The following is a 144,179-nucleotide window of genomic DNA, read 5'->3' on the forward strand; positions in this document are numbered from 1 at the left end:
AAAGGTTCTAATTGATGAACTGGCATCATTTGTCAATTGGACATGTGTCTGTTCTTGTATTTGAACAGTGTTTGGCAAGCTAATTTCAAAGAGTAATGAGCTAAGCCACCAGTAAATTAAGATTCACTCATACCAAAGCTACAAGCTAAGTTATAGCAACATGGCAAAAGTAGTTTAGCAGATTGAAGCAATTTTTTCTATTGAACTAACTTCATTCCAAGTCAGTGATAACTCAGTGATCAAGAAAACTGTTCATTAAACAGACAGGCAAAAAAAAGTTCAATTGCTAAGGAAACAATATTTCTGTTCTCACTGCAAAACCAATATGGCAATTAAAACAAACAAAAAACATGGGCTACACATATTATCAAAAAGCACCTGTGCTTGCATGTACAATGACATTTCAGAAAATAGAACTTTTCACAAAACACTGACATTTCATCAAGCCTAAAAGGAAAAAAATAAATAAATAAAAACACAATATTTCATCAAACACATCACAAAAGACAACATTGTCACAAGGGGTGGGTTTTGGGCCCAAGTGCAGAATCACCACAACAGCGATAGAATTTCTATCAATTTTTAATCTTAAATTTTATTTTATTTATGAACCTAACCCCTGACAACTCAGAGTTGAGACCAGGAGGCAGAGCTGCAGTCCTACACGCTTCTCTGCGCCTCCATTAGAGCAGTTACCCACCCAACACTCCGTAGAGACTGTGTCTGCCCCCCGACCACGTAAACTAAGTAAACCAAAAGTACAGAGAAGAGGAGTTAAACATAAGAATCTAATTAAAATTAAAACAACCTCTGCAATAGTACAACAAGATAGGAGAATTAAATGTGGACTCCTTAACATCAGATCTCTGTCCTCTAAAGCTGTTCTAGTAAATGAGTTAATATCAGACCATAATGTTGATTTATTTTGTCTGACTGAAACCTGGCTGTGTCCTGAAGAGTATGTGAGCCTGAATGAAGCTACTCCTCCGAGCCATATTAATACTCACATTCCTCGAGGCAGTGGCAGAGGAGGTGGAGTTGCAGCCATTTTTGACTCAAGCCTTTTGATCAACCCTAAACCTAAACTCGACTATAACTCATTTGAAAGCCTTGTTCTCACTCTTTCTCATGAAAAATGGAAAACAGTGCAGCCAGTTTTATTTGTTATAGTATACCGCTCTCCTGGTCCTTACTCCGAATTTATAGCTGAGTTCTCTGAGTTTCTATCAGGCTTAGTCCTTAAAGCAGATAAAGTAATTATTGTAGGTGACTTTAATGTACATGTCGACGCTGATAATGACAGCCTTAGCACTGCGTTTATCTCAGTATTAGACTCAGTTGGCTTCCGCCAGAATGTACATGAACCGACTCACTGTTTTAACCACACCCTCGACCTTGTTCTGACATATGGCATTGAAATTGAAGACTTAATAGTCTCCTCACAGAATCCTCTTTTATGGGACCATCATTTAATAACTTTTGAATTCATATTACCAGACTACCAGCCAGTAGGCAAAAATTCTTATACCAGACTCCTGTCTGATAGTGCTGTAGCTAAATTTAAGGATACGATCCCATCAGCATTTAATTCAATGCCATGTCTCAATACAACAGAGGAGTCTTATGCTAACCTTAGTCCCTCACAGATTGACTACCTGGTTGATAATGCTACAGGTTCATTGCGTATGACACTTGACTCTGTTGCTCCCCTAAAAAAGAAGAAAATTAAACAGAGGAGGTTAGCTCCATGGTATACTCCTCAAACCCGCAAATTAAAGCAAACTTCACGGAAAATAGAAAGGAAATGGCGTTCTACCAATTTGGAAGAATTTCGGTCCGCCTGGCAAGACAGTCTTAAAATATACAGGAAAGCCCTCCGCAGTGCCAGGGCAGCCTATTACTCTGCACTAATAGAGGAAAATAAGAACAATCCCGGGTTTCTCTTCAGCACTGTAGCCAGGCTGACAGAGAGCCATAATTCTGTTGAACCATGTGTTCCTTTAGCTCTGAACAGTAATGACTTCATGAGCTTCTTTAATGATAAAATTCTAACTATTAGAGACAGAATTCATCAGCTCCTGCCGTCAACAGGTACTGTTTTGTCTTCAAACACAGAAACCGTAGAAACTGTTACTCAGTCTGTCGCAGTTTTAGACTGTTTTACTCCTGTCGACCTTCACCAACTAATTTCAATAATTTCATCATCAAAATCATCAACCTGTATTTTAGATCCAATACCGACTAAGCTGTTTAAAGAAGTATTACCTCTAATTGACTCTTCAGTATTAGACATGATCAATCTGTCTTTATCAACAGGCTACGTACCACAGTCATTTAAAGTAGCTGTGATAAAACCACTACTGAAAAAGCCTACTCTTGATCCAGGGGTTTTAGCCAACTATAGACCGATATCCAACCTTCCCTTTCTCTCAAAAATTCTTGAGAAAGCAGTTGCCAATCAGCTGTGCGACTTTCTAAACAATAATAGTTTATTTGAGGATTTCCAGTCAGGATTTAGAGTGCATCATAATACAGAGACAGCACTGGTTAAAGTTACAAATGACCTTCTAATTGCATCTGATAAAGGATTTGTCTCTGTACTAGTCTTATTGGATCTTAGTGCTGAATTTGACACCATTGACCATGGCATCCTATTGCAGATACTGGAACACTTCATTGGCATTAAGGGAACTGCGCTAAGCTGGTTTAAATCCTACTTGTCAGATCGCTCTCAGTTTGTACGCGTTAATGACGTCTCCTCTGTGCTCACTAAAGTCAGCTATGGAATTCCGCAGGGTTCTGTGCTTGGACCAATTCTATTCACCTTGCTTCCTTTAGGTAAGATTATCAGGAAGCACTCAATAAATTTTCATTGCTATGCAGATGATACCCAGCTATATTTATCAATGAAGCCGGAAGAAACCAGTCAATTAACTAGACTACAAGCATGTCTTCATGACATAAAGACCTGGATGACCTGCAATTTTTTGATGCTAAACTCAGACAAAACTGAAGTTATAGTAGTAGGCCCTAAACATCTTAGAAAGTCACTTTCTGATGACATAGCAGTTATGGATGGCATTGCACTGGCCTCCAGCACCACTGTAAAGAATCTGGGCGTTATCTTTGACCAAGACATGTCCTTTCACTCCCATGTAAAACAAATTTCAAGGACAGCCTTTTTTCACCTACGTAATATTGCAAAAATCAGGCATATTCTGTCTCAAAATGATGCAGAAAAACTAGTCCATGCATTCGTAACTTCCAGGCTGGATTATTGCAATTCTTTACTATCAGGCTGCCCAAATTCGTTGCTGAATATTCTTCAGTTGCTCCAGAACGCTGCAGCACATGTCCTGACAAAAACCAGGAAGAGAGATTATATTTCTCCAATACTCACCGCTCTGCACTGGCTCCCTGTAAAGTTTAGAATAGAGTTTAAAATTCTCCTCCTTACTTACAAAGCCATAAATGGCCAGGCACCTTCTTATCTCAAAGAGCTCATAGTACCTTATTGCCCCACTCGAACACTGCGTTCCCAGAATGCAGGTCTACTTATGGTTCCTAAAGTCTCAAAAAGCAGAACAGGAGTCAGAGCATTTAGCTGTCAAGCTCCTCTCCTGTGGAACCATCTTCCAGTCTTTGTCCAGGAGGCAGACACTGTCTCTACATTTGAGAGTAGACTAAAAACTTTCCTTTTTGATAAAGCTTATAGTTAGGGCTGGCTCAGGTTGGTCCTGGACCAGCCCCTAGTTATGCTGCTATAGGATTAGACTGTCGGGGGACCTCCAAGATACACCGAGCTCCTCTGTCCTTCTGTCCCTCTCCATCTGCACGCTTTCATGTCCTACTACGGCGTGTTACTAACTTAGCTCCTTCCCCGGAGTCTCTGTGCTTCGTCGTCTTGCAGGTTACACAGTGGCTGAATCTGGATTGTGGATTGCAGCTGCGTCTCCTGCCTTGGCCCTGCCTGACATCCACTGCAACTGCTACTACTGTTATTACATCCACTGTCACTATTACTGTGACTGCATGTCTGTCTCTCTGTCTCTGTCTCTGTCTCTCTCTCTCTCTCTCTCTCTGACTGCATTTCTGTCTGTCTGTCTGTCTGTCTGTCTGTCTGTCTGTCTGTCTGTCTGTCTGTCTGTCTCACTCTCCCTCTCTTGCTCTCCCTCTCTCACCCAACCGGTTGAGGCAGATGGCCGCCCATCCAGAGTCTGGTTCTGCCCGAGGTTTCTGCCTGTTAAAAGGAAGTTTTTCCTCGCTACTGTCACCAAGTGCTTGCTCATGGGGGAATTGTTGGTTCTCTGTAGATAAAAGAGCTTGGTCTGTACCAGCTCTATATGGAAAGTGTCCTGAGACAACTTCTGTTGTGATTTGGCGCTATACAAATAAAATTGAATTGAATTGAATTGAAAATTGGCAGGACTAGATTAGCAACAACAAGTACAGAGTCTGGTATCATGCCGGGAATCAAACATCCAGCAGGCACGGGCAGGCAAAGACGTGCTGAATACAAACTCTTAGAGTCTCTTTAAGTGTTTGGTGAAGCAAACACCAAACAGGCAAACAAAATCCAGGAAAAGCAAGACTCATGGTCAAGGACAAAAGGTTAAGGTATTTACCGGGGAACAGGAGAACAGGTATGGTCGGTAACAGGCAGGTTCGGCAAGGGGAGATCAGTCCATGGGAAATAGCTGGAGAGTCTTGCATTAGAACAATGACAGTCTGGCCAAGAGTGAGTGTGGTAGAGCAGCTTATATACTGCACTATTTGCTCTGAGTCTCAGGTGTGTGATCAGGTGAGCAAGCAGATGGGCGTAACTGAGAGTGGAATAAGACTGAGCCTACGTTTACACGTAGCAGGGTATTTTGGAAAACGGATATTTTGGCCCCTCCGTTTTCAAAAATAACATTGTGCACACAACATCGTTTTCAAAAATGTTGTTGTTTACATGAACCCGGATAAATATGCCGTCGAGTGCATCATAACTATGCCAAACCTATGGGCGCGAGTGTAAACATAGGTCGCTCACATGACGTTAAGTATTTTCAGTCACATGTTGTGACGTTTCGGAACCTAAAACGCCATTTAACCCTGTTTACATGCCAACACATAACTGCTGTTTTCAGAAATCTCCATGTTAAGGCTATACAGCCGCCGAGTATTTGGACCCAGAGATGCAGAACCAGAGGCAGGGATTGTGTAAAACCAAGTAATCAATTTATTAACAAAACGAAGAACAGAAAACACACTCAACGAGCGGAATGATAAACAAACAAAAGGCGCACTCAAACGGAGTGGAGGACGAAGAAAACAAAAGACGCACTCAAATGGAGTGGATGAACTAAGGGAGCACCGACGAAGCGGGTATGGCACGAGGCATGCGTGGAAGCGGCAGACAGGCACTGAAAAAGAAAAACACAGCACTTAAGAGGCTGGAAAAAACGAAGGACTAAATAATGACTTTTGATAACCAGAGAGAAAGACAAAGAGACTCGTACTTACGGACCAACAACCAGAACTCGACATGGGGATGAGGAATGATCCGGCAAAGGAGAGGAGCAGGTCCATGCCTTAAATACTCTCCCTGATCAGGGAGAGTGACTGCAGGTGAGTAGCAGTGGTAGGAGCTGGCAGCAGGTGAGGGGCTGCCCAGCCCTGGATCCAGGGGTAGACAGACAGACACACACACAGGGAAAAAGGGAGAGGAGACACACAGGGAGAGACAGGAAGCCGGGATCGTAACACTCCAATTTAGCCGGAGTTTTTAAAAATGATCGTTTTCTGTGAAAAAAAACTCTGTTTGCGTGTAAACAAGAGGCCAAACTGCATGAAAACATATGCGTTTTCCCTGAGTGTAAATGTAGCCTGAGGGTACCAGTGAGCAGATGAGGAAACAATGGCAGCAGGTAAAAATCAAATATACTGTGACAAACATTTCATAAAACATGTTTCACAACACACAGTAATTCACAGAACACTTCACAAAATTTACAAAACACATTAGCAAATACAAACAAACATTAAAAAAATGACAAGGACATTTCAGAAAACACCATCCCATTTCAGATTATGGAAAAAGAAGTACCACACGTGTTTGTGTTAAGGCTTAGTCTTAAAATACATTCATTTCAGGGGCCCGTTGAACAAAACTGGGATAAGGGATTAAGCCAGGAAATGTTGGTTATCCTGGCTCAACTTATCCGTGATCTGGTTGCACAATAGCAGGATAGTGGCAAGTTGGATATGTTATGGGATAAGTTATCATGGAGAGTCGGCAGCTCTCTCCAGTGCTAAACCTCCCCCTTCAAACCTTACCTATGAGGAAAGAAAAGCCGTGGCATCACTGAGCAAGGACGAAAACATCACAATCTTGCCAGCAGACAAAGGGAGATGCACGGTAATTCTAAATACAAACGACTACCAGGACAAGATTCTTTCACTACTCAATGACAGTAACACATATGAATGCCTGAAACGAGACCCAACCAGTGGGTACAAGAGAACAATCATAGAATATCTGCAAAGTTTACAGAAAGACGGAGCCATTGACCGTTTACAATATCACAGGTTATACCCACAAGAGTCCATCCCAGGCGTCTATGGACTCCCAAAAATACACAAAGAAGGAGCGCCTCTCAGACCTATTGTCAGCAGCATCAACTCTGTGACATACATCATTGCTAAGTTTGTGGCCAACATCTTAGCACCACTGGTTGGCAATACGCCACACCACATCCAGAACTCTATGGACTTTGTAAATAAGGTCCGGGACTTAAAACTAGACCCATCTGAAACAATGGTTTCCTTCGATGTCACATCGTTGTTCACATGCATTCCAACTCAGGATGCAGTGGAAACAGTGAGGCGGCAGTTGTTACAAGACAACACTTTGCAGAACAGAACTACCCTTAACCCAGAGCAAATATGCAATTTACTGGAACTCTGCTTAAAAACCACCTATTTTCAATTTAGGGGGAGGTTTTACAGGCAAAAACATGGGTGTGCGATGGGTTCACCAGTATCCCCCACTGTGGCTAATCTGTACATGGAGAACATGGAAAGAACGGCCCTGAACTCTTTCAAAGGAACAACACCAAGTCAGAGAGTATTCTGTGGAGCTAGCCTGCTCCAGACCAGGCTAAGTTCCAGTTATTCCACTGCCCACTACACATTGTTATCACATTCAACTAGATCCACTGTCATTATTTAAACATTAACACAAAACCATCATTAATTTTAATTTTAATTAATCTCAATCATTGTAGATAAATTCTGATTTTAGATGATATTGCAATCATTACATAGACAGTTTCCCATAGACCATATATATATATATATATATATATATATATATATATATATATATATATATATATATATATATATATATATATATATATATATATATATATATATATATATACACATCCAATATAAATATAATTACACATCAAAGAGTAACATGATGTTCCTTTATTGAATAAGGATAAATCAAAGCATCAGTTCCTTTCAAAACATCACACATGACTCTACAAGATAGAAAGCACAGAATCAAGCATATTATACAACACAAGAATAAATACACATTCAAAGGTCTGTATATAATACACCCCACATGTCTGCGCACATTAAAATAAATGCAGGACAAATCCGTACACAACAAATGAACAGACAAATGAATGGATGCAGTAGCCTCCCTGCAAGCTTATATACACACACACACACAGTATACAGCACAAACATAAGAGGCTAAATCAATCTAAATTGAAAAAACAAAACAAAACACAAATTCATCTGACAATGCAAGACATATTTAACTGAAATTTAAAGCATGCATGTTAACTAAAATAATTTAACACATATTGGTCCCTGACCAGCCGACCACTGTCATCATCAGTGAAGATGGCAGGATTGTCCCAGTCCATGTGTGATGGCACTCTGGGGGCCCTCTCCTTCCTGAGTCAGGCCACATTGTGGAGGACAGCACAGGCCACAGTTATGTCACATGCCCTCAAAGGGCTGACCTGTAAGTCATGAAGACAATGAAAGCGTGCCTTCAGGAGGCCAAAGGTCATTTCAATCCTGGTCCTTGTCCTGGCATGGGCATGACTGTAGGCCTGCTATGCTTCCTGGGGGTCTGTGTATGGTGTCAGGAGAAAAGGCTGGCAGGCATAACCCTGTCCCCCAGCATGACACCAGAGAATTCACCTGTCAATACAAAATCTCATCATCACAACCTCATAATTAGAGTGACATTGTTAACACAGCTATATCTATCTATCTATCTATCTATCTATCTATCTATCTATCTATCTATCTATCTATCTATCTATCTATCTATCTATCTATCTATCTATCTATCTATCTATCTATTTGCTTATAAAGCAACATACATGAGATAAGATCAACTTTATCTCAAATGGAAATTATCAAGGAGTTATACAGTCTGATGGAGTTACACAATTACGCAATTTCACTTACATCTGCAGTCAATTTCACTTACAGTTTCAAGTGATTCATAATCAGAGTACAACTACATTTTCAGAGATGTTAATCAACTATTTGGATTGTAATTGTGATGGTTTCAGCAGAGCACTGAGTGTGTATTTGTGAGTTACTTACGCACTGAGGCGGTTTGCAATACTTTGCCACGCTTTCTCTCGTTGTTTTATAACTGTGGCGGTGTTGCCTTTCTTTTTAATTTGGTCCTTCACCTCCTCATAAGCTTCCATGAAGATTTCTGCCTCCGACGGGGAGAAATACGCCGTTCTAGTTGCCATGGTGAATCGGTGAATCTGTGATTGATGGCAGGGTCTATTTGAGGAAGCCGCGTGCACATACTTATCCAGGATAGGTTTCACCTGGCTTGTTGAATCCGTGTCTGCTCATCCTGGCTTGGTCTTTGTGCAACTGATTAAGCCTGGACGCTCATGTTTTGGATTGGTTGAACTCAGCTCAGTCACTTATCCTGGATGTCTTAATCCTACTTTTGTGCAACGGGCCCCCGGACTCAAATGAGCAGACCAATACCAGGACAATTGCAAGAAAACAAAATGATTTTATTTACAAAAAAGGAAAAACCTAAAGCGCACTCAAACTGAGTGGAATAGCAAAAGAAACTACGCTTGAGAACTGAGGCTGAGAGGCACACTGAACAGGGCTGAAGAACACTGAAACAGAGAACAAAGTTAAGCATAGAGTCCAAAATATAACAAAAATAATCCACAGGAAATTCCTAGATAAGAGCTGAAAAAAGGACCATTCAAAAACAGGTTCTCACACAGCAGACAGGATAACCACACAGTAGAGATCAGGACAAACTGGCAGTCACAAGTCCAGAAAGCCTCTCCTAAGTACTGCCAGCACTCAGGCTCTAACACACCTCAGGTGTGCACGTAATTAGGCAGGGCCAGCAGTGCACGAGGAAGACACGCGTTGTTTGCATATGCTGTCATGTCACTCTTTTGTTGTGGCACGTCTGCAGATGGAGGGCAGGAAGGGATTTTCTGCATTGGAAGTACAATTAAATTGGCATGAAAAGTTTCACAAAAAAACAGGTGAACATAAATGATGTACGTGTATTGTTTTGCAATGATCCACGTCTTCAGTGGTGTTTCACCAGACTTTGGTTAATCTGGCAAATAACTAACATAAACGTCAACATTCAGCACTGCATCACTGAAAGTTTGTTGCTAGCGATAAAAGCTAGGCACCAAAGCAAAAATGAGATGACAGTGGTCCCAGAGTGCCTCGGTACCAAGGTGGTGGACCAAACCACTAACAAAAAAGTTGTATGCCTCCATAATTTTGTATGCTTTCATTTGGTTTCTAGTTGGACAACGTCTGAATGACCATATGGTTGATTATGTCTAAATATTTCAGTTCAGTTGAAAAATCGCTGCTCTTCAAAACGTAAGGGTCACATCTAACATATGTTCTGATTTTCTTCTAGCATAGTAAGAACTTTCCTCCATCTCATCCATTTCAGTTTTCACTTCCTGCCCTCCATCTGGATCTAACGTCAGGTGACTGTAAACAACCTGTTATGAGGAGTATTTCCATTTGGGATGAAACAGAAGCTTTATGTGTTAAAATCATCAGTAAATGTGGTCTTTCTTTCAAGTTGCATGTAAACAATATTTCACAAAACACAATATTACATAAAACACAACATTTCACAGAACACAACAATTCACAAAACACAGGCATTTCAGAAATAAACATTTCCCAAAACACAACGTTTCATAAAACACAACACTTCACGAAACACAGCATTACACAAAATACACCATTTCAGAAAACATGGAATTTCACAGAACATGACCTTTCACAAAACGCATTTCAAACAACACAATGTTTCAGAAAAGGCAACAGCATTTTATGAAATACCATGACATTTCCGAAAACACAACATTTAAAAAAGCAAAACATTTCACAAAACACAACATTTCATTCAAGATCTTTTCTGGACTATTTAAATCAGGAGATCCATTCAGTCACGCCTCCATTGTTTAAACATGGGAACAGCTATTAGCACAGGACAACAGTAAGGTACTCCCAAAAGACTGGAGATCCCCGCAGAAAAAACAACCACCAACCATAAGGTATGTGAGGAGATGGTCTGAGGAATTCAGTGTCATACAGAGGGACTACATTGAAACCACTGAATGGGAGGTGTTTTGCAGTCCAAGCAGGGAGGACATTGACAGTTTAACATCTTGCATCAGGGACTACATAAACTTCTGTGTGGAAAACACTGCCCAGAAAGGTGCGGTGTTTCCCAAAAAAACAAACCCTGGTTGAACTAAAAGCCCTACTGAAGGACAAGAAGAGGGTTTTTAGATTTGGGGACTAAAATGAGCTGAGGGCGCAGAAGGAGTTGAAAAGGGAGATAAGGAGAGGCAAGAACAGCTACAGGAGGAAGTTGTAGGAGCACCTTCATGGGAACAATGCCGGAGACATCTGGAGAGGTCTGAAAAACCAGAAAAATTCAACAGCCTGCATCCGTGATGGTATGGGGGTGCATTAGTGCACACAACATGTGTAGCTTGCACATTTGTTAAGCCACCATTAATACTGAATGACATGTACAGGTTTTGGAGTAACATATGCTGCCGAGTATATGATGTCTTTTTCAGGAAAGGCCTTGCAAACGTACTACAACAGCCTGGCTCCTTCGTAAAAGAGTCCAAGTGCTAAACTGGCCTGCCTGCAGTCCTGACTTGTTACCCATTGAAAATGCTTGGAAACATAAAATACAACAAAGATGACCAGCTGAAATCGTACATCAAAAAAGAAAGGGATAACATTCCACTTTCAAAATTACATTAACTGGTCTCCTCAGTTCCTGAATGCTTACAGAGTGTCGTTAAAACAAGAGGTGATGCAGAGTGGCAAACATGACTGTGTGCAAACTCTTTTGAAATGTATTGCTGGCAGGATTTAAATGAAGATTTAGAAACAACTGATATGTTGTACACAGTGTGTGTGTGTGTGTGTGTGTGTGTGTGTGTGTGTGTGTGTGTGTGTGTGTGTGTGTGTGTGTGTGTGTGTGTGTGTGTCAGTTTTGAGCACAGCAGGTCAGGAAGAGGAGATTGGAGCAATGAGGGGGTAGTGCGTGCGTGTGTGTGTGCACCTCTGTGAACTAAAGCCTGATGTTCAGACTTTATCGTGTGAGCACAGAAAGCCTGTTTAACATTACAACTATATTTTTTCTTGAAGGAGTTGCTTTGAGGCCTCTTATTATTATGCGTTAAATTTGTTAACCAAGATGTAAATTCTGTTCTGCCCATTTTCATAGATTTCTGTATTGGCAGTTACATTTACATGCATGTTTCTGCATTATACTGAACTTCAAACCTCTTATTAGGAACCATGAGAAAGTTGCAGTATGACAGTGACGCAAATCGTCCCCAAAACCATAGTAATTCACTGTCACTCCTGCTGGCCTGAGTGTGAGAGAAAAGGGAAAGATATGATGGCAAACTGCTGAGCAGCATGCATACAGTATATTTCATTACAAACTAATAGATTTTTGTGTATTTTTCACTTTGATATTTTGGTGAAAAAGCTTGACACTGAAAAGTCAAAAGTCAATAAATAAGCATGTTGAATGCTGGTAGATATGGCTGGCTGTCTCAAAGTCAAGAGTGTGGTGGTACAATGTACATTTTGAACTCAATTTTTTTTGCATATGGTGGTGAAGAAAAATTTATTTTGAAACCCATTATTAACCCATTATTGGGTAGTTGAATTCTCAGTTCTTCACTTATTTTGATTCACTGGAGCTATGATCTGTATGGCAATGTGAGGGTAAAAAATAGTGCCAGTGTGGTGCCATTGTTTGTATAGAGTATGTCAATGAGATATTGATAACATGGAATGAAACTTATTGTACCAACTGGAACCTGACAATGACACACTGGCTCCATCTTCCACTTCAAAACAACAATCCCACAATCTAGTGACAGCCCAAACAAGTAGGTATATGAATCTAACAATGCTCATATGACTAAACTAACAACTTCAGCTCCTCTGCCTTAAGACTGGTAGTAAAGTTTGTAATCCCACTCATGGACCAATATCTGACACAACAAAATCCAAGTTATGAGACTTGAAGATCACCTGAAGCCCTAGAAAATCAGTCAAAACTGTGTCACTTTGAAGAGTCATAGAGGACACAACAGACAGAAATGGCTAAATGTTTTAATGTATAAAAGTCATTTGTTTTTTTATTTTTGTACAAAACTGATAATGTGAATTGCAACTTGTAAGGCAGATATTAATATGAATTCTTTTTAAAAGGAAAAAAAAAGTGAAACCACACTGCCTGAAGAATTACAAATGGAAAATTTGGGGGGGGGAGTACTGTTAGATATATATTTTTTAATTTTTTCTAGTGAACCTTTTCTTGGTGTGCATCTTCTTTACATTATCTATCATTAACTTCATCATTATACATTTTCCCTCATTTTCAGACACTGATGATGTAGACGTAAAAAAAAAAAACATTAGTACCAGAATGCAGTCCACCTATAAACAAAACAATATGCATCCAGAGAGCGTTTGTCAGCCCAACATGTTGCCTACTGGTCAGATGTTGAAATAAGCAAACACAGAAACAAGTTCTGCTGTTATGTCAGGTGGAAGTACATTAATCAAATGTTTCATTAGACTTTCACAATGAGCTAGGCTATGCATGGCCAAGGACCAGTAGTTCCAATACTGAATTTGTCTGCATCTGGATAATGAACAAACTGATCAGGCCCTTGGAATTTATAAACATGTCAATAATCTATCTGATTATGGCAACACTGATTGAAAGATGGGTAGGTGATGGATGCACATTTTTCACACATACATTTTTGTACACCAAAGACATACTATTTTGAAATAAATTGTTCATGTGAGAACACAGTCAGCCAGTCAGTCAGCCAGTCAGGATACACAATCCTTTCTAACAGTCATTTGAACATTTCTATGAGATGTGATGATGTAATGATATTTTTATTTGCAGACACTAACATTGTACAGTAATGTCGGAATTACCCATCACTGGTACACAGGCCAGAGTAGTGACTTCCTGTTTTTCCACCAAACTAACACTACTAGTACTGACACCTCTCCATTTAGATCCTTTCATTAAAATAAAACATTACACTGATTTAAAAGTTGTTTTTCGGCAAAAGTGCAAATGAAACCATTTGGAAAGAAAATGACACACTTATCTCTCTCTCACACACACAAACACACACAAATACAGTACACACACACACACACACACACACACACACACACACACACACACACACACACACACATACAAACACATATACACACACACATTTTTAGACAAGCTGTAGAGGGACGAGGCTTTGGTGTCCATGGAAAAGTCCTTAGAGGAGGACACAGGGACAGCCACCTCTCTTTTGCTTCCCTGTGTGATGAGCTGGAGGAGGAGGACACTCCATCTCTTGGAACCTTCTGTGTATGAAGAAGAGTAGAAACAGGAGGAGAGGAATTAACCTAATATTATGCAGTGTTATTCCATTCACTGTTGATATCCCAAATGTTGATTAATGCAGGTTTAAAAAAGGTTTGAAAGATCTGAAAAGAAACCTGTTCAGAAAGATTCTTGATAGATAAAACTACACTGAACAAAAATATTAACGCAACTCTTTTGTTTTTGCTCCCATTTTTCAAGAGCTCAAGTCAATGATCTTAAACATTTTCTATATACACCAAAGATCCATTTTTCTCAAATATTGTTCACAACTCTGTCTAAATCTGTGTTAGTGAGCACCTCTTCTTTGCTAACCCATCCCACCTCACAGGTGTTGCATATCAAGATATGGTAAATGGACTGTATTTGTATAGCCCTTTTCTAGTCTGAAGACCACTCAAAGCGCATTTACAACTCAAGTCTGCATTCACCCATTCGCACACACATTCACCTGCTCATTATGAGCATTCTCCACTCACACACTGATGGCACAGCATCGGGGGTGGTTTTTGGGTTCAGTATCTTGCCTAAGGATACTTCGGCATGTGGACTGCCAAGGCAAGGAATCAAACCACTGACCTTCTGATAGGTGGATGACCGCTCTACCTCCTGAGCCACAGCCTCCCCACAATGCTAATTAGACAGCATGAATATTGCAGAGGTGTGCCTTAGGCTGGCCACAATAAAAGGCCACTCTGAAATGTGCAGTTTTTCTTTATTGGGGGGTCTGGGGGGGTCACAAAACCAGTCAGTATCTGGTGTGACCACCATTTGCCTCACGCAGTGCAACACATCTCCTTCACATAGAGTTGATCAGGTTATTGATTGTGGCCTGTGGAATGTTGGTCCACTCCTCTTCAATGGCTGTGTGAAGTTGCTGGATATTGGCAGGAACTGGAACACGCTGTCGTATACGCTGATCCAGAGCATCCCAAACATGCTCAATGGGTGACATGTCCAGTGAGTATGTTGGCCATGCAAGAACTGGGATGTTTTCAGCTTCCAGGAATTGTATACAGATCCTTACAACATGGGGCCATACATTATCATACTGCAACATGAGGTGATGGTCGTGGGTGAATGGCACAACAATGGGCCTCAGGATCTCGTCACAGTATCTGTGTGTATTCAAAATGCCATCAATAAAATGCACCTGTGTTCGTTGTCCATACCATACACCTGCCCATGCCATAACCCCACCGCCACCATGAGCCACTCGATCCACAACATTGACATCAGCAAACCGCTCACCCACACGACACCATAAACGCTGTCTGCCATCTGCCCTGAACAGTGAAAACCAGGATTCATCTGTGAAGAGAACACCTCTCCAACGTGCCAGATGCCATTGAATGTGAGCATTTGCTCACTCAAGTCAGTTACGACAACGAAGTGCGGTCAGGTTGAGACCCTGATGAGCATGCAGATGAGCTTCCCTGAGACGGTTTCTGACAGTTTGTGCAGAAATTCTTTGTTTACGCAAACCAATTGTTGCAGCAGCTGTCCGGGTGGCTGGTCTCAGACGATCTTGGAGGTGAACGTGCTGGATGTGGAGGTCCTGGGGTGGTGTGGTTACACATGGTCTGCGATTGTGAGGCCGGTTGGATGTACTGCCAAATTGTCTGAAACACCTTTGGAGATGGCTTATGGTAGAGAAATGAACATTCAATTCACAGGCAACAGCTTAGGTGGACATTCCTCCAGTCAGCATGCCAATTGCACGCTCTCTCAAAACTTGCGACATCTGTGGCATTGTGCTTTGTAATAAAACTGAACATTTTAGAGTGGCCTTTTATTGTGGCCAGCCTGAGGCACACCTGTGCAATAATCATGCTGTCTAATCAGCATCTTGATATGCCTCACCTGTGAGGTGGGATGGATTATCTCGGCAAAGGAGTGCTCACTAACACAGATTTAGACAGATTTGTGAACAATATTTGAGAGAAATGGATCTTTTGTGTATATAGAAAATGAGTTGAGTTGAGCTCTTGAAAAATGGAAGCAAAAACAAAAGTCTTGCATTTATATTTTTGTTTAGTGTACTTACAACCCTTTCCATTGCTTGAACATAACAACATGTAATGTGTATCCACTGACACAGCTTCTGGTATTGATTTGCACCCCGTTCTGGGGACAAGTTCCTGGAACTATATTTACGCACTGCTCAGAAAGTGATACTAGATTAAAGCTCTAGGTATCTTCAGGGGTTGGTAGCAGTGCTGCAGTAACAGTAACCATTGTTTTACTACTCCATAAGACTCTAAAAAAGGAGGACAGGAGAATGATTGTTAGACAAACCAACATGTCCACACTCTCATTAGTATTTGACCATGTTCAGATTGACAGTGGCTCTGTGCGAAAAAATTGTAGCCTTCTCACTTGGGGGTGTCGGCGCAGGGTTCTTGGTAAGGTGTTGCAATGGCACACATTCCTGCTGGGTTAATTAGGGCCACGAGGTGAAGCCTCGAGCCCTATTCTTATACTGCGTGTTTTTTCTTTTTCCTCTTCCGTGTCAAATTTCGATTCGCTACTTGTCCTACAGCTTCGAGAGCACCCAGGCGAATTATATATCAAAACGTGCGTCTTGATTGGGATCAGTGTGCTATTACTTTCCCATAAGGAATGAATGGGAGGAGGTCAAAAAACTGACAAATCATTGGACTTTTCCTACCGCCTAGAAACACCGAAATCACACCAATCGTTCAGGAAGTCCTGACAGCGATGACGGTCTGTGTTTTTTTCTGATAGGAGCTACGGTTGTGTCAGCATAAGCATAACACAGCATAACACAAACACACATATATAGCTTCAGCTGCAGCTATGTGGCTGATTCAAATGATCAGCTCGTCATCAAGCTCTGCGGTGGCTTGATAACGAGCCACTTATCTTACTGACTATTACTGGTGAGTTTGAGATGTTAGTGATGTAATGACAGATGTTGACCTGTTAGCATTAGCTACAATGCTAACAGCGGCTAATGGTAACATGAGGTCCTATGAACTTGTTGGTGCGCACAGGTTTGACTTGTGATATCAGGTTGCTGTGCTAATATGCTAATGATTAGCATGCTAATGCTAACATGCTAACCTACAGTAAAATGATTCTTAAATGCATTCTAACGGTGTTTGAGATCTTTTTCATGTGTTATTTGACATGCTAATGTTAGCTGAGCATTAATTGTTTGAAATCTCTGAAGAATCTCATCATAATGTACACTCTCCGGCAGTAGCCCTCGTGGCCTTTTCAAAAATTTGTATTTCTGCTGTTTGGTTGCAGCTGTGACAATTTTCTAGAGTAAAATACTGTCTGTGAGTATTACAAGCCCCTGTGTAGCAACACATAATCTGTAACTCCAACTGGATCATATTTCATTTTGTCACTAGTATCTTTAATAACATGCCCCCAGTTTGAACACATGGATGTTTTGATCTAATTCCCCACTTAGGAAAGAGAAGGACATTCAGAGGAAGATGGAGTTATATGTTAGAAACCAAAAGGGTGGACCAGAGGTTTTCTCAGGGTCTGGTAGAAAAACACACAGTCAAAACAGTGCAGGAAAGATTTCATAAGACAGTAAAAAATAAATAATGACAATGTATGCAGTGGAAAAAAATGGGGAACTATAAAGCAGGAACCGGGATTTAGACTAAACCTGTGGTGAACTAAAACAAAGTAAAATAATTAACTATACCTGATAATTTGCACCAGCTCCAAGAAGGCCTCATCCACGTTGTAGCGATTCTTGGCTGAAGCTTCCATGTAGTGGATCCTGTTCTCTCTGGCAAATGCCTGAGCATCCTCCCTGGAAATCTGAAGAGAAAGAAAACAATATCCAGGTTCAGCTTCCATTCATTGTGATCTCATCATTTTCATTCTGTACAGCTGTGGTCTCGTTAGACTCTCTATTCCCTCCTATAATAATAGGAAAAGAGATCCACCTGTATATTACTGTACTATGAGGAGATTAGCCCAGATAAGAGATAAAAGCTTTCATTACCGATGTAGGAGGATAAGGCGGCTGTAGCTCAGGAGGTAGAGCAGTTGTCCACTGATCGGGAGGTTGGTGGTTTGATCCCTGGCCTTGGCAGTCCAGTGATTAATGACTAATTGTAATTGTAATATTTGTCTGAGACTGGGTTTGCTTGGTAAGAGATTACTGTCTGCTTCCATGGTTGTTGCAGTTTAATTTAAAGGCAGAAATACTGGTGTAGGAAATACATTTTCATTGTGCAATTAAATAAGAAGATGAACTTGACATTTATGGTATCAAAAAGATGTTGCTGATAGAAGCCTCTGTGTTGTGCTCTCCCCTGCCTTTTCTATTTTTGTTTATTTGTTCAGAATAGGGAGTAAGTTTCACAAATCCTCTGTTATGGCCCAACCTTGGATAAAAATTGGTCAAAGTCCTTGACTTTCTCTCTGGAGCACATCTCTCTGCACTCCAATATATTCCAGGAACCAGGAACATTGGGAAAGCTAACTGACACCATGCATGTTAGATGCATGATGGTGTTACTCACCACTCTTTGCAGTTCCAAGTCAGCCTTGTTTCCAACCAGCACCATGGGGAAGTCATCTCGGTCCTTCACTCTCAGGATCTGGGTGTGAAATTTCTGGACCTCGTTGTAGCTGTTGAGAGGACAAATGGAAAGATTTAACATTCACAGTATCAACAGGCATAGATTCGTATGTATACTGATTTACAGGAAAGAAGATACTAGGTACAGTATAGTTGGGCGGTATCCAAATTGTGATACCGTCAATCCTTTCCCACATTTTCCCAGGGTATACGGTATTACCGTGACCAATTAAAAATCACGCTGCAGGGCAGTTTGACATGCGCGCAGTTCAGACGGTCAGTGCTCACACTAAGAAGCACCAGTCCTAACTTGTAGCATACCAGACTGACGGGGAGAAACTCAGTTAAAATCCTCTGCCAAGCATTGCCACCCAAACGACACATAATTCATACCCCAAGAAATTATATGCGCATGTAATGAAAACACAAAAATAGCGCACGTCAGCGGTACCGCATCTGCTGATTTCACCACTTCACGCAAACTACAATAGCTCAGTATCATATGAAAGCAGAGAGTCTGATGATCACTTTGCCTCCTCACTGTGCAACGAAAACTCTGCGAGCTAGCACCCAAAGAGTAGCAGAAAAAAACTTTGCTAAATCATACAGTATGTCTTACCTTTGCTGTTTTGTGGTCAAAAGTTATATTCCAGCTCGAAAAAACGCTGCTAATGTCTCCTCAAATGACTCTGTGTTAGTTTGAGCTCAATCACGAAGGTCCTAGTTGTTTACATAAAGAGGAGGGGGTTTCGAGAGTTTATGCGATAACCTATCTCTGGGGTTACTTCCTTCTTATATATATATATATATATATATATATATATATATATATATATATATATATATATATATATACACACACATACACACACAGCGGTATGAAAAAGTTTGGGCACCCCTGATCATTTTCAAGATTTTCCTTTATAAATCATTGGTTGTTCGAATCAGCAATTTCAGTTAAATAGATCATATAGCAGAAAAACACAGTGATATTTGAGAAGTGAAATGAAGTTTATAGGATTTACAGAAAGTGTGCAATTATTACTTAAACAAAAGTAGGCAGGTGCATAAATTTGGGCACCCTTGTTGTTTTATTGATTTGAATACCTTTAACACTAATTATTGGAACTCAAAATTTGTTTGGTAAGCTCATTGACCCTTGACCTACATACACAGATGAAGCCAATCATGAGAAAGGGTATGTAAGGTGGCCAGTTGCAAGTTGTTCTCCTCTTTGCATCTTCTCTGAAGAGTGGCAACATGGGAGCCTCAAAACAACTGTCAAATGACCTGAAAACAAAGATTGTGCAACATCATGGTTTAGGGGAAAGATACAAAAAGCTGGCTCAGAGATTTCAGCTGTCAGTTTCCACTGTGAGGAACATAGTGAGAAAGTGGAAGACCACAGGCACAGTTCAAGTCAAGGCCCGGAGTGGCAGGCCAAGAAAAGTCTCAGATAAGCAGAGGCGAAGGATGGTGAGAACAGTCAAACTCAACCAGCAGATCAGCTCCAAAGACCTACAACATGATCTTGCTGCAGATGGTGTCACTGTGCATCGTTCAACTATTCAGCACACTTTGCACAAGGAGATGCTGTATGGGAGAGTAATGCGGCAGAAGCCTTTTCTGCACACACGCCACAAACAGAGTCGTTTGAGGTATGCTAAAGCACATTTGGACAAGCCAGCCTCATTTTGGAATAAGGTGCTGTGGACTGATGAAACTAAAATTGAGTTATTTGGACATAACAAGGGGCGGTAAGCATGGCGGAAGAAGAACACAGCATTCCAAGACAAACACTTGCTACCCACAGTAAAATTTGGTGGTGGTTCCATCATGCTGTGGGGCTGTGTGGCCAGTGCAGGAACTGGCAACCTTGTTAAAGTTGAAGGTCGCATGGATTCCAGTCAGTATCAGCAGATTTCTGCGAACAATGTTCAAGAATCAGTGACAAAGTTGAAGTTGCGCCGGGGCTGGATACTTCAACAAGACAACGACCCTAAACATTGCTCAAAGTCCACTAAGGCATTCATGCAGAGGAACAAGTACAACGTTCTGGAATGGCCATCTCAGTCCCCAGACCTGAATATTATTGAAAATCTGTGGTGTGATTTAAAGCGGGCTGTCCATGCTCAGAAACCATCAAACCTGACTGAACTGGAGATGTTTTGTAAAGAAGAATGGTCAAAAATACCTTCAACAAGAATCCAGACCCTCATTGGAAGCTATAGGAAGCGTTTAGAGGCTGTTATGTCTGCAAAAGGAGGATCTACTAAATATTGATGTAATTTTTCTGTTGGGGTGCCCAAATTTATGCACTCGTCTACTTTTGTTTAAAGTAATTATTGCACACTTTCTGTAAATCCTATAAACTTCATTTCACTTCTCAAATATCACTGTGTTTGTCTGCTATATGATATATTTAACTGAAATTGCTGATTTGAACAACCAATGATTTATAAAGGAAAATCTTGAAAATGATCAGGAGTGCCCAAACTGTGTGTAGACTGTGTGTGTGTGTGTGTGTGTGTGTGTGTGTGTGTGTGTGTGTGTGTGTGTGTATGTATGTATATGTATGTATATATATATGTATGTGTGTGTGTGTGTGTGTGTGTGTGTGTGTGTGTGTGTGTGTGTATGTATATATGTATATATATAGTGCATGTGCCTCACAACAAGAAGGCTGCCGGTTTAATTGGGTCGGGCCTTTCTGTGTGAAGTTTGCATGTTCTTCCCGTGCATGTGTGGGTTCTCTCCAGGCACTCTGGCTTCCCCCCACAGACCAAAAACATGCTCATTAGATTAATTGGTGACTCTGAAATTGTCCTTAGGTGTGAGCGTGAATGGTTGTCTGTCTGTATATGTTGCCCTGTGATTGACTGCTGACCGGTTCAGGGTGTACCCCGACATTGACATTTGTCAATCAAGCTATACAGCACATATCCATAAGTGATTATAAACAATCAATTCACTTTTCATGTAAGGCACATTGATCACATTTCTTTTTAATTTGTCAGGTTTATGTAATTTAGCTTAAATCAAGCCATACAAATGAATATTTGGGCTTTTTTCTGCAAAACCACCACAGAGCTTTGAAGAGCCTTTATCTAATATCTGATAGACCCTGTTAATATACCCTGTATCTACTAATGTACATGTATTGTAGCTCTGCTACAAACCAAATGAAAACAGAGGCAAGAACAGTAAAACTTCAAACGCAGTATATAAAAGGGGTTTACAGAATCCCTGTGCCTAACTAAATAACAGCTGGACAGTGAGTCACGTCGGTCTCACCATGGCAACAGCTCACTGCACTTCCTCTTAAACAGGAAGACAGACAGCCACCTTGAGCGACAGCATCACACTATTACACCGACAAACCTCTGTCCACTCCTGAAGCACTTATCAAACTACAAACACTTATCTGGAGCTGAAAGATGCATACACGCACACACACTTTCAATTACCTGCCCCGGTCATTGAGTGCAAACACCAGTAAGAAGCCTTCTCCTGAGCGCATGTACTGCTCCCTCATCGCTCCAAACTCCTCCTGACCTGCTGTGTCCAAAACTGACAAACAAACAAACACACACACACACACACACACACACACACACACACACACACACACACACACACACACACACACACACACACTCTGCTGACAATGTAGTCCTGATATGGACTATTTCTTAATCTACATTTTAGTCCTAAAATGGTTGCCAGAAATTACTTGCTCATTTTGTATAACACAAAAAGTATATAAAAACTTGGGTGTATATGAAAATAAGAAATAATGGAAGAAACCTAAGTATACAGATATAAAATACTGATAACAAAACAGCCAATGATGTGTAAATTCAAGTCACAACTTGAGAAACAAGTAAAAATCTTTTATTTTTGTCTAGCCCTCTGATGCATGAATTATGAAAGCCTTGGTCAAGATTTTTTTCTTAAGTGTTTTTATTCTTCTCAGGACATGAAAAAAAATGTTCAACTTTTTTTTTTTTCCAAAAATATGATTTTTTCATAAAGTTACAGACATGTCCACTGCAGTGGACTACATGCGCCTAAGCACTCAATATAAAACATTGTGAACTTACTGTAAAAATCAATTAACTTGTGTTCTATTGTAAATATACAAACACTTGTTTCTTTTATGCTTTGAAAAACATTTCAACAATTTTTTGGAAATTTCAACACTGTATAGGCACAATGTTTAGGCCTGAATAAGAAAACCAATGACACTCATAGCTGTGAATCTTGCATCTGATTGTGTCAAACCATCTCCAACAGGAGAAACATTTTTGTGAGTCTCCACAGTTCTATAAGGATGCAGGACAGTATTACCAAACCCTTATATTAGCATGTTGGAAGAAAACACGCACTGACATTTTACTTTCTGCATCTTCGAACACTTCTATGTTCATCACACCTAGGTTTTATGAAAGTTCGCAAAGCATCCAGGGCACAGTGGCACACAGCATTGCATGCAGATGTATTTGGTCTTCCGTGTGCATGCAGCATCATGGCATCTGTTGCATTTTTCACCTCAGTGAGTTGGGGCCAGTGATATCCTGTGCCAAACCTGACCTCACGGGTTACTTTGGTGACTGCTCTCTGCTTCACGGGTTGTGGGGTCCCACTGGGTCTTCCTCTTTTGCTTTGCTGGAGGGTGCCACTATTTATCAGTGCACGGGCCACAGAAGCTTTGAAGAGGAGGAGTCTCATTTTTTCCAAACCAGACATCAGGTAGAGGCGCCAGGCATTTACAATGGTCACATCCAAAAAATGAAAAAACACTCGGATGTACCACCTCTTGTTTCAACGTCTGTGGGGGTACATTGCCAGACATTGGTCAACAAGATCAACCCCACCCATGTGTTGATTGTAAAGGGCCACAGAGAAGGGTTTTTGGACCATCATCATCTTTTTTTCCTTCTTGACCCATCTGTTGGCAACATCTTCAGGGGACTGGCCAGCACAGGACGAGACCATGTGAATGACTGAACTGTCGAGCCAACGTGTGACAGTGATGTTTGCATCATTGCTGACAACAGAGCAAGCTCCTCTGCCCATTTCTTTCAGTTGTTTTTCAGTCTTGAGTTTCTGATCTGCTCCCTTCAGCCTGTTTGCTCTGCATGTACCTGTGCCGTAGATGCCTTGGTCTTTCAAGGCCTTGATGAGTGGAATGCTGCAGAAGAAGTTATCAAAAAACACCTTGTGATTTTTGTGTTTTATGTCATCGCAAAGACGCATCACCACATCCCCAGCCATTCCCAATGCACTGATGTGACCACTACTTGCAGAGCCTTGGTACACTTCAAATCTATTCATATAGCCTGAGGTTCCTGCCCTCACCCACACTTTCACTCCCCAGGGTTTGGGCTTTTTTGGTATGTATTGTTTGATGGACAGTAGGCCTTTGAAAGGAATGATCTGCTCATCAACTGACTGAAATTCCTCAGGATCTGCTGCTGCCTTGAATGTCTCCTGAAGTGCACTTAGCAATGGTCTTATTTTGAAGAGCCTATCCGTGTTCGCTGGCTGGTAAGTCAAGTTATCTACAAAGTGCAGGTATCTCAGGATTTGCTCATATCTGTTTACAGACATGGCATTTGCAATTATTCCAAGACGAAGGCCATCCTCACTAGACCAGTACATTCGTGCCCTAGGATACCGAATGTACCCCATGATCAGGTTGATCCCTAAAAGAGTGTGGTCAGGTGCCATGTGCCCATCTTCCACAGCTCCCTGATCATGCTGACCTTCCTCTGCATCCTCCCCCTCATCATCCTCACTTTCTGCATCATGACTGTCTGTACCTCCATCATCCTCAGCTCCTATGTCTTTGTTCTTCTCTGGCAGCCACTCATCATCACTGTTTTCACTACACTCATCATCACTGTCCTCATCATCACTGGAGCTGGACGGAATGTCCTGAACTATTCTGTAGGCTGCCTTATTCTTTGCTGCGCTTGAAGTCTACAAAATATGATAAAATAATTATTATAGTAACACAAACTACAGCTAATCTGCACAAAATGTATATTTTAAATGAGTAGCTTATGAATATAACAATTATACACTTACTTATAACCAAAACAGTCACAAGAAACAGCGAAGCAATTATACGACTTGTGTTAAAAAGTATACCCGGTGATGCATGATGTCCACTTCATTGGACACATGGTTAATCGTAATTTTCTACATATTGGACATAAAAATTTGATATTCCAAACAGATGATATCCTTCCTTAGATGTTACTGTATATCATCATATTTTTTTTACCAGTGGGGCTCTTCCAGCATAGAAGGATTTACAGGATATGCCAGCAGTGGTCGGCAGGCGTGGCTGTTTGTCGGCCATCTTGGATTCAGAGGAAATTTACTTGCAGTTACACCGACTGACCACTGAATTGACCTCAATGGAGTATGACAGCAGAGAGCACTCTAGAGGCTGATATGCTGTTCCACCAAAGAAGCCAATGCATTAAAGAGAAAATAACTTTTTAGTAGCTGTCCACTGCAGTGACCGCTATGCACCAGAGGGCTAGATTAATGACTCTTTGAGAATTTTGGAAATACCTTTAAAACAGCAAGTGTTATTTGAGAACCTTCTAGGTTTTAACTTTCAGAAAAATGAATGCTTAGCTGTGTGACTCATATATAATGCTACACGACAGGCACAAACATGAGTGAGTGTCATGATATGCTGGTCCCACCCTTTACACCACCAACTACACACACTGCAACATCTGCATACCCATCACTTGAAGACATACAGTATAACAAGTGCTCCCAATATGAGAGTAAAATCAAATCTATGTGGTTTAGAGATAAGGAAGATAAGGAAAAGGAAGTTTTTCCTCGCCACTGTCGCCAAGTGCTTGCTCATGGGGGAATTGTTGGTTTCCTTGTAGATAAAAGAGCTTGGTCTGTACCAGCTCTATATGGAAAGTGTCCTGAGACAACTTCTGTTGTGATTTGGCGCTATACAAATAAAATTGAATTGAATTGAATTGAAATAATGACCTCGTATTACTTCTTTACATCCCAGAAATAGAGTTGGGCGGTATCCAAATTTTGCTACCGTCAAACTTTCCCCACATTTTCCCGGGGTATACGGTATTACCATGACTAATTAAAAATCAAGCTGCAGGGTATGGCAAGCCGTTCCTGTCAGAAATACGCCACATCCAGTCGCGTTTCAACTGCATTACGGCGTAAAAAACGCCGTTTTTTTTTCAGACTTTACGCCGTTTTTTACGCCGTAATGCGCAAAAAGAACGCCGCTTTTTACGCCGTAATGAAGTCCTCCGAGAACGACCGTAAAAGACGCCGTTTTGTGCATCACAACGCGCGTAAAATACGCGCGTTTGTGCACATCACAACGCGCGTAAAAAACGGCGTTTTCCCAGTATGATAATAATCTCCACCCTTCTTTTCTCTCGGCCACTCAACTTGAAGTGTCTGCGCCCAATCGCCGATCAAGACAAGCAGACCAAATCAGTTGAGCACAGATCTCCGTTGTGGCAAAGTTTGTCTGAACTTACCTTGTAGTTTCTCATAGGTAAATATTTTGGATGATAGGCAGGAATATATCCCATATATTAACTTCATCATTATTTTAAATTCCTCTTCCATGCATCGTTTATTTATTTCTTTTTGTGGTTAATGCTTCTATGTCATTGTTGATTCTGACTGCTGTAGCCACTGAGGAATGAAGCGAGGAAGTGGTGCAGTGGTTAGAGCTCCTTGTAGCAAACCCCAGCCAGACAATGGTGAAGCGTACTGATGTTTCACAAAGCATTTATTTATGTTCAGCCGTCAGCCTTGTTTTGAACACAAATGTACTTTTCTGTCCTTCACTCCTTTCTTCACGAAACACCGTAAGAGCTTGTTCCCATTCCAGCTAGGCGCTTATCATTTTCATACATCTCCTTTGCATTGGACAGCAACACCGTGTGATCCGTTTTTCCTCTTCCCGTATGATTTTTCGTACTTTATGGATACGTGTCCCTCATGTCAAGTGACGCTTCTTAGCTGTACACTTCCTGTGCCGCCGGAAAGGCACCAAAATAAGAGCTCGTAACATTAAAATACACCTTCAAAAACAAAACAAAACATGGAGGGAACGGTTATTTTAACACTAACAAAACAAAGGCTTACAAAAACTGATGAACTGATCAACAGACCTTTTATAGGAGTCATTTACACTCCTGCTCTGTAATCAGTGTTCTATTAGCTTGCAGGTTCGAATCCAGCGAGTGGCATTGTTTACTTGGACCTTTTGTTGTTTATTTATTTATTTTACAACTCTGTCATGCGCCACCTTGCGATATTGTGATGTATTTATTTGGATATAAACCCACTGACTTTGCAGCCCTGTGTTAGTAAACAAGATGGCAGAAACCTGTGTGGACTTCCAATTTTTCCTCTCATTTCTGTCGATGTTTTGACGTTATTTAAACTCCCCTTCCATGCATTGCTAGGATATATAGACATATATTTTGGGTATGCACACACACACACACACACACACACACACACACACATATATATATATATATATATATATATACTTTTTGGTTTGTTTGTTTGTTTTTTGGTTTTGCTCTGGTAAGAATTCTGGTAGAATCAGGAAGGGAGGAAACACAGCTAAGATCATCATAATATATATCTCAGACATATATCCCAGTCAGTGCACTCAAAACAGTCCTATCTGATGACACAACAGTGGTGGGCCTCATCAGGGACGACAGCGACCTGGCCAACAGAGAAGAGGTGGCGCAGCTGGTGGGCTGGTGCAAAGTCAACAACCTGATCCTGAATGTGGATAAAACCAATCATCATTGTTGTCTGCAGGAAGAACCAGCCCAGTCACGCTCCACTTCTCCTCAACAACATGGCTGTGGAGGTGGTCAGCAGCACCAAGTTCCTGGGGGTGCACATCACAGACAACCTCACCTGGTCTGTGAACACTACTGGTGAAAAGAGCACCGCAACGCCTGCACTTTCTGTCCAGGATGAGGAGAGCCCACCTGCCCCAGCCCAACCTCACGTCTACAGAAGCACCATAGAGAGCATCTTGACCAGCGGCATCTCTGTGTGGTGTGGAGGCTGCAGTGCTGCTGACTGGAAGAATGTGAGGAGAGTGGTGAGGACAGCAGAGAAAATCATTGGGACTTCTCTTCCCTCCATTCACACATCCCTGCTGCTATTCTTTAACTTAACCTATATTCTACTGTTTATTGTATCTGTTTATTTCACATTCTGTTTATTTATATATACTTTATGTTTTGTGCAGATGTGTAATGGAAGTATTATGTTCAACCCAAGTCCAATAATTCCATATCTTAATTCCAGATAGGTGAAGCATTGTAATGATCTTAGCTGTGTTTCCTCCCCTCCTGATTCTACCAGAAGGCTTACCAAAGCAAAAAAAAAAAAAAAAGTATATGTACCCAAAATATATGTCTATATATCCTAGAAATGCATGGAAGGGGAGTTTAAATAACGTCAAAACATCGACAGATATGAGAGGAAAAATTGGAAGTCCACACAGGTTTCTGCCATCTTGTTTACTAACACAGGGCTGCAAAGTCAGTGGGTTTATATCCAAACAAATACATCACAATATAGCAAGGTGGTGCATGACAGAGTTGTAAAATAAATAAATAAACAGCAAAAGGTCCAAGTAAACAATGCCACTCGCTGGATTCAAACCTGCAAGCTAATAGAGCACTGATTACAGAGCAGGAGTGTAAATGACTCCTATAAAAGGTCTGTTGATCAGTTCATCAGTTTTTGTAAGCCTTTGTTTTGTTAGTGTTAAAATAACCGTTCCGTCCATGTTTTTTTTTTTTTTCTTTTTTTTTTTTCTTGAAGGTGTATTTTAATGTTACGAGCTCTTATTTTGGTGCCTTTCCGGCGGCACAGGAAGTGTACAGCTAAGAAGCGTCACTTGACATGAGGGACACGTATCCATAAAGTACGAAAAATCATACGGGAAGAGGAGAAACGGATTACACGGTGTTGCTGTCCAATGCAAAGGAGATGTATGAAAATGATAAGCGCCTAGCTGGAATGGGAACAAGCTCTTACGGTGTTTCGTGAAGAAAGGAGTGAAGGACAGAAAAGTACATTTGTGTTCAAAACAAGGCTGACGGCTGAACATAAATAAATGCTTTGTGAAACATCAGTACGCTTCACCATTGTCTGGCTGGGGTTTGCTACAAGGAGCTCTAACCACTGCACCACTTCCTCGCTTCATTCCTCAGTGGCTACAGCAGTCAGAATCAACAATGACATAGAAGCATTAACCACAAAAAGAAATAAATAAACGATGCATGGAAGAGGAATTTAAAATAATGATGAAGTTAATTTATGGGATATATTCCTGCCTATCATCCAAAATATTTACCTATGAGAAACTACAAGGTAAGTTCAGACAAACTTTGCCACAATGGAGATCTGTGCTCAACTGATTTGGTCTGCTTGTCTTGATCAGCAATTGGGCGCAGACACTTCAAGTTGAGTGGCCGAGAGAAAAGAAGGGTGGAGATTATTGTCATACTGGGAAAACGCCGGTTTTTACGCGCATTGTGATATGCACAAACGCGCGTATTTTACGCGTGTTGTGATGCACAAAACGGCGTCTTTTACGGTCGTTCTCGGAGGACTTCATTACGGCGTAAAAAGCGGCGTTCTTTTTGCGCATTACGGCGTAAAAAAAGGCGTTAAGTCTGAAAAAACGGCGTTTTTTACGCCGTAATGCAGTTGAAACGCGACTGAATGTGGTGTATTTCTTGCCATACATATTTCTGACAGGAACAGCTTGCCATACACCACTTCAAGCAAACCTCAAAAGCCCGGTATCACATGAAAACAGAGCGTCTGATGATCACGAAGATGTCTGTATCCTCACTGTGCGACGAAAACTCGGCGAGCCAGCAGCCAAAAAGAGTAACAAAAAAAAACTTCGCTAAATCATAAAGTATGTTTTACCTTTGCTATTTTGTGGTCAAAAGTTATATTCCAGCCTGAAAAAAACGCTGCTAATGTCTCCTCCTATGACTCTGTGTTAGTTTGAGATCAATAGCAAAGGTCCTGCTTGTTTACATAAAGAGGAAACGGTTTCTAGAGTGGAGGGAGCGCTCTTCATGCAATAACTTATCTCTGGGCTTACTTCCTTCTGGATCGTCATTGGTGTTTCTATGGTGAATGTGGGCGGGTCGCTGAGCTGTTGACCAGCGTAACCACGCAGTTAGTTTCGCCGCTCCGTCTCACGAAGAAGCAGAGCGCTCACAGAGGACTCTGCTGAACAGCCCAAAGTGTTATTTTACTGTTTTATTTGCTTTTCGTCCTTTTATGAGAGCTAAGAACAATAGCAAGCAGAAAAAGGCTGAGAAACTGTTTTCAACAGAGGAGTTTCTCCGTGTACGAAATAACGGTACTCTGCTCAGATGCGCCTAAATGAACATCTGTACGACTGCTCGGGTTCATTCTTAACACGTACTTTTGCACAGTCACCTTATCCTCGAGTAAAAATTCAACCAGATACATTGAACAGAGTGGACTTCATTTTTCTTATGACAATGCTACAATTATGTTAGACCCCTATAGACCTATATGCGCAGCATTTTTTTAAATGACGGTAATGAAACTGATACGTTGCTATTTTTAGATACCTCGGGATACCTTATTACCGGATTACCGCCCAAACCTACCCAGAACCTTATCTTTCACCAAAATTGTCTACTTTGTTTTCCAGTATTGTTTCAGAAGGGCAAGGTACAGAGAAGAATAACCCAGAATACAGCATTCTAACATTGGAGTCAAATCTACAGTGTTGTAAACAAATAGAAATCACACATTCAGTATGAAGGGCAGCCAGCCAAAGTCAGAGAGTCTGCAGATTCAGTATTTATACATCTGATAATTCATATATTATTGTGTGGTGGAGCAGCAGTGTGACCCAACACACTACAGCCTGGTTTGATGCAGCAACACTGGCCAAGTACAAGTCCTAACAAGGGAATGAAACATCCAGAGAGCAAAAACACTGCTTGTGTCATATCACATCACAGAACAACACGCCTTCTACTTTCAAACAAAGCCTTTCACACACCCTACGATCACTCTGTCAAACAGCGTGAGATATGAATTTATGTCCAGTGTGAAACAGCCTTACTGTCCAGCCGAGTCTCCTTTCCATCCACAGTACAGATCTTGGTGTAGGAGTCTTCAATGGTGGGGTCGTAGTCTGACACAAAGTAGGACTGTGAGACACACCAAATGTTAGTAGCAAACTGCACTGGCAGCACTCAGGGCACACTTTCTGCTGTCTACAGTGACTTGTCTCACAACTCTCCCAAGAAATATCTGGCCCCATACTATTGGAGAGTGGCCATTTGTTACTAATGGTTAAGTACGACCCAGGTAGGGAAAGATGGATGTGGTATATATCCTTGCATCTGCCAGAAACAGTGACTAACAGTTTCTAAAGCAATAACTGCCAGGAGAGCAGAAAAACCACCTCCAAAAATGTGGCCAGCAGCTACATAAAGTATATGAGATTTGTAATTAATTACCAAAACATAAAAAAAAAATAAAAAAAAGATTACACCATTAGTACTTGGTGGTAATATGTAATGTTAAACATCATCACTTCCATTTTTTAAAATTATTTTTTGTTGCTCCCACCCCTGAGGCCAGCTTCCTTAAATGATAAATTGATAAATGGTAAATTTGTGTTGTGAATGGTGAAAGATGAAGTGACTGTGAAAATGATAAAGCACGGCTCTGTTTTCATCATATCACAGCTGTTCTAATCAAGCTGACTTTCAATTAGTGATACCACTTGATCATTTATCACCCCATCTTTCATTTCACATCCAATTTTACCATTCCATTTTTCAACCCACATGCATTTTTATCACCTCCATTTTTATCAATAATTTTTGTTACTTCCAGCGCTAACAGACATGGTACCAATGCTGCAGACAAGGTGGGAAAAATCTAACACAGTAATGTGTGCAAAATTGTGCAGAGAATTAAGGTGGGCCTACGCATGATTGCTGCAACCTTTGTAAAGGACTTCTAAGGGTTTTTTTGTTTTTTGTTTTTTACTTATCATTCAGCTATAAGACTTAATAACTATGGCTCATGAGAGAGGGAGAAACCTGTGATTCTTATTGATGAATAATTACTTGACAATTTATGACTTACAAGGCAGAGAGATTTTTCATAATTTGGTTATTATTATGATCATAATACATTAAACATACAACAGAGTAGCCTACGTACAACAGCCTAAACTTTAAGTGTCAATAGTACATAGGGGGACAGTGAAAGATAGAGAGACAGTACCTGGATGAACTGGATGGTCAAAGCGCTCTTCCCCACCCCTCCTCCTCCCACCACTACCAGTTTGAATCTTTCCTCTTCTCCACTCATACTGGTTTTGAACTGGTTGTGTCTGGATCAAAAACTTTCAGGTCCTGAATCACAGACCCACAGTTCAGCAGCAGTTAAAGCCAAGTCGATTCAACAGAAAATCCAAAGCAAAGTCCTGGAGTCGATCCGCCTGTTAATGTGAATGTCAGCAAAAGACACCAGCATGGAGGATTTTCAGCGCAGCCTCAAACTCAAACTTCTTACATGAAGCTCATTTTCCTCACCGACTTTTTCATCACGCAACTACGGCGTTCAGCATCACACCTGAAATCTAATGTCCCACCGGAGTTGCACTGTCCATCCGTCACAATAACTAAATAGATAAATAACAAAACAAAAGCACAGAATAACCTGAGGCGGCCTGACTCACTTCTCTTTTCTTTCTGCTCTTTTCTACGCGGCCTCCAGGCAGCTTCTGAGGGCGGAACTGCTTCCTCTTTCCTCTCTCCTCAAGAAATTAAAGCTGCTTAAACCACCAATATTCACACAGCAGGCGGTGTGTCGGTGGCACGCACGAACACGATATGATAAAGAATAGATAGAGAAGAACACACGCTTCAGCTTTCTTCTCAATATAACGGAAAACCGAGCACAACAAATTCCACTTACATGTGTCAATTTCCTTATTTGGTCATTTAGAAGATCCGTGACATCATTCCAACCTACTGGCTCGCGCAGGGTGTAAAAGAAACATGAAGCTCCGAAGTATTACTTAGTAATCAGGCAACGGTTGTCCATTATAATATTTATTTACGTTTAAACAGGGGTCTCGTTGGTTGGCAAACCTTTCATTATCTCCAGAATTTCAGCCGGAACAAGAATAATTATGTAACTTCACAGCGCTTGTTAATATACGTTAACTTATTTTATACTAAACCGTCGAAATGTTCAACGTTTCATGTCATCTCAAACCATCACGCCATTGTATTTAAATCCAAACATGGAATGCTTTGAAATTCTGCCACCTACAGCGACACATACTTCACTTTTCTACATGGACACTAGCCAGAAAGTTCAGCAGTCATGAACCTGAGGCTCTGAGCTGTGTTGAAGGCAGTCTGTTCAGTATACCAGTGGCGTTGCTAGGGTCTCCTTAGACTCCAAGCAAGAAATCCCTGGGGCCCCCACCCCACCCGAGCACACCACAAAAATTTGTTTTTTGCACACATAAATGCACAATTTCTGGGACAGTTGAGATGAATACTGGAAAAAATAGATTAGTGGTTTGCGGTGTGGTCACTGGATTACATTAAGTGTAAAATTAATTTTGGATCATGCACAGCGTACTTACAACATCTGCTAAAATAATATTTTTAAAGCTACATTTTTAAACAAGAACCCCTTGTCACAGGGCCATGAGGTGAGGTAGAAAAGGAGGATTCACAATATTATTAGTGCTGTCAAAAATATTGCGTTATTAAGGCGTTAACGCAAATCAATTTTAACAGCGTCATTTTTTTTTATCGTGTGATTAACGTAGTGAACTTGTAGTTTTTTTATAAGCTGTGGCCACTGCTAGTAATGTTACAAAAACTGCAGGATCCAATTGTAAACCGGAAACAAAACAATAGGCATGTTTTGATCTTGCCTGCTTGCTAGCTGTGAAAGTGTAGGCGGATGTCAAGCGCGAATGGCTGAAATGGATGCGAACGAGATTCTGAATAGAAAGTTTAGTTTCAAAAAGTTGCCAGATGGGTCAACTGACAAGACCAAAGTTTGGACAGAGGCATATGGATACCGCAACTAAGAACAAGCTTACAGCAGTCATAGCCAAGTAATGTTCATTCTTTCTGGAGAGAAATAAGAGGCTGCGTTGATAAGCCTCTGGTGAATAAACAGAGGAGCATTATAGTCCTACTGCTTGTATGTTCAAAGGAAACTTAAGAAAGGAAAGTTTACGCCATGGTTTAACTGCACTATAGCCTGAGTCCCAGTTTACAATGATGAGAACTTTGTAACTTTATCTTGTATCACCCTGTTTTGATCCCTTAGAAAGGGTTGTTGAAGGGGCTTTTTTGTAACCAAGCATTTATTTTTTGTCATCTGTTTATTGACAGTGTTAAAATGTGTGATTGATTGATTGATTTGATTCATTCAAATGTGAATGACTGCTCAAAGTGAGAATGTTAGTGTGAAATATAACACTAAATAAATATAACACTTCAATAAAAAACATTTGCACAAAGCAAGCCTATCCACTTTTCCATGTTAATAATTATTAGTATTAAAATGATAATTAATGGGACATTTAGATTAGATAAAAATGTGCGATTAATTTGTGATTAATCGTGAGTTAACTATGACATTTATGCGATTAATCACAATTAAATATTCTAATCGATTGACAACACAAAATATTATATATATCTTGTGATTCGTGGTACAGATCCCAAAATACATTGTCAGTTAAATTAGTACAAACCACTCACAGTGAGCCTAGAGCTATCAGGGCCCCTAGGGTGACATTCACTTTGCTTGCATGGTAATTCAGCCTTGATTGTTCTCTGGAATACTGAGCTAAACTAATTCTACTGATGACAGATTATCTTGCTTTCAGATGGCATTAGGCCCATTATACAGCATAATCATTTTCATGATTAATAGATTGTAAGCATATATAGAGTCTCTACAAATGTCTTTTTCGAAGAAAAAAAGGTGTTGTTACCCATTCTAATACTTGCATTACTATGCTTGAATCCTGTCATTACTTTAACACTCCTGCACAATATATTTGCCTTCCCTCACATCATGTGTGTCCTGGCAAAACTCAATTTTGTGAGAAATGCAACCATCAGAAAATAATGGCCGAATGCCAACTCTTGAGCACCATGTATTTGTATGATCATATAAATGATCATATATTTTTTATGATTAAACAGAGATAACAAATAATATTTAATGTTTTCACTGAGGACAACAGCTTTCCAATTTCTGGGGTCATGAACGTGATGAGACCTTAAAAACCACATAACAATGCTGAGAATCCCTGCTCTAAAACAAAGCCCCAAACTGAGAAAAAGACAGTAAGACACGGTTGGAATGTCATCTTTAATCATAATGCAAATACCTTTGAAGCCACTGTGCCAAGAGGTTTTAAGTCTTTCAAAATAACTGCATCTTATAGATAGATAGATAGATAGATAGATAGATAGATAGATAGATAGATAGATAGATAGATAGATAGATAGATAGATAGATAGATAGATAGATAGATAGATAGATAGATAGATAAGGTGACCAGTGTCAATATGTAATAAACAAGACCCACTTTTGTAGAGGTTTATTGTCAAGTATAGCTATATTCAGCTCTGCAATAAATAAATAGAAGACCAAGGTTCTTTCAGACCTCCTGTATGTACATACATCACGTGTCAGTTTAATTCCTTTTGACAAACATGCACAGATGAACAGACACATCAAGCATCCTGAACATCAGCTGCCCCTGCCCCCAGCACCCTCAGCACCTGTATGGCAGTGCAGGCTGTCCCATCCTTACAGGGTGGGCAAACACCCCTCCCAGCATCACCCTCTCCCCCCAGCCCAGCAGCTTGTTGAGGGTGAAGCTGAATGGCGACAACACGCCCTGTTCCTTCACCTCAGCTCTGCTGCATTTGCTGTGGGGGGGACTCTGCTCCCAATGGGTGTCCTCTGCCTGCCTGTAGAAGCAAGTGTTACTCTGTGTCTTTGGCTCTGGCCTTTCTCTCATCTCCCTGTTGTATAAAGTTTTGGACATGGTGGTGTCCCTTGCTTGCTGGCTGCTGCTTTCTAGAGAGGGAGGGCAGATTCCCAAAGGGGCCAAAGAGAGGGTGAGGTTTTTGCGTTTCTCTAGTAGAGATGAAGAGTCTGCTGGGAGTTGTAGTTGTGCAGGCTTTGTTGCTGATTTGACTTGCTCACAGGGACTTATACCTTGATCCTCACATGGCATCTTGAGTTTCTGCTGGTTATGACTGAGAGTCAACTGAAGAGTCCGGAGTTTCCCTGACAGGGAAAGTTGCTGCTTTCCACTTATATCTGAAAGTGACTGTCTCTGCAGTGTTTTGTTTGTGTGGCAGAAATTCACCCTGTGTGCCTGTTTGATCTCTGCTGAATCACTGGTGATACTGTCAGCCTGATAATTCATGTTCTGACTGGTGTGAGTGTGGGTAACACTGTCATTGATAGATGGCAGGTGATTATCCAGCTGCTGGATGGGGAGGTTGCCACCAGAGGACTTTTGGCTCAGAGTTCCCTGGAAGTGCTGCAGCTGACCCAGGAAGTTGAAGTTTGGGGAAATGGAGGGCCGGCGCTCTTTCACAAACCTTACATAAGGGGACAGACAGGATGTGGGTTAGGGTCTTTAAAAGTTGACATACAGACTCTGGTCTGCTTGGTTTTCTTTTTCCCTTTAATTAATTGGTATATAAAATATTCGAGCGGTAACGAAAGGAAGCCTGATCTATTTTATCAAATGAAGAGGAAGCAGTTGTTGTCTCCATGCTTTCCAATTTTTCACAGTGGCTTTCTTGGCAATGGCTACATCAATAATTGACAATTGGATATTTATTCATTTATCATTCCATGTTTGCCTGCAGCTTGAGCCTACCTACTCACCCTTGGACTCTGCTCATCCACCACACAGACCTCTGCCTGTTTCAGTTCTGCATGTCCAAACCAGAGACCAATTTTGAAGAAGACGAATGAATTGTACAGGGTCACAAGTTGATGTATCAAAATGATAATGCATTTTGTGTATCACTCTCTTCAGTGTTAGAAACGTAATAAGCCTTTGGCTTGACTACATTGTCAAAGAATTGATTTTCATTGTGGCAGGCCTTCAAGAGTACATTGTGAACATACTGGTGAGTCAGTATGTCTCATTTTATACATGATTTGTCATGTGAGATTTGATCCTTGAATTATTAGCAATACACATAAAAAAAATCACAAGAGCAATTCCTGAAAGGGACACCAAAGGTGAGCTATGTAATGAATAATTTCTAGTTTTCCTCAGTGACTCAAACAGCTGTACGCTGGTAAATATTACAGTAATCAACAACTTTAGCTAACTACCTAGCTAGCTAATATAAACAAGATTCAACTGTGAGGTAATTAGCCCACAAAATGCAATCTGCAATGGTTTCAATCGTAAATGTCTTCAATTCTGTTGAGTGATGGAAGTAAAGAAAAATGTCTGACACAACCTTTCTTCTGGGTTAACCTTTCCAACGAAGCTACTTTCTGGAGGCAACTGGCACATTTCAGCTTCTTATCTTCACAAAACCTTGTACAGAGGGATAGCAGGATAGCTATGATGCAACAAAAGACTGAATGGTTGTATAAGCTCATAATTGAAAATCATATTAAATATTTTAAAAAAGACCTGTCACTATAGCCAGGTCTTAAAGCTGCTCCAACCATTGTGGGACATTTCCACCCATGTGTGAAACCAAACTGGCCATAGCTGTCATCCTCTAAAAGGTCCTCCACAAACATTTTCAGAGCCACCTTTCAAACCTATAAGGCTTGAAAGGCTGTTTTTGGAGTATCTTTTAATGAATGACTGAAATATGGCACTCCTAACCCTAACCAAATCGAAAGCCAACTACCACCAAAAGAGAGACCTGGCACATTTTAACTAACAACAAATGCTACAAATATGCACCAAAGGATACATTGAACTACAACTATGGAACACGACTGAAAACTTCAATGTACAAAAAAAAAAAAAAAGTATGTATGTTTTGAGTATGTTTTCTGTGATATTCAAGGACCAGGACAACTCTGCAGGCAGACAACTGCATGAGTGAATGAGCAGAGTGGCTCACACTGTGCTCATTCACACAAAGCAGCAGTCCACCACAAAGTGAAATTAGCTTGTACGTGTAAAATAGGTGAGACCAGAAGCTCAGTGAGTTCTCTCAGGGCTAGTTGGTGAAATGCTGTAGTTTGTCACAACAGCTGTCAGAAATTCCCTCTGTTTCTCTCGACTATTCTGCTTGGTCCCGCTAATAGGATAATAAGTTTGATTTTGATTAAACTCACTGGAGACATCCATAATCTCATACATACCTAATTTCATTCAAACTCAATGAAGGTGCGGACAAATGACAGAACTTTTGAGTGAACAAATCTTGAAATGTTTCAGGATTTGTGATGATGAAACCAATGTGTGATTGGTCTCACTACTTCACTCACCTGTGTAAAACCTGAAACACTCTTGTTGATGCTCATGGCTTTAATTTTGGCCCACTGTTCTACTTCTTTCTGTAAACAGGCTTAAACTTTTTAGGTTCAGAGGTGTTATCAAGGTTTACCATTATGTCCATACGCCTAATTGTACACTAGGTGTATATTATGTGTTCAAGTCTAGCCTGTTTAACATTTTATGAAAATGAAAAAAAAAAATTACAGGGTGAAAATATCGATCTTTCACAACAACACTGGCTGTGAATTAATGCACAGCTCAGAACCAGCTGCAGGATGACCATGTGCCAACAGCCGTACCTGTAGGCATGGTCCAGGTCCATTCCCAGGCTGTACATGATGTAGGCTACAGCCAGAGCTGGGGAGCGAGAGATTCCTGCTGCACAGTGAACCAACACAGAGGCCCCAGAGGACATGGCTGCATCTGAACACACACCACACTGAGACAGTGAGTCAAGCTGAACAGTGAGAGACAAGCAGCAAGACAATACTTACATAAAAAGGATCAATATTCACACATTTTTCAACAAGTTCTATTGAGAAGTTGTGTTATTTGTATTGGAAATATGTGCAGAAGATATTTGTTTCTGCACTAAAGCTGTGCAAGGGGAGTGAGAGTCCTGACCGATGAAGTGCAGAGCCTGTGGGATCCAGGGCAGTAGGTTGTCCCACAAGGAGTCGTCAATGGGAATGCGGAGATATCTGGAGCGGGGGAGAAAGGAGGGCTGGGGGCTGCAGCGGCTCACACTCAGCACATAGGAAATACCCAGAGAGGCCAACAGGTCCTACAGATACACACATTGAGATACATTGTCTCACATTATTTGGGATTATTTGGGATATTTTGTCTCCAAATAAAGTGAGATCACTGTATTCAGTTTACTGCCATGGTCATGTTTCAATAAGCTCTATTACTGACACTGACTGACACTACTGGTAGTATTCCATAGTGGTGGAAAGTGAGTTATTTTCTGCTACTTCTACACTTGATTTCAGAGGCAAATACTGCAGGCTACTTGTTTCTCCACTACATTCCACTGCGGTATCCAGTTTGCAGATTCAGATTTTACAAACAAAACATGTCAGTGTCTCTGTCTAAACAAAGTATAAACAACAAACTATACAACAAATGCTATATGCTATATAAATGTATTTGTAAAATGCCGTATCAGTAATAATAACCCAATAACACTACAGGCTATATAATAGACTATTATAACACTGATAAGGTCCCCCACTGCTGTATATTATTTCCATGACTGGCACATGAATTGAAACAAGTATTTTTACCTAGTTGAACTGGTGCTTTTACATGTGTGAAGAATGTCAACAGCCTTACTTCTTCTATCACTACTAGTCATGTGCTTACCTGCGTCACGTCGCTCTCCGCTCCAAGGTAGAGCTGCGGCAGGATGACGGACAGCGCAGGCCGCTCCACCTCTCTCTCTCGGTACCAAACCATACCTGCAGCACAACGCGCACCAAATGTAACAGCTTGAGGCTTTTTTTTCCTCACAACTTGCATGACATGAGACGAGCCCGAAATGTCGGTCTGTTTTACCAGAACGTTTAACGTTATAGGAACCAATCTCCTGTAACTTTTTCTAATCTTAACACACAGTTTCCAGATGAAAAAGGACGAGCAAATTGTGAAAATAAGTTTTTTTCGTATACAGGTAGAGTCTTTTCTCTCCCGTAAAATGATGATGCTGCTTATTTCATAGTACCCACTCAAAGTGTCCCTGTCTGAAATAGCCGGGCACGTCCTCCTCTTGCGCAGAAGCCCAGAGCCGGTCGAGACAAATGTTTTCGAACGCTTTCTGTCCACTGCTTACTTCTGATTAAAGGCTGTCTGTCCTCTGTTGTTACTGTGTCGCCTGCCCTCACTCTGCTCTCCGAAACTGGCTTCTAAACGATGAGCTCATCGTCTTTCCAACAATACATCTTTTCTGGATGATGTCACCTTGAGCCAATCAGCGCCTTGCCTGACTTCCACACGCGCAGACGCATCTCAGCTGTATCAGCGCGCGCTTCAGCAGCAGAGGCAGGCTGTCAGCCACCCGCCATGTGTGAGGCAAGCAGAATACAGTCTCAACACCACTCGACCATCATTCAAATTCTAAAAGACAGCTGAACGTATCACCACATGCACAGTTCTATTCAATTTCAATTCAATTTTATTTGTATAGCGCCAAATCACAACAGAAGTTGTCTCAGGACACTTTCCATATAGAGCTGGTACAGACGAAGCTCTTTTAACAGTTCTCTCGGAATTATTCATTAGAAGCATTTCGTAGGCTTTTAACTGCTTGTTTTACTGCAGTATCTGTACCAGTGCAGTGTCCCCACCATTGATCACCTGCACACAGTACAGATTTAACAGATTTCATCTGTATTGTATTTGCTGTTGCCTTCTGACTGCTCTTAGTTAACCCATCATTTAACCTTCACAAATCTTCCTCTCAAATGCAATTGAACTGGGCTGAGTAGGGCACATGAAATCAGATTGGAACTGAAAAAAGATCCATCAGAAGGGAGGCTGAAGATGACTGTGTGATGGGAGAGAGACAGAGACATTTTGATGAATGAGACAGAGTTATTAATACCAGCAGAGTTCAGGAGACTGTGGCAGAGAACTGCAACCAAGTTTAGTAACCAAGTTTGGGTTACTTACTGCCCAGACACCAAGACCTGCCAAAGGTAATTGGTTTGTGGTCATTTGATTAAATGTAACTTTGTTGGGGTATATGGGAATATGCAGCTCTAAAGCACAGAGTCACTTACTCATTTTTGCTCTGGTCCTCCTTCAGAGTTTATTTACATGTGTTGTAGACTGCTCATTTTACTAGCTGAAGGCTGTGTAGCATGTCAATTCAATTCAATTCAACTCAATTCAATTCAATTCAATTCAATTCAATTCAATTCAATTCAATTCAATTCAATTCAATTCAATTCAATTCAATTCAATATTCCTTTATTCGTCCCTTGAGGGGAAATTCCAAATTTCACAGCAGCATTAATAAGTGAATAGAATATTCAAAAAGACAACAAGTGCATGCAATTAACACAGTATATACAAAGGGGTGTAATAGAAAGAGAAAGAGAAACAACATCATCCTAAGAAAATGTACCGAAAATATCGCACAGGTTATTGCCCAGATGCACAGATTGTCTCACATGTTCATGTTCATGTCACAGCATGTCATACATTTTAATGGCATTACGAAGACCAGGGACCAGGATGAACCACCATTTCCCTGTCAAGTTGCATAATATCCTCTCAGCACTTTGTTAACATCCTCATCCCATAACTATCTGTAACCACTGATGCTGTTCATGTGATTTTTTTTATGTCTATTTGAACCTTCACAATACCAAACACCACACAACGTGCAGTGACTCAGAAGTACAACACCTCAGAGCTGCTAGTAGCCCTTACAGACTAGAGACCAAAAGAATATCCAAACTAAACCATCAAGAAGCCCATCGAGGCCAATGGTGAGTGTGGATCATTAGTCCATGATTTATTCCTAGTTAACTGCAGCAAACAGTAGCTGAGCATGAAGTTGAAAATAAGATCAGTATTTTAAGTCTTGATTAAATGGTTTGACAACAGTGTTTAAATCAGAATGTCAAACCAGTTAGATTTGCAGACATGATTTCATGTAAGGCTGCACGGTGGCGCAGCAGGTAGTGCGCGTGCCTCATGGGCTGTCGACGGTCTGCACAATGCGATTAATAATCAGCGTCCTCTGATTAATAATCAGAGGACGCAGGTAGTGCGCGTGCCTCACAGCAAGAAGGTCGCAGGTTCGATTCCCGGGTCGGGCCTTTCTGTGTGAAGTTTGCATGTTCTTCCCGTGCATGCATGGGTTCTCTCCAGGCACTCCGGCTTCCTCCCACAGACCAAAAACATGTTCATTAGGTTGATTGGTGACTCTAAATTGCCCCTAGGTGTGAGTGTGAGTGTGAATGGTTGTGTGTTTGTGCCCTGCGATCGGCTGGCGACCGGTCCAGGGTGTACCCCGCCTCCCGCCCATTGACAGCCGAGATAGGCTCTGGCCCCCCCGCGACCCCGAAAGGGATAAGCATAGAAAATGGATGGATGGATGGACTTGTCGACACAGCAAGACTTTATGGCACTGTAATTGTTTTATCTTTGTCAACCTTTGTCAAATATGGCATAAGTACATTTCACTGTTTAATCTTAAAGATTTCATCAACTAGGGATTCTCCTATGTTTCCGCTAATGATGTATTTGATTAAGATAGATTTGTATGTTCAGTATTTATTAGCTTTGTATGTAGTTAGTAGTAATAAACCGTTCATTTATAAAGGACCTAGATATGAGGGTTTGTGTGTATGAATTATTACAATGACTGTACATGAGTCAAGAACTCTGTAGCAACCTTCAGATCAAGACTGCATTCATTAATTTGCTATCAATTTTTCTCTTTTTTGAAGGGTGGTGCTCTGAAGTTAATGCAAGACAAGACAAATTCTGTTATTTAATATAAATACAACAGTACAAAGACAATTAATTTAATGTTTTACCACATCAACTTCAATGAGTTTTTAAAATCTGCTTATTCTGAACTTGCTGCCAGCAACAAGTTTCCAACAAGTTGGAAAGCTCGAAAAAAAAAAAAAAAAAAAAAAACAGTTCAGAACACTGATTACTATTATGATAGAGTTTTAAAGGGGCATTCTTGAAAGGATCAGTTATTCACAAGCAAGGAATGGACAAGGTTAACCACTTGTTGGTAAACAAAGTTATTTTGCAAATGATTGGATTCTGTTTTTAATTTACATTCTACAGTGTCCAATCCTTATTTGGAATCAAGATTGTATTCCTGATATGGAGTCCACTATGGGCTTATGTTACAATTACAAAGAGCATCATATCTGGAAAAAATTTCACAAGTCTCATTTTAAGTTTATTGACTCTATAATGCATGATGTCCATTGAGCAGTAGAAAAGATCAGACAGGACCAGAGAAACAGCTCCTAAACAAACCACAAATGCGGTTCAGTTTCACACACCTAACATGGATGTAGTCTGCATTTTCCTGACGTGCTGTCATGTTGATGTTGATGTTGATGTTGATGTTCATGTTCATGTGAGATGTCAGCTCATTGTGATCACAAAGCTTTCAGTACCTATTGCCTCACCCTAGGCAGCAGTAGCAGTGTTAGTAGTGCCTATCAGTGCATATATTTATGCTAGATTTATAAGTGACTGGGGCTTCTATTTGAGGCCAGTAACAGACTAAACTTAAGATAAACTGTGCCAACAGCTAACATTATATAATGTTATCTACAGTTTTTTACACGGCGGCAAGACATTAGGTAAATTAATCACAGCCCAGATGTTGATTTTATCACAGTTATTACTTCATTCACAATCATAAATTATTTTCTGATGAACAACTTCGCTGACAGGGTGAAATGTCTGTTGTTGATTTACAGCTACGGGTTAGTTTATAGCTGACATATGCACAATTAATAATCAGAGGACGTTTGTAACATTTCATTTGAAAATGTGATATTGCAATGTGAATCATTGTAAAGCAGCATTAAAATAAAAGGAAGAGAGAAGGAATGAATAATACGGATTATGTTAACAATACTTATCCTAAACTCAATAGGCAATTTGAGGGGGATGCCACCCCCCTTGTTGGCAAAATAAACAAAATCCATACCCCATGTTAACCTGCAATCCCCCCTCACCAAACTCTATGTAGATCTGAATACTGGAAGTTTGACTTATCATGGTTGTTTCTACCAAATTCTAATCATCTTTCAGGAACTGTTTCATGTTTCCTTTGATGCTCTCCCAGACTCTCCAATTCTGTTGCCCATGTACTGTACGTGTTGCAATGTAAGACACTGCTGTACTCACCAATCACTGTAACACAAGACAGGACGTGTCATTTTAGATATATGGCATAGTTTTACTTTCACATTTTTTCATTACAGAGTAAATCTTAATTCTAACACAGGTATTGGACAGGTTCTTAACACCGATATATGAGTCTGCATTAGCTAGTGGATACTGCATAAACACACAGAAACTCACATACATACTCACAGAATGACTACATTTTCCACAAGAAGTTTCAATGTCCTGTGATTGCCGTGCAGCCACAGACTGTAATGTGACCATGTATTAGAAATGTCTTCAGGCTTTTTTTCTTACCTGCTTACAGGCACACCCACATTCACACACATATACTGAGTCCCCTGTAGTTATAATGGACATCTGGGTGTCATACATCCTGTCCTCTCCTGTGACAACAGTGTGTGTGTGTGTGAGAGGATGCCTGGAAAGAGTTAGAAAGCTGTGGATCTTAACATTTTAAGGTTGTTGAATATCTGTGGTTCCTTAACATTCACTGTTGAGGTTGTCTGAATCTGAATGACAGACTGATGACTCTGTCCAGCCTGGGATGGAATGAGATCATACATATGTTGGTGCTGGATTTAGCTGCTGCAGCAGCACCAGCATCTGTCAGAGCTTCACTGCCTGCCTACAAAACTGTTATCTCCTTAAATGATGATGGTGCATCTATTTGTTCCCTACACTGATCATAGTTAAGTCTGTACATGTCTCAGAAAAGAAAAGCAACAGGTCTCAATATAGAAACAGCTGCAGCAACCTAAGTATCAGTGTCCTCTGTAGCTGTGATGGCTTGAAGATGTAGGTGCTTCCTACAGAAAAGCTAGGGGATGCAGCTGTGGACTGCTTTTCATCAGAGGTTTGGAAGTTAATACGATTTTTGTTTGTGTTCATCACTGAATTTTAAGCATGTCACTTAGAAATACTTTTAATACAGCATAAATCTCACCTTCTCTTGTCCTAGAAGAGAAGATGAACATAAAAAACATCCTTGGACAAGCTGCACAATGGTGAAATTTATGTTTTGTCATAAGTGTTTCCAAAAAGAATGTCCCAAGCTCTAACTAACAGCAGCTCACAGACCCTTCACATAAACTTTTCAATGGCAAGCACATGGAAATATTTCCCAGACTGTGGATGAGACAGACGTTTTAACATGACAAACCTCATCCCCACACCTGTCATGTACATAGTGTCCTTTCTGTGCCACCCTCCTACATGGGCAGCTTGAGTGAGAAAATTACGGGCGTTCCAAACAAGCAAGATGGGAATGTTTCAGAAAGCAATAAAGTAATGCATCGGCACATATTTACATACACATCAATAACATGAACAAGGGTACTATTTCATTGACATGAAGGACTACTTATTACAGGGTTTCATGGCTCATTCAGAGATTAAGAATGGGGGCTAATGCTGGAGGGCCTACAAGTGGATCCCAATGCCTTCGGTGCATTTTCACCAGGAATGCTTGACAGAAATTTGTGGGCAAAAGCTGCAGAGACCAGAGTGCTGTACCCTCTGGTCTCACTTCATCAGTGGGTCACACTACAACCAAAAGGAATTGTACATATGTGTATGTATGTGTCTGTGTGAGAATGTGTGTGTGAATGGTTAGGCAGGGGACGGGTGCATGTGTGTGAAACAGCTTCACCAATCTGACTTCAAGGAATGTTCTACCAATTTAAATCTCACACACACATACACACACCATAAGAAAAAGTGAGGAGTCAGGATGGAGCAGAATGGGACCCCAGCACAACTATGGGACAAACACTCAGACAGACAGACAGACAGACAGACAGACAGACAGACAGACAGACAGACAGACAGACAGACAGACAGACAGACAGACAGACAGACAGACAGACAGACAGACAGACAGACAGACAGACAGACACACACACACACACACACACACACACACACACACACACACACACACACACACACACACACACACACACACACACACACACACACACACACACACACACAGGTCAACGACAACAAAATCAAGAATGTAGCATCATGTTAATAAACAAGTAGAAGATGATGAACTGGATTCAGAATCTGGGACAAGAATAATGACAATAATATTTCCACTGCTGCAGGCAGTGGCTGTTTTTTCCCTTAAGTAGGTTACGACTTTTTTTATTCAAAGATTCTTTGCTGGAGGGAGGAGGAGAGGTGTGGCAGGAGGGAGAGGTCCGCTGGTGGGGGTGGGGGAGTACTGGTCACGGTAGAGGTCTGAACTCTAGAACTGTTCAGCCAGAAGTTCGCAGAGACGCCTGGACACAGAGTCCTTGCTGCAGCGCAGAGTCAGGCGGTACATCTATGCACATGGATGGACGGATGGACAGACGGACGGACACACACGCACGCACGCACGCACGCACGCACGCACGCACGCACGCACGCACGCACGCACACACACACACACACACACACACACACACACACAGTACAGAGTTAGGAGAGCTATTATTCATTCGGGGGCGTTTCTGTCTGACTTTGTAATTATTAATTTGTCCTGCTAATTAAACAATGAACAGAACTGTGTAAATGCAACATTACGTCAACTTTAAAAAAATCTGTCAAAGTATATATATTGTACCTGTGCCTGGGTGTTTGGCTCCAGTCTTAGCAGACAGCCAACTTGCTGGCTCTTGGTTTGGATCACTCCAGCACACACATAGTTCTCTGGGTTTGGATCGACGTTGTCCAGCAGGGCCGTTCCTAGTCCCAGTAGCTACGTATAACAAATACATCACCACACACATATCACAGAATGAAGGAGACCATAGCAGGATTTCAGACATGGTCAACAGATGGCTCCTAGAAGGATTTTTTTCCATTGATCATTTTTATTTCTCATTCAGATACATTTTATGTCTCGCGCTGACAAAAATGGAAATATTGCAATATTGCGGTTGTTTGGACTCAAGGTTTTAAATATGGATTTTCATACACTTCCAAAACAAATTAAACTTAAGTACAGCAGTACATAATCAGTTCAGTAGATACAGAACAGTTTTTGTTTTTTTACCCTTAACTGTATAAGGAAAAGTTACCATCCTTTCTCCATTGCTGATTGGTAAACGAAGACAAGGAAAGATAAACATGTAACATTGTCAATAAATAACAAATTCCTGTTTGTATGCCAGAGTACTGGAGTGTTAGATACTGTACATTTAAAAGTACACAGTTAATTCTAGCCTCTGTTACGTAAACGTGGAGTTGATGAGGAGATTAGTGATGATAAAACGTTGCAGGCGAAATGTAGAGATATCATACATGTATATACTATGCTATATATATACTACATGTAGTTAAGAGTCTATTATCAGAACTGTCACTGATACTGTGATTGATTGATTGATTGATTGATTGAGTCTGTCTGTCTGTCCGTCCATCCATCTCTCTCTCTCTCTCTCTCTCTCTGGAAGTTTTTCCTCACCACTGACGTCAAGTGCTTGTTCATGAGGGAATTGTTGGGTGTCTGTAGATAAAGAGTTTGATCTGTACCAGCTCTATGTGGAAGTGTTCTGAGACAACTTCTGTTGTGATTTGGTGCTGTATAAATTGAATTGAATTGAATTGAACTGAACTGAACTGAACTGAACTGAATTGCAATGAATTGAATAGGTACCTTAGCCTTAAGTACTTCAGTGTCCATGCTGTGGTTGGCTTTGAATATCTTTTGTGCTTCTTGCTGAGGCCTAGGAAGAGTTCACATAGGAGACTTAAACTTTACAAAGGAATCCAAATGTATTGACCAAAAACACAACACACATGCTTACTGGCTTAGCTGTTTCCAGCGCTGGAAGAAGTCATGTGAGGTCATCTCAGTTGGCTGAAAGAACTTGTTGATGGTGACAGGCAGCTTGAGGGTAAGGTTCTGCAGAGCTCCACCATATCTGAAGAAAACACATGCACGCACGCACAAGCACACGCACACGCACACTTGTCTACATGTTTTTTCTTCCCATAGTCCAGTGATAACTATGATCCCAATTACCTACTGCTTTTTTGTCCACTAATTGGCCTTAATCAGTTGTGGTGAAAAAGAAGAAGTTCAAAAGAAGTTGGCACCAAATGTGTGGTGAGATTCTAATTAAGTTAACTTACACCAGGATCAGACTACATGAATCCAGCCCGATTTTGAGACGATTTTGTTGCGGCCAACCAATTACCAGCATTGTGGCCGATCGTGAAGAAGAATCAGGCGTCTAGACCCTTGTACTGTGACAGGCTAAATGCCCTGTTGTGCAGCATCTTGGCTGGCCCCCAACACCCTGACGAAAAGTCTAACATGTCAGAATTTTTTGGTCTCAACAAGCCCAGTGTGACATCTTCCACCAAATGTTCTGAGCATTTACCAATCAGGTGCTCTCTCCAGAGCGCAGGAGGCGGGAAATAGCGTAAGCACTTCATCAACCAGGCGAGTAGTTGGCTATGCTGTCATAACATTATCCTCAGTCCTACCTGTAGGAATATGCTTATTCATTATTTCAGTAGCATCTGGTTAGCTTGCTACTAATTCCAGGTCTAATGTTAAAGTAGCCTGTTTGAAACAGCCAACACAGCCAAGCCTGCTCCTTGTAGAATAAATAACTAGGGAAATAAAATAACTATATGTGAAACTTGTTGAACCTGTCCTAATTGTTTGCAGATGCTACCCAGTAGATGTATAAATAATGACCGAATGTGCCGAAGTTTACACCGCCTGTTGCATTTGCTTTTAGTTTTGTTTTTTTAGCTGTTTCTTCTTTTTTTTTTTCAGTACACAAGACCACAAGCGTCACACAGAGCACTTCTGTCAGTTTGATTGAGTGCTTCACCCGCCTCCCTGATGACATTTGAACTCGTGTCAGATTGTGAAATAAGACATGCTGTGATTGGTCGGGGTCATATGTGTAGTCTTGACAGTCACCTGAGCAAGACACAGCAAGGGTTTATGGTGCTATGATTGACTGATCTGACGCAGTGACCATCAAAGACAAAACAAGCGGTCCCCAATCACTGGGCCACGGGCCAGTACACGGCCGCACAGAGAGACTGAACAAAAAATATTTTATTGATCATAAGAGTCTGAAAGAAGTTTTATTTTGAAAATCAGGTGCATCCACCTGTGACTCTGTACACATGTCTAACTGCTCGTCTCGGTCATGTGATACGGTAGTAAAAAAGTAAGCCCACAAGCTAGCAAAACTGAGTGAAAAACAAACGTCTTTGCAGAGCTTCTTTGGAAAGGGGAAAAGGCCAAGTGATGAGACAGAAGAAGAAGAAGAGCCTACAATGGCCAAGAAAAAGAAAGCTGCATTTAAGTGACAATATCAGCAGTCCTACTTAAAATACGGATTTATCACTTTATCGCTTCTCACGCACCAAGCCTGCTCTGTGTAATATGTAGCCACAGGCTCGCAAATGAGGCAATGAAGCCTTCTCTTTAAATAGAAAAAAGCACAGGGCTCCTACTGATAACAACAACTACATTCAGCGTAATGGTGAGTTGTGTTTTTAATCATTTGTTTTTATTTTTTTCTATGCTGGTCTGTCAAAATATTGCTTTACATGAAACCGGTCCCTGGTGCAAAAATGGTTGGAGACCACTGGTGTAGACTGATCCCGGCATAACTCTTTGATCAGATATGTCCTGATTTAAATCAAAATTCGACTAGTTATAGACTGTATTTTGTATTTTTGGAGAAAAATTTGTAGAAAACTTAAACTTGAATATCAAAGGTGAAAGTTTAAATAATATCAAGCCCTCCATTGCAATCCTATTTGAGAGATTTTTCAGCTTTTCAATTCATCAAATTCAATCTTCCAGAGTCTGATTTTCAACATGCAGAATTTCACTGCTCATCATTAGAGCTAGGGTTGTTTCTATGTGGTTACCTGAACTTGATATTGAGCAGTGGGGCATCAGAGAAGTCAGTCAGACACTCGATGTTGAGGACCTGTTGGATCTGGGCCCCTCCCTCTACCAGCGGCTCCACTGGTTTGGTCTGAACATTAAGCTGTGGCCGGTTGTCAAGGAACATCAAGACATCACACAGACTGACTTCCAAATTCCCCTCCAACTGTGAGCAGTGCTCACACTGCCTTGCAGAGTCAGTGTAGCCCAGGGCCCATATTCACAAAGTTCCTTAGAGTCCTCTAAGAGAGCTCCTAACTCAGCCTTCAAATTCCTAGCAAGGAATCTTAGCTTAAGAGTGATTCAGGAAGTGTCTGAGAGCAACTCTGAGCAAGGAGGATACAGAAACTTTTATCTTATAATTTGAGGAATTCTAAGATTTTTCTAAGAACTCACTGAGAGCTACTTTTTGAATACAGGCCCTGGTTTTCTATGTAAGGTAACATTCTGATGATTTATAAGGTCTTAATCAAAATTGTAACATACATCTTACAACTACAAGCAGTTGCTTACATACCATAATCAGCCATTCATTTTGTATTCCCTGTTATGATAATACCATCGTCCAAGTTACACAGCATATCCTATTCTCATGTTTTCTGCCACTGATGATTCAAAATGTACAGATGTAATTTTTCTCAATGACTTCTAAGTTAAACAAGGACAAGTTGTTCAATTTGAGCTCTCTACATTTTGCATACATATGATGACAGAGAGATTTTATATTTTTAACAATAGCCTCAGCGATAAAGGATTTCAGAGGCCACCCAATATTAATATTTGAGTTTAAAAAATAAAAATGACCCAATATATTTTTTTTTTTAATACAAGCCATAATACAAAGAAACAGTTTTTGGTAAGTTTCCTTTGAATTTGTTTATTCACAATCATGACCAGGATGGGCAGGAAATTTTAGAGTTGAAGAATAACCTTATCACTACTTTCTGGTGGACAAACTATAGCATGGTGACACTGTTTCAAAACAGGTCTTTGGTATTTTACTTCAATTTCTTGTCATTCATCAGCTGACATACACCGATCAAGCAAAACATTCTGACCACCTGCCTAACATTGTGTTGGTCCCCCTTTTGCTGCCAAAACAGCTCTGACCCATCAAGGCATGGACTCCACTAGACCTCTGAGGGTGCGCTTTGGTATCTGGCACCAAGATGTTAGCAGCAGATCCTTTAAGTCCTGTAAGTTGCGAGGTGGGGCCTGAATGGATTGGACTCTAGCACATCCCATAGATGCTCGATTGGATTGAGATCCGGGGATTTGGAGGCCAAGTCACACCTCAAACCTGTTGTTGTGCTCCTCAAACCATTGTGGCACAGCACATTATCCTGCTGAAAGAGGTCACAGCCATCAGGGAATACTGTTTCCACGAAAGGGTGTAGAAGGGTCTGCAACAATGCTTAGGTAGGTGGTACGTGTCAAAGTAACATCCACACGGATGGCAGGACCCAAGTTTTCCCAGCAGAACACTGCCCAAAGCATCACACTGCCTCCAAAGGGTCGGCTTCTTCCCATAGTGCATCCTGGTGACGTGTGATGTGTTCCCCAGGATAAGCGACGCACATGCACCTAGCCATTAACGTGATGTAAAATGGAACGTGATTCATCAGACCAGTCCACCTTCTTCCATTGCTCCGTGGTCCAGTTCTGATGCTCACATGTCCATTGTTGCCACTTTCAGCGGTGGACATGGGCACCCTGACTGGTCTGTGGCTATGCAGCCCCATACACAACAAACTGCGATGCACTATGTATTCTGACACCTTTGTATCAGAATCAGCATTAACTTTTTCTGATTTGAGCAACAGTAGCTCATCTGTTGAAGTGGACCACATGGGCCAGCCATCGCTCCCCACATACATCAATGACCCACGATCTTGTTGCCAGTTCACCACGGTTCCTTCCTTGGACCACTTTTGATGGATACAGACCACTGCAGACCGGGAACACCCAACAAGAGCTGCAGTTTTGGAGATGCTCTGACCCAGTCATCTAGCCATCACAATTTGGCCCTTGTCAAAGTCGCTCAAATCCTTACGCTTGCCCATTTTCCTGCTTCTAACACATCAGCTGTGGGAACAAAATGTTCACTTGCTGCCTAATATATCCCACCGACTAACAGGTGCCATGATGAAGAGATAATGAGTGTTATTCACTTCACCTGTCAGTGGTCAAAATGTTATGCTCGTTCGGTGTATATGCCCATACTGATATATCTGCAATGAGCTGATACAGGCTCTATCTTGAACCCAGAGAGATTACTCTGAAATGGCTGAATATCATGCTGTGTCCCACTTATCCCATTGGAAGCTTTGGTGGTTTTGAAACATACTGAAACATAACTCCACAGGAAGGATATGAGACTGCAGCTCTCCAGGACAGCTGACTGTGGTGGTGAAGCTGGCAAACTGCACTGACGTCTTGTTACCATAGAATAAGTACATTCTCCCTGAGAGAGACACACATAGTTGTTAAAAGGTTGGAGTGCAGGAAACATATGAGGTAGACCAAGTGGGTAGCCCTGCTGTAATGGAGAAACAAATCCTCTGTGCTGCGTTGGGATGTTGTGCAGAATCAAACCAAGCCAGCATGTATGTTCTGTTCCTGAGTTATTGCGTTGAATAATGACAACAATAATGACAAAAGTGTTTTTGATAATGTCACAGTGAAGTAGACTTTTGACCCTCTGTATAAAAGTCATCACTTCATCATTTTACCCTTTTAGACATTTGTGTTCATTTTTGTCATAAATAGCGTATGAATTCTTGCGATTAGGGTTCATGACTTTGACCTTTCACTACTGAATCAGTTCATCCTTATGTCCAAGTGGATGTTTGTGCTAAATTTGATATTGAATTCATGAAAATGGGACAGATGGACAAAGTGAAAACATAATGCCTCCAGCCATGGCTAATGCCCACTTGCCAACAATGCTCTGAAGGACCGCTCAGACTCAAACATCTCATACCACGTGTCGATAAAACCTGCCAAGCCATGCCCACTTTTCTGTCTAGAGAACTTACCCAGATTCTGACGATACTCTGACTTGATGCCAATCTGTAGCAGCTGATTCTCAAACAGAACACCATTGTTCTTGCACACAAACCTGTAGCATGAAGGCATTTAAAGGGTTAGTCGATGCTGAAATGTCACTTCAATAATTGCTGCTCTATCATACCTAGAAAAGCAAGTGAATGGAGCAATATAACATCTGACACCAGTAATTTACCAATGCAGGCTAAATGAGTGTTCCTGTCTGAACAGATCTTTGGTACGCCTGGTGCAAGGGCAACCCTTTGGCAACATTTACAAAGTGACTATTCAGAACTGTTTTATTTTGATGTAAATTAAGTACAGTTGTGTTTTGGACAATTGTTCAGGCTAAACAAGAAAAACTTTGAAAATTAAAGATAAATCAAAGTATATTTTGGAAATAATCAAAAATGAAAATCATTTAAAGCAGCCCTATTGCAAATGGAGTGAAAACAGATCGCTGTAGGACTAGGGAAACAAGTCTGCTACTTCTTTACTGTCTTAAGGCTTGATGGATTAGTGACAATAGCAAGTGCGATGTCATGCTCTGGTTTTCAGTTTTACTCGGGGTCTAAAAGAGGTATGAAGTTAAGTAGTACATAGAGAAGAGAGATGAACCTATCAATTGACTCGAAGGTAAGAACACAACACTCATCAAATGCAACAGAATTTATTAGATGTGGCTAACCGAAGAGGAAAAGTGGTAGACTTTTTAGTGTCTAAAACTGGAAGCCATCAGCAATCAGGACTGGATCATGGCCCAAAATATTACAGCTCTATGTTGGCCAGATGGCTGCACTTAAATAAAACTGGTGTATGGAGCTTAATCCCAGTTTACTGTAAGTGCTTATCTTTATTGACACGACAAAACTTATACATAGAGAAAGACCTTACTTGTTGAGAAGTTCGTCTGCCTCAGACAGAGGAGGAGCAGGATCCTCAGAGGGAGGAGCAGAGCTGAGAGACCGCAGGACAGAGCAGGGATGAAGACAGCCCACAGGACAGAGCAGGGATGAAGACAGCCCACAGGACAGAGCAGGGATGAAGACAGCCCACAGGACAGAGCAGGGATGAAGACAGCCCACAGGACAGAGCAGGGATGAAGACAGCCCACAGGACAGAGCAGGGATGGATATAGATAGGCAACAGGACAAATGAGGAAGGAATGGATAGAGCAGAAATGGGAAATGAAAAAGCCACCCATTCAACACAGGGTAGAGCAACAATGTGATTGAGATTGGTTAAGAGAAGCATGAGAAAATAAGAAAGAAAGATAAAAAAGATAAAATGCAGAGGTTAGTAAAAGCAGCTTGTACAAAAATGATGTCATTACAAAGGTATCTGTTGGGTAGTTATATTGTGTAACAAATATGCAGTGCAGTACAATATCCAGTGCAGTCAGTATGTATTTGGACGAATTCTAACGGTTCTATACCTAAACACACTGCATAAGAAATGAAACTAGCTCTTGGTAAAGCACAGACTTTCAGCTTCAGTTAGACAGTGTTTATATCCAGTCTGGGTGAACACATTGTGTGTCCAACAGCAGTGTAAATAGCTCTTTCACCTCAGTAAGTGATTCATTCGAAATCCTGTGTGAGAGTACAGAACCAAAACACAAAACGATTCACTGTCCGAATGCATAAAGACTGCACTCTACTTCAGACAGTTAAGAAGCACATACATAGTCTATACATACAGCTTGATACTATGAACATTTTTGTGTGAAAAATGTGTGTGCACAACATTTGCCCTACTTTACAACAGCTGCAGCATTGAGATTTAGTTTAGGGTTTTGAGTTTGCACCTTGGTATTATATTTGCTGAATGATTACAATGTCCTGTGTATAATTTCCTAAGTAAACAGAAATGTCATATTTCCATCCTGTTTTCTTCATTGTTTTTCACTGTTTGAGCAATGACTGGCCCTCTTTTCATTTTGTCATCTTGTTGTATCCTCTTCTCCTACAATCATTTAATGGCACCGACTAGAAAATTATTGCCACCAGATGTTCACGCTGGTGTACTCAACTCATGATATGCACACATCAATACTGGACAGCAATGCACATTATTTAGCATTTCCCTTGGCTGATTTTCTGAAAATTCAGTTAAAATGTGTGCTACACTTGGACGTAAAGCTAGCTAGTAAGGAAAATAGTAGAAATTGTGCTTGAATGGTAGTTTTTCTTTTTATAACATGGCTAAGCCAAAGCATTCTCCTACTCTCCTACACATCCTTCTTGTGAGGGTTTTCTTATGACTTGGTCATACTGCTGCAGTACTGCCTCTTTCCATTTCATGAAAACGTGCATTGTTTGGGAGAAAAAAAATAAAGGGTGGGCTCATTGGTCAACATGCAGTAAATTGCATCAATACGCAGTTCCCTTAATGTGACGTAACAAATAAAATTCTTTCCTTAAAGAAGGAAACTATAAAGCTTACTCGATAATAGGCTTTTATATTCAGTTTGCACGTTAAGTGCTCACACCAATTTGGTAACAAATCTTATATGGTCATAGTTAGCAACTTTGAGCTGCTTTAGAGCACAGGAATCATGAACTTTAAAACTTTAGTAGGTCAGGCTACTTCACAGCATTAGCTTGACAGAAAGCTAGTCACAGTCAAGTAGTTTGGATATAGTAGTTGTCATGCTGTACACTCTGAGTCCAACTCTTTTATCTTTCTTTATATTTTCTACTTACTATGTTCATTGTTTTGCACCAAAACAACAAGACTTGGCAATACACCTGATTCTGAGATTTGTGAGCCATACAACCATGACAATGAGCTCGAAGGCAAAAAGCTCTTGAGAGCTGCTGAGTTTGGTGGTACTTTTGCTCTATTCTACTGTATTCAATTCATCTGGTGGAAATGCAAGTCACAACAGCTGATTGTTTTTCAGTTCTAAAAAATGTTAAAAGCCATCAAAGTATATGTAGGGCTAGGCAGGTGCTTTTATGTAAACCTAAATGGCTCGTGCACCAAGCTACCCACTCAGTGTGGTGTATATTACCAATGACATGTTCAATTAAAGATAAAGAGCATGTCCTAGCAAAACTATGTGGAGGTGCCATATTTGTATTTTTGTAGCTAATTCTGTAGTTTACTGCTGGGCCCTTACTCTGAGTCACCAGAGCCCTCCACCAATAGGGAATCAGAGGTCTCAGTGGGCTGTTCCAGATCTCTGTCAATGTCCAATCACGGTAGAGGACAGGAGACAGACACATTCAAATCAAAACACACACATACGCACACCCAGCCACACAGAGGGAAATGGAGAGAAGAGAAGAAGAGAAAAAGACGAAAGACAGTCACATACACAGCAAGATAAAAAGAACAGACAAGTGTAGCAAACCTGCCAACCATGAATACAAAATGCTCAACTGGGTTTTCCTCCTCTGCTATGATTGAGCCTTACAACAGCAAAGATATCAGATGAGAGAAGGCTTTCTAGAACCATTTCACCTGCTGTAAGCACTGTTATGCTGGATTCAGATTAGACAATATCAGCAATAGCCCAACTTGTAAAGGCACAGGGCACTGGGAAGAAAAATGGATGTGAGGCACAACATTTGATTGTAGTAGTGTATAAGAGTGGACGACAACCATCACAATATGCGTGATTTCTCATAACATCTTGACAAAAGACCAGTGTAGCAGAATTGTTTTGCCTTCTCTCACCTAATGTGACAAATTCCACATCATGTTGTATTACCCTGACCAATTGAAGCACAGATTGCTCTTCCTCACTAAACCATTCACATCGCAAAGCGTAAGAGGGATGACAATGTTGGTGCTGCCAGGAAATGAGAAACAGACTCTTGTTTTTTCTTTCCTTTTTGGTCGTCACGTCCGATGCCATTGTTTAAATTCTTGTTCATGGAAGTTGGCCCCTAGCACCTCCTTTCTGATGACAACATGTATTCTGTGACAGATGGCAAGCTCTAATTGGTTGGGGATCATGTGATCAAAATGTAGTCTGTCATGTCTCTAGGCACCCATGCCCAGTCTCTGGGTCAAGATGACATTGCTGTACCATCCATCTTTGGGAAAAATAGCGAACAATCCAGCTCAACAACAGCTAAAATGTTGGAGCAACAGACTTGTGACTATTGTAACTGTGTTATCCGTTTCCCAGGACAATCTGTGATTGTATAAATAAGCATGCTCATGAGTAGAGATTATCAAGTTGATATATCCAACAATAACCTAAATACTAACCAAAACAAAAACTTCATACATAGTTTGCCTTGAGCCAGCAACACCTCCGAAACAAAAATTAGCCAACATAAAAGAGTGAATGGAGGGTGACAGTAGGAGTAGGAGTGAAAGTAGGGGCTCTGATAGACTGATTAGGTTAGGTTTTCAAACAGTTCTGATATTTTTTAGAAATCGTGCAGTATCTGACTACAAATGCCTCGTGGTTGACAGGTCCATATTAGACAAAGATAGAGCAATGAAAGACAGAACCAAGTGAGCAACAACCAGCACGGACACATTACAACTAGTTGCACAGTAGCCTAGAGCAAACACACAACAAACACCACAACTATGTACAATAAACATTTTAAAACAGGAAACACGAGTACTTTCGAATTTAGGGTGCTTCCCCATTAAAGTCCAAGACCTGTTTTGCCCAGTCCAGTATCAGAGTGTCTGTCAGTTCCTTTTATGTGCATGCATACTTTGCCAATTCTGATTTTGAATTTAGAAGAAAGCATGCATGCATGCAGCAATGAGTCATCACACCAAATCCAAATTAAACCAAAGCTGACACAAAATAGCCCTTCAAAGTCTAAATAACAACTAAACATTTGACTATTTGTTCAGACTATTACTTCAGCTCATGCAGTGAGTGAAGGCAGCAGTACAGTAGAAATGAGACATGTCCTGAGCCGATCCTGAGGATAGTGTCTCAGTTTCAGGGGTTGCATTCTCTTAGTTAATCTTTCATTCTTATCATATAAATGAAGACCTTTAGTATTTGGAACAAGTAGCATGTTAAAAATAAGATATATCACATAAAGTGGGCTACAACTGTTATTTCAATGTGTCTGAGTCGGATGCAGTATTTAATCATCAGCGACTGTAGGACAATACTGGTTCGGATTTGGTATCGGCAGACACCAGGGCTGTAACGGTTTGTGTATTCATGCCCTCCATATGGGATACTGGGGTTACTTTCCAGTGCACACAGCTGCACGCAGACTGCACGCTTATGGATTTTTGCCCGTAATATGTAACCAAAGTTCACAACCTAGAGTTTTGCCTGGAAACTTAAGCTGTATGCCATTAGCAACATGTGCTGAGATGAGCACAGCAAGCTTAATGGTGTGTGAGTCAGTTACACTTTGGTGAATGCAAATGAAACACAGGAGCTGGAAGACCCACGTGCACTTGCATCCTTCAATTTGGGTTCCCAGTCAGCTACAAGAGCAAAGGAGAGCAGAGTCCTGCACAGGTCCAGTTTTACAAACCCACACCCACAAAGATCACTACTGGAAGCGAATTGTTAGTCGCAATTATCTATAAGTCAAATCCCAACCCACCCCATCCCATTAATGAAAGTCCCACGACCTGACCCATGATTAAAAACACAGGCTACATAGTCACTCACTTTACAGTGCTTATTTTCACTTGCAAAATTGAACATGTAGAAACATGAATTCAAATTGTAATTATCCATAGCCTATTTGGCAGGCTCAACCACCAACTATGTTGCTACTCACTATGCTGGTATCTCATTGCCCTTGAGGTTACTGTGCAGAAAATGAATATTATCCATAGTTATCCATAGTATATTTTAGTCAAAATTGTTTCACATTACATATCATCACTATCTGATGAAAAACACCAGCTGAATGATTAAGACTGCAGCCTTGCAGAAAGTGTCTGGTCTGATGGTATCAATTTAAGGAATACATCCAGATTTGTTCTGATGCCAAATCAACTCAAATTAATTTTGATGGTAAACGACAAGGACAAATAAACACAGCATTTCTATGACGCAAATACATGGCAAAATACATTAGTAAGTTTGCTGTTCAGGTATTAGTTGCATACTAGGCTGCTGTTGATGACCGCAAGGCATATGACTTTTAGCTAGTTAGCGTGTTACTTTTATACTGAAGCTCCTACTGTCGCTTTAAATAAACCTGCAATATAGCTGAAACATTAGCATTTCCCATGCAGTTTGCCTCACTACACTTTCACCTCACTATCCACCCACATATAACCGACACTTACGTTTACTGACACACACACACACACACACAGACACAGACACACACCCACCCACACCCCCACCCACCCACACACCCACACACCCACACACCCACACACCCACACACACACACACACACACACACACACACACACACACACACACACACACACACACACACATACACACACACACACACACACACACACTGCTGACAGTCCTGATATGGACTATTTCTTAATCTACATTTTAGTCTCATCTTTTGTCATAAACAACACTGCATGCTGATTCTGTCTCTGCATCTCATTTCATGGATGCATGTTAGAGGTAGGACTGCAAGTTTGATTTTGTCTCATTTCATTTCTACAGTACTGCTGTCTCAAGCAGACAGAGTCTCTTTCCTCTGCCAGCTTGATAGCATTATCAGCAAGCTTTGTTCAGACACTCATACTGGACTTTGGCTTATGGTAGACTCTACATCTGCTCATAAAGAGATGACCTTTCACCTTAGGAAGCCGTCATCATTCACAGCAGCAGAAGGTGCAGCAGGCCCTGCCTCAGAGAACACATCTACCAACAGGCTGCCAGCACTGGCCGGAGCAGTACCAATGGGAGCAGCAGAACGAATCCCGAGGAGGTCTGCTGATGGTGATGGGGTGGACTGGAAAACAAAGGAAAGGTAGTAAGGCCTCCAAAATGTAGTACTTTTGTTACCGCTGCTGGTATGCATAAAGGCAGCTGAAAGAACCCAACCAATTCTGTTTATTTGTGAACACAGACAGTCTGCTTACAGCGTTGGAAGCAGCAATGGCGGTCGTGTCTGGCCCCCGGTCGCTCCCCCCATTCAACTCCCCGCCCTCCCTTTTGCTGTCTTCCAGCTCTGTCACAGACACAGCACCGGGCCCTTTCTTCTTCTTCAGCTTAGCCAGGATTGATGACTCCCTTTCTGGGAAGGGTGGCATCTCCTCCAGAACAGTGGCCTGAGGGAACAGAGGACAATCATGCTGTGACAAAAATACAGACATAATAGTTTACGTATAGCACATTCAGTAACAAGAGGACTTCAAGACTCCATGCTGAGATCATATTCCAATCCTCCTTGCAAATTCATTCTTTGTAAGCCAGAGATCCTTGCAACTGTTATTTTTGTATTAATTTCTGAACCTGACCTGAGTTTGGTTGAACAAGGTCATCAAAACTAACCAGGACATCGGTGCTAGCAATAGAAGAAAGCTTCAGATACTCGACAGCACGCTGCTGTAGCTCCACATCTGAGTTGCGGATCTGGCTGTCGCAGCGCAGAACCTCTTGAATGGTGGCCTTGGTCTCTGGGAATAGGTTGATAAACTTGATGTAGGCTGACAGCAGAAGGGCACGAGTGGGCACAGAACACAGATGGAACTTGGAGTGAAGAAGGTTGAACTGGACCAGGGGGCTGGATGACAGGACAGCAATGTCACTATATATCACTGTCACCTTAGTGCCATGGCAGCAAAAAAAAAACAAAATAAACAAACAAAAAAACCCATACCTGGAGCGTGGATCACCAGCAATGAGATTACCAAACTCTCCCAGAATGTAGCCCCCAACCTTCACCATGTTCTCATGGCAGGCAGGGGCCTGCAAGGCCTAGAGAAGACAATAAGTTAACTTGATGTTTTCTAATTAAGACACATTTAATGTCCTCTTATTCTGAAGAAACACACTGCCAGAGTTTACAGTGTTTCCACTACCATTACCTTTGAAAGACACAGAATATATTTTATTGTAAATTCTTCCCATTCAGAGGCCAATATTTTGAAATTACAAGTTTGTTTCCACTTCCTCCTCCTCTCTGCTATGCTGTTTCTGCCACCATAATGGGTGCAGAGGACACTGACAATGTAAATCGCAATAAAATTGCCATAAGGCTCATATAGCACAATTACTTGATGACGTTACACTGTCAAGACAGGGTTAAGCTTTTCCTGCATTGCTATACAGATGTGCATGCATTTGTTTCTTTAGTTAAGCAACAGGTTAGTGACATGATTGGGTATAAAAATCCCATCCGTCCATCAATCTTCTTTCTGACGTGTCAGACTGCTGGCAAAATACATTAATGCAATAATTTAAGGATAATCTCTCTCTACATAAAATTGGAAATATGGGAGAATTTGGAAATTGGAGAAATGGGGATTTCATGGTCCACAATCCATAATATCATTAAAAGATTCATGTAACGTAATCTGTCTGTAGAAATTTGTGCCCAAGAGACAAAGCTGAAAACCAATATATGCGTCTATCTATCTATCTATCTATCTATCTATCTATCTATCTATCTATCTATCTATCTATCTATCTATCTATCTATCTGTGTGTGTATATATATATATGTGTGTATGTGTATATATATGTATAAGTGTGTATACACACACACACACATACATACATACATACACATATACATAAACTAGATATATATAAACTTGTTTCAGAACATGTAATTACTTTGATTTTATGAAAATTCAAACTGCTTAAAAACCTGTTCATTCACAGGTGACCAAATTGCTACCAAATGACCTTTTCAGAAATACAGACTATCCAGCAAACTTGGGTCATGGGAAAAACAAGAAATCAGATCAAAGCTCGTCCCACATCAACTTTCAGTCCTCAACAGCTTTTGATATTCTACAGATACACGCAACAGACATTTCAGTCAGTATTAGAAAACCATTGTGGTGTGATAATGACCACATCACAAGAACAATGTGTGTTTTTCTCAAGAACAGTATCTACTACATCTACTGCTGCCATCAAAAAGCTCCATTTTAAGAGTTCCTGTGGAGGCACCTCAAAGACCGTCTTGGCGGCGTAGCCCTGCACATCGTCTCGGTTGATGACGATCTGAATGACGCGATACCACACCTCTTCGCTGACGTAGTCACCAGCAATACGAATGAGGTTGAGAATGGTGTCCACATACCAGGAGTAATCCACAGCATACTTCTCTGCAAGTATGGCCACTTTCAGCACCTGAAAGAGAGACGCATCAGTTGTTATTTAACTTTGGAAAATTGCTTCAAACAAATCAGAATTGTTTTATTTAGGACACAGAATTATTTATTCATTTATGGAATACAGAGATGGTGGAAACAAACCATCTTCACCGATGCCCACTTGACATTCAGAGACGAATATTGTAACATACACTTAAGAAAGAAAAAAAAGATTCATGCATGGCACAAAATTTTTTCTTGGAACACTAATACCCACCATCTCCTCTCGAATGGAGTAGTCCGCTGTCTCAAGGTAACTGAGCATCTCGGCCACAATCTGCTTGGCATTGCTGCGATCGCACATGGCATAAAGCAGATCAGCTGCCCGCTGTCGAACACTTACATCCCTCTCAGTCTGCAGAGACAGACAAACAGTGATACAATGGAAGAAAGTAGACATGACAGAGGTAGAAAGTACCTACAGAAAAGTATGGAACTGTGTGGACTGTCAAGTGCAACTAACCAGTATTTCACAGTACCCTTTGTCCTGCTACAGTGTGTGGTGGTGAAGTTGGTATTATGGAAGTTGGTTTGATTGTGTCAGCTGGCACAAGTCTGTCACACTTAATTGTTTAACAGAATCATCAAAATATTGCTCAGACCTGATGTCTACTGAGTGATTGTCTTTAGTTAAAGTGTGAGGCACCACCTTGAGGGCGTTGATGACTGTTTCGATGTGTGTCTTGACAGCTTCATGGGAAAACTCTGAGCTGGCCAGTGTACACATACTCTCCAGAGCCAGGTAGCGCAGATTCGTCTCTCTGTGTTGCAGGAACTGACCCAGCTGGTTACAGGCTCGCACCAGCAGGTTTGGCTCACTGCAACACAGAAATCAAAATGTACTTTTATGGTAGTCTGGGAAAACTCCCTCTGATTAGTTTAATCTGATTAGGACTAAGCAAAACTATTTGAATTTGATTTCATACAAATGAACCAAAATGACAAAAATCATTTTAACACAGAAAAGATGTGAAAAATGAACTCATAAAACAACATGATGATCTGTGAAAATAGTGTGAACACGCATTTGAGTTTCATCAATATCTATGCAAAATTAAAAATTCTAACTGTCCAAGATTAGAGTCATATGTGGTCATTGTAATATTTAAGGTCTGGTCAGATACACTGATGACAGTGCACTGCTGTTTTACTGGAGTAAGTAATGTTGTTGCTAAGAATGCTCACCTGTCATAGTGGATGATAAGTGAGATGGCCTCAAACAAAATAGCATTCTTGGCATTAGAATGCTGCACCTTCTTGGATTTGGGTGGCTCCTGGGCCTTATTTAGGATGGTCTCCAGACATTCTACCAGACGGCCCTTGACAGCACCATCTTCTGGTGGAGGGTAGCACTGCAGTAGGCGCAGCAGCTTGCAGGAGAGCCACGGTGCTGGGACAAAGTAGTAGGTGTAATCCTGGAGGTCAGTGGAGGCTGACGACACAATCTGGAGAAGGACTTACAACTTATTATGGTGAATCAAAACTGAACTTGTGCAAGACACCACTTAACAGTCTGGATTAAGCGCAGCTTACTACATACAGGAAGCCCAGAAAGTATAGTATAGAAAGTAGTATCTACAGTATCCACAATCAGAATCCTGTGAGTCAAACTTGTTTTCAAATGTTTTGCAGACTTTGGCTTTGGTTTTACAGTTAAACTAAAGGGCACAGATATGACTGTGTTGGTAATGAGCTAAAGCATGGTAACAAACACGCACACACACACGTTGTGTTTTTATCACTTGTGGGGACATTACATAGACTTATATTAATTTCCTGGAGCCTTACCCTAACCCTAAACCACTATTTGCCTATTCCTAACCCTGTACCTAACCTGTAACCCTATCCTCAGTCTTCAACCTAAAATTTAATGATTTACATTAAGGGGACCTGCATTTTGTCCCCATAACGCAGGTGAGACCCCACAATGTGACTGTACAAACAGATTTTTGTCCCCACAACATGATAAATATCAGGTGTCACGCACACACACACACACGCACACACGCACACACGCACACACACACACACACACACACACACACACACACACACACACACACACACACACCCTGCTGAGTCGGGAAACAGCCAAGGAAACACAGGTCTTGAACTCATCTGGATTCTTCTGGCTCAGACAGGTGATGAGAGAGATGGCTGCTGTCACGACTCCCTAAACAAGCACAAGAAGGCAATCATTAATCTCCCTCACATACAATAGTTAAGTTGATACCACAGGTACATCTGGTTTCATCAATTCAAAATCATGCTGGAGGGGATACTTCTGCTTTTGATTGTGACTTTAAAAGCAAACAATGTCAACAATTGAAAATATGTTTGCTAATCTTAGTCAGTCTTCACTTTCTATACCATTCATTCTCTTATAAATGCTGTATTTAATGGCATACACACAAACAGATACAAGGCAGCATCATGTAACTATGCTCCTGATATATGGAGGACTGAATTGTGCTCTCACCATGTGTTGGTCGTTGAGCAGGTGCACCACACGCGACGTCCACTCACCCATCAGAACCAAGTCAGGAGAGGTCTTATAGAGCCGCAGCAGACATAGGGCAGCTGACTGTTTCACACTGTCCATCGTATCACTGTGGTGCATTACATTCACATTACCAGCAGCTAAGTGTCATAGTGATGTAAACTGATGTGATAGAATACTCTTTTAGAATATTCACAGTAAAACATTAGAAACAAAAATAGGACATATGAGGATGATTTTTAGATATTTGACTTCCTCAACTCTCTAAAGCAGACTGTCAGGGCTGTCAATGAATATTCTAAATCCAAATTTCTGTTTAGATTGTAAAACAACCCATTCCATTCCAAAAATAATACTAAAATGTGGGGCAAAAAGGCAGCACCACCATGACGGCTGCATTGAAAACACTGCATGACAGATAGGAGCCACAAAACCAATTTCTGTTGTCCATACGTTTTTTACACCAGGAAAACATATTTAAGTCTATGTATGTGTTTCCCCCACTGCTTCTCTGATGTCCTCCCTCTCTCTTGCTCCTCTCCTGAGTCAGTGAATTAAGGGTTTACCTCAACCAAACCTGAATTAGTGATGACTGCTGAAACAGCGGAAAGACAAACCATGATGATTTTGTTGAGTTTTATTTCATTTTCGTCTCATTTGAATGAAATTTATTACGATGATAAAATCAATGTTTTTGTGAATGGAGTCTGGTGGCTTTGGCGAGAGCGAGATAACAGCTGTTTCTGACTAAAGACAATAGATCTTACCCTTTAACAAAACTGTATCTCTGTGGGGATCCTTTCTTTAATGTTGTAAGACACTTACTATAACAATCTGGGCCTGTCCATGGCAAAAACAAACTCTTTTAGTAGATGTGCATTGATGGTGCGCCAACACTTAGACTTAACACTTATGGCTGCTGACTGCCGCGCTCTCATTCAGTACTGAAAAAAGTTTAAAAACTGTTGTCTCCGTGGACACAAAAAACATAAAACAATAGCATCCATAATCAGATAATATTTTAACGTAATTCATCCTGTCTGTCTGAGACATTGAAATCTTCCAGAATGCACTGATACAATCAAATCTGACATCACTTTCATTGAAATGTTGGTCAAGCTGATGCAAGCTCATAATTCAACATTACTCAGTAATAATAATTGATGTCCTAATCATTATTAGGACATTATTTTATGTATTTATTTTCTGATGTGTAGGTGTGTAGATCTTTTAAAAGACGTTTATGTTGAAATAATATTGAAGTTGTATGTCTCATTATATTGGATTACCCTTTTACGGACGTAATTCGCAAAATAGAGATATCTGAATGGTCTGAACTGATGTGCTTTGTTTAGAGGGAATTTTTAAAACATAATTTCAATTTTGACAGCCTCAATTCATCCTCACCCAGCAACGAGGATCCGAGGGATCTCACTGGCAAAGGCCTCAGCCATCTCACGGCTTCCCACGTTTGCGATACAGTGAAGCGCCAGGCACATGAAGGTGGGGTTGCGGCTGGACAGGTCATTCTTGATGGCATTGTTAATCAGGCGGATCAACTCGCTGTTGCTGTTTACCAGCACTGAGATAAACAGATAGCCCTGGAAAAACAGATATGAAAACACAAAAAGAAATGCAGTGTTCAGTGGGTGTGTCAGATCATACTTTTCATGATAGTATCTGTATGCAATCAGTGTACAATTTATTATGTCCACTGAGCTAAAATAATGCAGTCATGCAATAAATCCGACCTTGAAGGAGGTTCTAATGTTCAGTTCTTGTTGAACTGCTTTAGAGAGGTGTTAAATCAAAATGCCCATTTTGGTAAGTGTAGTTTATGCTGCTGAACTGCACCGACCCACTGTATATTGAGAGATGTTTCCAAGATACAGTTCACGGTCACTGATATTAATGGGGTGGACTACACCCACCGGGGCCCCAACATATTAACACATCAACCCCCAATTCACGACAGTTCCCTCATCATGAACCTATGCTGACTAAATCTGGGTGAAGTGTAAGGCTAACTTCACATTAACAAGTAGGTGGCATCAAAAATATTGCCAGTTTCACACTGTAGGGTCATGAAGAATTCATGTCTGTTGCTGAGATTGTTTGTTCATGTCCTACCAAGGCATGTTTTTAACTTAGCTTCTTCCCCAGAGTCTTTGTGCTTTGTCATCTTGCAGGTTCCCATGGATAGTGGCTGAACCTGGATTGTGGACCATCGCTCCTGACACTGACTGCAACTGCTACTACTATTGGTCATACTTAAATTAATATTAAATCCATAGTGCTGTATTATGTAATTATACTCTGTCAGTTCCCAATGCGACATATATCACATACATTAATATATCACATATGTATAGCCTATTAATCAACCATAAACCTAAAATCAACAATTCAGTCAAAAGTCTGGTTCTTTGGCTTTCACACAAAACCTGGAAAACACTTTTCACTGATCTTATTATAGTGCACCATGCTCCTGGTCCGTATTCTGAATATTTATCTAAATACTCTGAGTTTTTAAATCAAGTTTAGTCCTAAAAACAGATAACATAATTGTTGAAGGCAATCTTAAAATCCATGTGGACTTTGACAATGATAGCCTCAGTACTTGCTTTACCTCATTATTAGATTTGGTTGGTTTATGTTATAATGTACCCAAGTCCTATATTTTATGTAGCCCCTTCACAGAATCCTCTTTTGAATTCCTAATACCGGACTACGAGCCATTGCGCAAAAAATCCTACACTAGATGTCTGTGACATCTGTGTCACATCTGTGCTGTAGCAAAATTTAAGGAAGTGATTCAATGGGCATTTGATTCAATGCCATATTCTTTGAACATATAGGAAGGCCTTTAGCAATGCCAAGGCAGCCTATGACTCTATGATCCTTAATAGAAGAAAACAAAAACAACCAGGTTTTTTTTTTTTTTTTCAGCAGTGTAGTCAGGCTGATGGAGAGTCAAGACTCCATAGAGCCATGTATCCCTTTAGCCCTCAGTAGTAACCACTTCATGAGCTTCTTCAATGATAAAATTTTAATTAGAGACAAAATTCATCACCTCTTGGCCTTTATTGATTTATTATCAAAAACAAGGACCTTAGAAACAGATGTTAATCCTGAAATATATTGACATTGCTTTTCTCCCATTAACTTGAATGATTTCTTCATCTAAACCATCAGACTCTGTCTCTCTGACCCTTTCCCAACTAAGCTGCTTAAAATTGTTTAACCTGTAATTGCCACATCTTTACCAACAAGTTTACTAACAAGTACCACAATCTTTTAAAGCGGTTGTAATGCAACTAATTGTAACTTCTTCTTAAAAAGCTTGATCCAGGGGTTTTAGCCAACTATAAACCTCCCCCTTTTCTCTAAAATCTGTCAGAAAGCAGACGGCAATCATTTGTGTGACTTTCTACAGTCAAGACTTAGAGTGCATTATAACCCAGAGACAGCACTGGTTCAAGCTACTATGGATCTTCCAATTGTATCAGACAAAGGACTTTTCTCTGTACTTGTCTTGTTCCATTTTAATGCAGACTGGAACACTTAACCTGCATTAGGAACCGCATTAAGTTGATTTAAGTCCTACTTGTTGGTTTCAGTTGGTACACAGAAACGATGATTCCCCTGTGCATGACAAAGTTAGTTGTGGAGTTCCACAAGGCAGCTGACAACTGGTTCTATTAACCATATGTATGCTTCCTTTAGGTAATATCAGGAAACATTCCATAAATTTTCATTGCTATGTAGATGATACCCAGTTCTACTCCTCAATGAAGCCAGACAAAACTAACCAGTTTAATAAACTTCAAGCATGTCTGGAGGACATAAAACCTGGGGCCATATTAACAATTATTCTGAGAGTACGCTCAGAGAGCTCCTAACTTAGCCTAAAACATCTAGCAAGGAGTCCTAGCTTAGGAGTGATTTAAGAAAATTCTCAGAGCAACTCTGAGAAAGGAAGGGACTGAAACCTTTATCTTAGTGAGGAGTCATGGTATCTATGGATGTTTAAGTATGGAATGAGCTAGTTTACCTTCAGTTCTAATCACTACTGTCCAATGTGTTGGGGGCTCGATGAGCAGTCCTTGAGGGGAGCAAAAATTAAAGTTCCGGTTTAAATTGAGGAAGGGTCTGAAGATTTCCAAAATAAAATACTCAAGCCCATCTTAGATCCATTTTTTTTAAAGGATCATCTAATTGACAATTTTATTTTTTCCACTTCCACAAACCATAAGATCACTGATCCAAGCTGAAGCTTTGGGTGTATGTTGCCATTTCCACTCTATGATGTTGTAATTTAAACTAGATGGAGAGGGCATCGAAAGTAGTAAAATTGCCATGTATAAAGAGATCACTAAATTTATACAGGCCTGCTCTTTGCCACACGGTAACAACAAAGTCTGGTTTGGCTGGTGGAAGCTGCGGTTGCCACATATAGATACAAAAATAGATAACTACATACATACAAAAATCTGTTTGTTCATTTAACCTACAAGAAACACTCAACTTCTGAAGGTTGACTTAGATTATTAAAGATTACACCTTCTTAACATCCAGGGAGATCACCACTTCAGGAGTCCCTGAGGATGCAGATCAGTGGATGGCACCAAGGAGCCTACGTAGCCTTTGAGGCGGTTGTGGTTCAGCAGGTGGAGCGGATGTCCACTTCTCGGAAGGTCAATGATTCAATCCCATGTCAAAGTAAGATAGTGACAAGATACTGACACTGAAACCCAAATTGCTCCTGATGAGTTGCATCACAGTATGAGGTTGTGAAAGCGCTGTAATTGTTTGTGTGATCACTCTGCTGATGGAGTGTTGTGAAAGACCCAGACCACCACTGCTGTATATTCCAGTTGCCAATTATCTTAATTTTATGATCACTTTTTTCTGGTGTTATACCATTATTGCACTGTGTAGTAGATGTGACCGCATCTCAAATGAGATCGACCACAAACATTATCTCATTATCTGTGGTATTTCATCAACTTACTGTCACTTAGCATTTTGAGAGTATTTCCCCTACCTCTTTCTCTCTACACCATTTTCTCCTCTGCTGAAGAGACTCTTAAGCCTCTTAAATGTCCTCCTCCCTACTCCTAACAGCGTTTCACTTTAGGAGCTCTCTTAAGGTGGTGCTTTGTAAATAACTTTAATCTTTACTAGGATCTGGTTGTAGAGGAAAACATCATCATTGTAAGAACATTCTTAGAGTTTAGATACTAAGAGCAACTCTTTGCACTAGGAATCATTATTAATGGGGCCCCTGGATGACCTGTAACTTTCTGCTACTAAACTCAGACCAAACCTAAGTTTTAGCATTTGGCCCTAAACACCTCAGGAACTCACTATCTAATGATATAGCTATTCTGGATGGCCTCGTCCTGGTCTGCAGCACCAATGTAAGTAATCTAGAAGTTATCCATGATCAGGAGATGTTCTTTAACTCCCAAGTAAAACAAACTGCAAGGCTATTTTTTTTCACCTATGTAACATTGCGAAAATCAGGCACATCCTGTCTGTAAACAATGCAGAAAAACAAGTCCATACATTTGTTGTTTTCAGGCTGGACTATTGCAATTCCTAGCTATCATGATGTCCTCAAAAGTTGCTACAGACTCTTCAAATAATCCAGAATACTGTGCAATGTTTTCTGACAAAAACTTGGAAAGGAGATCATATTTCTCTTGTATTAGCCTCTCTGTGTTGGCTCCTTCGAAAATCTAGAATAGCATTTAAAATCCCTCTCCTAACATATAAAGCCCTAGATGGTAAGGCACCATCATATGTTAAAGAGCTCATGATACCCTATTACCCCATCAGACCATCATTTTCCCAAAATGCAGGTTTACTTCCTAAAAGGTTACTAAAGTTCCAAAAAGCAGAATGGGAACCACAGCCTTCAGCTGTCAGGCTACTCTCCTGTGGAACCAACTTCCAGTCTTGTTCCAGGGAGCAGACGCCCTATGTACTTAAGAGTAGGCTTAAAACTTTCTTTTTGATAGAGCTTAGAGTTACAGTTCGGGCTGGCTCAGGCTTGCCTTGGACCAGCCCCAAGTTATGCTGCTATAGGGTCAGACTACCTTGGGACTTCCCATAATGTACTGAGGTCCTCACTCTCTTTCTTTCCGCCTCTATCTGTATGCATTCATGTCCAATTGATGGCGGCTGCTAACTTGGCTTTTTCGCCTGAGTCCTCGTGCTTTCTTGTCTCACAGGTTTCCATGGATCATAGCTGTGGCTGGATTGTGGATAATGGGCCAAATACCATGGCCTTGCTTGACTGCTGTTATTTTATTAGTCACATTTACACTATTATTATATTCATATATTTTTATTACATAAATACACTATCATTCAATTAAATTAAGTGCGTTAAATTAATAGTGCCAAATCACAATAGAAATTGTCTCAGGACACTTTCCATATAGAGCTGGTACAGACCACACTCTATATACAAGCACATGAAAGCGAGAGAGAGAGCGAGAGAGAGAGAGAGTGAGAGAGAAGTAAAATTACATTAACAGTGACAGCTCTAATGATAGACTGTATGTGTATGTGATGTATAAACTTCCCCCGACAGTCTAATCCTATAGCAGCATAACAAAGGGCTGGTCCAAGGCAAGCCTGAGTCAGCCTTTACTATAAGCTTTATCAAAAAGGAACACACCATGTACTTCTACTTTCATAGACTATTATTAGTCATATTTCTACTAATATTCTTATAGCTGTTATTATTGCCACTTCTGTGTATATATCATACACATAATATACACACATTTTATTTACTACTACTACTTTGATGCTCAGCCACCTACAAAGAAAAGACAAACCAGTCCAAGCAGAAGAAAAGACTTGTTTGAAAAGTGACACCAAGATGTCACTTGAAGCTAATGATCTCCACAGCGAGATGTGGTGCAAGATTCACATCCACACCTAACAGATAAAACAGATGTGTTTTCTACATTTCAATCATCCATTATTGGACAAACATGAAAAGATTAAGGAGCACACAAATGTGGCAAAAGCTATTGCTAACAGGCAAGCTAGTCAAGTGGAAAAGTCCAGTTACCAACTTGCTAATTGTTGAAACAAGCTGAATGAAGAACAACAACGAGCTCCGTGTAATATTTTTCTCCGAGCATTTCATGAGGCTACACATATATGTCCTATGTCTTTCTTTGCTGGGGGATTTTCCCTTATTGAAGCGGCTAGGAGTGAATGACAAAGGTGCATATTTATGTTAAAGAGGAACACAGATAATGCAAGGCATTATACAAATGATCAGCGGTGACAAAGGAGCAAAGTTGTTGCTCTGAATTTGGGGGCTGCTCTTTGATGGATTGGAGGACATCACAAAAACCACCTTGCAAATTAACAGAAGCTCCACTGAGAGAGAATGGATATGCTTAAAGCACGCAGGAAACCACTTGGTTATATGACTTGGTTCAAATAGTAAGTACAAGCAATCCAAATGGTTACTCCAACAATTCCAATCTGGTGGGAATATCTCAAATGATCCCAATTATCTCAACAGAAAAGGAAAAACAATCCATAAAAAAATGCTTTTTGGCATTTCACCATCAGTATATTTTTTGACAGAATGTCACAGACACATGGTTCATGCTTGTGGACATTAAGGCATATAAACCAAATAATTTCAAATTGCATAACACTATGGTATTTTGCATAAATCTAATAGTTCTTTCACACTGGACAAAAAATCCACTGACACCAACTAACATCTCGTGGTTGTTGTCTTTCGCAAAATGTCAATGTCAGTGCAAACCCTATGCCAACTGAAGTTCTGGACATTGACACACAAATACCCATCAACATTACTTATTATTTTTTACAGCCTATAGCAACACTGTTAAGACAGTGAGATGAGAGAGCTTCTCTTGATTCAAGGGGAATCATACAGTGGGTGTTGAGTATGAAAGAGAGACTGAAGTAAAAGATATGAAAAAGTAACCATCATAACATTGTCACTGTCTTCTATGCTGCTTTCTACTGCTCCCTAATCATCACGTGTGTTACTTTGACCACAAAACCAAAAAGGAAAACTCATCCACTGGTATTGGGAAAGGAGTCAATCATCTATTTTTTTGTGGGATTTTGACCATTTGACCTGCATTTAACAACCATAACAACCAGAGTGTTCATGATTAAATTGTTTATTTGAGCACAAAATTGTTTACAAGAGCACAAAGATCTTCACAAATCTAGCCTCTTAAATTTGTTCTCAAAAAGAACTAAATTGATGAATTTAACTTTTGATGTTTCACAAAAACCTGTTGGAAACACTGCTGCTGTTTAAGGTATTCAAGGAGTCACTCCTCAAACCACTTGAAATCGAGATTCTGACTGAACATTATTCTGCTTAGTCAACATTTCCTGTTCCTGAGAAAACGGACCACCATACAGAATCAGGAAATAGTCGCAGTAGCTGAGGCATTTGTTCTGCTTTAACATTTAGAGCATTACACAATGTATAAATATTTCCAATGGGGGGCAGATTCATTTTGGCATCATACCTAAACTAAATTCGGAGGCATTAAGGCATTATCATTTTTAAGTCAAACAAGTGTTTTCCCCCTGGTGGGGAAGACAGATTATCTGTACATGACTCATACAACATGCCTGGATCACAAGTAATTTTTGTTAATATCTCTGAGAAAATCCTGTCACCAGAAAGGACAAGATATGCCACAAATTCTCCTAACTCACTCTGCTACTTAAGAACGAATCTGTAAAAACAAAGCGATGGTTGGATGAAATGGCCTCAAATATTGTTAAAGCTTATTGTCATTGTTTTATATCTCTTTATTTAAAATGTAACGTGTTGGAGAAAAAAAAAAGATAAAAAATGTGTCACATGTATCTTCATTTCACAGCGTTTTCAGCTTGCAGGTCACAAGCTAAAAATCAAAGCCATGATTTTTTGTGCTTACACACATTTGAAACTCAAGGCCACTTAGTTGGATATGACCATGAACCTGACCTGAAACACAGTGGATTAGATAGGTTCCTAAAGTACTGTAAGTATTAAAACAACATTGTGTACTGGCTAATACCTAGCATGATACTTATGGGTATATGGGTGATGACACACAGGTCACTGATCTCCAGTTCTGTCAACACTGGCAGTAATCAACCTTTTGAACCTATGGTGCAATAGAGCAGCAGTGTTTGATACGCTGTTCTAATGACTCCCATATGATTGCATACCTGTAATTTAGGACTAGGGCGTTATGAGTAACAGCTGAACCATAGTCTATCAAGTCCCAAATTTGGCAATGAATCTATGGTCAGATTCTTCAGCCCCTCTTGGATGATGAAATCTGTACCACTGTTGGCATCAACTACTTGCTTAAGTAATGCCATTTCAAGCATAGGTTCGTTTGAATTAGTGATATGGCAAATTTGGCATTGATAAAAAGGGTTTCAAACACACACACGCACAATTTTTTTGTTTTTGTTTTTTAAATATCGAGCCCAACTAGGATGACAACAAACGAGAATACAGTTTTTAGTATAGTATATATCAGACAAAATTGTCGGGCTGCACCCTAACTAGGGCTGGGCGATAAAACGATAGCGATATGTCTCATGATAGACACGTCATCAATATCAATAAAAAATACATTTGATAAAACATTCGATATTTTTTTTTTCTTCATCAGAAGAAACCTGAAGTTGCAAAGCGAGGTTGGTTGCATGAACAAAGGCACTCGCTCTCAGGTAACCGGCAAGACTGTCGTCCCCACCAAGACCGGTAACACCACAAACTTGTTTAACCACCTTAGCCGCGCTCACTCTTTGGAGCGCAGCCGTATTTGCCAATGTCCAACATCTGCAACCGCAGCACCACCGCACAAGCAGCTGACCACCATGCAGAGGTATCTGCTTCAGTGCCTGATGACAAATCATCTAAAAGGCACGAAGACATAACAGAGGCAGCGGCATATCATATAGCTAAAGACATGCTTCCGCTGAGCACTGTGGAGAAGCCAAGTTACAAACACCTCTTACACGTGCTTTTTTTTTTTTAAACACACTTGCAATAAAAATATAATTGAATAGTTCATGTATGTTTAGAGTAAGAAGAGTGACTGAAGTTGTTCATATGTCTAGGCTGGTTTTATAGTTCAGTCAGTCTTACTGTACTGTCTATCATGTTTGTTTGTTTGTATGTTACAGATGTCACGTCTACCTCAGTTTCTGCTGTGTTTCCAAAACACTGCACATATTTGAATACATTTTATTCACCAGAAGGTGAATCAGCTTGTGAACTTCCTGCACTAAACCTGCAGAAAAGAAGTTCTCAGGTTTCTCTCCGTTTACATTTTTACATTTTTTTTTTTTTACATTTATTATTTGAGTGTTTTCCATGGTTGTGTTGACATTTCCTTTCCTTTCTGCCTTGATAGCTGAGGGGATTATAATCAGAGGAAGGTTAAATTTTAAATAAAAATGTTTAAATTGAATGTATTTTTCTCCTGGTCCTTATTTTAAATAGGTAATAAAAAATATCAATAATTATCAATATCGACCGATATAAAACACTTATATCGTGATAGTTTTCAGCCATATCGCCCAGCCCTAACCCTAACCCTTGATCATTTAAATGATCTGCCACCTGAGTGAAAGTTCTCAAAGTTTGGTATTGTCATCAAAACCAGAACAATGTTTTATTGTACTAAAAAGGATATATTCTTGGATTTTATATTTAAGAATGATCAGAACGCACTTAATTTTTTTTCTTCCACTGTGAGGAAATCTAATGTTGTCACATCACAGAATATAAAAAACAGTGTTACAAGATTCTACTCTAGGCACTGCAGGTTCACTGACTGTACTGCACAGAGGAGTGAATAATAAATTTGTCATAAATGTAAGTAAGGTGTATCATAGAAAAGAAATCATTAATAATGTTGAGCATTTATAAAAACTCCATCACTCACTCACACACACACACACACACACACACACACACACACACACACACACACACACACACACACACACACACACACACACACACACACACAAGTAAAAGACTTACAATCTGTTTCTCAGTGTACTTGTTGGAGCTCAGCAGGTTGACTGCCTCCATGTGTCCAAAGTCAATGTCATGGCCAAGCAGGAAGATGAAAAGCAGCTTGCAGACATACTTCTTCTTGCTGTAGCCATCCAGAGCCTTATCCCCTTTAAACTTGGAGCGAATGTTGGCCAGCTCTTTATTGATCCGTTTGATCTCTGCTTCCTTGCTTTTGCCTGATGGAAAGGAAGTAGTACAATGTCAAATTTAAAAATATGGACACGATTGGCCTGGTTATAAAAAGACATATTTTTGAGTTCAAGAATCAAAAAGAACACCATCTCAACACCATCAACCAAGTGCTCAGGATGAGACCCTTTCTGATAAATATCTAGTGTATTCATCTAATTGTTGTATTTTAGCTCCAATATAGTAAACAAGACTGCCACAAAATCCCAAAATGTCTTCCTAGCCTTGAATTCAATTTGTGTGTGCTGACATGAAAAACTAGCTGAGCATACAAGTGAAAGTGACTTCTAGTTCTGACACACAGCTTGGCAAAATACCTGGATTCACCAAGCTCCGAGGCCAGCGCATCTGCTATCAAGACATTTCTCTCTCCTCACTATGTCTTATTAGCGAGGCAATGTGCAAAACAAAACAATGTTAAAGGCTTTTCATTTTTAGCCCATTGTAATGACAAAAAGGATGGCTGCAGACCATATGAAATGGAGTTGATTAATATTCCATGAGAAACAAAATCTGTGAGACAAAACACTGTGGTGTTTGGTTGATTAACACTGGAGTAGATAAAGTACATTAAACACATTTTTTGTTCCATGTCTTGAAATTCTCTTTACACCGGGACAACAATTAAGTGATCTAATGTTTGGACAAAAATATATATATAAAAATCTGGTAACATTATCTGTGGCTGTTGAAGTCCTGTATCAAACCCATCTTCCAACCACCTGAATGAAATGATGGCCCACCAGCCTGTCTACCAACATACCTGTCTAACTGCAGGCACTCTGCCTGTGCACTCATTGTGCATGCCTGGGGTCCTCCACAAGGTTTGGCAGATATACTGATAAAGCTATACCAAGCTAGTGGCACAAGAATGGCAAAGTGCAGCCAAAATTTCCCAATATTAATATGTTAGCTTGACAGCTGTGAGTATTAAGTCATGTTTGCTGTTTCATTGTGATAATGTTGGGCGTTTTCTTATATGTGAATGAGACATGAAAGAGTTAACAATGCAGAGCAGTTGTATACTTTTAAAATCTAGTTTACTCTTACTGGTTTCTCAAACTTTACCAACTCCTCTTTTAAAGCAACTCAGCTATTCCACAACACCAACTTGTATTTAAACCGGATACACTCACCTGTGTTTACATACCCAGCAATGCATCAACTGCTACTTATGAGCATTAGCACACATATTGCTAGCACACCAACATCATGCTCAATATGCCTGTAATTTGAATTTCAATTACAATAACAAAAACATTAAGGCACAATATGCAGTCTCACCGCAGTATTTATTTATTTAATTATTTTTTTGCTCTCTACGCTAATTTGTTAAGTGGAACTTAACTGTTACTAAATGATTGTGGAAAGAGGAGCCACAATCAGGCAGACCTCCAGAACCATGACATTTACTCTTATAGCCAGACTCACAACAGACAGTAAGTTCTGCTTCCAACATGCCAGTGAAGCAGTAAGTCAGACCAAGACAGCCAGCAGATGAAGACTCTCATTCTGCTTTATAACAGATGGCAAAAACTACTTCCCACAAGTTTCCATCTGAAGGGACTAGCTGGCAACAGTATGTTGTTGTGGAAGATGCACAAATAATGACAATAATGTTACACCTGTCAAGGAGTCTATTTGGCTTTATTAAAGACAAGAAGCAAGGCTAAAGGGGGGAAATGGAAATCTCTTCAAGCTAAAATGAATTTAATGAGAGGGCTATGCAAAGCTCCATAAGGTTCCTCAGCAGATTTGGATTATAAACAGTGATCCAAAGATGTAGTGTCACACAAACTGCTTAAAAACTACACAGTTGCACATCTGAAAAACCTTCACAGCAGTCACAAAATCAACAGAAATAGCCAGTTTCACTCCAACTAGAAGGAAAAGAAAGAACATACCTTGTTTATGACTGCTCAGACCAAACTAAATTTTTACAAACACTGTAATAGCCAACAATTAATAAGGGCTGAAAGGACAGGGTATCAGTTCATATTTCCATAAGCAACACATTATTAGAGCCATTATGACAGGTAGCTTACTGTTTACAGATACCTAAGCGTACTTTGTCAGGTACTTAAACTTGTATAAACATACATTCCTGTCAGGTTATTTTATCAATCAACATTTTCTTTTCAGATTTTCCAGAAATCTTTTCTATTCCATAACTACATCATGAAAATTATTAAATTATGAAATACTGAATGGGGCCTTTCAATCTTCCATGTTTTTTTAATCCAGCCTCTATTATTATCAGCCAGCTTTGTTTGTGCTGGCCACACTACCGGCCATAATTAAGTAAGAATTCATGGTATATCTGTATCAAAATATACAATAACAGACACCTTGATCACTTAGTTTATCATCTTAGTAGTTCTAAACCTCCATCAACAGCAATTAAGTCTGGCACATGTAGTGGAAACTAATTTTAAAATATTAACAGGGAATATTCATTCAATATTGCAAATGTATACAAAAATATTAAATCATCAACATTTACATAATCATGAAAAATTATTTATTTCACGATTCCCTATTTAATAGTGGCCAGTGGTTTGTGCTTGCTAATGCAGTATGGCAGGGGTTTCAATCTGAGGAGAGATGAGGCTGAGGTCCTCCTGTCCGTTTTCTCCTGTTAAGCTCACAGAGCGGTTTCCTCCTTACAGTAAAGTTATGAAACTGTGTTGACTGTCGTGTTGCTATCTTAAGAAGGTCACATAAACACAGCTTTTCAACTGTAAAATGATCTTAAATTTATTTAGACATCTTCATTTCTAATAATGGACAGCTGTTTACGGTCTCAGCTTGACCAAAGCGTCAACATACAAAAACAAAAGGCCTCGTTTCCTACATCCAAGCATCAGACCATTGGATCTGCAGCAAGTACAGGTAAAACGGTCATGTTACAGGCAACGCCTGAGTTTTAATTGTTACATTACTGAGTAGCTGGCGGCTAGTGAAAAAAAGACACCTAGCGAACAGTTAAGAGGCGATTACCGCTTTGGTGGCCCCACGTCATTTCACTAACGTTACAGCACGAAACAGGGTACTGCCAGCAACTCGAGTAACTTAATGTCAACTGATGCCAGTGGCGTCGAATTAACGCGAACGTTACACAAGTACAATGAAATAAAATGTCACTTACAATTTCTAATGTCCGAAATGAAAACAGCTAATCCGCGCATTCCATCTCCTTTCGACACAGCCGGCATTTTTGAAGGTTTCTGTCCTCACTCAGGCCTTATCCGTAAAAATGAACTGACGTGGGTCAGCGTTTCACACTGGAATGGAATATGGCCAACTTGGCGTTTGGTAGTAGCTAGCTATTTCGAAGGTCCGGTCGCACTTCAACTCTATGACTGACTGTTACCTACCAAGCTCACTGTACGCTTGTACGTGGCTAGCTGCAATAGCATTTGCTAGATTAGCTGGATGGCGGTGGATCAGCCAGCAGGACAAATTAATGTTATCTGTGTTGACTGGCTCGTTTCCGCTGGCTATGATAAGCTAACGTTATTTCATTCAATCCTTGTCTAGCTAAGATTAGAATTTACGTGCAGCACATCTACAGTAAAAAATCACTTCAGTTAAAACCACCCACTATTTGGATCCCTCAACGATGAATGCAGTCGGATGTGCTAATGAAAATAACGATCGAAAATATACCGTTAAGTTACTTCGAGTCACGCACCGTAAAGCTAGCTTAACAGCTAGCTAGCTAGCTGGCTGGCTAGCAATATCAAATACTGGAAAACATCACCGGTTGACCGGATTAACTCAGCAGAGTCTTAACTGCCAGCCAGGGATATGAAAGTATAGCCCTGTTCGTTTCAACGCGCGGTAAATTTGGTAAATAAGACAGCCTATATAATTGATCTGTTTAGATTATCCAGCCTCCACTCCGTGCCTAGGATAAAGCTCGTGACAGAACCAACAACGTGACCGCGCGACGTACCCGTGAACGCGTACGTTCCTTCGTCCGTGTGCAGCTGCTGATTGGTCCAATTTTTGGTGATTGCATCGTCCAAAATTCGCTGCGCCCAAGTGTACTCACTTAGTCATTAAATTCTCTGTTCCCATAAATGGTTAGATAAACTACACTGGATAAGCAGGGCTATGTGCAGGGGACAGTGGCTGTAGAAAGGCAGTGAGGCTTTAAAACCAGCTTTGGCGTTGAGCTACGTTTATTTGCCATTGCCTGTTGACAAACATCATCACTACCAACGATTTGCTGTTGGGGCGACTGCTGCATGTTTCTTTGACATTATCAAACACGTTTCCACGAGAGGAGAGCGCGCAACAATTTTTCCTTATCAGCGCATCATTTGCATGAGAACTGCCTATCTGTATGACTCAGTTTCTAATTAATCATTGACAGTGAAAATACTACTACTACTAATAATAATAATAATAATAATAAAATGATAAATTAACTATTTGTAAAACACCTTTCAGACAAGAAAGGCAGCTCGAAGTGCAATACAACAAATAAATAACACGCACCATGAAATTATAACATGCACATATGAAAGAAGACATCTTATAAACATTAAAAACAAATAGAAAATTAATGTGAACAAGACGGAGAATAAAACATACTTGATAACAACAGTAACAATAAAAGAAAAAATGGGGATGAAAATAGAAGCAAGAGAATGCACAAGACGGAAAGTAAACCCAATGAATGGTGTGAGTGATAAAAAACAACAACAACAACAACTTGAAAATAGCATTCACTGAATGCATAAAATCAAATACAATTTCTTGCATTTTTCACCCTTATGAACAACAATATTTGACACTCAATAGAAGCTCCTCCTGTTTTTTTGGTGTAATTGATCTGAGCAACCATAAATGATGCAAAACATAGGCATTTTGAGTGTATGTTATAGTGCTTCCTAGGTAGAAAATCACTTTTGGCATCTGCAGTTGGCACCACAACAAAAGAGTGTAGTGATGTCATCTGCAAACAACCTATTCAGAACGTTACAGGAGGCCACAGCAGAGCAGCTAAAATTGGAATAATGTGCTCTTTCCTCTTGGTTCTATTTAATAGGGAAGCTACAGAGTTTTGAATTAGCTAAAATCTGTGGGGTTTTTTTCTTTTTCTAAAAGGTGCATTACAGTTATGAGATGGGCTTGAAATAAAGGCACAAATCATTTTTCCAGCTATCTTTTTTATCAATAAATGATCTTACCCAAGCTATGTTTCTAAGGTGGAAAATTATGTTTTCATCACCTTGTTCATGTTGGACTTGGAGTTTACATCTGAATCTAGTGTAACACCAAGACTTGTAACCTCAGATTTAATTGAGGGAGTCAATTTTCCTATATTATTGAACAGCATTTCACTTTTTGTTTTAGGGCCAACCAGTAGGATTTCAGTTTTGTCCTTGTTTAACCCTTGTTTATATTTACTGCTGAAAGACAGTTAGTAATGGAGTCTATAGCTGCAGCACCATTCGGTTCAGCAGAGATGTACAGTTGTGTGTCATCCATGTACCTATGGAAACATACACCATGCCCTCCAATGATGTCAGTAATTGGCAGCATGAGAGAACAATAATAGATTGGTCTCAGGACTGACTTACAGCTTTCTCCCTTTGATGTATGTTTTGAACTAGTTAAATACACAGTCAGAAAGATCAGCTCTTCAAGAGGATTGATTAAGATGCCAGTCATATTATACTTAAGTCCAAGAGGACAATTATTGAGACCTTATTTTCATCAGAATATAATCTGAGGTCAGTGATTATTTTAGTAAGAGCAGTTTCAGTGTTGTGGTGTGCTCTAAAGCGTGAATGGAAGTCTTCCAGGATATCATTTTCTCTTAGAGATTACATAATTTGCACCAAAACTATCTTTTCCAGCATATTACTGATGAATGGAACAGCAGGAATCTGTAACATTATCTTCCTTTTGTTATCCTTTTGCAGTTTTTACAGCTCAAGTTTACAGTCGCCCATTCGTGCACACATTCATATGGCAGCTCAGCCACCTACTCATTACAAAGAATGTTTGCAAACCATTTATCCTCTGTCTCTTAAGGATTGGGAGGCAAATGGGGTTGAATATTGAATATTAAATTTCACAATCTGTATTTGTTGACAATTTGGTCATATATTCAAATATTCATTTTGAATATTTCTTGACAGCACTATCACAAAGCAACAATTTTTCTCATAACCTGTACAGACAGGGCACAGTTACCTTTAAAGAGATTCTGTGGGGACCCCACAGAAAGAAGGCAATGGCTTTGCTGTGCAAAGGCTGGAGGATCAATATATTGAGACAGATTATCATGCAGAACTTGACTGACAGTGGGCTTCTCAAACCAGAACACAAGGGGTGCATCTGAGGTCAGATGCAGGCTCTCAGGTGGCCTTGCAGGATAAGTGCCAGGATCAGACTCTGGAAGAGGCATGAGCATTGGTAGGGGCTCTTAGGACTCCTGGATGATGACAACTTATCCATCTGGGGCTGGCAGACTACCTGTCTTCAGGCGTTCAGAGCAGGGCTGTTTCTCTCATTCAAGCAGGTCAAAGTTCTGAGCGCGGCCAACAAAACTCATCCAAGTTGAATGGGTTCTTTTTGGGCAGGATTTTGGTAACTGTGCCGGAGGGGTGTCAAATAGGTTGTTTGCAGTCACGTGATGTTAAATCCAGATGGAGGGCAGGAAGCGAAAACTGCAATGGACAAGATGGAGGAAAGTTCTTAATGTGCTAGTTTAGATGAAATTACCAGAGACAGATATAAACATAAATACAGGTATAAAATCAGAGCATGTGTTGGATGTGACCCTTAAATTCTGAAGAGGAATGATTTTTCCACAAATCTAAAACATTTGCCTGCCATTGAGGCAATAGATATACAGACTCAAATTACAGTGCTCAAATTTGTTGGTACCCCTCCACAAAAATGAAGAATGCATGATTTTCTCTGAAATAACTTGAAACTGACTAAAGTAATGGGCATCCACCATTGTTTATTCCATATTTAATAGAAATCAGATTCTGCTTTTTTTTTTCAGCATAATATTCCAAAAAAATAAAATAAAATAAAATAAAATAAAATAAAATAAAATAAAATAAAATAAAACAAATGAAAATGTTAAGGACAAAAATGAAGGTACCCTTAAACCTAATATATTGTTGCACAACCTTTAGAAGCAATCACTGCAATCAGACATTTTTTGTAGCTCTCAATGAGATTTCTGCACCTGTTGACAGGTAGTTTGGCCCACTCTTCCTGAGAAAACTGCTCCAACTGTCTCAGGTTTGATGGGTGCCTTCATCAGACTGCAAGTTTCAGCTCTTTCCATAGATGTTCGATAGGATCCAGATCAGGACTCATAGAAGGCCACTTCAGAAGAGTCCAATGTTTTGTTCTGGTCCATTCTTGGGTCTTTTTAGCCTTGAGATTTCATTGTGCCCTGCACAGATTCAAGGCACCCTGTGCCAGGTGCAGCAAAGCAGCCCCAAAACAAAACCGAACCTCCCCCATGTTTCACTGTAGGTATGGCGTTCTTTTCTTTGAAAGCTTCATTTTTTCATCTGTGAACATAGAGCTGATGTGACTTGCCAAAAAGTTCCAGTTTTGACTCAGTTGTCCAAAGGACATTCACCCAGAAGAATTGTGGCTTGTCCATATGCATTTTAGCAAATTCCAGTCTGGCTTTTTTAGGATTTTCTTTCAAAAGTGGAGTCTTCCTGGGTCTTCTTCCATAAGGCCCTGTCAGCCCTTTGACTTTCAGTCACTTAAGGTGTGTTTCTTTGTTTCAGTTGCCTGCCTGCCACTTCCACGTGTGCCTTGCCTCTGACCCGTAATTACAGAGCTCCCTTTGTTCTTTCCACTCTGTTAGAGTTAGTTAGTTGTTTTTCCACTCCTTTTGAGTGCGCTTTTTGTTATCAATAAATTTTTGTTCTTTTACTTACCTTCTCTCTGGTCTGCATCCTTGGGTTCAGTCAAAAACTTAGGTGTTAACCATAACAAGCGATGGTTCCATGGTCCTTAAACTTCTTAATAATATTTGCAACTGCTGTCACAGGAACATCAAGCTGCTTGGAGATGGTCTTGTAGCCTTTACCTTCACCATGCTCGTCTATTATTTTATTTCTGATCTCCTCAGACAACTCTCTCCTTTGCTTTCTCTGGTCCATGTTCAGTGTGGTGCGCACAATGATACCAAACAGCACAGTGACTACTTTTCTCAATTTAAACAGGCTGGATGACTGATTACAAGATTGGAGACGTGTGACACTAATTAAAGAACTTAGTTTGAAATCTCACTATAATACAATTACTTATTATCTTTTCTGGGGCTGCACGGTGGCGCAGCAGGTAGTGCGCGTGCCTCGCAGCAAGAAGGTCACAGGTTCAATTCCCGGGTTGGGCCTTTCTGTGTGAAGTTTGCATGTTCTTCTCTTCGGGCACTCCAGCTTCCTCCCACAGACCAAAAACATGCTCATTAGGTTGATTGATGACTCTAAATTGCCCCTAGGTGTGAGTGTGAGTGTGAATGGTTGTGTGAATGTGGCCTGCAATCGGCTGGGGAACGGTCCAGGGTGTACCCCGCCTCCTGCCCGTTGACAGGCGAGATAGGCTCCAATGAGCTATAAGGGAACCAACAAATTTGAGCATGTCTGTATATCTGGTGTCCCTGTACATAAAACTAAAAAGAAAGTTTTTAAAATGAGCTCCATCTCTTGCAGTTACAACAGTAACATGCTCCTTGAGCATTGATATTTCAGTATTAATAATAAAGTGCAAGTGGCTGATGCCATCTCATGTGAGAAGGTTGAGAAGCCATTTCTTTTGAATGGAGGTACAAACCACCCATACCGTTTCTTATTATGGGGAACGTGAGATCTCTCCCAAATAGTATGGAAGAGCTAATGGTGCTAACTAGACTGCAGAGGGAGTACTGGAGGTGTAGCCTCATGTGTTTCACCAAAAGTTGGCTAACAGAGATCAAGCCAGACTCGCATGTTGTGTTGGACAATTTTCAACTGCTAAGAGCAGACAGGAGAGCAAAGGAGAGGGGTAAGAGGAAAGGTGGCGGCATGGCGATATGTGTAAACAACAGATGGAGTAACACAGGGCACATCAGGGTCAAAGAGCAGCACTGCACCACCACATTGAGCTGTTAGCTGTCAGCATTTGACCCTATTATCTCCTGAGGAAGTTCTTGCACATTGTAAGAGCCATATTCATAAAGACTTAGGGTCAAAAATTATTATGGTTACCTGGTGTATTCTGTTATGTACCATTGGGTATTGTTGTCCTGTCAATGAGGAGAGCTGCCAGGACTTCCCCTGCATCTGTAGTCATCCTTGGAACCAACACAGGAGTTACGCTGCTAAGGCTAAAGGAAACGGCTGTGGAGCATTGCACCCAGACCACTGCACACCACCCAACGCATTGTTTAGAGAGGTATGTGTAGTGGTACACTGTTTATGACCATTTAAATGTGTGCACACATGAACAGGGTTAAATCCAATGCATTGGCTGGACAAGTGGAATGGCTGTAGACTTTGCGTTGACTTGACTATTGCACAACAAACACTGAACTGATTTTGTGACTCTTTATTTACCATGTCGGAGAATGCAGCGTCATTGACATTGCCAAGGGGACTGGTACCATTAATGTTACATTAACTGCTAAAAATAGCCAGCGGTATGACTTGCGGTGGTGAAACACAAACTGAAAGGCCGGTGGTTAAACTCCCTGCAAAAGTGCTTGCTGGTAAATTAGAGAGTTTACAAAATGAAAGAAAATCCAAGCTAAATGAAGCAAATGTCATAAGAAAAACAATGCATGGTTTAATGTTGAATAATGATAAAAAAGTAATGATGAGTCTATTGCTGATGCAAAAAAGTGGGTTTGTAACATAATGGTTTCACTGTACATGGAAATTGTAATAGTCATGTGGAGGATGATCCTGATGACAGTATTTCTAACGTGGGTAGCAAACACTCAAGTCAAAGGAGCCACCGCAGTGGAAAGTCAAGCACAACATCCTCTGCACGCATAAAAGCTGAGGCCGAGCAGCAATTCTTCAAGCAGTGTTAAAGGCAACACATGCTTTGGAGGAACAGCAAGAGCAGTTGAAAAGCAGCCGAGGAGGAAAAAGGAGGAGCTTGACTTGGAAACTGAGCTTGCTGCATTTAATGCTAAGTTGGCAGTATTACATACTTGTGATACTAACAGTTCTTCTTCTAACTAAGCCTGCTACTATCACAAACACACGGAGCAGCGAGAATGCAGGCGCTAGCAGCATTAGGGGGGAGCGAGGACTTACGGATCACTTTATTATTATTTATTTATAGTAACAGCATTTTATAGTGAGCAGCATACATATGTCTTCTACAAATCCCGACCACGTTTGCAAAGTTTGGATGAAAACAAATGCTGGTCTGCAGTGCGCACTGCCGGTATGTGTTAAATTTTAATTTTAAATTTAAATTAACAGGTAACAAGCTAATCAAAAAACAAAATTTTTTGACCTACATGTCCTGAGTTCAAATGCATCAAATTCCCACATCCAGTTCACGCTCTGGCAGCTGTTCAGGGTGCTGAACCGGGTGACAGTTACAGTACTACTAGGAGCGGAGCCGCAGCCTCTGCGTTCTTGTGGCTTGTTTCAAGCCAAAGGAGTATGGACAGTCCACACTGGCCCAGCTGCATCATTTTTCAGATGCAAGTGGTGGAGGATATGACACCGTTAGCTATGTAAGGTTGGAGAATAACAGGCATGATGTTCACATAGCTTTCCTGCTCAGCAAAACAAGAGTTACACCGCTAAAGCCAGTCACCATTGCACGTCTGGAGCTTACTGCAGCTGTTCCTGCTGTTCATGTGGACAAAATGTTGAGAGCAAAGCTGCAGTCTGCAGTTGAAAGACTCATTCTTCTGGACAGATAGCACTTCAGTGCTTAAGTACACAAGGAATAAGGACTGCTGCTTTCATACTTTCGTGGCAAACAGGGTGACAACCATCAGAAATGCTACAAAAGTGTCACAATGGAGGTATGTAAACATGATAGATAATCCAGCGGACGATGCATCCAGAGCCAGGAAAGTTGATGATCTACTGACTGGCAGCAGGTAGATTGAAGGGCCTAGTTTTCTTTGGAAACAGGAAAGGTATTGGCCAGAAAGTACCATGGAGATTAGCATTCCAGTGGATGATCTGGTAGTTAAGAGAGACTTCACTGTTAATGCTGTAATTGCTAAGGACTCACCAAATGCGACTGACCAACTAATTACATGTTTCTCAGACAGGAGGAGGCTCGAGGTTGCAGTTGCCTGGTTCCTCAAGATAAAAGGGGCTCTCTTGAAATTAAGCCAAAAGAGAAAGCAGCTGCAGACCTCTGATGCAAACAAACAACCTATGCATATTCAGGCGAAATTAGGAAGATAAGAAGTGCATTTGTGGGTCAGAGCATTTCATCTGATTATTTTGTGGAGGCAGAAATTGCAGTTGTTTGTTTCGTACAACAGCAGTGGTTTAAAGCTGAAATTGATGCACTCTCATCCGGAAAGTCTGTAGTCAGGAAGGATAGTCCAATTTATAAACTAGATCCATGTCTGGAGGATGGCCTGCATTGACACTGTAAGGCAGCCCTGCCATAAGAAGCCAAGCATCCATTCATCCTCACAAAGGACCAGCATATTTCGACTCTTATCCTTAGGCATATCCACCAGCAACTGGGTCATAGTGGTAGAAACCGCACACTATCCAAACTTAGTACTGGATCACAAAGGCTCCTTTAGCAGTAAGGAAAGTCGTAAATGACTCTTGGATGTGCAGACTCCATGCCGCGAGAGCAGGTGTACAAAAGATGGCAGACCTGCCATTGGAAAGGATTTTACCTGATCTCCCTCCTTTTACAAGTGTTGGTGTTGATTATTTTGGACCAATTGAGGTGAAGAGAGGAAGAAGCCTGTATAAATGCTATAGAGTGATTTTAACCTGTTTGGCAAGTCAAGCTGTTCACCTGGTGGTTGCGAACTCACTGGACACTGATGCATGTATTAATGCTTTGCAGTGATTCATAAGTAGAAGAGGCTAAGTATCCCATCTGCTGTCTGACAATGGCACCAATTTCAATTGAAGCAATTAGGGAATTGGGAGCGCATGATTTGAACAATAAGGCATGTTCTCAAATCTGTGCTGCACCAGCAACAGTTGGATGATGACAGCCGTCAAGTTGAGGCCATATTAAATGACCTTCAATCACCCAGCTGTCCAAGGATCCCAAAGATTTTGAACCCCTTATGCCAAATCATATTCTCCTCCTGAAAGGCAAACCTGCATTACCACCTGGGCGGTTTGAGAAGCAAAACTTCTATACAAAAAGAAGATGGATCTCAGATCTGTTTTGGAAATTGTGGGTTCGAGAGTACCTCCCTCTGCTGCAAGATCGGCAAAAATGGAACAGAGAAAAAGAAGTCTTGCCTCTGAGGACATTGTCAGAGTCATGGATTCGACTGCCCTTCGAGGCTCTTGGTTGCTCGGGTGAGTGGTTGAAACCTCTCTTGACAATGTCTAATGTTGTGGAAAGACCAGTCACCAAACTCTGTTTATTAAATGCAGCTGAAGATGTCTAATGATACTGCAGTAAAGACATTGTTTTTAATGGCTCTTTGTTTGTTTTGTTTGAATTGTTAACTCCTGCCGGATCAGGGTCGGATTGAAAGAGCCATATTCATAAAGATTCCGGGTCAAAAATTTCTATGGTCACCTGGTGTATTTCCTGTTATGTGCCATTGGGTGTTGCTGTTGCAGTGAGTGCAGGTATTTAGGTAGGTCACCTCACCTTGTTGGGTGTGTTTGACCCTGGAAGGGCATATAGTATTTGACCGCTGTGGCGGCAAGCAGACAGAGGAGCCATATGATTTGCTATTTGTTCATTTGAAGATGTTCGGACAATATATTCATTGTGCACACTGAAAATAAATGGATTGTATTATGCACACACAGATGCACAGATTAGACAAGCCGCAGACTCTTTATTGAAACAATACAGCAGACGGTAAAAGTGTCGGTAGCGCGTCGCCCACGTCACTCCTGGGAGTTAAACACCTCGCTAGCTTGGTATCAGACAAAGCTCCTACACACATTATCGCGATAACTGTGTACATCCACCCGTTGGCTGATGTCGCAGCAGCATGCAAGCTTCTGCACACAGTAGTCTCACAGCTCCTGACATTGCACCCTCAGGCCCTTCTCCTCATCCCTGGAGATGTCAATCACGCTTCCCTGTCCTCCACTCTCCCCACCTTCACCCAGAATGTTAAATGCCCCACCAGAGACAATAGAACACTGGAATAACTGTATGCAAACACTAGGGATGCTTACAGCTCATCACCTCTCCCCCACTGGGCCGTTCCGACGACAATCTGGTTTATTTGCTCCCTGCATACATACCTTTGGTGACTAAACACCCACCAACCATCAGGCATGTGAAAAGATGGTCAGAGGAGTCCAGCATGACACTGAGGGAATGTTTTGACACCACTGACTGGGATGTATAGTGCAGTCCACATGGGGAGGACACTGACAGTTTAACAACTTGCATTGCGGTCAGACTACAGACTACATTTACCTCTCCCCATGTCACTCTACAGGAGTCACCCCCAGCCTCTCCATAACACCTGACCAGGTGAGGAAGGCGCTCAGGAGGATGAAGGAGAGGAAGGCTACAGGCCTGGATGGCATCAGCTCCCCACAGGGGACAGCGTTCTCCCCTTTTCTCTTCACCCTCTACATGTTGGACTTCAGACATAAGACCGACAGCTGCCACATCCAGAAGTTCTCCAATGACGCATATCACAGGGGAACAAACTGAAATATACAGGGGTTGTAACCAACTTGGTTGACTGGTGTGGACTGAACTACCTGCACCTAAATGTCATGAAGACAAAGGAGATGGTGATTGATTTCTGAGGGAAAGATAAGATAAGATAAGATAAGATAAGATAAGATAAGATAAGATAAGATAAGATAAGATAAGATAAGATAAGATTTATACTTTATTAATCACAGCACACACATGCTACAGGGAGGAGGAGACTGTACACACGTCATGCTTTATGTGAAATTATTTTTCCGTGTTTGACCCATCCTCGGTCCGTTGTTCCTCCGCGGCAGACCAGGAGCGGTGGGCTGCCAGCTGCCATCTGCCAGCCGATGCCGGTGCCTGCGCCCGGGGACCCATCCTTTTTCGTCACCGTTGGTCAGGCGGTGGTCTTCTTGCATGTATTTATTGGGGGTTATTAAGGAGGAAACCCCCGGTGAACACGGGGAGAACATGCAAACTAGGGTTAGGTTTAGAAAGTACCACAGACTACAGTGGTGAACATCCAGGGCTTTGACATTGAGCTTGTGGGGATTACAAATACCTAGGTTTTCACCTCAGCAACAAACTGGACAAATAACACAGATGCCCTGTACAGGAGGGGCCAAAGTCGTCTGCATCTGCTAAGAAGACAACCTTTGGAGTATGTTAAAAACTTTTTATGACTCTGGCAGTTTACTATGCAGTGGTCCGCTGGGGCTGTGGAAGCTCTGAGCAGGACAGGAAAAGACTTAACAAACTGGTCAGCAGAGCTGGCTCTGTCCTTGGCTACCCTCTGGACACCATCGAGGAGGTGGGTGAGAGGAGGATGTCAGCCCGACTGACTTCGATCATGGACAACCCATCCCACTCCTTGCATGAGGCAGTTGGGGTCTTAAGCAGCTCCTTCAGTAACAGACTGCTGCATCCAGTCTGTAAGAAAGAATGCTACCACAGGTCCTTCATCCCAACAGCTGTCAGACTGTTTAGCTCCAGCATCATGTAATGTACCACTGTGTACCACTGTGTTGATGATCTGTCTTTCTCAATTATACATCATAAACCCACTTTTGTTTTGCACTACTGTTCAATGCTAATCAGTGCTAATATATGCTCACATTATCCATTTCATCTGGTGCAATTTCAAAGTTGTATATTTCTCTTAACTGTACCATAACGCTATTTATTATCCATATTGGCAACAGTACTTTTATGAACTGTATATGTTGCTGTATATATGCATATACATAGACGTAGTATTTCTCAAGTGCCAAGGTTTGGTAAAACCTTTAAATATGTTTTCTTTAGGACTCAAGCATGCAGACCAGAGACAAAGTAAAGTTAAACAAATTAAATTTATTTTACCAATAATGAATGAACAAAGGGAATTCAATTCAAAAGGAATGGAAAACAAATATGGAAAACAAAACGCACTCAAACTGAGTGGAAACAAAGCAATGAACAAAGGAAGCTCCGTAACATGGGTTGAAGCAAGAATAAATTCTGACAAGGCAGGTAGGCACTAAAACAAAAAGCACACGTTAAGTGGCAGTCTAAACAAAAGTAATCCAATATTAACAACAAAGTCATTGGAGTGAAAAATGATGATGCTGAGTATTCACACAAGAAACGAACAAGGAAGCTGCAAATGATGCATTTGCAGCAAATGCACCAGGTGCACTGCTGACAGGACAGAGCCAGCTGGGTGCAGGGACACACCCAGCTAGACAGACAGGGCACTGGACAGATAACCCGATAACACTAGGGAAAAGGGGCAATGAAAACAGCTAATTGGGTGCTTATTTACACACTTCACAACCAATGTATTATAACAGTATTATTCTGTCAGTATATCAACATTTTTACATATCATATGAAATCATTTACAGCAGGTAATAGTCGGAAGTTTTTTTTTCAATTTCATAACAATTGTCAGTTAATCTTTTCCATAAAATGACATCAGATCAACAGACAGAGAAAAGACATATTAATCCTAGCTAATTTTTCTTCATAGCTTTTGACAGTTGCCTTAGTTTGCACTACTTGGCTTTTTTACTTTTACCTTGAAATGACAAATCAGTCATCTGGTAGAGCATGACCTTAACCAACCATTTTCAATGGCCTTAGGCATGCACTGTAGAACAGCGGTATGGCCCAACCCAGAGATTGTGTGAACCCCCACATTTCCTTTCTTTTTTTTCCTTTCCTTGTTAATGTGTGTGGCACAATTTCATTGAAGACTTTTTTCAAAATGTTTCTGTCAACTGTGTTCTTTGTGTTCTACTGTGTGGTAGTGTAGAAGGTGGATCGCCAAATAAATCAATGAATCATCAATCAAATAAAATATATATATCATTTTATATATACATAAGTATAACAATATAATTATGTTTATTATATTAATTTATTCTAGAATATTTATTATTATTATTATTATTATTATTATTATTATTATTATTATTATTATTATTATTATTATTATTATTATTATTTGTGGCGCACAGATGACCAATAGCGGCAGAGTTGTCATCCAATCACATGATCACTCACTCATGTGATTGGAGTTGCTATCCAATCACATGATGGTTTCCTTTTAAAATGCCTGTGGAATCATCCAATGGTTGTTTGTGAAGTCAGCAGGCCAGCCTGAGTAGATCAACAGCTGTGTCCTAATTCAGGGGCTGCATCCTTCGGGGGATGCATTTGAAGGCCGATTACGTCAGAGCGCTGCGCGAAGGCTGTCCCAATTCGTCCAAATTCGAAGGGTCCTCCAAATGCAGCCGACAAATGCGTCCTCCTTTTCCCTGTTTTCGGAGGATGCATCGCTACTATCCTTCGCGGCCTCACATATCCCAAAATGCTTTGCGCACCAATTTTTTTTTTTTTTAACAATAGCGACCAACAGCACCAGCAGCACCATTAGTATTGTTAAACAATATTTTTTTCTGTTGACATAACAGAAAATATGGCTTGCATGTCATTTTGTGAGCAAGAAGCAGACAGAGGAGTTTATTAAATTCCGTGGTCAAAACGACCACCCGTTTACAGGAGCCAAAAACACGGCCACACTCGGATGGAGGTAACTGTTGAGGAATAAATGAATAGCCCATTTGTTTTCTATACATACTGTATTTGTATGTGAAAGTTACATAAAGGAACAAATATAATTTTTAGATCACATCAAATGAATGTTGGTTTTGGGTGGGGGTGGGAATTTTATGTCTGTCCTGATGTCACTTTTTGTGAATCTGTACATATCTGTGATAATGTGATCTTGTGTGTCTACCTTTTGTCATGCTTCACTCATGTTTAGAACGATCCTGCAGAAAATGGGATTGACAAAAAATGATTGACAGGTGCTGATTTTTTTTAAAAGTTTTTTTCTGTTTGATTACGTTCTGTGTTAAAAATATTGTGTTCTAAATTAAAATCTTATAACCTCGTTACATTGTCTATTCCATTTCTTATTTACAATATAAGTAGACTTTTGAACTACTTTTCAGTGACAACACAATTAGTTTATTTTTTCTGTGATATTTACAAGATACAATATGAATATTTCTATTTACAAGTGGGCACTCTTAAAATGTACAACTATTTACAAAAGATCAGCAGAAATGACTATTTACAGAGATTTGCAGATTTACAGAGAACATATATACAGTTGTGGCTGAGCAGGAGTCCCTGGTGGTGCTGCAAGATTATTGAAGCATGTTCTGATAACAGTGACCATCAGGACTGCTTGGAGACTTGATCCTCACATGGCAGCCGTCGATTGCTCCAGCAGCTTTTCGAAAAGCTCTGTGTCTTGCCAGCCCTGCAAACCCCTGAGTTACTGCCGCCAGGTCTTCTGAGGTCTTGGGGAGGTAGATGACCCTGTGGCGAATGGCCACCACCTCCTCAGTAACTCGATGGACGATGTGGTGAACAGTAGAGCGAGGCATCCCAAACACCCTTGCCACCACAACTGGAGGATGTCCCAATCGCCAGCCAGAAGAGACAGACCAAGGTCTCTATTGTGGCACTCCATCCGTGTCGCCTTTCCTGGAGAAGCTCCAGCAGCACCGCCAGGGACTCTCTGCTCAGCCTAAAATCTTGTCTGGTGTCATGATCGTTGAAAAATGATAGCAGAACAGGAACACTGATGTTTATGCAGCAGTACATCGCCCTTGCCTGGATGGAGAGAGGAGGGTAAGAACAGGAGGATTAAACAAGAGCAACTGAATTTTAGTTGATACGACAACTCTAGTGAATGTTAAAGCTTAGACCAATAATGCTTCATTTCTCCATCTGTTACACTTTGGCTTCTCAATATGGTTCTGATGTTTAATAACACAACATTTTAATAGGCTATTGAATTAAGTCAGGGTTATTTACAGGGTTCATACACATTTAACTATTCAATTCAAGCACTTTTCAGAAAACTTTTCACTTTTCTTGAAAACATAGCATTAAAATTACAGCATACAGAAGTATCAAGACTCATGGTTAAATGACATATATGTCAGTCCATAGTTTATATGGCAAGCGTTTGTCACTAAACGGTCTCGTTTGTTAACGGGTAATGTATGAACATTAATATGGGTTAAAATAGCCGGTTAATGTTACGTCCCCACGGCGCTCTCCCAGTCGGAGATAAACGAGCCGCCGGTGTCACAAAACCTCTGGCTCCATTGTCGTCTGTCGTCTGTCTGTTATGTTTCCGTCGTCTGTCGGTTATGTTTCTGTTGTGTCTTTTGTCGTCTGTTAAATTTTTGTCTCTTTACGTGTGTTTTTCCCGGGTTAGGAGGGAAGAAGTTATGACGTCGTGACGCAATCAGGAAATGCTCCGAAGGCTAGACCGTCCCATTTACGATGGTTGATGCGGCCGAAGGAGGAGCCTCCGCCTCCTCCGTAGGCCGGGTCCTCCGTGGGCCGCGTAGGAAGGGCCCTCCGAAGGATGTAGCCCCTGAATTGGGACACAGCCAATGTCGGTAGCATTCATGTGCTAATTAGAACTATTTGCAAAGGCGCGATTAACCACGCCCCCCGCCACAGATGGTTAATTTCCGACGATATTCGGAGCCGGCGAAGTTCCCCGTAAACTTGCCCTAAATCACTGAAAATCAACGAACTTCGCAGGGATTTAGGGGTCGAAAATGTGGTTTTTCATGCAGTGCCAGCTGTCGCCTGTTCCTTTCTAAACAACGAAAAAGAAGGGTTGGCTGTAACGTTGACAGAAAGCATAACTGTCGTGGTCACTGGTAATACAGGTGGAAGTATGTAAAACATTAGCTATAACATCTAATGATAACATCTAATGAGAAGAGGTCACTCAAACTTAATGTGACCTGGTGCAACCAGAACAACCTAGAGCTCAACGCTCTAAAGATGATGGTGATGGAGATAGTTGTGGACTACAGGAAGAACTCAGCCTCACCTGCCCCCATCACCCTCTGTGACTCCACTATTGACACTGTGGAGTCTTTCCGCTTCCTGGGAACTATCATCTCCCAGAACCTCAAGTGGGAGCCAAACATCAGTTCCTTCATCAAGAAAGCACAGCAGAGGATGTACTTCCTATGGCAACTGAAGAAATTCAATCTGCTAATGTTACAACCCAGCTCACTAGGGGAAGGGAAGTAACATAAAGACAACCAGATGTCAATGGTTAAATTAGTTATTTATTTAAATCAATGTGTTTTGAATTGTTTTTTTTTTTCTTTGTACAAAAGGGCAAAAGGCCAAGACAACAAAAGGAGCGAGTGGGTGCTTTTCAAACAAAATGAGAGCTTAAGTAATGATAACCAAAAGAGAACTCTCCTAAAATGAGAGCTTAAGTAGGGATAGCTAAAAGAGAACTCTCCAAAAGGGGGAGCTTACCTAAATCCCACACAAAACATAAGGGAAATAAAACCCTCCTAAATGTTCAGATGAAAAAAACAAAAAAAACAAAAACAAGAACCAGAACCAGAACCAAAATACAAGGGGAAAAAGCACCCCTGAGCATATTGAAGCTAACAAACAATATAACTAAGTGTATGGGAAAATCACCCCCCCCCCCCCAAACCTAGCTCACTTTCGAGCAGCCAAAGACAATGATGGTGCACTTCTACACAGCCAACATTGAGTCCATCCTCAGCTCCTCCATCACCATCTGGTACGCTGCTGCCTCCGCCAAGGACAAGGGCAGACTGCAGCGTGTCATTCAGTCTGCAGAGAAGGTGATCGGCTGCAATCTTCCATCTCTTCAAGACCTGTACACCTCCAGGACCCTGAGGCGTGCAGGAAAGATTGTGGCTGATCCCTCCCACCCCGGACACAAACTCTTTGAGACATTCCCCTCTGGCAGGAGGCTGCGGTTCATCAGGACCAAAACCTCACGCCACAAGAACAGTTTTTTCCCGTCTGCTGTCAGCCTTATCAACAAGGCCCGGAACCCCACTGACACTATTCACACTCACCTCTGCCTCTACTGCTCTTTTTATTCAGAAAAAAAACAGACTGTGTATATATATTTATATAGTTATATTTTCTACTTTTTAATAGCTTATTTCTAGAAGATTTTCATGCACCAACTTCACCAAAAAAAAAATCCTGGTTTTTCTTTTTTCTGATTCTGATTCTGATATTGATTCTTAAAGAGGAGCAAAGTAGGCCAAAGTCATGCTTTGTGTTAAAACATGCTGCATTGATTAAACTGCATCACACAGATGGAGGTGCAATGTGAGCCTGCATGACATATCTGCCAAGCATAAACATACTCTGCCAATGACTGCATTTACACTATATCTCCCATCTATTTTCATAATCACCTTCCCCTACCAATTGTCTCAATTGCCAGTAGCCTCTCTAAAAATCACAAGTGAAGCATAATGTGTAAGTGATGTATACGTGTCCCTCAAGGAACATATAAATAAACTTTTAATGAGGATTTTCACATTCAATGAGGTATCTGATTCTGACCACCTAAATGTAGTAACTTACTTCATGTATGAACAATTGTTAGTGAGCCCAATTGTTACCTTAATATCTTAGACCAAATGGTTTCCAACCACTGTGTGTACCCTTATCTAAATGTAATCGGTTTGTGGACAGTGGAAGTGGAAACGCCACAAAATTGCCCTTATTTTCAAATCCCAGTGTTCACAGGACATTGTTGTCTGTAGGTTTTTATTTGTAAACCTGAAATGTGGAGTGCAGTACGATTGAAACAGGCAAATTCAAATTATTCATCATAATATAGAATTTCAGTTCATAATATAGAATACTATTCACATTACATTATTATACACACACAATTTCTTTTACTATCATTATCACATTATTATTATTACTATTCACAGTTTATCAGATAAATGCTAGCATTTGCTATTGTTGGCTAATCATTGACCAATAGCAAAGCTAATGTTGGCTTATTGATTTTCAATGTCAGTTGGTCAAGATTAATGTCTAACCATAGCCACAACATTGTTTAAATCAATCGATTCACATGAATCTTAGTTTTCTAATGGTGTTTAATATATAAATGCAAATGTAGCATTTGTGTCAATGGACAGGAAGAACAATTAACAACAGTAATTTAACGAAATATGAGACGGTGAGGGGTTCTTGCTTTAAAGGTAGTTAAAGCACTCGGGCTAACTTAAATGGATTTATCAGTATATGTGTTTCATTGAATATGCCTATAATAAGACTACATCATTAAAACTGAGCAGGAAAAGTGTTCAACTTTGCGACGTGTCTAACATCGCAAACAATAAAGCTGATATCATATCCTGGGCCTTTGAACAGCAACTCTGATCAACATTTAGCTAACTTTTTATTCAATGCTATCTTACTTTAGGTGTGTTAGCATTTTGTCTGCCAGCAGTCACATCATCAGCTGGCATTCATAGTATTTATATAAATGTATAGATATAGTTTTTGGCATCGTTGGGTAATTTTATCGAAGTTACAGAGGTAACCTTAAGTAGAATTTTAAGGTGTACAATTACCTTGGTGTTTTTGGTGTTGCTATCTTAACAAGTCATATACGTCAACTTTTGTATTTTTGATAGAGTTCCTGAGAAAGCTCCAGTTCGCATCTCCTGACAGCATGGACCAAGACACCATGTATGAGGCCATAGACTGTTAAAAACATGGAAGTAATTCACCAACTGGTTTCTGAAGAGCTACTGTGAAGCTTGATGACAGTTGGTCTGGCCAGTGCCATCTTGGCAGTGTCTGACTTGACCTGAGGCAGGCCTAGTGAAACCTGTTTGATGAAACCTGTCACTCAAAACAGTCATGCCCACTATAAATATATACAAGTATATATGTATATGCCTATGTACACACACACACACACACACACACACACACACACACACACACACACACACACACACACACACACACACATACTGTATATATACACCCACTCACACGCACATCATTGCTGATATCAGATCAGCTCTTTATGTAAGGTCTGTATTTCTACAGATTACCAATATTGTACATGAGAAACTGTGCCTATTACCCATTCTGATGAGGATGTATCAATCTGATGTTTTCTCCCCTGATAAAATTTCTGATAGCTAAACTCAGGTTTTCTGATTCAGAATGCCAATCCAATCCAAATACCCTTTTTATAAATCAGTTTAAAATAAGTATCCCTTCAATATGTTTAGCTGATTGAAGTAATTTTAATATTTACACAGTATCACTAACTACATATCATGTCTTAAATGTGGAGACGGTCATACAGCAACATGCACTCTAGTCATGTGCAAATTTTAATTGTGTTGCTCTAAAGGGTTTATTAATTAAATTGTATTTTTACAGTGTATCAATCTCATAAAGAATGACAGACCACCATGTTTAACTTGCCTAATACATATACGACACACAGTACCTTGAACAGTATGCAGTATACTGTTGCACAGATAGATTTGACAAATGGTGCTGGACTGCCATGAGCCGTGAACACAGCAGAAAGATGCATTACGCACCAGTCTGTTGTAGGAAAAAAGACAATATTTTGACAAAGTGGATTTTTCACTGTTTGAGATCCTTAATTCCTAGTGAGGTCTTACTACATTACTACTTTAGTCAGTCTTTCACAACTTATCTATAATTATGTGTCTTCTGCTAATATATCTCCTTTACATCTTTACTGTGCAATCCCAGCATTTCTGAACAATATTGAGCACAGATGTCAAAAAGACCAAACTTTGCAATTGATTATGCTGAAGTTTATATCTTTAGGTCAGAACTTGTTGGTTGTCGTCAGATGTATGAGATACGGAAGTTAAACTGAATGTAAATTTACTATGACCTTCTTCTGATGATGCATCAGCCAGACATGATACACTATCCAGAAAGAAATTCAGCTGATTTTGGGATATAAAGATGCAAGTGAGCTGTGTAATTACATGTCGTGCCGTGACTCTAATGACAAATATGATAAAAGAAAAAAAAAAAGTTCTGATATATTTATTGATTTTTTTTTTCAGTGGAATACAGTCTGTAGGGATAATACAAACTAAGTTAGACATTTGGGGGGTTGTTGCTGCAGTGAGTTGGCTCTGTGTTTCCAATGTAATGTTACAGTATGTGAAACCAATGATTAACAACAAGGCTATTTGATTATTATTTTGCTATTTTATACTGTATTTTTTTTTTACTGTAAGTTTCAATAAATCTATATTTACTTCGATTACTTTTACTAACCACCATTTTACTACCGTTTGTTGCTAGATTTACTTCCATTTGCTCGATTTGTTGTATGTTAGTATGATATTGATAAGGGGCCTGAAAACTAATGTAACAGTACAGAAGCAGTTATTGGGTTTTGAGCGTCCCTGAACAAAACATTGTCTGCTGGGACGCTTTTTATCGGTCTTTTATCACAACCATATTTCATTTTTGACATAGAAAATGCTTTATTTTCATGTGAATTTTAATTAGTTATTGTTGCCCACTCTCGGTGCAGAGCGCGTCTCTCCATTTCACTTTCAGCAAAACTGTGATCGACCTCATGGTCTGTTGAAGAAGGGCGATAATGTGTATTTATCCTAATCACTTACGCCTGACTTCAACGTGTTGTACCTCCTCAACCTGACTTGGCCACCGTAAAACGCATTAAGTCAGGATGCACAGCCTTTTTTTTTTTTTGAGGTTTATTTATCTATTTAATCATTTTATAATGTACATAGCAAGGAGGGGACAATTATACAAAACTTGAACATAAGAATCAATCAATCAATGGTGGAAACTAAATATACAGTGGTATGAAAAAGTTTGGGCACCCCTGATCATTTTCAAGATTTTCCTTTATAAATCATTGGTTGTTCGAATCAGCAATTTCAGTTAAATATATCATATAGCAGAAAAACACAGTGATATTTGAGAAGTGAAATGAAGTTTATAGGATTTACAGAAAGTGTGCAATTATTACTTAAACAAAAGTAGGCAGGTGCATAAATTTGGGCACCCTTGTTGTTTTATTGATTTGAATACCTTTAACACTAATTATTGGAACTCAAAATTTGTTTGGTAAGCTCATTGACCCTTGACCTACATACACAGATGAAGCCAATCATGAGAAAGGGTATGTAAGGTGGCCAGTTGCAAGTTGTTCTCCTCTTTGCATCTTCTCTGAAGAGTGGCAACATGGGAGCCTCAAAACAACTGTCAAATGACCTGAAAACAAAGATTGTGCAACATCATGGTTTAGGGGAAGGATACAAAAAGCTGGCTCAGAGATTTCAGCTGTCAGTTTCCACTGTGAGGAACATAGTGAGAAAGTGGAAGACCACAGGCACAGTTCAAGTCAAGGCCCGGAGTGGCAGGCCAAGAAAAGTCTCAGATAAGCAGAGGCGAAGGATGGTGAGAACAGTCAAACTCAACCAGCAGATCAGCTCCAAAGACCTACAACATGATCTTGCTGCAGATGGTGTCACTGTGCATCGTTCAACTATTCAGCGCACTTTGCACAAGGAGATGCTGTATGGGAGAGTAATGCGGCAGAAGCCTTTTCTGCACGCACGCCACAAACAGAGTCGTTTGAGGTATGCTAAAGCACATTTGGACAAGCCAGCCTCATTTTGGAATAAGGCGCTGTGGACTGATGAAACTAAAATTGAGTTATTTGGACATAACAAGGGGCGGTAAGCATGGCGGAAGAAGAACACAGCATTCCAAGACAAACACTTGCTACCCACAGTAAAATTTGGTGGTGGTTCCATCATGCTGTGGGGCTGTGTGGCCAGTGCAGGAACTGGCAACCTTGTTAAAGTTGAAGGTCGCATGGATTCCAGTCAGTATCAGCAGATTTCTGCGAACAATGTTCAAGAATCAGTGACAAAGTTGAAGTTGCGCCGGGGCTGGATACTTCAACAAGACAACGACCCTAAACATTGCTCAAAGTCCACTAAGGCATTCATGCAGAGGAACAAGTACAACGTTCTGGAATGGCCATCTCAGTCCCCAGACCTGAATATTATTGAAAATCTGTGGTGTGATTTAAAGCGGGCTGTCCATGCTCAGAAACCATCAAACCTGACTGAACTGGAGATGTTTTGTAAAGAAGAATGGTCAAAAATACCTTCAACAAGAATCCAGACCCTCATTGGAAGCTATAGGAAGCGTTTAGAGGCTGTTATGTCTGCAAAAGGAGGATCTACTAAATATTGATGTAATTTTTCTGTTGGGGTGCCCAAATTTATGCACCCGTCTACTTTTGTTTAAAGTAATTATTGCACACTTTCTGTAAATCCTATAAACTTGATTTCACTTCTCAAATATCACTGTGTTTGTCTGCTATATGATATATTTAACTGAAATTGCTGATTCGAACAACCAATGATTTATAAAGGAAAATCTTGAAAATGATCAGGAGTGCCCAAACTTTTTCATAAGACTGTAACCATGAAACAAAAGAGGAATCGTATTGAAAAGCAGAGAAGGAAAAATAAAAAACAAAGGCAAAGGTAAAATAAACAAAAAGAGAAACTAAGGAGCAAGGTACGGGACATTAGAAGAGAAAGGATCGAGAAATAGACTTGTATATTTTGTCAGCCTTATGATTCTTTCTTACCATAACTTTTCACTGAAAAAGTGCACAGCTTGACTGGCTCAAGCCTCGCTTTTTCGGTTGTCCAGGATGTCTGAACTCTGCTATTGTGATCAGAATTCATTTGCGAGCAGGTTATGTGTGACAGCATTAGTTACCATTCTCTACCATTCTTGCCAAGTTGAAAGGGAGCCACTTCCGTGAGTTTGATAACTCTGGCATTAGGCTGAAAATACCTCACTAACTCATTAATCTCGCTTCGTAGTACAACCCTATGCATCCAGTAGGCAGTTGATCAAAGTGTGATTCCTTTCAAGCTTATACAATACTATTGTAACAATAGTACAATAATGAGCAGACGAAGTAATATCCAGTGATCACCTGAACGCATCAGCACTCCTGTCGCACTGTCGTTTCCTATGAATGTGAGATACAATGTTTTTATTTATTTATTTATTTATTTATTTATTTATTTATTTATTTTTTCCTCGTTATTGGGAGTTTATCTCCAACATCTGGTCTTTCCTGTCAGTCTCCCAAGTCGAGAAAAAAGAAAGATTTGTTTTTCGTATTTCCAACTCGCAAATCAAAGCTTGTCGAAAATGACATAGCGCAACATTAAAATATGGGCGGTGCTATATCCAGGTCCAATCACAACGAAAAGCTGGATGTCGTGGGCGGAGTCAGGAAAGAGTCTTTCAAGCTTACATCCATGAGTCATGCAGGAGATCGAAATGGCGGCGCCAGCAGAGAGGATGGAGGTAAGGTCTTCCTGTTAGGAATAGAAGAAACTCACAATGAACCTTTGAAAAACACACACGCATATTTTCATCATTCACAGAAAGACGTCGCAAACTATTACAGTTTTAACATTTGGAGTTTTGTCATTACAAGTACCAGATAATAGTGCATCCATATTAATCAAGCCAACGTTAGTTAACGTTTCTTGTGTGATGGATCTGTGGTTGCCTCTCAACGATTTTGCGTCGAATGTTGGATAGAGCTAAGATTAGATTCAAACACTTGAACCATTACGTATTTGGCCATTTAAGTTGATGTGCAATGTTTGAAGTTTTAAAGAGCCTGCAGAAACGTAGCGCGACATCCAGCCGGCTGTGACTCACGAGCCTGTGGGACCGCATGGGGACTAACGTGTTAGCTTCCGAGCTAGTTAATTAGCTAGTCTGCTACTTCAGGCCTGGGTGCTTCCTCGTGCTCCCACTGGTGTTACTATGTTCCACATAAAATGTGTTGTCTTCGATACCTTACGATTTAACGTCAATATTGGTAGACTAGTAAGATAGCAAAGCGTGTTAAAGGGTAGCATCTTCTAGGTAACGCCATCAGTTGATCCGGCAGTTGGTTCTACTGACGGTAAAGGCCTGATGATTAAGCTTAATTTTGAGACCTTTGCTTGACTCGTTGTGTTTTTAGAAATCGTATATAGCAGACCCCGAGAAAAGCTAAGACGCGCCACACGGTACTATCAGCCATGTGCTCCCATCCTTTGTATTGCGGGGAGACTGGCCCCATTCACTGAACATCCGGGCAGTGGAAACAGTCCCAGCAGAGTAAAACTTTGTATATAAGGCAGGTATTTATGCTTCGGCAACATAAAAAAATAACGTTCTTATTGATTAGTGTGCATTTGTCTTTTCCGATGTGCTCGTAAATACTTGTGTGTCAAGGAGAAGTTGATGTGAATATTGGCGGTTTTTACGTTGTTTAAAAACTACAAGTTATGTGGCTGACCCTTTTTTCCACTCGTTCTGAAACTGAAAGGTTTCAGAATTATAAACTGTCAACGAATTACACTGTTGAGTCGTGAAGGCATTGGAAAACAGCGGAGACATGAATGAATATGCTATACAAACTAAATAGTTAATAAAAGGCTTTCGAGTAATGTTTAAGTATCGCTATAAATATTGTGTCATGGATTTTATATCAAGATATAGTCATACCCTGGCATCATTAGACCCATATCCATTTATTTATAAAGCACAATTTTAGTAGTTATTAGTATTCTGCCCATGCCCTCTACATAAGCCAAAGCTGTGTGTTGCTTTCATGATGTGGGGAGAGCTGATGTTTGCTGCATTTGAGTTGAGTGTACAATTCTTTACACCACATCTGACGCACAGTTTTACATTTTGATAAGATTTTTAAACTCAACATAGAAACCAAGTCCAAGCTTTGGTGTTTAATTGCGTGTGTCTTTGTTGAGGTTTCTCAGGGGGAGAGCTCAGCCAAGCCTGCAGCTGAGGATATGACATCAAAGGACTACTACTTTGACTCATACGCCCACTTTGGCATCCATGAGGTAATTTCTTTAAAACAAACTGCAGTCATGTCTAACTATATCTCTTTGTTATCACTAGGTCTTTGGGCTGCACGGTGGAGCAGCAGGTAGTGCTTGTGCGTGTGTGGGTTCTCTCCAGGCACTCCGGCTTCCTCCCACAGACCAAAAACATGCTCATTAGGTTAATTGGTGACTCTAAATTGCACCTAGGTGTGAGTGTGAGCGTGAATGGTTGTTTGTGTATATATGTTGCCCTGCGATCGGCTGGCGACTGGTCCAGGGTGTACCCCGCCTCCCCCCCCGTTGACAGCTGATATAGGCTCCAGCCCCCCCGTGACCCCGAAAGGGATAAGTGGCATAGAAAATGGATGGATTGATCACTTGGTCTTAATCCTTCTACTTTTTATTGCCACCATAGGAGATGCTGAAAGATGAGGTTCGCACTCTGACTTACCGCAATTCCATGTTCCACAACAAGCATCTGTTTAAAGACAAGGTGGTGCTGGACGTGGGCAGTGGGACAGGCATCCTCTGCATGTTTGCTGCCAAAGCAGGGGCCAAGAAGGTTATAGGGGTAAGTTTTGGGCTGTACTGTGTACTTATCAATTTGTTTCCTGTATTGTCTAGAGTGAATAATTTCATCACTAGTTGGTAGGCTTTGACCAGTGGTAATGGCTTCTTAATAGGGGCAGTGTAAATTGGCAACATGTGAATGTCAAATGTTCTTTGTCCTTGTCTTAATAGATAGAATGCAGCAGCATCTCGGACTATGCTGTGAAAATTGTCAAGGCCAACAAGCTGGATGATGGTAAGTAAAGTAAATTATGTGGTGACATTTAGAATTTATCAATTTTTGAATTTTTCTGGGCGCACATGAGACTCAGGGAGTGAAATCTGTGATTGTACCTTCTGACCTCTTGTATCTCCAGTTGTTACCATCATCAAGGGAAAGGTGGAAGAGGTGGAGCTGCCTGTGGAGGGAGTAGATATCATCATATCAGAGTGGATGGGCTACTGCCTCTTCTATGAGTCCATGCTCAATACTGTCATTTATGCTCGGGACAAATGGCTGGTACGTATGTGTATATGTTGTGAGGTGAACCCTTTTTGGGTTTTCTTCTAATCTCCCAATGTTCTTGAAAGTGAAAACATTAGAGCCATAAGAGAGTGAGACAAATATACTATTTAACATAGCAATGGCCATTAATTTGGATGATTTCAGCTTTTGTTTCTGTAAAAACTGAGCTGAAATAATTCAGTTAAGCTTATTGAATGGCTTGAGATACTACAGTACCATGAGCCCGATGTTGATAAGTAGAGGAAGCTAGTCAGTAACTTGAAGTGGATCAAAATATTTATTGTTGCAGTTGGTTCTGAGTTTTTGGCTATTCAATGGCTGTTGTTGCTGTTGTACAGGCTGGGTGGTTTGTCATCACCTGCCTGTCTTATTTATTTTTGTGTTTTTTTTTTCCCCCTCCTGCCCACTGACAGAAGCCAGATGGACTCATTTTCCCAGACAGGGCAACTCTTTATGTCACTGCCATTGAAGACAGACAATACAAGGACTACAAAATCCACTGTGAGTAGTGGTCACCTGACTCAACTTAAGCATACGAATTAGGCACGCCAGGATCAGTCAGGTCAGTCGGCAATCACTACTGGACAGTGTTCAGTAAAATGTGTCATCAGGAGTTCAGATTAATGCTTGGTAGTCGCTGATCACGGCTGGAGTGGGATCTATCAGTGATAAGCGAATCAGTGGCCACCCAGCTTTCCCATGAGTTTCAGTAAGATTAGAGGTACTCCATAGATACTCTGTTTTCCTAATAGCACTAATATATACATACACAAGTGTCCTGGAACCCCAGTCACATATTTAATTATGGTCCATACTTTCCTATGGTAAAGATCCCTAAAGAAGTACCTTCTTGTTCGCGAGTAAGATCTGTTTAGTTTAGCCAGGAACGGCTGTTAAATCACTCTTGCCAAAGCCAGCAGACTCTATTCACAAAAACATTAATTATACCATCCTAAAACATGCTTCATTCAAACGCTACTAAAACAAAATCAAAATAAAATTCAACAAAACCTCATTGTTTCTGTTCCAGTGATCATCACAAGCTCTAGTCTCATTGGAATAAACTCTAAATTCACCAATTTACAGGAAAGAAGCGCGAGGGAAGGCGGATTATGACAGGAGAGACTTAAATATTTAAAAGTTTTCCACGGGTAAAACAAAACAGTAATTGCTGGCCAAAGGATCATGGTTTAGTGACTGTCGTGCAGTACTGTTAATATACAAAATGTTAGTTGACAGCCCTACTGCCAAGTTAGATGTTTGTCTGACTGCAACATAATATTGTCAGCATGATCAATCTATGAAGTCGGTTTAATATTTGATTGTGCGATCAATTATAGTTGAATAATGTACATAAACATGCCACTATAGGAACATTGGTTAAATAACCTTTGAAACAAGGTCACAATTTAACTGTATTAGGTGCATGGAACAAATGGCAGTACACCTCTGAATGGGACTGACTTTTTGCTTTTTGTGGTTCTTTTCTTCATTCTCCACAGTAAAACATATATAGGTTAGGTTAAGGCCTAGGTTAATGCTGCCGTCTGCTAGAGATCCCAATACACAAGAAAGCAGTCAACCTGGATTATGCTGCTATAACAGAACAACCATTTGTGTGGGCCATCATGGCTCATGGATGATTGGCAATCGGTATGGGAGGCAAAAAAAACGTGATGATCAGTCGAATGGCTATTCTTAGGAATGGAAACCTAAACACTACTGGCTTTCATCCACCTTGTTTTCAGTCAAGTGAAACTGGTCGGTCTGTCTCTCTTTGTATGTCTCTGTCAGGGTGGGAAAACGTGTATGGTTTTGATATGTCGTGCATCAAGGAGGTGGCTATTAAGGAACCCTTGGTTGATGTTGTGGACCCCAAGCAGCTGGTCAGCAGCGCATGTCTCATTAAGGTGGGTGGATAGATTATTTGTTTGATGTTATGCTTGTTGAATGACACTGGGATGGGGTGTATCTGTCTCCTTCTACAGAGATGTTGACTGGTTGTTTTTTCTGAAATAAAAATTCTGAAATTGAACATCTTTGGTCCCATCTTGTGGGTGTTTTTGTTTAGGAGGTGGACATCTACACAGTGAAGTTGGAGGATCTGACCTTCACCTCACCGTTCTGCCTGCAGGTGAAGAGGAATGACTACATCCATGCTCTGGTCACTTACTTCAACATCGAGTTCACTCGCTGTCACAAGAGGACCGGCTTCTCCACCAGTCAGTCTGATATCTCTCACACATGCCCACACACAGACTGACCTGCTGTCTTTACAGAGCCAGATTGACAAGTGGTCAGCAATGATTTGACCCCTTCATAGATCATTATTCTGTCTACATTGGTCATTGTGCTTGGCTGTCAATAACCTTGATGATTGAGATTTAGTCTGTATATTATTCAAGTAACTGGATAAGATCTGTATAACCAAGTTGTGATCATCTTCATGAAAAATAGGGATGCACTGATACAGTGTCAGTGTTAACCTCTAATAAATGACATTATTGTTAAAAGTTCAGATAATAGAATTAATAATTGTCAAATGGTATGGAACATTTTTTTGAGAAGCAACCCTTGATTCTTCAGCTAACTGTATGATTTAGCTTAAACAACAGCATATCTCAAACTTTGATGCACAGACTAACCCTCTTCCCTCTACCAGCAGCAAATCCTGTCAGGTTGTTAGGATCTTGTTAGTAGCTTACATGGTTATGGGAAGTATACTGTTAAATAGCCTTCACATTCAAAATTTTTCATTTTGTTTTCCATAGGTTCCTATAATTAAATCTGTTCTTTACCAATTGGATGGTCAGGGCTCTCTAAACATCACGTGTTTCCCTCTCCTTATTTGCATTTAAGGCAGGATCATGCAAATAATGATTAAGGGGTGTTCTACTGGGATTGCTCAATTTCGCAAGCAGCCACAAGGAAGGTTGTAGTAGATATAGCCTTATATACAGGGGTGCACATAATACGCAGTTCAAGTTTCAGGTTATTTGTTTAGTTGACTTTGCATATCAGGCAGCAGCTGAATTGGGTCTGGGTTATGGAATGGAATACTTTGGGTGAGCATGGCAAATAGATTGCACTGTTACAATCCAGCAGATGGCAGTAATGCTTTGCGTATGTATGCTAGGCACCATAAAACTCAACAGAAGAAAATGGCAGTAACAGCCATCATCCATTGACACAGATTTCTAGTTTATTTGATCCAAAGGAAGAGACTGCCTGAAACTGGACGTTTATTTTTTCCCATTGTCTCTTGCTCTTTCAAAATTAGAAGTTACGAATGTTGGTTACATTCTGCAATTACAGATTATGTGAGCAGGCCTCGAAGGCCATCAGTGGTGGGTTCATGCCTTACTCATGTAACACATGTCTTTTAGTCTATGCTAACTTACTATGTGATCCCCACCTCTTTCTCACCTTGTTTATAAGTGGAACTGAGACCAGTCAGTCAGCTCCCAGAACTGCCCTTTTGGCTGGCGAGACCTATACCTTACAGACCAATGTACCCCTCAATCACCCCCAATCCAGTTTCATTCCCCTGTGTTCTGCATCAGTATCATGTACTGTGCTGTATCTGTGCAGGATTAGGGGTAAGGAGGTAACTTCAGGTTTAATGATGAGTTTTCAGGGTTATCATGTGAATTGGTTTGAATGAGGACCACTAGGAATTGTCTCAGCTGCAAACTATATTCATGCACACTTTATTTCTGTCAGGTCCAGAGTCTCCCTACACCCACTGGAAGCAGACTGTGTTCTACCTGGATGATTACCTTACAGTCAAGACGAGTGAGGAGATCTTCGGTACAATCAGCATGAAGCCAAATGTTAAGAACAATGTAAGCTAAGGTTCTTTCCTACTTGCTGTAATTTGATTTTAAAGAATGTATTCTTTTGTTGTTTTATCGCTGGATTTAGTTGCTATGTGCATCTTGTCTGACTTGTTGCTGTTTGCTGGTTTGCAGAGAGACCTGGACTTCACCATAGACATCGACTTCAAGGGTCAGCTGTGTGAGATGTCTAAGACGTCAGAGTACAGAATGCGTTAGAAGTCCCTTCTCACTCTCCCTGTCTTAGTTTGTCTTTAGTACAGGACAGATTATATTGTTTGACTGGGAGTCTGTACAATTGTTTAATTCTTCCCTGCAGCAACATTTTAAGACTTTTTTTGTGATATTCTTGTTCAAACAACAGTATTTAAAAAGTTTCCACATCCTTGGGGTCAAAATGCATTGCTGTGATTTACTGTGCTGTAGTCACTCAACAAAATGTGTGTTTGACATATGCCTGGTGTTTGTGTCTAACGTCTTCTTGGGTGTTGCTTATGGGTTCTTGTCCTTTGCATGTGCGAGATCCATTGTAGACATCAACACAATAGCCCTGCTGACATGTCTGCATAGTATTACTGTTCATTCACCTTCTGTATGGTCATTACGTGACCCAGCTACTGGTCTCCCCTTATTTGTGATCGTACTGAAGCTTTAAGTACATGTGTCTTTGGATTTCTGTCTACTTGAGAAACCCTGCTTCCTCCACCAGTTCATAGAAACCAATATGTAACTGACTAGAAAAACACCAAACAAGCCCTCTTCAGACTGAAAACAAACAAAAAAAGGACGAATGTATAAACCAGGGAGGTTAGCTTGCAGACTTATCAAGACTCTGAGGCACACAAGGTCATACTCTGTAAAGTTATCACAGCGGCATCCTGGAGCTTGAGTTGCACAGTGAAATTGGTCAAATAATGCACAGTACACACCATGGTCTTAGACTAGTAAGTTAGTCAGTGCAGTGACAGCAAAATCGAAATCTGGGTGTGTGTTTTTTTTTTGTTTTGTTTTGGCTGGACAAGTGGGGCTGCTTGAGCTGTGAGCAGTGACACTCCTGCTGTTACCTTCTAGTTTCCTACTTTACCTATATTACAGAGTTGTTAAAGCTAAGAATGAGCAATGCCCCCCCACCCCAAATGAAAATATTAATCGCAATAAATATGAAGTAAACGGAGAAGCTGTGTTCTAATTGAAGAGTTTTTGAACAAAAGTAGATCATGAGACCATAAGAGGAGACCAAGAGAAAGCCATCTGGGGTATTCAGGAAAAATGATCAGTCCAAATTGACTGGTTTAGCAGAATTCATCTGTTCTAGTTTGTCTCAGACGTCACCATTAGTGTTGTGGCAACAGAATGTTTGTTAATGCACAGCACCCCAATAGTGCCGTAAGAGTGACCGTGGGGAATAGCTGTAGAAACTGTCCCTGTGCCCCACTACATACTAATTGTCATGGTATTCTATAAGTAGTACACAATATCAAAGTATTGACGTGTGTTATTCCAATAGGAAATGATTCAGTACGTGTGACAAAAACTTGCTTAAAACTGGTATGTAGTATGGATTTTGGACACTGCAAGAGACCCTGCACACATGCAGTCAGCACACCTTTGGTAAGTTGATCCTTACCAAAACCAGAAGTTGGCTGCTACAAACCTGAAACTCTACTGGACCTATGTTGTGTGGTAGATGCGTTGTGGCATTTGTGATGCAACAACTATCTTCCCTTATTTGGCTTTGATCCAGTCTGATGCTTTTGGGAAAACATCTTTAAGCGTTAATCACTGCTGGAACTGAAGAAAAAGGTGGCCTGATGGGACCAGATCCTGAGCCCAGATTCGCACTGGCTTCAACAGTGCTGCCAGGTGGCCTGAAGCCCCGTGTTTTCCTTGATACAATATGTGTTTGAGGCTGTTTGAGTCCATCTGAATAGTAACCACCACACTGTTATTTACTTTTTTGTTGCTTCTTTTTAAATAAATAAAAAAAGATTAACAAATAAGCTATCAATGTAACTTTTCTTGCATTGTCTACAAAATGTTCTGAGCTGTGTGGAATACTGTCACCAGCATTGTTCTGGTGGGAAGGGGCTTTTTGAAATTCTACATTCAATCACTGGGTCTAATTAGGATGTGGCACTAATGTTAACAGAACATTAAATCATTAGTTTGGGTTGAAGGTACTTTGACAATGAAATGCAGTTTAGTATGTAACCAGTGCGAAAGGCAGTGAAGTGCAGAGGAATACAGAAGGTGAAAATTGCTGTCCTGTATAAAGAGTAGAAAATGAACCAATCTTGGAAATTTTCTTTTTTTTTTTTGCGGGGGCACAAAAATGTGCCCAGCCCTAGAGATTTGAGCCCTGTTCTTTTCTACTGCGCAGTGATACCTGCACAAGAATGATGTTCATGGAAGAGTCATCAGAAGAAAACCATTCCTGTGACCCCACAAAACTCAGCATCAGATGTTTTCAAAGAAACATCTAAGCAGGCTTGGTGCATTTGGGAAACAAGGCCTGTGGACTTATGAAAAGGGTGCATAATTTCATGAAGAGAACCTCTCATCTGGTAGACATGGGTGGATCGACCATGCTTTGGTCTTGTTTTGAAGCCAGTGACGCAGGACAAGTTTCACTGGAAGGGGGCAGACTTTGACCCAAGATGTGGACGCAAACACCACACCATCTGTAACAAAAGCTGGAAATAATGAGGATTGCATCAATAACTGGATAGTGATCCTAAACGCACCTCAAAGTCCACAATGGACCACCTCAACCAAACCAGATGCCCAATAATCTCACAGAGCTAGAAGCCTTTTGCAAAAAAGAATAGGTGAAAATCCCCCAGACAGCAAGAGAAAGGCTCTTAGTTGGCTATGAAAAGCGTTAACGTGCAATGATGTACTGACCATGCAGGTTGTCCAAACGATGATGCAGAGTTTAGCAAGGTGACAGCTGAAGGTAAAAAGCTGTTCCTGAGCCTGCTGCTCCTGGAATGGAGAGTAACTGTAACAGCTAACAGGGGAGAGGAGGGCTAACAGCCTTTGACAGGGGTAAGATGTTGATACTGCAGTACTGTGTAGACATCACTTGCGCTGGCCAGCCTCAGTGGTAGGGAGTGTAGAACTGGTGATTCATTGGGCCTCTCTGTAGTGTTTTCCAGCCCAAGACAGAGCAGACGGAAAGAATGCTTGTGACCAGAGCTGAGGATACAGATTCTTGAGAATGTCCTCAAGAGGAGATGCTACTTTTTTTTTTCAATCTTTTTAAATTTTTTGGGAGAGCTCAACTCAGAGTCTGTCAGCTTAAGTGCAGCTCACTGGCTTTACTACTGTGACAGAAAACTAACACAAAACACAATGAATCCAGATGGCACAATCGATACAACATGGTAAGCTCACAGAAACAAGCAGCAAGTACAATGATTGAGGTATAAACAACAAGACTCAGCAGTCTCTTTATTTTTATTATGGTAGGCTTATATAAGCCTAAATGTAATGGAAAAATGAAACTTACAATGCAAACTTACATTAACACACTAGCATTAACTGTCCCTGCCTAGACAAAGGCCTCTTACTCGATGTAGCAAAATGGATGTCTCGTCTATTCCTGTTTGGTCCATTCAGGTCTGTGTTGCAGTGCATTCTGAATCACTTGGCAATTGCCGTCCATCTCACAATTAATAAGGTTAGTGACATGATTGGGTATAAAAATCCTACCCATCCGATCAATCCCATCTTAGAGAGGTTGAGTCTTTCTGAATTAAACATGGGGAGGGGTTCACCACTTTGTGGCAGACTGCGCTGGCAAATAATGCAACAATTTGAAGAATAATATCTCTCAATGTAAATTTGCAAAGAATTTGATGATTTCATTGTCTACAGTCCATAATCTCTGTACACAAGGGAAAAAGCTAAAAAGCAACATTGGATCATGAGGAGAGAAGAACAGGAGAGGGACTATGTAACTTGTTATCAGCTTACAGTTAGCAAAAGTTAGCATGGGTAACCTGCACAACACAGTGTCCCAGTTTAGCATTTGATCAACCATAGTAAATGTGTTCTGTTTTGTTTGGTTGGGTGTGTGGCCCAACTGATTGTATTTCTTTAATATAATTATCATTGAGAGACTAAAGTTGTGGTGTCTGGGTTTTTCAGGTGGTGGTATTCTCCTTCCTGTGTGCCATGTTGATTTGTGCACTCCCGGCTCAGACCTTCACTGTGTGTGTGTGTGTGTGTGTGTGTGTGTGTGTGTGTGTGTGTGTGTGTGTGTGTGTGTGACACACAGATGGATTAACTCTTCTTGGAATTTTCCTTTCCCCTTCTAACCCATCTCTCCGCCGGTGAATTTGTGTTTTGGTGTATATGTGTGTATGGTTATTATTGGCCCTTTTAATTAGTGTTACAATTGTTAAAGTGTCGTTGTTGAATGTCTCCTGCTTTGTTGGAATAACAAACCTGAAAGCCTTTTGAGTGATTGGCACTGGTCATAAGCAAGATTCCCAGGGTGGTGTGGTTGGATTTTCCTGGGATAGATTGATCAATGCCCTAAAACTCAACCTACTCCATGTCACATTGCGATCACTTCAGGAGCGATTCATGTGTGTGTCAGTCCATCCAGTGCACCTGGCAGTGGTCCTTTGAGCTCAGACAGTGACTGAGCTCGCTCTGTTGCTTCCTCTGCTGTTTAACGGCAGGCTGAGGGTCAATGCATTTGAAAGAGCACGTCTTAGAAGTTATCCTCTTCCTTGAAGAAAATGATTAATCCGTGTCTTCCCTCTGCAGGTAATATAAGACCACTGGATACACAAACAACTGATCTTTCTGAGTATCCAAATGTATTCAGTGATCACAAACAGTCTGTTACTCATCCAGCAAGTTAAAGGACTGTTGCCTAGGTTACGTAAAATACAAAGCAACTGTACACCTCCTGTAGCAATTCATGCTACAGTGGAAAGGCAAGGTGAAGCAGGGAGTACTGCTTGTTATATCCTTAATGACATCATGGCCAGGTCATGGGGATTCCCCTAAGTCATCCAATGGGAAACCAGAATTGGATTAAATCCAAATCTGACACTTAGGAGTGATTTGCAATGCCTGACAAGATTTTGGCAGTGTTCTTTTGTTCTGAGTTCATTATCAGGTTTATGGTTGTACATTGTCCATTGTGGGTTGTAGGCAAGTTTTGTGATGGGCCAGGACCACCCTTTCAGTGCAACAGGGTGAAAGTTATTAAGACTTGCTGTAATGGAGTGTTTAGGAAGTGGCACAATGGAGGTGGTTTTAAAATACGTGAGGAGAGTTGCATGGGCCAGTGACAGGTTGAAGTTAGTTGAGCACAGCTGTCAGGGAGAGTATTAGGGGCTGCTGGTATGCAGGGAGCACAGCATTGGTGGCAGGCTCCCGGTTGTCTGTGCCAACGCATGCATAAAAGCTGCCACAGGGGGCATTGTCAGAAATGTTGTTGAAGTGCTCCTCAGTCCATAGCTTGTAGTTGCACTTGGACTGTTGACGCCCCTCTAGAGTTAGCCCTGGAGGAACTGTTGGTCCAGCAGTAGGAAGACCTCTTCGTTCATCCACAGTTTCTGATTTGGGAATGTTGTAATCTGTTTTAGGGTGGTGACACTGTTGATGTTTTGTTTATATAGTGGAATATCGGAAAGAATGTCCACCTGAGAGTTCGTGGGTGGCTGGAGTGGCTGACACACTGCAGTCTGTGCTGTCAAAGTGGAGCTGTAGTCCAGAGCCTGCTCCCTCTGGCCACACTTTAACTGTCCTCACTGATGGTTTCACTGGTTTGATGAACAATCAGAGTTGGACGGACTGACCAAGATCTTGTCTCCTTTAGAGGAACACTGAGTCATGTGATTCAAACGCATTAGTAGTGTAGCAGAACTGGCCTCTAACTGACCTTCTCTTACCCTCTCTGCATTCCTTCAGGAGAAATGGAGTTGTAAAGCATCCCAACTTTCAAGAGCTACTGACCATTTGAACTGTTTACAGGGGAGGTGTTAATTTCAGAGACAAGATGTCTGGACAAGAGACATCTCCTCCATGTTTTCTTTTCGGGGAAGCCAGGGACACAGACACCTCAACATCAAAGGTGGCCTTCTCCTCACCTTCTCCTCACTATGTTTCTCATGGCAATGCTAATTCTCTCCAGATAGCCCCAAGAGAGATCAAGACAATAAAACTGTCTGGAGGGACAAATGCCATGCCTCATAGGAATCCACAAATCAGATGGGGCTGATGGGTTGTAAATTGGACATTCCTGAAGCAACTTGTGGTGTATGCTTGTGTGCTTCTTCCTAATACTCCAGGATAACCAAACTTCTATGTTGAACTTAACTTTTGATGTTTTCACCTTACAGGACTCCCAATATGTATAATATTGATGTTTTTCCAGTTTCTCTAACTTGAAGAATGACAAAGTTGTGATTTTAACTGTTATATAAAGTTTGTCTGAATGTTTACCATGGAACCATACTGCCATCTAGAGGTTCGTAACGGTCAGGTTGAATATGTTTGATGTGATGCGTTTAATAAGTAACCTTAATAGTGATAATCATTTTGGGCAAATATAGTCTGCCTTTCTTTATTTTGTGTTAGTTATACCTTGAGTCATCATTCATATTAGGACGAGTATTATAAATTGTTACCATGATTATCGTTTAATGTTGTCATCCAATCATAGGAATTGCCTAACGCATGTTGTGAACAATGTTGAAATGTCATTGAAAATCGCCCATTCAAAGTAAATGTGATTGACCATAGTGAGAAGCAGATGGGCCCCTCATATGAATCATTAATTAATTCCAGCTCCATGAGGCGAGATTACATTGCGCGTCACAAACCGTCTCACGTGTGTGACGGCCTGCCCATTAGACACGCCCTGGAGCGAGATTTAAACGTCTGCAGCCACAGCATGAATTCAGTGTGTGTTACTCAGTCTTGTCTTAAGTTATGTTACGTTATGTTTTAGTTTTGTTTGTTAGTTGTCTTAGTCTTGTACAGTCGTTTTGCTCTTTAAGTTTTTTCCCGTCTTCGAGCTACTCAAAAGCCATACCGAGTAGCATGATTTACTTTTCAGAAGACGTGTTTCTATAGTTTTGCCGTAAACTTTCATTTTTCTAAGTCACACGTTTTTGTTTTAGCATCTGTAAATTTTAGTCAAATAATAATAATTTTGTCTTTTCAACCGGCCATCGAAGAGACTATAAATTTTGTTACTATCAGTCTAAAATAATCCTTCATGGACTCAACCGAACCAAAACCCTGCAGCCAGCTGTTGATCCTTGGTCTGGGTTAACAACCATCCGGAGCCGTCCCTTATCTGTAACCGACACCGTAGAACCCAGCTTGAGAGACATCACTGTCCAACATCAGCTCTTCACCTTGGTGTGCCTGGGCCTTCCACCGGACCACCGAGCAGATCGAGCCACGGACGAGCACCTGGGCATCTTGGAGTTAGTTCGGAGCAGAATTTACCGGGACGTCACCAACCAAGTAGGCATGCTAAGCGGGTTTGAATAAGAGTTGGTCCATGAGGTTAAGATACTGCTAATTTATCCAAATTCTCTCAAATGCTCGTTTAATCCCTTAACTTTACGTTTGCGTCCCTATTATCCCCTTACAACTGCTTCTCACTATCGCCAAACTTGTTTTGCCATTGCGTTGCCATAAGTTTCTTTTGTGTTCTGTCATATCACCTCATGTCTTCTGTCGTACCATTCATGACACATTATTCATTACCCATAAATGTGCTTAATAAATGAAATTTATCATTGATCAAAATGATGTGACGTGCTGAGGTAAGCGTATCGTCTCACTTCCTGTTTCTGGTTGCTGCCTTACGAGTAGTGTGCGTTTGTCGCTCTTGTTCCTCTGAGTGTAATTTGCTCTGTGTTTTGTTACAGCGGCCTTTTATCCGCGCTATAGAGTAACATTAGTTCTGCTCAAGCACCCATAAGTCTGTTTATTTAGCGACCGTCATTTTTATTTGTCTACGCGCTTGTCTGCTCTGCTAGCTATACCAGTTTAGCCTAGCAGCTAGCGATGGCTTCTCTCTGTCCCTCTCCAGCTCTCTCCTGCTTGGTGTGTCACATGTTTAGCTACTCCTCTGCCTCCTTTAGTGATACTGGTATGTGTAATAAATGTAGTTTATTTGGTGAGTTGGAGGCGAGGCTTAGTGAATTGGAAGCTCGGCTCCGCACCATGGAAACAAAACCATTAGCTATAGTTAGCCAGGCCCCCGTAGCCGGTGCGGACCGACCAAGAGCAGCTCTGGCTAGCCGTCCTTCGACAGCTCCCGAGCAGCCGGGAAACCAGGGAGGCTGGGTGACTGTTCGAAGGAAGCATAGTCCCAAGCTGAAGCCCACAGGTCACCACCAACCGCTTCATGTTTCTAACAGGTTCTCCCCACTCGGCGACACACCCGCTGAGAAACCAACTCTGATTATTGGCAGCTCCATTTTGAGAAATGTGAAGTTAGCGACACCAGCGACCATAGTCAAATGCCTGCCGGGGGCCAGAGCGGGCGACGTCGAATCAAATTTGAAACTGCTGGCTAAGGAAGGACATATGGCATTGAAATCGAAGACTTAATAGTCTTCTCACAGAATCCTCTTTTATCAGACCATCATTTAATAACTTTCGAATTCATATTACCAGACTACCAGCCAGTAGGCAAAAATTCTTATACCAGACTCCTGTCTGATAGTGCTGTAGCTAAATTTAAGGATATGATCCCATCAGTATTTAATTCAATGCCATGTCTCAATACAACAGAGGAGTCTTATGCTAACGTTAGTCCCTCCCAGATTGACTTCCTGGTTGATAGTGCTACAGGATCGTTGCGTATGACACTTGACTCTGTTGCTCCCCTAAAAAAGAAGAAAATTAAACAGAGGAGGTTAGCTCCATGGTATACTCCTCAAACCCGCAAATTAAAGCAAACTTCACGGAAAATAGAAAGGAAATGGCGTTCCACCAATTTGGAAGAATTTCGGTCCGCCAGCTACAATTTCACTCCTTCTTAAACCTAACAAAGACTCAACCTTACCATCTGGTCACTACCCCTTTTCTCTCCTCATTGTGGATATAAAAATCATCATCAAAGCACTAGCTAACAGAGTAGAAAAAGTAATCTCATCCAGAGTCCATACAGATCCAACTTTTGAAGAAGAATCAGAGGGACAATTCCCTTTTTATTAGTCACACACTGCTACACATGCTAACACATGCCATGCATTGGTGAAATTTGACCTCCACTTTTGACCCATCCTGGTAGTCCTTCCTCTGCCGCCAGGAGCAGTGGGCTGCCATCCAACCAGCGCCTGGGGACCCAGTTCCTTTTCTCACCATTGGTGGTGATCTTCTTGCATGTTTTTAGTAGGGTATTTTTATGGAGGATACCCCAGGTGAACACAGGGAGAACATGCAAACTCCACGCAGAAAGGCCCCTTTCCTTGAGCAGCAGGCACCAAAGGTGTGGAGGACACACCCCCGATGCCCACAGCGCTCCAAGCAGGAATCGAACCCAACCCTTCTAGCTGTGAGGCGACAGTGTTAGCACCATTCCACTGTGCCACCTTTCTTCATCAAAGGCAGACATTCATCCAATAACACACACAAACATTTTAATTTACTTATTCATCAAGATCGCTGGTTTGATCCCCGGGTCGGGAGGGCCTTTCTGTGTGAAGTTTGCATGCTCTTCCCATGCATGCGTGGGTTCTCTCCAGGCACTCCGGTTTCTTCTCACAGACTAAAAACATGCTCATTAGGTTAATTGGTGACTCTAAATTGTCCTTAGGTATGAGTGTGAGCGTGAATGGTTGTCTGTCTGTATGTTGCCCTGCAATCAACTGGCGACCAGTTCAGGGTGTACCTACCTACCCTTTCGCCCAATGACAGCTGACAGTCCCCCGCAACCCCGAAAGGGATTGTTGGTTATAGACAATGGATGGATGGATCATTATTCATCACAGCAAGCAGGAACCATCATAGAAACCTTTGATACAGAAAAAGCCTTTGACACAACAAACTGGTTATTCCTCATACATTGCAAAATTTGGCTTTGGGGAATCATTAATGAACTGGGTCAAGTTTCTATATGCCTCACCTTCAGTCACTGTTATCACCAATGGACAAACCTCACAAAGCTTCACTCTGCACAGGGGGACTTAGCAAGAATAACCTCTCTCTCCCTTCCTGTGCACTATTTTCATTGAACCGTGAAAAGCCATTTGTGAGTGCCCACATCAAAGGAATCCAAACATCCAATACACATCATGAGATTAGTCTCTATACAAATGACATATTACTGTTCCTACAAAACCCCCATTCATTGCTACAATAATCAGTTTAACTAATTGAAGCATACTCCAAAATTTCTGATTATATTAACTGGAATAAATTTGCCATCCTTCTGTTACAATAGCTGAGATATGGCAGCCCACACACCACCTATCCCTCGATGCACAGGTCACATCACGTATTTAAGCAGTAATGTTTCACCCAGGCAGTCAGAGCTGGACTCCACCCCACTATTCAAAACAATAAACGACAATGTCCACCTTTCATTATCCATTATGGGTAGACAAGCAACCGTCAAAATGACAATTCTTCCTCAAATAAATGATCTACTCACAATGATTCCAACCCAATTATTCTCTGGCAAATCAATTTCAGTACATATTTAAATTGATCCACTTCAATCAATCACATTACACATGACTATATAACAATTTGTAAAGATATTCAGATTTCAGATTTACCATTTCTCAGTAAGTATATAAAGTGCAATCCTTGTTTCAAAACATTAACAATAGCAGCATCTCTGACAGCATGAGGGAAATTCCAACCACAAAGATTGCTTTTGTTCATTGCAATTTCTCTCCAATCTTGAACATTCCTGGTTTTGTAAGCAACAAAAGCCGCTTAATTTCCTAACATAGTCTGAAAAAGGTATCATACACCTCAAACACATCTTCTGCAACAATGTGCTTCATTCCCCCTCTAGGTGCAGGAGTACAGCATTGGGAGCAATCAATTTCTGGAATATCTACAACTTAAGTTATCCATTCAAACAAAATGTAACATTACAGTCACCAACCTTGACCTTCCTCTCCCAAGCTCCGAGTTAATTAACATCACCTCCACAAAAGAAATTCCACCAAAATATGCAGAATAATGTTTCTATCCTTTTTTTGGTATTATTCCTATCCATCTTTTCCCATCCATGGTTTGGCGCAGCCCACTGGCCACAGCCTGTGACTTCCTCCTTTGGGTGTTGTGTATCTCCAGTGGAAAAATACATGACCTGTTGTTCATTAACTTTAGCTCAGCTGGAAACACTTTAAAACCTTTATGCTTGATCACCATTCTTATTCCTTATGATTACATAACATCATTAACTAGAAAATTTCCCCCGGCAGCAAATTTTGAGAGTGAGGCTAGTGCTATAGAGGTCAGTGTCCGGTACTAAAGACAGAAAACTGACCTCTATAGCACTGCAGTGCTATTAAAAACACACACAGAAACACACACATCTCAGCTGTGTGTGTTTGTGTTTGTGTTAGTAAACACCAAAGACAACACTGCATGAGATCCTTGTAAATGCTATAGAGGTCAGTGTTCTGTGCTTTCTGTCTGTGTTCTGTGCTTCGCAATGAACACATTGAAAAGATCTCAAACACCATTAGAATGCATTTAAGAATCATTTCACCGTAGGTTAGCATGTTAGCATTAGCATGCTAATCATTCGCATATTAGCACAACAACCTGATATCAAAAGTCAGTGACTGAGCTGGGTTCAACCAATCCAAAACTGCCATCTTCCCTAATGACAACAGTGGTCGGCTGGTCAGGGACCAATAGCCAATGTGTTTAATTATTTTAGTCAACATGCATGCTTTAAATTTCAGTTAAATATGTCCTGCATTGGCAGAGACGCATGCTGTGAATTTCAATTAAATATGGCCTGCATTTCAGAGGAATTTGTGTTGTGTTTTTTTTCTTCTTCAATTTAGATTGATTTGGCCTCTTATTCAATTCAATTCAATTCAATTCAATTCAATTCAATTCAATTCAATTCAATTCAATTTTATTTGTATAGCGCCAAATCACAACAGAAGTTGTCTCAGGACACTCTCCATATAGAGCTGGTACAAACCAAGCTCTTTTATCTACAGAAAACCAACAATTCCCCCATGAGCAAGCACTTGGCGACAGTGGCGAGGAAAAACTTTAACAGGTAGAAACCTCGGGCAGAACCAGACTCTGGGTGGGCGGCCATCTGCCTCGACCGGTTGGGTGAGAGAGGGAGAGCAAGAGAGGGAGAGTGAGACAGACACAGACAGACAGACAGACAGACAGACAGACAGACAGAAATGCAGTCAGAGAGAGAGAGACAGACAGACATGCAATCACAGTAACAGTGACAGTGGATGTAATAATAGCAGTAGCAGTTGCAGTGGATGTCAGGCAGGGCCAAGGCGGGAGACGCAGCTGCAATCCACAATCCGGATTCAGTCACTGTGTAACCTGCAAGACGACAAAGCACAGAGACTCCAGGGAAGGAGCTAAGTTAGTAACACGCCGTGGTAGGACATGAAAGCGTGCAGATGGAGAGGGACAGAAGGACAGAGGAGCTCGGTGTATCTTTGGAGGTCCCCCGACAGTCTAATCCTATAGCAGCATAACTAGGGGCTGGTCCAGGACCAGCCTGAGCCAGCCCTAACTATAAGCTTTATCAAAAAGGAAAGTTTTAAGCCTACTCTTATGTTTGTGCTGTATACTGTGTGCATACAAGCTTGCAGGGAGGCTCCTGCATCCATTCATTTGTCTGTTCATTTGTTGTGTACAGATTTATCCTGCATTTATTTCAGTGTGCAGACATGTGGGGTGTATTATATACAGACCTTTGAATGTGTATTTATTCTTGTGTTGTATAATATGCTTTGATTCTGTGCTTTTCAACTTGTAGAGTCACTGTGTGACTTCAGTTTTGAAAGCAACTGATGCTGTGATTTAACCTTATTCAATAAAGGAACATCATGTTATTCTTTGATGTGTATATATATTTATAGTGGATGTGTATTTTATATATAGTCTATGGGAAACTGTCTATCTGATGATTGCAACATCATCTAAAATCATCAATTATCTACAATGATTGAAATTAATGAAATTAATTAAAACTGAAATTAATGATGCTTGTGTTTTGTGTCAATGTTTAAATAATGACAGTGGATCTAGTTTAATGTGATAACACTGTGTAGTGGTCAGTGGAATAATTATTGGTTGCCGTCTGTGATGACTGCTGACTGAGATAAGGGATGAGATTAAATAGATCCTGGAACTTAGCCTGGTCTGGAGCAGACTAGCTCCACAGAATAAATCTCCATGGTAACTTATCCCATAACATATCCCACTTTCAACTATCCTGCTTTTGTGCAACTGGATCACGGATAAGTTGAGCCAGGATAACCAACATATCCCGGCTTAATCCCTTATCCTAGTTTTGTGCAACAGGCCCCTGTATGCACCAACAAGTTCATAGGACCTCATGTTAGCATTAGCCGCTATTAGCATTGTGGCTAATGCTAACATTAGCATGTCATATAGCACATTAAAAAGTTCTCAAACACCATCAAAATGCATTTAAGAATCATTTCACCATAGGTTTGCATGTTAGCATTAGCATGCTAATCATTAGCATATTAGCACAACAACCTGATATTACAAGTCAAATCTGTATGCACCAACAAGTTCATAGGACCTCATGTTAGCATTAGCATGTTGACATTAGCATGTCATTACATTACTAACATTTCAAACTCACCAGTAATAGTAAGATAAGTGGCTCGCCATCAAGCCACTGCAGAGCTTGATGATGAGCTGATAATTTGAATCAGCTACATAGCTGCAGCTTAAGCTACAAATGTGTGTTTGTGTATGTGGGAGAGAAGTGCTCAGAGAAGTACTGAGGCTCAGAGGTTGCCACGGCAACTTGAGGTGGTTGCCATTGACGATAGGGGCCCCCCAGGCAGACAGACAGGCTCAGCACTGGATCATGAATACCAAGAACACACAGAATATGTATTCTGCTATTGGTAGTTAAGTGTTCAGTGCTTCGCACACTTACACAGTGAAGCACACCCAAAGGCCTGAAGACCCTACAACTGGCTGCATAAGATCCTTGTAAATGTCCCCACTCTCATACAAATAAATTTAGTTTCCATTCCTTCCTGCCTGGAGAGATGAAAGGCACGGGCCGTTTCTCAATACCAAGTACGGCAAGTTCAGACTTATGAACTTGGCAGTTTGAACTTAGCAAGTTCAACTTGGGAGTACAGTCTCTCCAGGACGGGAGGACGCAGGACTGTCATTCTGCAATTGGGACAGCAGCGTACTTGATGACGTTAACAGGACGACACATCTTCGAAAACTTTGGAGCAAATTTTAAACTATGCGCTATCGTGATGATAATAATCTTAAAACCACATTCCGTACTACTAAAACAGCAGTATTTCGAAACTTGTAACTTATAGTTGTGAGTCCTCTCCTCCGCCATCGTTGCTACGAAATGCATTCTGGGATATGTGGTTGCCCCAAGTCCACACAAGTCACCATCCGATGCATCCTCGATAAAGTGGGAAGGGCAAGAACACATCCGGGTATTTGAGTGTACTTGTCGAGACGCGGACTTTTGAATTGGAACAGTACTTGGACTCAGAGTGATGACGTTTCTCAAGTACACGAGAACACAAGTAGAGAGAAGAACGCATATTGAGAAACGGCCATGGTAATGGCCCCCATCCTTGGGCTTGCTCTCCGAGGCCAGCGGTCGCCACGGTGATGAGCCCTTTTGGCTCTGTGAGGGTCTGAGAAACGTCTGAATTTGGCCTCTGCGCACCCCTCAAACAAACGCTTCTCATGCAAACAACAAATCTCGTATTGCCGAAATTTCTTCACCATCAAACCCGCAAGGCTTTGCTGTACATGCTGATCACTTTCTTTTTTCAGGGACAAAAAAGCGGATTTTAGAGTGAGTTAAAAAAAATGGGTGGCTTCTGTCTCTCCTGTTTTTGATTTGTATTGGACCTTATGGACCAGATCAGAGTTACTCTCCTCGCTCGGAGGCTCAGAAGTCAAACATGGTAAGTCCTATTGTTTAGCCAGGCACATTGTGAGAATCAGCACAAGCGGCACTACAACTTTGGAAAATTTCACACCCGTTGAGTAAAATTTGTGCTTTGGAGGAAAGTGGAGAGACAAAATTTCAGACACTTTTCAGAATGTCTCTCCACTCTGGCAATTGGTCTCCTCCACTCTAGCATGAACATTCCATGCAATACACACCCATAATAATCTCAAAATCTCTCCCAAAATGATCATGGTCATTGAACAGTGATTGATCAAAAACTATACAACCTATCAAAATGTGGAATTATACACCAATGCAAAAGACTTGTGTCTACGTTTCAAAGTTGGATTGGCGTCTCTAGGTGAACGTATGCCGGAGCAGTAGTCCTTTGAATTTTTGAGGGTTTTTTTTCCGCTTTTTTTCGCCTCAACTCATTTACTTTGAATAGGAAATTTTCATGCGTATCCTGTAGAACTAAATGATAGCACACCGAGTCTGACTGAGCCGCACATTTTGGTGTACAGTGTGCCTGGGTGCTCGCTACCGTTTTTGACTAGAAGCAAACCGAAATTCGTAAGGAAGATGAAAAATAATAAGTTGAAGAAGTTGAAGAACAAGAAACATGCAGAAGAATAAGAGTGTTCAGTGCTCAGCACTGTATCACTAATAATAATAATAGGAAGAAGAAACACGCAGAAGAAGAAGAGTGTTCAGTGCTAAGCACTGTAACACTAATAAGAAGAAGAAGGAGAAACACGCAGAAGAACAAGAGTGTTCAGTGCTCAGCACTGTATCACTAATAATAATAATAATAATAAGAAGAAGATTTTTTGATTTTTACAAGCACACTTTAATCACATTCACAACATCAATTTACACATATGTCAATTGGAAAAAGTGCTTAAGTGCTTAAATTATAAAAATCATTAATAAAATTAAAAAAGATACGTCAAGGAAACATTCAACCAACCAGAAAATTTTCAAATTTGGTTAGTCAACATCTGACATTACAGCAGAAAACAGAGGCTGCCTCTTGACCAGGTTCATCCTCCAGTTTGTTCTTCCTGGTCACATGGATGGCTAGTTTAGATTCACCAGAAATAAAGTTTAAAAGCTGCCACTTTTTTTGTTTTCTTATATCCTGCACCATAAATAAAACTTCTCATGCTAAACATTTCGCTGAACAGATTATAAACATTCGTTAAAAGAATGAAGAGCACTGTAAGTCTCTTACACTCAGTAAAAACATGAAAACCTATCTCATGAAGGAGACAGAAGGGACACGTCTGACACAGCAGGGTTGATCACAGAGATAAAAGCTCTGGAGGCGATGGCACCGTGTGAAATCCTCCACTGGAGGTCGGCTGTTCTTTTCTTCAGGGGAGGTTTGTACAAAACCCTCCACTGTGGGCCCAGTCCATCTCCCCTCAGCTTGCTGCTCCATGCAGTGGGCACTTTGTCACACAGTCATCTCTTGTTTAAAACTTTTACAAAGTCACAGTCTTTGAGGAGAGGTCTGTCCAGCTCTCTGAGCTGAGGACTTATATGAATCTCTGGGAAAGGATCTCTGTGGTCAGGCTCAGTTCCTTGGCTGTAATCCATGAGGAGGCTTCTTTCCCTCCCAGAGAGTCTTTGCCTCCAAAGTTCCAGCACCTTTTGAGCCACCCTGGTGGACTGGATGTTCAGCAGGGAGCCCACAGCCTGGGCATCCGCCAACCCTGGCCCCGCATTGTCCACCAATTGCTGAAGAGTCAGGGTCTTAGTTCGGCACAGCACTGACAGCAGCCCAGGCGTGGCTCCGCTGCAGACATCCAGCCTGGCTCCATGAACCAGCGGTTCCTTCAACAACTAGAACAGAGAGTTAGAGCTTTTTCCTGAGTTGCATTTAAAAAGGACCCATGACTTAAAAACTCCTTGATAAAATGAAGGCAAACCATTTAGCTTTAAAAGTTTGGAATCAGTTAAAAACAGTGCAGCATCCAGTCCCAAGTTACTCACACGTTTGAATATACAGCTGACCACTTCTCTCCACACCAGGTCTGATGGTCCTGTCAGAAACCATTGCACCATCTACCAACAGCAAGGGCTTCACTTTTGTTCCAGTTCACCCTCGCCGCGGACAGAGTGTTAAATAAATTAGCTAAAATCGCTAAAACATCAACATCTCTCTGATTTTTTATAAGAACAATAGCATCATCAGCACAAGCAGATAAAACAATGTTCTCTTTAAAACCAGGTAAAACCAAGCCGTCGATGCTTGTGCGAATTTTACAGAGGAGAGCTTCTAGGGAGAGTGCATAAAGCATCCCGGACAGGGCGCAACCCTGCCGGATGCCTCGATGCACCCTGAAAGGTGCACACAGACTGCCATTGAACTTCAGCACACACTCAATGTCACTGTATAACACCCGGATCTTGGCAATGAATCCAGTGCTGAACCCAAACTTCTCCATGGTTTTCCAGAGGAAGCTGTGTTCAACATGGTCAAAAGCCTTTTCCTGATCTAGCAAAATGAGACCAGTATTTATGCCCAATGAGCTGGACACCTCTAAAACATCCCGAATTAGGCAGACATTGTCTACCATGGACCTGCCAGGCACACAGTAGGTCTGATCCCGGTGGATGACCTGCTCCATAGCTTCCCTCAGCCTGTTAGCCAAAGCCTTAAGGCCCATTTATACCCTCCGGATCCGTATGAAATCCGTCCATCCGTCCCACACGTTGCCTCTGTAGGGAGCCTTCATACCTCTGTCCGTTTTCAGCGTTTTGTCAGTGTGTCCTCTAGGGGGCAATGTCAAGTCATAAATTACAGAGCCGTTGTCATGGCAGCCGTTGCCTTGTCAACGCTTCTGTCAGCATATACTGGCATCAGTAATGGCGTCAGTAGAAGAGGTTATCATAAGGACGGTACTGAGAAATAGGAAAAAAAGAAAAAAATCAGAGGTCTGCGAGGCGGTGGCATGTAAGGCCACTGAATGAAGACCGATACATAAATGTAGATTTTTTCTCTCCGCATCCACGTGAAGGCCCTGGCAAACAGCGGCAGTAGTTTTTTCAACTACAAAGGCTTTTTTAGTTTTACTTTGATGGCTGCCTGTGATGCACAATATCGCTTCACTTTCATTGATATCGGCGCCTTCGGCAAGGAGGGTGACGCTGGGGTTTTCGCAAGAACGAAGTTTGGAGAGCAGTTAATCAAGGGACGTCTCCCTTTGCCTCCACACGCTCCTCTGCCTGGGACAGATGTTCTCACACCTCCGGTTTTTGTGGCTGATGAAGCATTTCCACAAAAGATAAATCTAATGCGCCCATTCCCTGGTAAGTGAGTGGAGTAGCCTTTCTAATAAATTGTCACTCATTCTTTTTGACATTAATTAATTAAAATTTAATTATAATGGAGCCTGCCTGTTACCCAATGCAACACATCAAAACCTAAACTTTGCACTTTTTTCCAATTTAGCCCAAACTCTCTGACTAGCTACATTGTTGCAACATGTGTCGTGGTTTATCCTCTGTAAATAGAATTTCTAATATCCTAATTATATTCTGTTAATAGGATCTCAGCAACTGTCTCAGGAGGAAAAGGTCTACAATTTTCGGCACTCGAGAGCCAGGAGAGTAATCGAAAACGCCTTTGGCATTCTTGCTGCCCGGTGGCGGATCCTCGGAAGGGCGATGGAGTGCTCAATTCAAACAGCAGAGGATGTCACAAAGGCATGTGTGGCTCTACACAATTTCCTGTCCAAAGGAGACCAATCCCTCCCTGAACAACATCGCTACATACCACCCGGAATGGTCGACATGGAAGGTGCTCCTGGAGAATGGAGACAGGTGATTCAGGGATACACCAACCTCCTCCCCACCCGCCGCATCACAGCTGCAAGAGCCACGCAGGATGGCATGGTTGTTAGGGAGATTTTTAAGGAATATTTCCAAACAGACGAAGGGAGGATTGATTGGCAGGACAGGCATGTCAGACGTGGCACACTTTTAAACTAGCTTAATGGCTGTATTCTGCATCTAAAGTCCCCTTTTTATTTTTCTAACTTGTTGTATATGTTTTGTATGTGTATTTTATTCTTCATGGGACTATCATTATTATTATAGTATAATTATTATTGTTATTATTATTATTATTATTATTATTATTATTATTATTATTATTATTATTATTATTAGAAGAAGTAGTAGTAGCAGCAGTAGTAGTATATTATAGTATTAGCATTATTATTATAGGCTTTGTATCTTTTACATTCAGTAATGTCAATAAAACCCATTCAACTCAATAATTTCTTTCATATTTTTTGCTTACAGTAAAATGCTTCAAGTTACTGAGTGTTAATCATATCTGGTCTTTTGTTATAATAAAATAGCCTATTGTTTTCATAACTAATCAGTTCTACGACAAAAAATGTCATTAAAGTGCCAATTTATTTCCAGCACTAAAGTGCAAGAGTGGCAAAAACAGTGAAACAAAACAGTAATAAAAAACATTCAACAACATTAACAACAATTGAAATAACAAAACTAATTCATCAGTACATCATCAGTACATCTTACTCATAATTTAACATTAACTGCTAAATCTCCTTCATCAGCTTCTTTGCTTCAGCTTGAGGAAGCTCTTGAAGCACAGTGTTCAGATAGGCAGTGAAGGTGCTGAACACATTTTTATTGTGTTGCTCCTGATGTCGCAACTCCTCCAGCCTTGCCAGCAATGCAGCATCCACATCATCAAGGGAATTTTTCCTCCTCTTCGTTGAAGGTCCTGGGTGGGGACTCTGAGAGGGGGTACTTCCCACATTAATTAGTGCTGATGTGGACACAGGCCCTGCAGGCGGGGAAACACCCTCATTGTCGTCGTCCTCCTCCCTCTCTTCCTCTTCCTCTTCCCCAGCTCCTCTTCCCCAGCTTGATCTTGAGTCTGTAAAGATACAAAATTATTATAGATAGACAGACAGACAGACAGACAGACAGACAGACAGACAGACAGACAGACAGACTTTGTTCATCCCCAGGGGGAAATTCAGTCTCCAGCAGCAATGTTCCTCACTCTTATCACTTCAAGATCTGTCAAAACTAACTGTAAACGACGCAAGTCGTTTTATTCAAACATCATCAAGGGCGTCCTCCAGTAAAAAGGCAAGGGATTACAACTTTATGTTACGAGCTACATTCACAAGTACGAAGATAAGTCATGCGATTGTGCAGCATTAGCGTCAGTATTCATTCATTAACACTGATGGTTTTACAAAGCACAAAAAAAAAACAAACACTTACCTCATAATTGGATGCCGTGTTTCGGTGCCTCACATGCACCTTCAGCCAGGCTAGACGCTGGAGGATAGGATGTTTGGGTCCCCCAGCAGCATCCCCACTCCTCTTTGCCGCTGCCTTGTTGTGCACCCGCACAAAACGGTCACGGGCAAGGGTCCATTTATTGATAACGGTCTTGACCGGGAGTCCCACAACTGCCGCTATTTCTTCCCAGCTGTTTCTACAGCGCTGTTTATCACGGTGACCCGGGACTGTTGAGTCGTACAAATGTACATAGCCCCTCGCCAACTCGCAAATCCTCTCCTCCAAATTACTCGCCATTTTTAAATGTCCAATGTTGACAGCTGACGTAAAGCCGGTTCTCTTCTTCGTCGGTTTTTAGTTTGACTCATTTTGTTCATTTTGACTCTACACTGCCCCCACGACTTCTGGTGGTTTCGAGTGGTTTCGTCTGGAGAGATCCGGATGGCTAAGCTCAGAGCGGACGGACAAAACAGCCTCCGGATACGGGCGAAAGCGTCTGTATCCGTTATTTACAGAGGGTATAAATGGGCCTTTAGACAGAATTTTGTAGTCAGTGCAAAGGTGGGACACAGGGCGCCAGTTCTTAATGTCCTGCAGATTGCCCTTTTTTATCAGGAGGGCAACAACAGCTCTGCGGCAGGACAGCGGTAAAGAGCCTGAGGCCAGATTTTCATTAAAAACCTCTAAAATATCAGGTGCTAAAATCTTCCAGAGGGCTTTATAAAACTCAACCGTCAGGCCATCGATGCCAGGAGCCCGCCGTCCCTGCATGCTCTGCAGAGCAGCATGGAGCTCCTCTATCTGCAGTGGTCGGTTCAGTAATGAATTAGTCTCTGCAGAGACCTGAGGTAGTTCACCACAGAGCCCCTCAAACAGTGAATCATTCTGCTTGTACTTACTGGTGTAGAGGGAGGAGTAGAAATCTACATCTCGCCTTCTCATCTGGCCAGGCTCAGAGAGTTCCTGCCCTGTGTCAGAGAGCAGAGAGTGGACTACATTTCTTTGTCCACGCTTTTTCTCCAGGCCGAAGAAAAAGCTAGAGGGAGCATCCATCTCTGTGATGTTCTGGACCCTGGATCGGACCAGTGCACCCTGTATCTTGTTATCCAGCAGGTTGGCTAGAGCCATTTTTTTGGACTTGAGAATTTCAATATATCCCCGATTTCCTGTGGAAACGCTTGTTTCTAACTCCACAATCTCAGTTTCCAGGTCTTTCATAGATCGGCAGGTGTCACGTGTGACATTGAGCATATGCTGCTGGAGTTTTATCTGAGTTTTGCCATGGTCCCACCACTGCCTAAGACATGTAAAATCAGCTTTCCTATGTTTAAATGTGTTCCAAAAATAATTTACAGCTTCACTAAAATCTTTGTCAAATGTTAACACTGAGTTAAAATGTCAGTATGCACTCTTTGGTAGAATATTTTTCATAGCAACATGACATAACACCAAAGAGTGATCAGTAAAACCAGATGGCATTATTTTACAACACTTAAAAAGATTAAAATGGTGCTTAAAACAATAAAAACGACCAAGCCTGGCTAAGGATATCCTGTCCTCCTTCAGGTGGGACCAAGTATATGGTCTGCAGTCTGCATGCATCCTCCTCCACACATCCACAAGGCCATGAGAATAGACCAGCTGTTTCAGAGCATGTTGGGAAGCTGGGTGAGGCTCTACATGATTAAGATCTAAAAACTCGTACTCAGTACAGTTAAAATCCCCACCCAAGAATAAAAAATCTTCTGAGCCACAGCAATTCAGTCTAGCTTTGACTTTTCCTAGAAAGCTCTTCCTCTCTGCACCGTTTGTGGGAGCATAAATATTAATAAAAACCAGGGTTGTGTGGTCATCACATTGTGCTTTGACTAAAAGACACCTCCCCTTTACCACCTGCTCCACCTCCAGAGATGTTGGAGTAAAAGTTCTGGAGAACAGGAAGCCCACTCCACCACTGAGCGTGGTGTTATGGCTGAGGACTACCTGTCCTTCCCACACCTTGATCCAGTCCGCCTCCTTACTCTCATCACTGTGTGTTTCTTGTAAAAACAATACATCAATATTTTTCCTTCTTGCTGTGTCAAACACCAGCGCGCTTTTCTTTTCCTCTCTGGCTCCATTTACGTTTAATGTCCCCACTCTAAAAGAATCCATGGTGAGAGAGAGGTTAAAAGCAAGAACCTTGAAATAAATAAAAAAGAGAAATAAAACTGACAGCCTCATCATCATTAAAAACCGAGTTCTTTGCTCACTTTGATCATCTGTTTTTTCAGTCGGAATATTTCCTCAGCAAGTTCAGATGAAGCTCTGTTTCTAATAAGATGTTTGGCTGAGTTGTAAAAGTTGAGTTTGTCTGGAAAATATTGCTCTAGATTCAGGCCTTTCATGCCTTTGGTCTGCTGTAGGAACATTTTTGGTCTGCTGTAGGAACATTTTTTCAGGATAAAATTTGTTTTCCTGACTAGCAGTTATCTGAGTGTGAGACAGTTCACTGCAGTCAGACACACACTCTTCACTGTTGCTGCTGTCTGCAGCACTTGGTCTGGTCTCCAGCCGACCCGCTTTGCATCCAACACCAACATTTAGGACATTTTTACGCTTACTATGCCTCTTTGCAGGAGCAGGAGACCATCCAGACGCACAGTCTCCTGCAGCTACAGCCTCAGTACTGTAGCTGCACGCCCCCCACACAAAACACATGTCATATTTCCTGCCTCTCTGTTCTCAGTTAACTCACCTGTCACCTCCCTAGTCTCACCTGACTTACCTGTCACCTCTTTATTTTCACCTGGGAATCCTTGCTCCTTTGCACAGAACCACACTCTGAGAACTTTTTAGGGCCTTTTTAGAACTTATCTGGAAGGCACCTTTTTATTTAAACTTTTAGCCACTGTTTTTAACCAATAAAGATAGTTTTTAGCCACCGTGGGGGGCTCCAGGCCTTCCGAGGCACTACAGGCCATACCCAGAGTAAAAGCTAACTCGTGCTAACCACTCTGGAGCCTAGCTCTCATTGTCTCAGCAGCAACCAGGGACACAGCCAACCCCGACATATCTGCACTGACAAGAGAGCCGGACCCAGGAGAACCACGGGAATCGACCTACAGCCTCGCTAAAAGGTAGGAGCTCTCTTTCTGTGACTGATAGCTATCTTTACAGAGACTCGTTTAGTGCACTGGGGCTGGGAGAATGTTTGGACAGACTCACCACCGAACACACACACACGACTACACGCCACAACCACTCATGACACTCACCACACACCCTAACCCAAGGACATTAAACACACTCCATACATCTACCACACACACTACACACACACCCACTACACATACTACATTTAAGACCAAACATTTTCCATTCATCCACCACACACACTACACATAGGACACCAAACATACCTCATACTTCCACCACACATACCACACACAGGACACCAAACAACCTCCATACACTCAGCCCAGGTACACTCCATACATCCACCACATAATCTAACCAGAGGACAGTAAACACACCCCATACAATCACCACACACACCACACATACACCCACCACACATATTACACCCAAGATGCCAAACATTTTCTAGACACCCACCACACACACTATACAGCATACATCAAACACTCTGCATATATCTACCACGCATACTACATACAAGACACCAAACACTTCTCATACATACACCTCCAGCACACCTCATACACAGCACAGACATTACCCATACACACATAACAGAACGCAAACACACACACATACAAACTCTAGAATACATACCAATACTCAATCATCGATGCAACCACTCACCCAACCACCAGACCCAGAAACGAGACGAATCAGCAAATTATATTTCAGACTTATACAGGCCACACATCATCTCCGGATCATTAACAATGCAATATCCACCAAGACATTTCCACCCGGGATGCTTAGTAAGACAACCTGTCTTATCAACTTCATCAGACCTGCAGCTCCATCCGAAGACACCAAAACAAAGGTTGCCAACAACACCACCACCTGGATGAATGACAACATGACGATTCTCAAAGACCACTACACAACCATCATATCCTCCCTTGGCACCATACCTTAGAATCCACTGGCTCTTCAGATAGCCATTGGATGGGCCAAGAAAAGATTTGGCACCAGATTGTCCTCCACCACCCTCCACACAGTCGAGCACCACATCGGAACCCAGCAACAAAGCCACAAACTACTTCCCCAACACCCCCAACCCTCCCTTCCCTCCCCCTTGACTTCCCCTCTCCCTCCCCCCACCCAACCAAAGACAATCACCAACCATCCCAAAAACACCTTTTACACCCCCCCCCCCCCCCCTTCCTTTCCAGCAACCAAGACCAAGACAACAAAATTCTCTCCCCTCCATCCCAGAAGATCTAGAGGAGGGTTTCCCAGAACTGCCAGCAGCTAAAGCCCCCCACACACTTATCCCCTATCTGGGCACAGGTAATCCACAAGCAGTGGAAACCCATCCCCAGAATCATCACACCCAACCCATAAGGTCCCCCTCACTTACGCCCAATTTAGCAATATCCCCACAATCTGACCACTCAAACAACATTTCCAGTAGGACTCAAAGCCCCCCCTCTCCCCCTCTCCCTCAACCCTGGAAAAACCCAGGCTTCTCCCAACACCCACCACGAAGATACAAACACAACAGTTAATCCATTCCTATTTACCAAGCCTTCCCATATTTACTCGACCAAGGACACTCCAACCAGGACGACGCATTCCCATAACCAAGACCACAACCTCAACTACACAGGCATCACCAGCGGGACAACCCCAGCAGAGGCTCCCCACCACCGAGACAGCATAGAGACCACCTGATCCAGATACATCCACCCCCCTACCCCTTAGAACCACGAAAAAGACCAACAGGCCGACCACAACACCCACACAGGAGGAGAACATCCCAGGAAGACCCGACCTCCAGCTTCCCCCCGTTCTCCCCATCACACCTGGAACCTTCACAACAGATCTCACAGCATCCCCCTTCTCCCCTCCCCCTCCCTCACCCCAGCTGAGGTTACCCCCCACTACACAAACATCATCTGGCCTAGACACATCCACCTCCCTACCCCCCAGACCCATCAAAAGGATCAACACATCCTCTGTGACACCTACACAGGACAACAATATTGTAAGTAGAACTGACCGTCAACTCTCCCCCGTCTTACCCATTACACCAGCACCCCTTGTAATGGACTTCAAAACACCCCCCTTCTCACTTCCCCCATCCTCACCTCAGCAGATTGAATCAATACCAACCACCAACAGGATCGCCCCCCCTACCCTTAAGATGCATAGAGTAGAAGCTCAGGTATACTCTCCACCCTCCCCAACTCAAGCACCACCAGAAACTGTGAACACACCGAAGCAATCTTAAGCAATCCAACCCACCAAGCCTACACTAATGCCCAAATCCCACATCTCAGTATTCACTATCGATAACATTCTCCCTCTCTCCTCAGCAGATGGCACCAGGGACCAGGCAGATCAACTGGAACGGCAGACCCCTGTCATGGAAGAGATGGGTACAAATATGATTAGCGGGCTACCAAAAGTCGACATGACAGAAACAAATGCCCTATCTGAACCCTCTCTAACCCAAGAAGCTCTGACAGGGTCTCTGCCCTCCGATCTGCCAGCCCCGGATGCCAACACCCACCCTGCCCTAAATCAGACCCCAACATCACCCATTCATATCAACCCAATCTCCCCTTTGCCCAGTACACAGAAACCCACATATCATCTGGCCAGGCCAAACCGCAAACTGCAAGACTGGTTTTTCAGGCCACGGAAACCAGTAATAATCCTGGGAGATTCCAACATTAACAGGATTCCATCATATACTAACCCGAACATTCAACTTGACAGCTATCCAGGAGCGAACCTGTATCACTTCCTGAAGATCTGCCAAAAAACCATCGTCAATTCTACAGTGAAAATCGTCATCTTCTCCATCGGCCTCAACAATAAGGATCAAGACCCCAAACAAACATCCATTAAACAACTGAAAGCATTGGCCAGACAAGCCCGGTCCACCTTCCCCAATGCAGACGTGTACTTCCCAATAATCAATTTCTCAACCAAACTCACATTGAAACAACAAGCCAACCTTAAACTTATCAACAACACCATCGCCACATACTTTCCTTTCCTGGCAGAAATCCCCCACGACACCTTCATGACAGAACCGGACAATATACATTGGACACCCAATACAGCCACGGCCATTTTCAATTCCTGGTGCAAACAGCTAAATTTACCACAACACCCAAACCGACCCAGGACCCCCACAGCCAACGTCCAGATCACCCTGTAGCCACACAGTCCAATCCCCACCCGTCTACAATCCGTGCACCAGAATCCAGCGCCCCCTCCAACATCCTTAATCTCTCCAAACTCCTGATCCTCTCCCCAGCACAGGTTTCACTACTGGGCAAAGGCCTATCCTTCATCCCACGCCCCTCCAAAATAGACCGGGAGGAACTTCACAGGGAGCTCCACAATTACCATAGACGACTGAAACTTATTGACTACTTCCATTCCAAACCACCTTTCACCGGATCATTGACCTGTGAACCAGAGATTTCAGACCTTCACAACAACATAAGGAAAATCATCCAACTGGACAAAGCATCTCTCATAACTCACAGAATCCATACAGACGTGCCGGACAACTTATCAACTGCAGAACGCCGAGCACCCACTCAACTCATCCATAACCCCAGTATAGTCATAAAACCAGCAGATAAAGGTTCCCAAATTGTCATCATGGATAAACAAAAATACATCTTGGAAGCTAACCGCCAACTCTCCGACACCAAGTACTACAAGAAACTGGACCATAGCATTCAGGACACAACTCGACAGGAAATTGGCAATATACTGGACACACTTCACCAGAAAAAATACATCACAATCAAACAGCGAAATCACTTATCTGGATCCACCAACCCACAACTACGACAGTTACTTACAATGTTTCCCAATACATAGATCATTTCCTTGGACCCATTTCTACTAGACACCCCAGTTACATCAAAGACACGTACCACTTCATAGACACCATCCGGCCCATGGTCGCCCCCAGCCACGGCCACCTTTTTACAAAAGACATCAACAGCCTGTACACAAACATAAACATTCATCTTGGCCTACAGGCAGTCCAATCAGTTTTTTCAAAGTATCCAGACAACAGCCGTCCAGATAAAGAAATTTTACAACAACTTAACCTCTGCCTGAAAAACAATCATTTCATTTTCAACAATCAGCATTACCTACAGGTTAATGGGATGGCCATGGGACACAGATATGCACCATCATATGCAAACATATACATGAGTGAATGGGAGCAGGAGGCCTTATCTAAGTGCACGCATCAACCACTGCTGTTCTTGAGGTACTTGGATGACATCTTTGGCATCTGGCCACATGACCTCAATCTTTTTCAAAACTTCATCCACACCCTTAACAGTTACTATCCATCCATTACTGTTACTCACACAATCGATCCACATCAGGTCAATTTCTTGGACACCACAGTCTTTTTCCATACACTCAACTCCACACAGAAAAGAATGCTTACTAAGGTACATTTCAAATCAACAGATACCCACGCACTTCTTCATAAACACAGTTATCATCCAAAACATACATTTCGGGGCATAATTAAATCACAACTCATACAGTTCCATAGAATTTCATCCACTGTAGAGGATTTTCACACAGCCACACACACACTTTTCAACTTAGCCTCAGACCCAGAGGATACAGCAAACGTTTCCTCCGCACCATAAAAAACACAACTCTGGCCTCCTTAGCTCCCACCCACTCCACACAGCATACCACAGCCTCCATATACACAGCTCCAACTCACTCCATAGGAATCAACACATCTACCCTTACCGGACTGGCACAGATCCCCTCCCAGTCACCCCCCACTTCCCCAACTCCCCCCACCGTCTACCCGAACCAGGGTCTACATCCACACCCCCCAGGCCTGGAAGAGCATCCCTACACCCCACTGGACATCCAGAAACCCTCTACAACAACACAACTCATTCCCCTTATCTCCACTTTCTCCCACAGAACCATCCCCCTCCTAAAGAGCATCAAGTACAATTTCACCAAGGATCCAACCCCTGCACAATCCCCCCCATAACCACATGATCATCACAGCCCACAGAAAAAACAAAAATCTGAGGGACCTGCTAGTCAACTCCACACTCCCTCACCACGACCAGACCCCTGACACACAATATAAGAAATACTATAAGAACAGAAAATTCGTCATCAACCCATATAGCAAAACAGCTCACCCTATCCACAGTTCATTTTCCCTCACCTCCAGCAATATAGTTTATCTCATCACCTGTACCCTCTGCAATAAACACTACATTGGTGAGACCAAACACCCCCTCCTCACCAGACTCCATCAACACCTTTACAATATTGGAACAGGTAAACTCACAACAGCCCTAGTAACACACTTCAGGACCCACCCACTGGACAAATTCATCATAACAGGACTGGAATCTCACCACTACTGGACCACAGCACAACGAAAAAGAGTGGAAAAAATTTGGATAGACAAGCTCATCACCACCATACCCACAGGACTCAATGACATCAACAGAAGGAACACTCACACCCCCATCAGCCTAACCCAGACTCAGAAAACAATCCTCCCCCCACCCCAGGACAAGATGATGACTCCCTCCACCCCCCAGCAACCCCCCCCCCCCAGCCTCCTGCACGCCCCCACCTACACACCCACCCCCTTCCAGCTCCCCTAACCATAAACATATTAGTCCCCCACCAAGTAGCCTACCCCCCCTTTCCTAACCCCAACCTTAACCGCCCCCCCCCCATTTATTTATGCATTCCCTGAAGAAGCCGTAACACGGCGAAACGTCGAGATTTTATTTATATCTTACATTTTAATTTCTCTTTTAACTTTATTTCTGTGGCAAGCTTTTTTTTTTTCCCAAAATATTTTTATTAAGATTGCATTGCAGAGCGTACAGAGCAGTTTGCATAGTACTTGAGTAAAGAAATAAAAACACTTAGGCATGCATACAAAACATATATGTGTATGATCCGAATTGCATCAACAACTACTCCAAACAAAAGCACACGATGTATATATCTTTTTTTTTTTTTCCTCCCCCAGGAACAAAAACAACCCCCCCCCCACCCCAGCTCACAAAGTCAGTACAGAGAGTATTTCAACCGGTGTATAATAGGAAAAAGAGTAATAGTACTGTAAAAGGTAAACAAAGGCACAAGCCAACATACTCAGTTGGGTAACACTTAGTTCAGAAAAATGGGATAGAAAACATTGCCATTTCTGGTAAAACCTTTCAGTGCATCCTCTTATCGTGTATTTTATTTTCTCGAGTTTTAGAAAAAACATCATGTTCTGGAGCCACAGGGAAATAGAGGAACATCTGGCAGATTTCCAGTGCAACAGTAGAGTACGTCTTGCTATTAAGGATGTAAAGGCCACAATATCCTTTTGTGCCGAATTCAGTACTAATGATGGATCAGGAATCCCAAATATGGCAATAAATGGAGAGGGCAGCAGAGTCACTTTAAGGACCTTGGAAATAATTGCAAAGTAACTGGACCAAAAACTGTATAAATCAGGGCAGAGAAAAAACATATGACCAAGGTGACAGGGAGAACCCTTGCATTTATCACAGCAATCATCAACTTCTGGGTAAATCTCAGAGAGTCTTGATTTAGAGAAATGGACTCTGTACAATACTTTAAACTGAATCAAGCTAAGACCAGCACATGAGGAAGATGTTCTAATTCTATCAATAGCATCTTCCCAGAGCTCTTCAGTCATCTATATACCCAATTCTCTCTCCCACACATTTTTAATTTTGATGCTTGATTCATCATTTAATCTTAAAATAGAATTATAAAGCTTAGATATCAACCCTTTATGTTGTGGAATATGTGAGACCATACTTTCCCAGGGCTGTTCAGGAGGTATAGAGGGGAAACTGGAGAAACATTTAGAGACAAAATCACGAATTTGGAAATAATGAAACAAATGAGTGCCAGGTAAGTTATATTTAGAGGATAAATTGGTAAAGCTATCGAATAGCCCAGATGTATATAAATTTCTTATTTGTACAATACCCCTATCATGCCAATCGGAGAATGATGAATCTGAGAGGGAGGGGGGAAACAGATGATTTTTCGTTAAAGGACACAACGAGGAGGCAGCAATGAAATTAAAGCGCCGTCTAAACTGAAACCAGACTTTCAATGTGTTAACAACCACTTGATTATCTGTATACAAAGAGGGTTTTGTAAGCAAAGCACAAAAAATTAGTGCAGGTATTGAGGACCCACTGCAAGATGATAATTCCATCCTACACCATGGGGAGTGAAAAGACTTTAACCAATAACAAATTTTATGTATGTGTGCAGCCCAATAATATAATTGAAAATCAGGTAGTGCAAGTCCCCCACTATGTCTACATCTCTGTAATAACTTTTTACGAACTCTTGGTGGTTTCCCATCCCAGATAAAGCCACCAATTATCTTATCCAGAGAGTCAAAAAAGCTTTTTGGCAAAAGAGGGATCGACTGAAATAAAAAAAGAAATTTTGGTAAGATATTCATCTAGACAACATTAATCCTACCCAAGACGGAAAGAGGGAGATTATGCCAGTGTTGAATGTCAGAGGTTATTTTAGCTATTAGGGGGGAGAAATTAGCTGAAGCTAGGCTAGATAAAGAGCGTGTCACATTTATACCAAGATACTTGAATCCTGTATAACTAAATTTGAAGGGTATGTCAGACTGCTGGAGGTTACAGGTAGTGGTATTGACGGGAAAGCATTCATTTTTGTCCAAATTCAATTTATAACCAGAAAAGGAGCTGAAATTATTTAGGATACTCAAGACTTTAGGGATGGAATTAACAGGATCTGATACATATAGCAACAAATCATCTGCATATAATGACAGCTTATGCTCAGTTCCATTTTGGAAAATCCCTCTAAAAGAGTTGGAAGACTGCAAAGCAATGGACAGAGGTTCAATGGCGATAGCGAAGAGCAAGGGCGATAATGGACAGCCCTGCCGTGTGCCACGTCCAAGAGAAAAATAATCAGATGACGTTTCATTAGTATGAACACTTGCTTTCGGGGATGTATAAAGAAGACGAATCCAGGAAAAAAATTTCTCATTAAATCCAAATTTCTTCAAAACTGCAAACAAATATGCCCACTCTACCCTGTCGAATGCTTTTTCAGCATCCAGGGATATGACAATTTCTGATGAATCGGATGTCTGCTTTGAATAAATTAGACTGAATAGAGTGCGTATGTTAAAAAATAATTGACGTCCCTTAACAAAACCATTCTGTTCTTCAGATATAATCGAGGGAAGGACATTCTCCAAACGGGAGGAGAGTGCTTTAGCTTTTTATGAAGTAAAACAATATAAGCTTGTGTCAATGTTGGTGGAAGGGTACCTCGTTCTAGTGATTTGTTAAACATAGCTAAAAGTAATGGTGCCAATTTTTCTGTGAACTTTTTGTAAAACTCGATGGGAAACCCATCAGGGCCAGGAGCTTTATTTGATTGCATTGCTTTAATTGAATTCGTTATCTCAACAAGGCAAAGTGGGGAATCCAATCCATCCGCAGTATCTGAATCAAGAACAGGATTAGAGAGGTTTTGAAGAAATACATTCATATTATTTGAATCAGTGGGAGATTCTGATGTATATAGAGAGGAATAAAAGGTTTTAAAAATGGCGTTAATTTCGCTAGGATCCGTCGTAATTATATGTTGGGTATTTTGAATACAATTTATAATCCGAGAGCTAGTCTGACGTCGTAGCTGATGTGCCAGGAGATGGCTTGCTTTGTCGCCATATTCGTAGTGCGAACCACGACTGAATAATAACAGCTTTTCAGCTTCTTGGGTTGAAATTAGATTGAATTCTGATTGTACCTCCATGCGCTGTTTAAATAATTAAGGTGTAGGATTCAAGGCATATCTTTGGTCAATATTACTGATAGTTAGAGTGAGTTCAGCCAGCTTAGCATGACGTTTTTTATTTGAGAGTGCAGAGTAATAAATGATTTGCCCTCTAAGATAGGACTTAAGTGTCTCCCACAGCAATGAGTATGAAGTAGAATCGTTTTTATTAAACAACAAAAATTCATCAATTGAATTAGAAATGAAATCACAAAACTCTTTATCTGCCAAAAGAAGAGAATTAAACCTCCATAACGGCCAGCTACGTTTGTAGGCACCCAACTGAATATCTAATAGTAATGGTGCATGGTTAGATATTACTATACTGAAATAATCGGAAGAAACAACCCAAGAGTTTAGAGTACGATCAATAAAAAAAATAATCGATCCTAGAATAAGAATGATGCACTTTAGAAAAGAAAGAACATTTTTTACTAGTTGGAGTACGGGATCTCCAAGGATCAACAAAGCCATTATGCGTCATAAAGTCAGAGAATGCTTGTGACATTGAAGACTTATTTAGATTACGGGGATTAGATCGATCTAATGATGGATTGAAGGCACAATTTAAGTCGCCACCTAATATAAGTAAATGTGAATTCAAAAACGGTAGGCTGCTTAATAACTTATTAGCAAATTCAACATCATCAGTGTTGGGGGCATATACATTAACTAAAAGAACCTTTTTCTGCATTAAAGTTCCAGCAACTATCACATATCTGCCATTTTTATCAGCTATGATGTTAGTGGCTGAAAATTGTACTTTTTTATTTATGAGAATAGCAACTCCCCTTGATTTAGAGTTAAACTCTGAATGAAAGACTTGGCTCACCCATGAGCAGTGTAACCTATGATGGTCTTTAATCCGAAGATGGGTCTCCTGTAAGAACACTATCGAAGATTTTAATTGTTTCAAGTGAGTAAAGACTTTTGATCTTTTAACAGGATGACCCATGCCCTTAATATTCCAACTAATGAAGCGAAGAGATGTGCCCAGTACACCTGTGCCAGAGCCTGTAGTGGTACTAACCATTTGTACACCCAGTAAAAACAAAGATTTTACCGTGAGCTGGGGTGCAACTCCCATCCCCCCAAAAAACCCCAAACACAAGTACACCCAAAGTCCCCATGTTACCAAAAAAACAAAAACAAACGAACAATGGAGACGGCAGTGTCATAAACGACAAAAAAAGGTTGTTCTGTGGCAAGTCTAAGTCTCTGCAGGATCTATTTTAGATTTCTTTTAATAAAGGCTGTTTTTAGCAGCAAAAAGACTCACAGGACATCAGAGGCACTACGGCACTAATGTCTCTTTTTTTCTTTATTATTTTTTTGATCCACAGCAACAGAGAGACACAAAGGAGCTGCCATAATCTTAACTTTCTTTTACCTTCTCTTTTAACTATCTTAACCCTCATTTTATGTTTCAGCTGGCTCTTATCATCTTTTATTTGCAGGTGGCTTCCTCCACAACCTTAATTCGTGTTTTTTTTTCCCCTTCCCCTCCCCCCCAACCCCTTTTTATTTCTTTCAATCAGCCTCCGGTTAGTTGCTATTCCCAATTTATAACAACCTTGGAAAATTGCGTGATCAGCTGGACTCCCTTGCCCACCTGAATCCTAACTTCTCCAGCTCCACAGCAATACAAACATGACAATAACCCTTACTAACAGATTTACACTTCTGGCGGTTCCCTCTGAGTTGACACAAGGGGAAAATGGCAGCCGCCCACCCCGCACTGATCCACCGTAGCGGAGCCGTCAACTCTCAAACACACACCATACACCTTCAGAAACGCACCTACAAATAAAGAAATATTTCAAATTACTTCAGGCTATCCACATTCTGAAATTATTAATAAAACATTTAACAACAACACATATCCACAGGGAATGATAAAGAAAGCACATCGTTTAACATCCTTTATCAAACCCTCATCACTCAACGAAATAACATTACTAAAAGTCAAACAAAACACAGATAATTGGATGCATACAAACATGATTATTCTTAGGGAACATTATGACACAGTTATTGCTGTGGAGCTGGAGAACATGCCCCCTTTTGACCAGCCAGCGTTCGACCGAGCGGTCCAGTGGGGGAGAGCGAGATACAACAGGAAGCTCACAAGCTCCTCCATCAGCTCCTTAAAGGAACTTTTAACTCGGGGAGCATGCACAGGTGAACTGTTGCCCCCCCCCCCCCCCCCACCCGAGCTCTCCCCCCTGGACTTCCCCCTGCTGCCAGAACCTACAGGTCATTTTTCGTGCCCCCCCCACTAACCTCCCTCTTACCCTACCATACCCTCCCTCACCCCCCCCCCAACCTTAACCCCCTCCCCTCTCCCCTTGAACCTAACCCCCTTCCCTCCCCCCCGTCCACTTAACTCTCTCCCCCCTTTTTTCGGCCAAAACCCCCCC

The 144,179-nt window shown here is 41.2% G+C and overlaps 4 protein-coding genes across 7 annotated transcripts; 1 reads left to right on the top strand and 3 right to left on the bottom strand.

Annotated features, from left to right (window-relative positions):
• Window positions 1-12,695: 12,695 nt before the first annotated feature.
• rras (RAS related) lies at window positions 12,696-32,673 on the bottom strand. Its single transcript, XM_070981122.1, has 6 exons — window positions 31,962-32,673; window positions 30,784-30,871; window positions 22,055-22,157; window positions 18,529-18,637; window positions 17,700-17,818; window positions 12,696-13,989 (listed from the first exon to the last, which is right to left on the bottom strand). The coding sequence occupies exons 1-6, from the start codon at window positions 32,046-32,048 to the stop codon at window positions 13,902-13,904; spliced, it is 594 nt and encodes a 197-aa protein (XP_070837223.1). The 5' UTR covers window positions 32,049-32,673; the 3' UTR covers window positions 12,696-13,901.
• Window positions 32,674-35,082: 2,409 nt separating this feature from the next.
• Window positions 35,083-40,145, bottom strand: LOC139343922 (dual specificity protein phosphatase 16). The gene is made up of 5 exons (XM_070981767.1): window positions 39,963-40,145; window positions 39,601-39,695; window positions 38,857-39,016; window positions 38,532-38,655; window positions 35,083-36,346 (listed from the first exon to the last, which is right to left on the bottom strand). The coding sequence occupies exons 2-5, from the start codon at window positions 39,691-39,693 to the stop codon at window positions 35,506-35,508; spliced, it is 1,218 nt and encodes a 405-aa protein (XP_070837868.1). The 5' UTR covers window positions 39,694-39,695; window positions 39,963-40,145; the 3' UTR covers window positions 35,083-35,505.
• A 4,016-nt stretch (window positions 40,146-44,161) lies between these two features.
• Window positions 44,162-80,126, bottom strand: ap2a1 (adaptor related protein complex 2 subunit alpha 1). 3 transcript variants are annotated; one of them, XM_070980365.1, is made up of 22 exons: window positions 79,328-80,126; window positions 75,955-76,166; window positions 66,273-66,466; window positions 64,845-64,974; window positions 64,437-64,538; window positions 63,551-63,810; window positions 63,015-63,183; window positions 62,583-62,720; window positions 62,160-62,342; window positions 60,859-60,956; window positions 60,531-60,762; window positions 60,119-60,307; window positions 59,834-59,988; window positions 56,226-56,288; window positions 53,996-54,058; window positions 53,092-53,174; window positions 52,428-52,517; window positions 50,035-50,158; window positions 47,934-48,050; window positions 47,783-47,852; window positions 46,748-46,882; window positions 44,162-46,465 (listed from the first exon to the last, which is right to left on the bottom strand). In XM_070980365.1, the coding sequence occupies exons 1-22, from the start codon at window positions 79,392-79,394 to the stop codon at window positions 46,388-46,390; spliced, it is 2,952 nt and encodes a 983-aa protein (XP_070836466.1). In that variant the 5' UTR covers window positions 79,395-80,126; the 3' UTR covers window positions 44,162-46,387. The 3 variants fall into 3 exon arrangements, with proteins under 3 accessions (XP_070836466.1, XP_070836467.1, XP_070836468.1); XM_070980366.1 differs by lacking the exon at window positions 56,226-56,288; XM_070980367.1 differs by lacking the exons at window positions 53,996-54,058; window positions 56,226-56,288.
• Window positions 80,127-102,750: 22,624 nt separating this feature from the next.
• prmt1 (protein arginine methyltransferase 1) lies at window positions 102,751-110,544 on the top strand. 2 transcript variants are annotated; one of them, XM_070980470.1, is made up of 10 exons: window positions 102,751-102,822; window positions 104,286-104,381; window positions 104,779-104,934; window positions 105,105-105,168; window positions 105,290-105,432; window positions 105,852-105,939; window positions 107,233-107,348; window positions 107,510-107,660; window positions 109,162-109,283; window positions 109,410-110,544. In XM_070980470.1, the coding sequence occupies exons 1-10, from the start codon at window positions 102,781-102,783 to the stop codon at window positions 109,491-109,493; spliced, it is 1,062 nt and encodes a 353-aa protein (XP_070836571.1). In that variant the 5' UTR covers window positions 102,751-102,780; the 3' UTR covers window positions 109,494-110,544. The 2 variants fall into 2 exon arrangements, with proteins under 2 accessions (XP_070836571.1, XP_070836572.1); XM_070980471.1 differs by having other exon boundaries at window positions 102,757-102,822; window positions 104,295-104,381.
• The last annotated feature ends 33,635 nt before the right edge of the window (window positions 110,545-144,179 follow it).

Source organism: Chaetodon trifascialis, chromosome 15 (genome assembly GCF_039877785.1).
Source record: "Chaetodon trifascialis isolate fChaTrf1 chromosome 15, fChaTrf1.hap1, whole genome shotgun sequence".
Classification (NCBI taxonomy): Eukaryota; Metazoa; Chordata; class Actinopteri; order Chaetodontiformes; family Chaetodontidae; genus Chaetodon; species Chaetodon trifascialis.

Coding starts and splice junctions, on each gene's coding strand:
- LOC139343922 (XM_070981767.1), bottom strand. CDS start 39,693: ATGGTTTGGTACCGAGAGAGAGAGGTGGAGCGGCCTGCGCTGTCCGTC. Junction 38,656..38,856: donor ACAGGCTCTGCACTTCATCG/GTCAGGACTCTC, acceptor GTGTGTGTTCAG/ATGCAGCCATGTCCTCTGGG. Junction 36,347..38,531: donor GACCTGGACCATGCCTACAG/GTACGGCTGTTG, acceptor CCCTTATGTAAG/GTTTGTGAAAGAGCGCCGGC.
- rras (XM_070981122.1), bottom strand. CDS start 32,048: ATGAGTGGAGAAGAGGAAAGATTCAAACTGGTAGTGGTGGGAGGAGGA. Junction 22,158..30,783: donor AAAGGAGACTCGGCTGGACA/GTAAGGCTGTTT, acceptor TTTGTTTGTCAG/TTTTGGACACAGCAGGTCAG. Junction 17,819..18,528: donor ACTTGGAACTGCAAAGAGTG/GTGAGTAACACC, acceptor CTTTCTCTTCAG/ATTTCCAGGGAGGATGCTCA.
- ap2a1 (XM_070980365.1), bottom strand. CDS start 79,394: ATGCCGGCTGTGTCGAAAGGAGATGGAATGCGCGGATTAGCTGTTTTC. Junction 62,343..62,582: donor ACTCCATTCGAGAGGAGATG/GTGGGTATTAGT, acceptor TCTCTCTTTCAG/GTGCTGAAAGTGGCCATACT. Junction 60,763..60,858: donor GCTGGTGATCCACGCTCCAG/GTATGGGTTTTT, acceptor CCTGTCATCCAG/CCCCCTGGTCCAGTTCAACC.
- prmt1 (XM_070980470.1), top strand. CDS start 102,781: ATGCAGGAGATCGAAATGGCGGCGCCAGCAGAGAGGATGGAG. Junction 105,169..105,289: donor GGCCAACAAGCTGGATGATG/GTAAGTAAAGTA, acceptor TTGTATCTCCAG/TTGTTACCATCATCAAGGGA. Junction 105,433..105,851: donor ATGCTCGGGACAAATGGCTG/GTACGTATGTGT, acceptor GCCCACTGACAG/AAGCCAGATGGACTCATTTT.